The sequence below is a fragment of the Zootoca vivipara genome, chromosome 13 (genome assembly GCF_963506605.1).
Source record: "Zootoca vivipara chromosome 13, rZooViv1.1, whole genome shotgun sequence".
Classification (NCBI taxonomy): domain Eukaryota; kingdom Metazoa; phylum Chordata; class Lepidosauria; order Squamata; family Lacertidae; genus Zootoca; species Zootoca vivipara.
Window position 1 is genome coordinate 1614216 of NC_083288.1, and position 144179 is coordinate 1758394.

Genomic DNA, 144179 nt, shown 5'->3' on the forward strand with positions numbered 1-144179 from the left:
CGTTCTATGGGTTTATTTCGCTTAGTTGCTTACTCTTGAGTAGAAATGCATATGCACTCCAGAAATAAGCACCTTTGTAAAATGAGCCAAATTGAAGCAGAACAAATTGTTGGAGTGTCAGAATGCATATATAGAAAGCATAAAAGCGTTCTATGGCTTTATTTCGCTTAGTTGCTTACTCTTGAGTAGAACTGCATGGTCACTCCAGAAATAAGCATCTTCGTAAAATGAGCCAAATTGAAGCAAAACAAATTGTTGGAGTTTCAGAATGCATAGACAGAAGGCAAAAAAAGCGTTCTATAGGTTTATTTCGCTTAGTTGCTTACTCTTGAGTAGAACTGCATGTTCACTCCAGAAATGAGCGCCTTTGTAAAATGAGCCAAATTGAAGCAGAACAAATTGTTGGAGTGTCAGAATGCATAGATAGAAAGCAAAAAAGCGTTCTATAGGTTTATTTCGCTTAGTTGCTTACTCTTGAGTAGAACTGCATGGTCACTCCAGAAATAAGCATCTTTGTAATATGAGCCAAATTGAAGCAGAACACATTGTTGGAGTGTCAGAATGCATAGACAGAAGGCAAAAAAGCGTTCTATAGGTTTATTTCGCTTAGTTGCTTACTCTTGAGTAGAACAGCATGTTCACTCCAGGAATAAGCACCTTTGTAAAATGAGCCAAATTGAAGCAGAACACATTTTTGGAGTGTCAGAATGCATAGATAGAAAGCAAAACAGCGTTCTATGGCTTTATTTCGCTCAGTTGCTTACTCTTGAGTAGAACTGTATGTTCACTCCTGGAATAAGCACCTTTGTAAAATGAGCCAAATTGAAGCAGAACACATTGTTGGAGTGTCAGAATGCATAGACAGAAGGCAAGTAAGCGTTCTATGGGTTTATTTCGCTTAGTTGCTTACTCTTGAGTAGAAATGCATATGAGATCCAGAAATAAGCACCTTTGTAAAATGAGCCAAATTGAAGCAAAACACATGGTTGGAGTGTCAGAATGCATAGATAGAAGACACATAAGCGTTCTATGGGTTTATTTCACTTAGTTGCTTGCTCTTGAGTAGAAATGCATATGCACTCCAGAAATAAGCACCTTTGTAAAATGAGCCAAATTGAAGCAGAACAAATTGTTGGAGTGTCAGAATGCATATATAGAACGCATAAAAGCGTTCTATGGCTTTATTTCGCTTAGTTGCTTACTCTTGAGTAGAACTGCATGGTCACTCCAGAAATAAGCATCTTCGTAAAATGAACCAAATTGAAGCAGAACAAATTGTTGGAGTTTCAGAATGCATAGACAGAAGGCAAAAAAAGCGTTTTATAGGTTTATTTCGCTTAGTTGCTTACTCTTGAGTAGAACTGCATGTTCACTCCAGAAATGAGCGCCTTTGTAAAATGAGCCAAATTGAAGCAGAACAAATTGTTGGAGTGTCAGAATGCATAGATAGAAAGCAAAAAAGCGTTCTATAGGTTTATTTCGCTTAATTGCTTACTCTTGAGTAGAACTGCATGTTCAGTCCAGAAATAAGCATCTTTGTAAAATGAGCCAAATTGAAGCAGAACACATTGTAGGAGTGTCAGAATGCATAGACAGAAGGCAAAAAAGCGTTCTATAGGTTTATTTCGCTTAGTTGCTTACTCTTGAGTAGAACTGCATGTTCACTCCAGGAATAAGCACCTTTGTAAAATGAGCCAAATTGAAGCAGAACACATTGTTGGAGTGTCAGAATGCATAGATAGAAAGCAAAACAGCGTTCTATGGCTTTATTTCGCTCACTTGCTTACTCTTGAGTAGAACTGCATGTTCACTCCTGGAATAAGCACCTTTGTAAAATGAGCCAAATTGAAGCAGAACACATTGTTGGAGTGTAAGAATGCCTAGACAGAAGGCAAATAAGCGTTCTATGGGTTTATTTCGCTTAGTTGCTTACTCTTGAGTAGAAATGCATATGAGATCCAGAAATAAGCACCTTTGTAAAATGAGCCAAATTGAAGCAAAACACATTGTTGGAGTGTCAGAATGCATAGATAAAAGACAAATAAGCGTTCTTAAGCGTTCTATGGGTTTATTTCGCTTAGTTGCTTACTCTTGAGTAGAAATGCATATGAGATCCAGAAATACGCACCTTTGTAAAATGAGCCAAATTGAAGCAGAACACATTGTTGGAGTGTCAGAATGCATAGATAGAAGACAAATAAGCGTTCTATGGCTTTATTTCGCTTAGTTGCTTACTCTTTAGTAGAAATGCATATGCACTCCAGAAATAAGCACCTTTGTAAAATGAGCCAAATTGAAGCAGAACACATTGTTGGAGTGTCAGAATGCATAGATAGAAGGCAAATATGCGTTCTATGGCTTTATTTCGCTTAGTTGCTTACTCTTGAGCAGAAATGCATCTGCACTCCAGAAATAAGGACCTTTGTAAAAAAAAAGCCAAATTGAAGCAGAACACATTGTTGGAGTGTCAGAATGCATAGATAGAAGACAAATAAGCGTTCTATGGGTTTATTTCGCTGATTTGCTTACTCTTGAGTAGAAATGCATATGAGATCCAGAAATAAGCACCTTTGTAAAATGAGCCAAATTGAAGCAGAACAAATTGTTGGAGTGTCAGAATGCATAGATAGAAAGCAAAAAAGCGTTCTATAGGTTTATTTCGCTTAGTTGCTTACTCTTGAGTAGAACTGCATGTTCACTCCAGAAATGAGTGCCTTTGTAAAATGAGCCAAATTGAAGCAGAACAAATTGTTGGAGTGTCAGAATGCATAGACAGAAGGCAAAAAAGCGTTCTATAGGTTTATTTCGCTTAGTTGCTTACTCTTGAGTAGAACTGCATGTTCACTCCAGAAATAAGCATCTTTGTAAAATGAGCCAAATTGAAGCAGAACACATTGTTGGAGTGTCAGAATGCATAGATAGAAAGCAAAAAAGCGTTCTATGGCTTTATTTCACTTAGTTGTTACTCTTGAGTAGAACTGCATGTTCACTCCAGAAATAAGCATCTTTGTAAAATGAGCCAAATTGAAGCAGAACAAATTGTTGGAGTGTCAGAATGCATATATAGAAAGCATAAAAGCGTTCTATGGCTTTATTTCGCTTAGTTGCTTACTCTTGAGTAGAACTGCATGTTCACTCCAGAAATATGCATCTTTGTAAAATGAGCCAAATTGAAGCAGAACAAGTTGTTGGAGTGTCAGAACGCATAGATAGAAGTCAAATAAGCGTTCTTTGGCTTTATTTTGCTCAGTTGCTTACTCTTGAGTAGAACTGCATGTTCACTCCAGAAATAAGCATCTTTGTAAGATGAGCCAAATTGAAGCAGAACAAGTTGTTGGAGTGTCAGAATGCATAGATAGAAGTCATATAAGCGTTCTATGGCTTTATTTCGCTTAGTTGCTTACTCTTGAGTAGAACTGCATGTTCACTCCCGAAATAAGCATCTTTGTAAAATGAGCCGAATTGAAGCAGAACAAGTTGTTGGAGTGTCAGAATGCATAGATAGAAGTCAAATAAGCGTTCTATGGCTTTATTTCGCTTAGTTGCTTACTCTTGAGTAGAACTGCACGTTCACTCCAGAAATATGCATCTTTGTAAAATGAGCCAAATTGAAGCAGAACAAGTTGTTGGAGTGTCAGAATGCATAGATAGAAGTCAAATAAGCGTTCTACGGCTTTATTTCGCTTAGTTGCTTACTCTTGAGTAGAACTGCATGTTCACTCCAGAAATAAGCATCTTTGTAAGATGAGCCAAATTGAAGCAGAACAAATTGTTGGAGTGTCAGAACGCATAGATAGAAGTCAAATAAGCGTTCTATGGCTTTATTTCGCTTAGTTGCTTACTCTTGAGTAGAACTGCATCTTCACTCCAGAAATAAGCATCTTTGTAAAATGAGCCAAATTGAAGCAGAACAAGTTGTTGGAGTGTCAGAATGCATAGATAGAAGTCAAATAAGCGTTCTATGGCTTTATTTCGCTTAGTTGCTTACTCTTGAGTAGAACTGCATGTTCACTCCCGAAATAAGCATCTTTGTAAAATGAGCCAAACTGAAGCAGAACAAGTTGTTGGAGTGTCAGAATGCATAGATAGAAGTCAAATAAGCGTTCTATGGCTTTATTTCGCTTAGTTGCTTACTCTTGAGTAGAACTGCATGTTCACTCCCGAAATATGCATCTTTGTAAAATGAGCCAAATTGAAGCAGAACAAGTTGTTGGAGTGTCAGAATGCATAGGTAGAAGTCAAATAAGCGTTCTATGGCTTTATTTCGCTTAGTTGCTTACTCTTGAGTAGAACTGCATGTTCACTCCAGAAATAAGCATCTTTGTAAGATGAGCCAAATTGAAGCAGAACAAGTTGTTGGAGTGTCAGAATGCATAGACAGAAGTCAAATAAGCGTTCTATGGCTTTATTTCGCTTAGTTGCTTACTCTTGAGTAGAACTGCATGTTCACTCCCGAAATAAGCATCTTTGTAAAATGAGCCGAATTGAAGCAGAACAAGTTGTTGGAGTGTCAGAATGCATAGATAGAAGTCAAATAAGCGTTCTATGGCTTTGTTTCGCTTAGTTGCTTACTCTTGAGTAGAACTGCACGTTCACTCCAGAAATATGCATCTTTGTAAAATGAGCCAAATTGAAGCAGAACAAGTTGTTGGAGTGTCAGAATGCCTAGGTAGAAGTCAAATAAGCGTTCTATGGCTTTATTTCGCTTAGTTGCTTACTCTTGAGTAGAACTGCATGTTCACTCCAGAAATAAGCATCTTTGTAAGATGAGCCAAATTGAAGCAGAACAAGTTGTTGGAGTGTCAGAATGCATAGATAGAAGTCATATAAGCGTTCTATGGCTTTATTTCGCTTAGTTGCTTACTCTTGAGTAGAACTGCATGTTCACTCCCGAAATAAGCATCTTTGTAAAATGAGCCGAATTGAAGCAGAACAAGTTGTTGGAGTGTCAGAATGCATAGATAGAAGTCAAATAAGCGTTCTATGGCTTTATTTCGCTTAGTTGTTTACTCTTGAGTAGAACTGCACGTTCACTCCAGAAATATGCATCTTTGTAAAATGAGCCAAATTGAAGCAGAACAAGTTGTTGGAGTGTCAGAATGCATAGATAGAAGTCAAATAAGCGTTCTACGGCTTTATTTCGCTTAGTTGCTTACTCTTGAGTAGAACTGCATGTTCACTCCAGAAATAAGCATCTTTGTAAGATGAGCCAAATTGAAGCAGAACAAATTGTTGGAGTGTCAGAACGCATAGATAGAAGTCAAATAAGCGTTCTATGGCTTTATTTTGCTCAGTTGCTTACTCTTGAGTAGAACTGCACGTTCACTCCAGAAATATGCATCTTTGTAAAATGAGCCAAATTGTAGCAGAACAAGTTGTTGGAGTGTCAGAACGCATAGATAGAAGTCAAATAAGCGTTCTATGGCTTTATTTCGCTTAGTTGCTTACTCTTGAGTAGAACTGCATGTTCACTCCAGAAATATGCATCTTTGTAAAATGAGCCAAATTGAAGCAGAACAAGTTGTTGGAGTGTCAGAACGCATAGATAGGAGTCAAATAAGCGTTCTTTGGCTTTATTTTGCTCAGTTGCTTACTCTTGAGTAGAACTGCATGTTCACTCCAGAAACAAGCATCTTTGTAAGATGAGCCAAATTGAAGCAGAACAAGTTGTTGGAGTGTCAGAATGCATAGATAGAAGTCATATAAGCGTTCTATGGCTTTATTTCGCTTAGTTGCTTACTCTTGAGTAGAACTGCATGTTCACTCCCGAAATAAGCATCTTTGTAAAATGAGCCGAATTGAAGCAGAACAAGTTGTTGGAGTGTCAGAATGCATAGATAGAAGTCAAATAAGCGTTCTATGGCTTTATTTCGCTTAGTTGCTTACTCTTGAGTAGAACTGCACGTTCACTCCAGAAATATGCATCTTTGTAAAATGAGCCAAATTGAAGCAGAACAAGTTGTTGGAGTGTCAGAATGCATAGATAGAAGTCAAATAAGCGTTCTACGGCTTTATTTCGCTTAGTTGCTTACTCTTGAGTAGAACTGCATGTTCACTCCAGAAATAAGCATCTTTGTAAGATGAGCCAAATTGAAGCAGAACAAATTGTTGGAGTGTCAGAACGCATAGATAGAAGTCAAATAAGCGTTCTATGGCTTTATTTCGCTTAGTTGCTTACTCTTGAGTAGAACTGCATCTTCACTCCAGAAATAAGCATCTTTGTAAAATGAGCCAAATTGAAGCAGAACAAGTTGTTGGAGTGTCAGAATGCATAGATAGAAGTCAAATAAGCGTTCTATGGCTTTATTTCGCTTAGTTGCTTACTCTTGAGTAGAACTGCATGTTCACTCCCGAAATAAGCATCTTTGTAAAATGAGCCAAATTGAAGCAGAACAAGTTGTTGGAGTGTCAGAATGCATAGATAGAAGTCAAATAAGCGTTCTATGGCTTTATTTCGCTTAGTTGCTTACTCTTGAGTAGAACTGCATGTTCACTCCCGAAATATGCATCTTTGTAAAATGAGCCAAATTGAAGCAGAACAAGTTGTTGGAGTGTCAGAATGCATAGGTAGAAGTCAAATAAGCGTTCTATGGCTTTATTTCGCTTAGTTGCTTACTCTTGAGTAGACCTGCATGTTCACTCCAGAAATAAGCATCTTTGTAAGATGAGCCAAATTGAAGCAGAACAAGTTGTTGGAGTGTCAGAATGCATAGAAAGAAGTCAAATAAGCGTTCTATGGCTTTATTTCGCTTAGTTGCTTACTCTTGAGTAGAACTGCATGTTCACTCCCGAAATAAGCATCTTTGTAAAATGAGCCGAATTGAAGCAGAACAAGTTGTTGGAGTGTCAGAATGCATAGATAGAAGTCAAATAAGCGTTCTATGGCTTTATTTCGCTTAGTTGTTTACTCTTGAGTAGAACTGCACGTTCACTCCAGAAATATGCATCTTTGTAAAATGAGCCAAATTGAAGCAGAACAAGTTGTTGGAGTGTCAGAATGCATAGATAGAAGTCAAATAAGCGTTCTACGGCTTTATTTCGCTTAGTTGCTTACTCTTGAGTAGAACTGCATGTTCACTCCAGAAATAAGCATCTTTGTAAGATGAGCCAAATTGAAGCAGAACAAATTGTTGGAGTGTCAGAACGCATAGATAGAAGTCAAATAAGCGTTCTATGGCTTTATTTTGCTCAGTTGCTTACTCTTGAGTAGAACTGCACGTTCACTCCAGAAATATGCATCTTTGTAAAATGAGCCAAATTGTAGCAGAACAAGTTGTTGGAGTGTCAGAACGCATAGATAGAAGTCAAATAAGCGTTCTATGGCTTTATTTCGCTTAGTTGCTTACTCTTGAGTAGAACTGCATGTTCACTCCAGAAATATGCATCTTTGTAAAATGAGCCAAATTGAAGCAGAACAAGTTGTTGGAGTGTCAGAACGCATAGATAGAAGTCAAATAAGCGTTCTTTGGCTTTATTTTGCTCAGTTGCTTACTCTTGAGTAGAACTGCATGTTCACTCCAGAAATAAGCATCTTTGTAAGATGAGCCAAATTGAAGCAGAACAAGTTGTTGGAGTGTCAGAATGCATAGATAGAAGTCATATAAGCGTTCTATGGCTTTATTTCGCTTAGTTGCTTACTCTTGAGTAGAACTGCATGTTCACTCCCGAAATAAGCATCTTTGTAAAATGAGCCGAATTGAAGCAGAACAAGTTGTTGGAGTGTCAGAATGCATAGATAGAAGTCAAATAAGCGTTCTATGGCTTTATTTCGCTTAGTTGCTTACTCTTGAGTAGAACTGCACGTTCACTCCAGAAATATGCATCTTTGTAAAATGAGCCAAATTGAAGCAGAACAAGTTGTTGGAGTGTCAGAATGCATAGATAGAAGTCAAATAAGCGTTCTACGGCTTTATTTCGCTTAGTTGCTTACTCTTGAGTAGAACTGCATGTTCACTCCAGAAATAAGCATCTTTGTAAGATGAGCCAAATTGAAGCAGAACAAATTGTTGGAGTGTCAGAACGCATAGATAGAAGTCAAATAAGCGTTCTATGGCTTTATTTCGCTTAGTTGCTTACTCTTGAGTAGAACTGCATCTTCACTCCAGAAATAAGCATCTTTGTAAAATGAGCCAAATTGAAGCAGAACAAGTTGTTGGAGTGTCAGAATGCATAGATAGAAGTCAAATAAGCGTTCTATGGCTTTATTTCGCTTAGTTGCTTACTCTTGAGTAGAACTGCATGTTCACTCCCGAAATAAGCATCTTTGTAAAATGAGCCAAATTGAAGCAGAACAAGTTGTTGGAGTGTCAGAATGCATAGATAGAAGTCAAATAAGCGTTCTATGGCTTTATTTCGCTTAGTTGCTTACTCTTGAGTAGAACTGCATGTTCACTCCCGAAATATGCATCTTTGTAAAATGAGCCAAATTGAAGCAGAACAAGTTGTTGGAGTGTCAGAATGCATAGGTAGAAGTCAAATAAGCGTTCTATGGCTTTATTTCGCTTAGTTGCTTACTCTTGAGTAGACCTGCATGTTCACTCCAGAAATAAGCATCTTTGTAAGATGAGCCAAATTGAAGCAGAACAAGTTGTTGGAGTGTCAGAATGCATAGAAAGAAGTCAAATAAGCGTTCTATGGCTTTATTTCGCTTAGTTGCTTACTCTTGAGTAGAACTGCATGTTCACTCCCGAAATAAGCATCTTTGTAAAATGAGCCGAATTGAAGCAGAACAAGTTGTTGGAGTGTCAGAATGCATAGATAGAAGTCAAATAAGCGTTCTATGGCTTTGTTTCGCTTAGTTGCTTACTCTTGAGTAGAACTGCACGTTCACTCCAGAAATATGCATCTTTGTAAAATGAGCCAAATTGAAGCAGAACAAGTTGTTGGAGTGTCAGAATGCATAGATAGAAGTCAAATAAGCGTTCTATGGCTTTATTTCGCTTAGTTGCTTACTCTTGAGTAGAACTGCATGTTCACTCCCGAAATAAGCATCTTTGTAAAATGAGCCGAATTGAAGCAGAACAAGTTGTTGGAGTGTCAGAATGCATAGATAGAAGTCAAATAAGCGTTCTATGGCTTTGTTTCGCTTAGTTGCTTACTCTTGAGTAGAACTGCACGTTCACTCCAGAAATAAGCATCTTTGTAAAATGAGCCAAATTGAAGCAGAACAAGTTGTTGGAGTGTCAGAATGCATAGATAGAAGGCAAATAAGCGTTCTATGGCTTTCTTTCGCTTAGTTGCTTACACTTGAGTAGAACTGCATGTTCACTCCAGAAATGAGTTCCTTTTAAAATGAGCCAAATTGAAGCAGAACAAATTGTTGGAGTGTCAGAATGCATAGGTCGAAGTCAAATAAGCGTTCTATGGCTTTATTTCGCTTAGTCGCTTACTCTTGAGTAGAACTGCATGTTCACTCCAGAAATAAGCATCTTTGTAAAATGAGCCAAATTGAAGCAGGCCAAATTGTTGGAGTGACAGAATGCATATATAGAAAGCATAAAAGCGTTCTATGGCTTTATTTCGCTTAGTTGCTTACTCTTGAGTAGAACTGCATGGTCACTCCAGAAATAAGCATCTTTGTAAAATGAGCCAAATTGACGCAGAACAAATTGTTGGAGTGTCAGAATGCATAGACAGAAGGCAAAAAAGCGTTCTATAGGTTTATTTCGCTTAGTTGCTTACTCTTGAGTAGAACTGCATGTTCACTCCAGAAATGAGCGCCTTTGTAAAATGAGCCAAATTGAAGCAGAACACATTGTTGGAGTGTCAGAATGCATAGATAGAAGGCAAATATGCGTTCTATGGCTTTATTTCGCATGCTTGCTTACTCTTCAGTAGAAATGCATCTGCACTCGAGAAATAAGCACATTAGTAAAATGAGCCAAATTGAAGCAGAACACATTGTTGGAGTGTCAGAATGCATAGATAGAAGGCAAATAAGCGTTCTATGGCTTTATTTCGCTTAGTTGCTTACTCTTGAGTAGAAATTCATCTGCAGTCCAGAAATAAGCAGCTTTGTAAAATGAGCCAAATTGAAGCAGAACACATTGTTGGAGTGTCAGAATGCATAGATAGAAAGCAAATAAGCGTTCTATGGGTTTATTTCACTTAGTTGCTTACTCTTGAGTAGAAATGCATATGCACTCCAGAAATAAGCACCTTTGTAAAAAAAAGCCAAATTGAAGCAAAACACATTGTTGGAGTGTCAGAATGCATAGATAAAAGACAAATAAGCGTTCTATGGGTTTATTTCGCTGATTTGCTTACTCTTGAGTAGAAATGCATATGAGATCCAGAAATAAGCACTTTTGTAAAATGAGGTAAAAATTGAAGCAAAACACATTGTTGGAGTGTCAGAATGCACAGATAGAAGACAAATAAGCGTTCTATGGGTTTATTTCGCTTAGTTGCTTACTCTTGAGTAGAACTGCACGTTCACTCCAGAAATATGCACCTTTGTAAAATGAGCCAAATTGAAGCAGAACACATTGTTGGAGTGTCAGAATGCATAGATAGAAAGCAAAACAGCGTTCTATGGCTTTATTTCGCTCAGTTGCTTACTCTTGAGTAGAACTGCATGTTCACTCCTGGAATAAGCACCTTTGTAAAATGAGCCAAATTGAAGCAGAACACATTGTTGGAGTGTCAGAATGCATAGATAGAAGACAAATAAGCGTTCTATGGGTTTATTTCGCTTAGTTGCTTACTCTTGAGTAGAAATGCATATGCACTCCAGAAATAAGCACCTTTGTAAAATGAGCCAAATTGAAGCAGAACAAATTGTTGGAGTGTCAGAATGCATATATAGAAAGCATAAAAGCGTTCTATGGCTTTATTTCGCTTAGTTGCTTACTCTTGAGTAGAACTGCATGGTCACTCCAGAAATAAGCATCTTCGTAAAATGAGCCAAATTGAAGCAAAACAAATTGTTGGAGTTTCAGAATGCATAGACAGAAGGCAAAAAAAGCGTTCTATAGGTTTATTTCGCTTAGTTGCTTACTCTTGAGTAGAACTGCATGTTCACTCCAGGAATAAGCACCTTTGTAAAATGAGCCAAATTGAAGCAGAACACATTTTTGGAGTGTCAGAATGCATAGATAGAAAGCAAAACAGCGTTCTATGGCTTTATTTCGCTCAGTTGCTTACTCTTGAGTAGAACTGTATGTTCACTCCTGGAATAAGCACCTTTGTAAAATGAGCCAAATTGAAGCAGAACACATTGTTGGAGTGTCAGAATGCATAGATAGAAGGCAAATATGCGTTCTATGGCTTTATTTCGCATGCTTGCTTACTCTTCAGTAGAAATGCATCTGCACTCGAGAAATAAGCACATTAGTAAAATGAGCCAAATTGAAGCAGAACACATTGTTGGAGTGTCAGAATGCATAGATAGAAGGCAAATAAGCGTTCTATGGCTTTATTTCGCTTAGTTGCTTACTCTTGAGTAGAAATTCATCTGCAGTCCAGAAATAAGCAGCTTTGTAAAATGAGCCAAATTGAAGCAGAACACATTGTTGGAGTGTCAGAATGCATAGATAGAAAGCAAATAAGCGTTCTATGGGTTTATTTCACTTAGTTGCTTACTCTTGAGTAGAAATGCATATGCACTCCAGAAATAAGCACCTTTGTAAAAAAAAGCCAAATTGAAGCAAAACACATTGTTGGAGTGTCAGAATGCATAGATAAAAGACAAATAAGCGTTCTATGGGTTTATTTCGCTGATTTGCTTACTCTTGAGTAGAAATGCATATGAGATCCAGAAATAAGCACTTTTGTAAAATGAGGTAAAAATTGAAGCAAAACACATTGTTGGAGTGTCAGAATGCACAGATAGAAGACAAATAAGCGTTCTATGGGTTTATTTCGCTTAGTTGCTTACTCTTGAGTAGAACTGCACGTTCACTCCAGAAATATGCACCTTTGTAAAATGAGCCAAATTGAAGCAGAACACATTGTTGGAGTGTCAGAATGCATAGATAGAAAGCCAAACAGCGTTCTATGGCTTTATTTCGCTCAGTTGCTTACTCTTGAGTAGAACTGCATGTTCACTCCTGGAATAAGCACCTTTGTAAAATGAGCCAAATTGAAGCAGAACACATTGTTGGAGTGTCAGAATGCATAGATAGAAGACAAATAAGCGTTCTATGGGTTTATTTCGCTTAGTTGCTTACTCTTGAGTAGAAATGCATATGCACTCCAGAAATAAGCACCTTTGTAAAATGAGCCAAATTGAAGCAGAACAAATTGTTGGAGTGTCAGAATGCATATATAGAAAGCATAAAAGCGTTCTATGGCTTTATTTCGCTTAGTTGCTTACTCTTGAGTAGTACTGCATGGTCACTCCAGAAATAAGCATCTTCGTAAAATGAGCCAAATTGAAGCAAAACAAATTGTTGGAGTTTCAGAATGCATAGACAGAAGGCAAAAAAAGCGTTCTATAGGTTTATTTCGCTTAGTTGCTTACTCTTGAGTAGAACTGCATGTTCACTCCAGGAATAAGCACCTTTGTAAAATGAGCCAAATTGAAGCAGAACACATTTTTGGAGTGTCAGAATGCATAGATAGAAAGCAAAACAGCGTTCTATGGCTTTATTTCGCTCAGTTGCTTACTCTTGAGTAGAACTGTATGTTCACTCCTGGAATAAGCACCTTTGTAAAATGAGCCAAATTGAAGCAGAACACATTGTTGGAGTGTCAGAATGCATAGACAGAAGGCAAGTAAGCGTTCTATGGGTTTATTTCGCTTAGTTGCTTACTCTTGAGTAGAAATGCATATGAGATCCAGAAATAAGCACCTTTGTAAAATGAGCCAAATTGAAGCAAAACACATGGTTGGAGTGTCAGAATGCATAGATAGAAGACACATAAGCGTTCTATGGGTTTATTTCACTTAGTTGCTTGCTCTTGAGTAGAAATGCATATGCACTCCAGAAATAAGCACCTTTGTAAAATGAGCCAAATTGAAGCAGAACAAATTGTTGGAGTGTCAGAATGCATATATAGAACGCATAAAAGCGTTCTATGGCTTTATTTCGCTTAGTTGCTTACTCTTGAGTAGAACTGCATGGTCACTCCAGAAATAAGCATCTTCGTAAAATGAACCAAATTGAAGCAGAACAAATTGTTGGAGTTTCAGAATGCATAGACAGAAGGCAAAAAAAGCGTTTTATAGGTTTATTTCGCTTAGTTGCTTACTCTTGAGTAGAACTGCATGTTCACTCCAGAAATGAGCGCCTTTGTAAAATGAGCCAAATTGAAGCAGAACAAATTGTTGGAGTGTCAGAATGCATAGATAGAAAGCAAAAAAGCGTTCTATAGGTTTATTTCGCTTAATTGCTTACTCTTGAGTAGAACTGCATGTTCAGTCCAGAAATAAGCATCTTTGTAAAATGAGCCAAATTGAAGCAGAACACATTGTAGGAGTGTCAGAATGCATAGACAGAAGGCAAAAAAGCGTTCTATAGGTTTATTTCGCTTAGTTGCTTACTCTTGAGTAGAACTGCATGTTCACTCCAGGAATAAGCACCTTTGTAAAATGAGGACTCTGAACTGTGCAGAGTTCTTTTAAAAATGTTTTAAATTCTCCTTTTATCATTTTAAACACATTATGTTGGGGGGTTGGTTATTTACTTGGGTCTGGGAATTTTTTAAATTTTGTTATTTCTGTGATTTTTGTTTCTTGGTTAGTATTGTCTTATTGTGTTTTTTGTGTGGTGGGTGCTGCCCAGGACTCTCTCCTGCTGTGAGTGCCCACAGGCCCTGTCCCTGCCTCCTTCCACCTGGTCTAGGGCGGGGCCTGGAGGGCCTCATAAGGACTGCCGCCGCTGCTCTGCTGCTGGTGCTGCCCAGGGGAACTTAAAACAGCACAGAGTTCTTTTTAAAATGCTTTTTAAAGAATTTTTATGTTTTTATTTTCTTGGGATGGTAGGTGGGAGGGTATTTTCTTTGGGGTGGTAGGTGGGAGGGATTTTTAGTTGGGTGTGGGAATATGTTAAATATTGGTGTATTGTAATTTTTATTGTTTTTGGTTTTATTGTTTTATTGTGTTTTTTGTGTTTTTCTTTTGTTCCGTTCTTGCTGTTTTTTACAGAGGTTTTATTTTGTTTTTAAGGGGAGGGGTCAGGGCTGCCCGGGAGGGGGTCCCAGCAAGCAAAATGGCTGGGGCAGATTCCACAGGGGGGGATGCACTGGGACAACCGATCTCAGTGGTCACGGGTAGGAGGAGGAGTTACGCTAAGACCAGACCATGTCATTACCGAGGAGGCAGACTTAGTCGTTGTCTGAAGACTATCACTGCCTCCGGGTCTGGTCTTGACCGGACGGATATTGGAATCAGCAAGGGATACCCACATGACCTGAAGGTGCTGCTGTGCAATGCCAGGTCGATGATGAATAAGACCACTGCCATTCACGACCTGATTGTGGATGGAGGATTTGACCTGGCATGTGTGACAGAGACCTGGTTGGATGAAGCCGATGGGCCCATTCTTGGCGCTGCTTGTCCAACAGGTTTCTCTTATGCACAGCAACCCAGGCCATCTGGGCGGGGAGGGGGGGTTGCAGTGATTTTTAGGAAGTCATTAGTTTGCACCAGGCGTCCTATTGGTAAGATGGAGTTTTCTGAGTGCATGTTCTGGAAGTTGGGCAATAGGGGCAGTACAGGATTCCTTTTGGTGTACCGACCTCCCCGCTGCACCAAGGATTCCCTGCCCGAGCTGCTTCAGGTCGTGTCGGATGTGCTCCTGGAGACACCTAGCTTGGTTGTCTTAGGGGATTTTAACATCCATGCCGACACGACCTTACAAGGAGCTGCTCGGGACTTCGTGGAAAGCATGGCCACCATGGGGCTGTCCCTGAATAAGTCTGGCCCAACTCATAGCCGTGGACATGCCTTGGACTTGGTGTTTACCTCTATGGATGTTGGTGATCTGACATTAAGTAAAAGTGAAACAAAAGAAGTGCCATGGTCAGATCACTTTCTGGTGCAACTGGACTTCTCCGCAACCCTTCCCCTCTGCAGGGAGGTGGGACCAATTCGGATGGTCCGCCCCCGCTACTTAATGGATCCAATTGGCTTCCAGAGAGTGGTAGGGGATGCTTTATCCCATGTCGATGGCCTTTCAGCTGATTCCCTGGTGGCCCGCTGGAATGCGGAGTTAACCAGCGCTATTGACTGTCTGGCTCCGAAGCGCCCTCTCAGATTGCATGGAGCCCGGACAGCCCCGTGGTTTTCCCCGGCGCTGAGGGTGATGAAACAGTCATTGAGACGGCTAGAGCGCCGGTGGCGGAAAACTCATTTTGAATCAGACCGGACACGGGCTAGAGCTCAACTTCGAGCCTACCAAGTGGCAATGGCGACGGCGAAGAGGACCTTCTTCACCGTCTCCATCGCATCTGCAGAAAACAGCAGCAGGAGACTCTTCCAGGTGGTTCGCAATTTAGCGGAACCACCTGCTCCATCCGGGCCCAGTATGGGCCACATGATCTCCTGCAATGATTTTGCAAAGTTTTTTGCAGATAAAGTCGCTCAGATTCGGGAAGAGGTAGACTCCACCGTGGGAGCAGGGCCGGGGCGGGGGAGTGCTAGAGTCCTGTCTAGTCAAGCTTTGTGGGATCAATTTCAATCTGTTACCTCCGAGGATGTGGACAGGCTGCTTGGACGAGTGAAACCAACCACCTGTCTCCTTGATCCTTGCCCATCCTGGCTTATAAAAGCTAGCCGGGAAGGGCTGGGCGATGGGCTTCGCGGGTTGGTAAATGCTTCTCTCCATGAGGGAGCCTTCCCAGACCCGCTGAAAGAGGCGGTTATTAAACCGCTTCTTAAAAAACCATCTTTAGATCCGGCCAATATGGCCAACTATCGCCCAGTCTCAAATCTTCCATTCTTGGGCAAGGTGATTGAGCGAGTGGTTGCTGAACAACTCCAGGCACGCCTGGAAGAAGCGGACCATTTGGATCCCTTCCAGTCAGGATTCAGGCCTCATCATGGGACTGAAACTGCCTTGGTCGCACTGGTCGATGATCTCCGGCGGGCTAGGGACAAAGGTAAGAGCTGTTTCCTTGTTCTGCTGGATCTCTCAGCGGCTTTTGACACCATCGACCATAACATCCTTCTGGACCGTCTAGAGGGCTTGGGAGCTGGGGGCACTGTTATGCAGTGGTTCCGCTCCTTCCTCCTGGGCCGTGTTCAGAAAGTGGTGGTGGGGGATGAGTGTTCAGACCCCTGGGCTCTCACTTGTGGGGTGCCTCAGGGTTCTGTCCTCTCCCCCATGCTTTTTAACATCTATATGCAGCCGCTGGGAGAGATCATCAGGGGGTTTGGGCTGGGTGTCCATCAGTATGCTGATGATACCCAGCTCTACCTCTCTTTTAAATCAGAACCAGTGAAGGCGGTGAAGGTCCTGTGTGAGTGCTTGGAGGCGGTTGGAGGATGGATGGCGGCTAACAGATTGAGATTGAACCCTGACAAGACAGAAGTATTGTTTGTGGGGGACAGGAGGCGGGCGGGTGTGGAGGACTCCCTGGTCCTGAATGGGGTAACTGTGCCCCTGAAAGACCAGGTGCGCAGCCTGGGAGTCATTTTAGACTCACAGCTGTCCATGGAGGCACAGGTCAACTCTGTGTCCAAGGCAGCTGTTTATCAGCTCCACCTGGTACGCAGGCTGAGTCCCTACCTGCCCACTGACTGTCTCTCCAGAGTGGTGCATGCTCTAGTTATCTCCCGCTTGGACTACTGCAATGCGCTCTACGTGGGGCTACCTTTGAAGGTGACCCGGAAACTACAACTAATCCAGAATGCGGCAGCTAGACTGGTGACTGGGAGCGGCCGCCGAGACCACATAACACCGGTCCTGAAAGACCTACATTGGCTCCCAGTACGTTTCCGAGCACAATTCAAAGTGTTGGTGTTGACCTTTAAAGCCCTAAACGGCCTCGGTCCGGTATACCTGAAGGAGCGTCTCCACCCCCATCGTTCTGCCCGGACACTGAGGTCCAGCTCCGAGGGCCTTCTGGCGGTTCCCTCACTACGAGAAGCCAAGTTACAGGGAACCAGGCAGAGGGCCTTTTCGGTAGTGGCTCCCACCCTGTGGAATGCCCTCCCACTAGAGGTCAAAGAGAACAACAATTACCAGACCTTTAGAAGGCATCTCAAGGCAGCCCTGTTTAGGGAAGCTTTTAATGTTTGATGGATCTCTGTATTTTAATGTTTGATGGATTTCTGTATTTTAGAATTTCTGTTTTGTTGGAAGCCGCCCAGAGTGGCTGGGGGAACCCGGCCAGATGGGCGGGGTATAAATAATAAATTATTATTATTATTATTATTAGCCAAATTGAAGCAGAACACATTGTTGGAGTGTCAGAATGCATATATAGAAAGCAAAACAGCGTTCTATGGCTTTATTTCGCTCACTTGCTTACTCTTGAGTAGAACTGCATGTTCACTCCTGGAATAAGCACCTTTGTAAAATGAGCCAAATTGATGCAGAACACATTGTTGGAGTGTAAGAATGCCTAGACAGAAGGCAAATAAGCGTTCTATGGGTTTATTTCGCTTAGTTGCTTACTCTTGAGTAGAAATGCATATGAGATCCAGAAATAAGCACCTTTGTAAAATGAGCCAAATTGAAGCAAAACACATTGTTGGAGTGTCAGAATGCATAGATAAAAGACAAATAAGCGTTCTTAAGCGTTCTATGGGTTTATTTCGCTTAGTTGCTTACTCTTGAGTAGAAATGCATATGAGATCCAGAAATACGCACCTTTGTAAAATGAGCCAAATTGAAGCAGAACACATTGTTGGAGTGTCAGAATGCATAGATAGAAGACAAATAAGCGTTCTATGGCTTTATTTCGCTTAGTTGCTTACTCTTTAGTAGAAATGCATATGCACTCCAGAAATAAGCACCTTTGTAAAATGAGCCAAATTGAAGCAGAACACATTGTTGGAGTGTCAGAATGCATAGATAGAAAGCAAAAAAGCGTTCTATAGGTTTATTTCGCTTAGTTGCTTACTCTTGAGTAGAACTGCATGTTCACTCCAGAAATGAGTGCCTTTGTAAAATGAGCCAAATTGAAGCAGAACAAATTGTTGGAGTGTCAGAATGCATAGACAGAAGGCAAAAAAGCGTTCTATAGGTTTATTTCGCTTAGTTGCTTACTCTTGAGTAGAACTGCATGTTCACTCCAGAAATAAGCATCTTTGTAAAATGAGCCAAATTGAAGCAGAACACATTGTTGGAGTGTCAGAATGCATAGATAGAAAGCAAAAAAGCGTTCTATGGCTTTATTTCACTTAGTTGTTACTCTTGAGTAGAACTGCAAGTTCACTCCAGAAATAAGCATCTTTGTAAAATGAGCCAAATTGAAGCAGAACAAATTGTTGGAGTGTCAGAATGCATATATAGAAAGCATAAAAGCGTTCTATGGCTTTATTTCGCTTAGTTGCTTACTCTTGAGTAGAACTGCATGGTCACTCCAGAAATAAGCATCTTTGTAAAATGAGCCAAATTGAAGCAGAACACATTGTTGGAGTGTCAGAATGCATAGACAGAAGGCAAAAAAGCGTTCTATAGGTTTATTTCGCTTAGTTGCTTACTCTTGAGTAGAACTGCATGTTCACTCCAGGAATAAGCACCTTTGTAAAATGAGCCAAATTGAAGCAGAACACATTGTTGGAGTGTCAGAATGCATAGACAGAAGGCAAATAAGCGTTCTATGGGTTTATTTCGCTTAGTTGCTTACTCTTGAGTAGAAATGCATATGAGATCCAGAAATAAGCACCTTTGTAAAATGAGCCAAATTGAAGCAAAACACATTGTTGGAGTGTCAGAATGCATAGATAGAAGACAAATAAGCGTTCTATGGGTTTATTTCGCTTAGTTGCTTACTCTTGAGTAGAAATGCATCTGCACGCCAGAAATAAGCGCCTTTATAAAATGAGCAAATTGAAGCAGAACACATTGTTGGAATGTCAGAATGCATAGATAAAAGACAAATAAGCGTTCTATGGGTTTATGTCGCTTAGTTGCTTACTCTTGAGTAGAAATGCATATGCACTCCAGAAATAAGCACCTTTGTAAAATGAGCCAAATTGAAGCAGAACAAATTGTTGGAGTGTCAGAATGCATATATAGAACGCATAAAAGCGTTCTATGGCTTTATTTCGCTTAGTTGCTTACTCTTGAGTAGAACTGCATGGTCACTCCAGAAATAAGCATCTTCGTAAAATGAACCAAATTGAAGCAGAACAAATTGGTGGAGTTTCAGAATGCATAGACAGAAGGCAAAAAAAGCGTTTTATAGGTTTATTTCGCTTAGTTGCTTACTCTTGAGTAGAACTGCATGGTCACTCCAGAAATAAGCATCTTTGTAAAATGAGCCAAATTGAAGCAGAACACATTGTTGGAGTGTCAGAATGCATAGACAGAAGGCAAAAAAGCGTTCTATAGGTTTATTTCGCTTAGTTGCATACTCTTGAGTAGAACTGCATGTTCACTCCAGGAATAAGCACCTTTGTAAAATGAGCCAAATTGAAGCAGAACACATTGTTGGAGTGTCAGAATGCATAGATAGAAAGCAAAACAGCGTTCTATGGCTTTATTTCGCTCACTTGCTTACTCTTGAGTAGAACTGCATGTTCACTCCTGGAATAAGCACCTTTGTAAAATGAGCCAAATTGAAGCAGAACAAATTGTTGGAGTGTCAGAATGCATAGACAGAAGGCAAATAAGCGTTCTATGGGTTTATTTCGCTTAGTTGCTTACTCTTGAGTAGAACTGCATGTTCACTCCTGGAATAAGCACCTTTGTAAAATGCGCCAAATTGAAGCAAAACACATTGTTGGAGTGTCAGAATGCATAGATAAAAGACAAATAAGCGTTCTTAAGCGTTCTATGGGTTTATTTCGCTTAGTTGCTTACTCTTGAGTAGAAATGCATATGAGATCCAGAAATACGCACCTTTGTAAAATGAGCCAAATTGAAGCAGAACACATTGTTGGAGTGTCAGAATGCATAGATAGAAGACAAATAAGCGTTCTATGGCTTTATTTCGCTTAGTTGCTTACTCTTTAGTAGAAATGCATATGCACTCCAGAAATAAGCACCTTTGTAAAATGAGCCAAATTGAAGCAGAACACATTGTTGGAGTGTCAGAATGCATAGATAGAAAGCAAAAAAGCGTTCTATAGGTTTATTTCGCTTAGTTGCTTACTCTTGAGTAGAACTGCATGTTCACTCCAGAAATGAGCGCCTTTGTAAAATGAGCCAAATTGGAGCAGAACAAATTGTTGGAGTGTCAGAATGCATAGATAGAAAGCAAAAAAGCGTTCTATATGTTTAGTTCGCTAGTTGCTTACTCTTGAGTAGAACTGCATGTTCACTCCAGAAATAAGCATCTTTCTAAAATGAGCCAAATTGAAGCAGAACACATTGTTGGAGTGTCAGAATGCATAGATAGAAAGCATAAAAGCGTTCTATGGCTTTATTTCGCTTAATTCCTTACTCTTGAGTAGAACTGCATGGTCACTCCAGAAATAAGCATCTTCGTAAAATGAGCCAAATTGAAGCAGAACAAATTGTTGGAGTATCAGAATGCATAGACAGAAGGCAAAAAAGCGTTCTATAGGTTTATTTCGCTTAGTTGCTTACTCTTGAGTAGAACTGCATGTTCACTCCAGAAATAAGCATCTTTGTAAAATCAGCCAAATTGAAGCAGAACAAATTGTTGGAGTGTCAGAATGCATAGATAGAAAGCAAAAAAGCGTTCTATGGCTTTATTTCGCTTAGTTGCTTATTCTTGAGTAGAACTGCATGGTCACTCCAGAAATAAGCATCTTTGTAAAATGAGCCAAATTGAAGCAGAACACATTGTTGGAGTGTCAGAATGCATAGACAGAAGGCAAAAAAGCGTTCTATAGGTTTATTTCGCTTAGTTGCTTACTCTTGAGTAGAACTGCATGTTCACTCCAGGAATAAGCACCTTTGTAAAATGAGCCAAATTGAAGCAGAACACATTGTTGGAGTGTCAGAATGCATAGACAGAAGGCAAATAAGCGTTCTATGGGTTTATTTCGCTTAGTTGCTTACTCTTGAGTAGAAATGCATATGAGATCCAGAAATAAGCACCTTTGTAAAATGAGCCAAATTGAAGCAAAACACATTGTTGGAGTGTCAGAATGCATAGATAGAAGACAAATAAGCGTTCTATGGGTTTATGTCGCTTAGTTGCTTACTCTTGAGTAGAAAAGCATATGCACTCCAGAAATAAGCACCTTTGTAAAATGAGCAAAATTGAAGCAGAACAAATTGTTGGAGTGTCAGAATGCATATATAGAACGCATAAAAGCGTTTTATGGCTTTATTTCGCTTAGTTGCTTACTCTTGAGTAGAACTGCATGGTCACTCCAGAAATAAGCATCTTCGTAAAATGAACCAAATTGAAGCAGAACAAATTGTTGGAGTTTCAGAATGCATAGACAGAAGGCAAAAAAAGCGTTTTATAGGTTTATTTCGCTTAGTTGCTTACTCTTGAGTAGAACTGCATGGTCACTCCAGAAATAAGCATCTTTGTAAAATGAGCCAAATTGAAGCAGAACACATTGTTGGAGTGTCAGAATGCATAGACAGAAGGCAAAAAAGCGTTCTATAGGTTTATTTCGCTTAGTTGCATACTCTTGAGTAGAACTGCATGTTCACTCCAGGAATAAGCACCTTTGTAAAATGAGCCAAATTGAAGCAGAACACATTGTTGGAGTGTCAGAATGCATAGATAGAAAGCAAAACAGCGTTCTATGGCTTTATTTCGCTCACTTGCTTACTCTTGAGTAGAACTGCATGTTCACTCCTGGAATAAGCACCTTTGTAAAATGAGCCAAATTGAAGCAGAACACATTGTTGGAGTGTCAGAATGCATAGACAGAAGGCAAATAAGCGTTCTATGGGTTTATTTCGCTTAGTTGCTTACTCTTGAGTAGAACTGCATGTTCACTCCTGGAATAAGCACCTTTGTAAAATGCGCCAAATTGAAGCAAAGCACATTGTTGTAGTGTCAGAATGCATAGATAGAAGACAAATAAGCGTTCTATGGCTTTATTTCGCTTAGTTGCTTACTCTTTAGTAGAAATGCATATGCACTCCAGAAATAAGCACCTTTGTAAAATGAGCCAAATTGAAGCAGAACACATTGTTGGAGTGTCAGAATGCATAGATGGAAGGCAAATATGCGTTCTATGGCTTTATTTCGCTTAGTTGCTTACTCTTGAGCAGAAATGCATCTGCACTCCAGAAATAAGGACCTTTGTAAAAAAAAAAGCCAAATTGAAGCAGAACACATTGTTGGAGTGTCAGAATGCATAGATAGAAGACAAATAAGCGTTCTATGGGTTTATTTCGCTGATTTGCTTACTCTTGAGTAGAAATGCATATGAGATCCAGAAATAAGCACCTTTGTAAAATGAGCCAAATTGAAGCAGAACAAATTGTTGGAGTGTCAGAATGCATAGATAGAAAGCAAAAAAGCGTTCTATAGGTTTATTTCGCTTAGTTGCTTACTCTTGTGTAGAACTGCATGTTCACTCCAGAAATGAGTGCCTTTGTAAAATGAGCCAAATTGAAGCAGAACAAATTGTTGGAGTGTCAGAATGCATAGACAGAAGGCAAAAAAGCGTTCTATAGGTTTATTTCGCTTAGTTGCTTACTCTTGAGTAGAACTGCATGTTCACTCCAGAAATAAGCATCTTTGTAAAATGAGCCAAATTGAAGCAGAACACATTGTTGGAGTGTCAGAATGCATAGATAGAAAGCAAAAAAGCGTTCTATGGCTTTATTTCGCTTAGTTGCTTACTCTTGAGTAGAACTGCATGTTCACTCCAGAAATAAGCACCTTTGTAAAATGAGCCAAATTGAAGCAGAACACATTGTTGGAGTGTCAGAATGCATAGATAAAAGGCAAATAAGCGTTCTATGGCTTTATTTCGCATAGTAGCTTACTCTTGAGTAGAACTGCATGTTCACTCCAGAAATAAGCATCTTTGTAAAATGAGTCAAATTGAAGCAGAACAAATTGTTGGAGTGTCAGAATGCAGAATGCATAGATAGAAAGCATAAAAGCGTTCTATGGCTTTATTTCACTTAGTTGTTACTCTTGAGTAGAACTGCATGTTCACTCCAGAAATAAGCATCTTTGTAAAATGAGCCAAATTGAAGCAGAACAAATTGTTGGAGTGTCAGAATGCATATATAGAAAGCATAAAAGCGTTCTATGGCTTTATTTCGCTTAGTGGCTTACTCTTGAGTAGAACTGCACGGTCACTCCAGAAATAAGCATCTTCGTAAAATGAGCCAAATTGAAGCAGAACAAATTGTTGGAGTTTCAGAATGCATAGACAGAAGGCAAAAAAAGCGTTCTATAGGTTTATTTCGCTTAGTTGCTTACTCTTGAGTAGAACTGCATGTTCACTCCAGAAATGAGCGCCTTTGTAAAATGAGCCAAATTGAAGCAGAACAAATTGTTGGAGTGTCAGAATGCATAGATAGAAAGCAAAAAAGCGTTCTATATGTTTATTTCGCTTAGTTGCTTACTCTTGAGTAGAACTGCATGGTCACTCCAGAAATAAGCATCTTTGTAAAATGAGCCAAATTGAAGCAGAACACATTGTTGGAGTGTCAGAATGCATAGACAGAAGGCAAAAAAGCGTTCTATAGGTTTATTTCGCTTAGTTGCTTACTCTTGAGTAGAACGGCATGTTCACTCCAGGAATAAGCACCTTTGTAAAATGAGCCAAATTGAAGCAGAACACATTGTTGGAGTGTCAGAATGCATATATAGAAAGCAAAACAGCGTTCTATGGCTTTATTTCGCTCAGTTGCTTACTCTTGAGTAGAACTGCATGTTCACTCCTGGAATAAGCACCTTCGTAAAATGAGCCAAATTGAAGCAGAACACATTGTTGGAGTGTCAGAATGCATAGACAGAAGGCAAATAAGCGTTCTATGGGTTTATTTCGCTTAGTTGCTTACTCTTGAGTAGAAATGCATATGAGATCCAGAAATAAGCACCTTTGTAAAATGAGCCAAATTGAAGCAAAACACATTGTTGGAGTGTCAGAATGCATAGATAAAAGAGAAATAAGCGTTCTTAAGCGTTCTATGGGTTTATTTCGCTTAGTTGCTTACTCTTGAGTAGAAATGCATATGAGATCCAGAAATACGCACCTTTGTAAAATGAGCCAAATTGAAGCAGAACACATTGTTGGAGTGTCAGAATGCATAGATAGAATACAAATAAGCGTTCTATGGCTTTATTTCGCTTAGTTGCTTACTCTTTAGTAGAAATGCATATGCACTCCAGAAATAAGCACCTTTGTAAAATGAGCCAAATTGAAGCAGAACACATTGTTGGAGTGTCAGAATGCATAGATATAAGGCAAATATGCGTTCTATGGCTTTATTTCGCTTAGTTGCTTACTCTTGAGCAGAAATGCATCTGCACTCCAGAAATAAGGACCTTTGTAAAAAAAAAAGCCAAATTGAAGCAGAACACATTGTTGGAGTGTCAGAATGCATAGAAAGAAGACAAATAAGCATTCTATGGGTTTATTTCGCTGATTTGCTTACTCTTGAGTAGAAATGCATATGAGATCCAGAAATAAGCACCTTTGTAAAATGAGCCAAATTGAAGCAGACCACATTGTTGGAGTGTCAGAATGCATAGACAGAAGGCAAGTAAGCGTTCTATAGGTTTATTTCGCTTAGTTGCTTACTCTTGAGTAGAACTGCATGTTCACTCCAGAAATGAGCGCCTTTGTAAAATGAGCCAAATTGGAGCAGAACAAATTGTTGGAGTGTCAGAATGCATAGATAGAAAGCATAAAAGCGTTCTATGGCTTTATTTTGCTTAATTCCTTACTCTTGAGTAGAACTGCATGGTCACTCCAGAAATAAGCATATTTGTAAAATGAGCCAAATTGAAGCAGAACAAATTGTTGGAGTGTCAGAATGCAAAGACAGAAGGCAAAAAAGCGTTCTATAGGTTTATTTCGCTTAGTTGCTTACTCTTGAGTAGAACTGCATGTTCACTCCAGAAATGAGCTCCTTTTAAAATCAGCCAAATTGAAGCAGAACACATTGTTGGAGTGTCAGAATGCATAGATAAAAGACAAATAAGCGTTCTATGGGTTTATTTCGCTTAGTTGCTTACTCTTGAGTAGAAATGCATATGCACTCCAGAAATAAGCAACTTTGTAAAATGAGCCAAATTGAAGCAAAACACATTGTTGGAGTGTCAGAATGCATAGATAGAAGACAAATAAGCGTTCTATGGGTTTATTTCGCTTAGTTGCTTACTCTTGAGTAGAAATGCATATGAGATCCAGAAATAAGCACCTTTGTAAAATCAGCCAAATTGAAGCAAAACACATTGCTGGAGTGTCAGAATGCATAGATAAAAGACAAATAAGCGCTCCTAAGCGTTCTATGGGTTTATTTCGCTTAGTTGCTTACTCTTGAGTAGAAATGCATATGAGATCCAGAAATACGCACCTTTGTAAAATGCGCCAAATTGAAGCAGAACACATTGTTGGAGTGTCAGAATGCATAGATAGAAGACAAATAAGCGTTCTATGGGTTTATTTCGCTTAGTTGCTCACTCTTTAGTAGAAAAGCATATGCACTCCAGAAATAAGCACCTTTGTAAAATGAGCCAAATTGAAGCAGAACACATTGTTGGAGTGTCAGAATGCATAGATAGAAAGCAAAAAAGCGTTCTATAGGTTTATTTCGCTTAGTTGCTTACTCTTGAGTAGAACTGCATGTTCACTCCAGAAATGAGCGCCTTTGTAAAATGAGCCAAATTGGAGCAGAACAAATTGTTGGAGTGTCAGAATGCATAGATAGAAAGCAAAAAAGCGTTCTATATGTTTAGTTCGCTAGTTGCTTACTCTTGAGTAGAACTGCATGTTCACTCCAGAAATAAGCATCTTTCTAAAATGAGCCAAATTGAAGCAGAACACATTGTTGGAGTGTCAGAATGCATAGATAGAAAGCATAAAAGCGTTCTATGGCTTTATTTCGCTTAATTCCTTACTCTTGAGTAGAACTGCATGGTCACTCCAGAAATAAGCATCTTTGTAAAATGAGCCAAATTGAAGCAGAACAAATTGTTGGAGTATCAGAATGCATAGACAGAAGGCAAAAAAGCGTTCTATAGGTTTATTTCGCTTAGTTGCTTACTCTTGAGTAGAACTGCATGTTCACTCCAGAAATAAGCATCTTTGTAAAATCAGCCAAATTGAAGCAGAACAAATTGTTGGAGTGTCAGAATGCATAGATAGAAAGCAAAAAAGCGTTCTATGGCTTTATTTCACTTAGTTGTTACTCTTGAGTAGAACTGCATGTTCACTCCAGAAATAAGCATCTTTGTAAAATGAGCCAAATTGAAGCAGAACAAATTGTTGGAGTGTCAGAATGCATATATAGAAAGCATAAAAGCGTTCTATGGCTTTATTTCGCTTAGTTGCTTACTCTTGAGTAGAACTGCATGGTCACTCCAGAAATAAGCATCTTTGTAAAATGAGCCAAATTGAAGCAGAACACATTGTTGGAGTGTCAGAATGCATAGACAGAAGGCAAAAAAGCGTTCTATAGGTTTATTTCGCTTAGTTGCTTACTCTTGAGTAGAACTGCATGTTCACTCCAGGAATAAGCACCTTTGTAAAATGAGCCAAATTGAAGCAGAACACATTGTTGGAGTGTCAGAATGCATAGACAGAAGGCAAATAAGCGTTCTATGGGTTTATTTCGCTTAGTTGCTTACTCTTGAGTAGAAATGCATATGAGATCCAGAAATAAGCACCTTTGTAAAATGAGCCAAATTGAAGCAAAACACATTGTTGGAGTGTCAGAATGCATAGATAGAAGACAAATAAGCGTTCTATGGGTTTATGTCGCTTAGTTGCTTACTCTTGAGTAGAAAAGCATATGCACTCCAGAAATAAGCACCTTTGTAAAATGAGCAAAATTGAAGCAGAACAAATTGTTGGAGTGTCAGAATGCATATATAGAACGCATAAAAGCGTTCTATGGCTTTATTTCGCTTAGTTGCTTACTCTTGAGTAGAACTGCATGGTCACTCCAGAAATAAGCATCTTCGTAAAATGAACCAAATTGAAGCAGAACAAATTGTTGGAGTTTCAGAATGCATAGACAGAAGGCAAAAAAAGCGTTTTATAGGTTTATTTCGCTTAGTTGCTTACTCTTGAGTAGAACTGCATGGTCACTCCAGAAATAAGCATCTTTGTAAAATGAGCCAAATTGAAGCAGAACACATTGTTGGAGTGTCAGAATGCATAGACAGAAGGCAAAAAAGCGTTCTATAGGTTTATTTCGCTTAGTTGCATACTCTTGAGTAGAACTGCATGTTCACTCCAGGAATAAGCACCTTTGTAAAATGAGCCAAATTGAAGCAGAACACATTGTTGGAGTGTCAGAATGCATAGATAGAAAGCAAAACAGCGTTCTATGGCTTTATTTCGCTCACTTGCTTACTCTTGAGTAGAACTGCATGTTCACTCCTGGAATAAGCACCTTTGTAAAATGAGCCAAATTGAAGCAGAACACATTGTTGGAGTGTCAGAATGCATAGACAGAAGGCAAATAAGCGTTCTATGGGTTTATTTCGCTTAGTTGCTTACTCTTGAGTAGAACTGCATGTTCACTCCTGGAATAAGCACCTTTGTAAAATGCGCCAAATTGAAGCAAAACACATTGTTGGAGTGTCAGAATGCATAGATAGAAGACAAATAAGCGTTCTATGGCTTTATTTCGCTTAGTTGCTTACTCTTTAGTAGAAATGCATATGCACTCCAGAAATAAGCACCTTTGTAAAATGAGCCAAATTGAAGCAGAACACATTGTTGGAGTGTCAGAATGCATAGATGGAAGGCAAATATGCGTTCTATGGCTTTATTTCGCTTAGTTGCTTACTCTTGAGCAGAAATGCATCTGCACTCCAGAAATAAGGACCTTTGTAAAAAAAAAGCCAAATTGAAGCAGAACACATTGTTGGAGTGTCAGAATGCATAGACAGAAGGCAAAAAAGCGTTCTATAGGTTTATTTCGCTTAGTTCCATACTCTTGAGTAGAACTGCATGTTCACTCCAGGAATAAGCACCTTTGTAAAATGAGCCAAATTGAAGCAGAACACATTGTTGGAGTGTCAGAATGCATAGATAGAAGGCAAATAAGCGTTCTATGGCTTTATTTCGCATAGTTGCTTACTCTTGAGTAGAACTGCATGTTCACTCCAGAAATAAGCATCTTTGTAAAATGAGTCAAATTGAAGCAGAACAAATTGTTGGAGTGTCAGAATGCAGAATGCATAGATAGAAAGCATAAAAGCGTTCTATGGCTTTATTTCACTTAGTTGTTACTCTTGAGTAGAACTGCATGTTCACTCCAGAAATAAGCATCTTTGTAAAATGAGCCAAATTGAAGCAGAACAAATTGTTGGAGTGTCAGAATGCATAGATAGAAAGCAAAAAAGCGTTCTATATGTTTATTTCGCTTAGTTGCTTACTCTTGAGTAGAACTGCATGGTCACTCCAGAAATAAGCATCTTTGTAAAATGAGCCAAATTGAAGCAGAACACATTGTTGGAGTGTCAGAATGCATAGACAGAAGGCAAAAAAGCGTTCTATAGGTTTATTTCGCTTAGTTGCTTACTCTTGAGTAGAACGGCATGTTCACTCCAGGAATAAGCACCTTTGTAAAATGAGCCAAATTGAAGCAGAACACATTGTTGGAGTGTCAGAATGCATAGATAGAAAGCAAAACAGCGTTCTATGGCTTTATTTCGCTCAGTTGCTTACTCTTGAGTAGAACTGCATGTTCACTCCTGGAATAAGCACCTTTGTAAAATGAGCCAAATTGAAGCAGAACACATTGTTGGAGTGTCAGAATGCATAGACAGAAGGCAAATAAGCGTTCTGTGGGTTTATTTCGCTTAGTTGCTTACTCTTGAGTAGAAATGCATATGAGATCCAGAAAAAAGCACCTTTGTAAAATGAGCCAAATTGAAGCAAAACACATTGTTGGAGTGTCAGAATGCATAGATAAAAGACAAATAAGCGTTCTTAAGCGTTCTATGGGTTTATTTCGCTTAGTTGCTTACTCTTGAGTAGAAATGCATATGAGATCCAGAAATACGCACCTTTGTAAAATGAGCCAAATTGAAGCAGAACACATTGTTGGAGTGTCAGAATGCATAGATAGAAGACAAATAAGCGTTCTATGGCTTTATTTCGCTTAGTTGCTTACTCTTTAGTAGAAATGCATATGCACTCCAGAAATAAGCACCTTTGTAAAATGAGCCAAATTGAAGCAGAACACATTGTTGGAGTGTCAGAATGCATAGATATAAGGCAAATATGCGTTCTATGGCTTTATTTCGCTTAGTTGCTTACTCTTGAGCAGAAATGCATCTGCACTCCAGAAATAAGGACCATTGTAAAAAAAAAAAGCCAAATTGAAGCAGAACACATTGTTGGAGTGTCAGAATGCATAGAAAGAAGACAAATAAGCGTTCTATGGGTTTATTTCGCTGATTTGCTTACTCTTGAGTAGAAATGCATATGAGATCCAGAAATAAGCACCTTTGTAAAATGAGCCAAATTGAAGCAGAACACATTGTTGGAGTGTCAGAATGCATAGATAAAAAGCAAAACAGCGTTCTATGGCTTTATTTCGCTCAGTTGCTTACTCTTGAGTAGAACTGCATGTTCACTCCTGGAATAAGCACCTTTGTAAAATGAGCCAAATTGAAGCAGAACACATTGTTGGAGTGTCAGAATGCATAGACAGAAGGCAAAAAAGCGTTCTATAGGTTTATTTCGCTTAGTTGCTTACTCTTGAGTAGAACTGCATGTTCACTCCAGAAATGAGCTCCTTTTAAAATCAGCCAAATTGAAGCAGAACACATTGTTGGAGTGTCAGAATGCATAGATAAAAGACAAATAAGCGTTCTATGGGTTTATTTCGCTTAGTTGCTTACTCTTGAATAGAAATGCATATGCACTCCAGAAATAAGCAACTTTGTAAAATGAGCCAAATTGAAGCAAAACACATTGTTGGAGTGTCAGAATGCATAGATAGAAGACAAATAAGCGTTCTATGGGTTTATTTCGCTTAGTTGCTTACTCTTGAGTAGAAATGCATATGAGATCCAGAAATAAGCACCTTTGTAAAATCAGCCAAATTGAAGCAAAACACATTGCTGGAGTGTCAGAATGCATAGATAAAAGACAAATAAGCGTTCCTAAGCGTTCTATGGGTTTATTTCGCTTAGTTGCTTACTCTTGAGTAGAAATGCATATGAGATCCAGAAATACGCACCTTTGTAAAATGCGCCAAATTGAAGCAGAACACATTGTTGGAGTCTCAGAATGCATAGATAGAAGACAACTAAGCGTTCTATGGGTTTATTTCGCTTAGTTGCTCACGCTTTAGTAGAAAAGCATATGCACTCCAGAAATAAGCACCTTTGTAAAATGAGCCAAATTGAAGCAGAACACATTGTTGGAGTGTCAGAATGCATAGATAGAAAGCAAAAAAGCGTTCTATAGGTTTATTTCGCTTAGTTGCTTACTCTTGAGTAGAACTGCATGTTCACTCCAGAAATGAGCGCCTTTGTAAAATGAGCCAAATTGGAGCAGAACAAATTGTTGGAGTGTCAGAATGCATAGATAGAAAGCAAAAAAGCGTTCTATAGGTTTAGTTCACTAGTTGCGTACTCTTGAGTAGAACTGCATGTTCACTCCAGAAATAAGCATCTTTCTAAAATGAGCCAAATTGAAGCAGAACACATTGTTGGAGTGTCAGAATGCATAGACAGAAGGCAAATAAGCGTTCTATGGGTTTATTTCGCTTAGTTGCTTACTCTTGAGTAGAAATGCATGGTCACTCCAGAAATAAGCATCTTTGTAAAATGAGCCAAATTGAAGCAGAACAAATTGTTGGAGTATCAGAATGCATAGACAGAAGGCAAAAAAGCGTTCTATAGGTTTATTTCGCTTAGTTGCTTACTCTTGAGTAGAACTGCATGTTCACTCCAGAAATAAGCATCTTTGTAAAATGAGCCGAATTGAAGCAGAACAAGTTGTTGGAGTGTCAGAATGCATAGATAGTAGTCAAATAAGCATTCTATGGCTTTATTTCGCTTAGTTGCTTACTCTTGAGTAGAACTGCATCGTCACTCCAGAAATAAGCATCTTTGTAAAATGAGCCAAATTGAAGCAGAATAAGTTGTTGGAGTGTCAGAATGCATAGAAAGAAGTCCAATAAGCGTTCTCTGGCTTTATTTCGCTTAATTCCTTACTCTTGAGTAGAACTGCATGGTCACTCCAGAAATAAGCATCTTTGTAAAATGAGCCAAATTGAAGCAGAACAAATTGTTGGAGTATCAGAATGCATAGACAGAAGGCAAAAAAGCGTTCTATAGGTTTATTTCGCTTAGTTGCTTACTCTTGAGTAGAACTGCATGTTCACTCCAGAAATAAGCATCTTTGTAAAATCAGCCAAATTGAAGCAGAACACATTGATGGAGTGTCTGAATGCATAGATAGGAGGCAAATAAGCGTTCTATGGCTTTATTTCGCTTAGTTGCTTACTCTTGAGTAGAACTGCATGGTCACTCCAGAAATAAGCATCTTTGTAAAATGAGCCAAATTGAAGCAGAACACATTGTTGGAGTGTCAGAATGCATAGACAGAAGGCAAAAAAGCGTTCTATAGGTTTATTTCGCTTAGTTGCTTACTCTTGAGTAGAACTGCATGTTCACTCCAGGAATAAGCACCTTTGTAAAATGAGCCAAATTGAAGCAGAACACATTGTTGGAGTGTCAGAATGCATAGACAGAAGGCAAATAAGCGTTCTATGGGTTTATTTCGCTTAGTTGGTTACTCTTGAGTAGAAATGCATATGAGATCCAGAAATAAGCACCTTTGTAAAATGAGCCAAATTGAAGCAAAACACATTGTTGGAGTGTCAGAATGCATAGACAGAAGACAAATAAGCGTTCTATGGGTTTATGTCGCTTAGTTGCTTACTCTTGAGTAGAAATGCATATGCACTCCAGAAATAAGCACCTTTGTAAAATGAGCAAAATTGAAGCAGAACAAATTGTTGGAGTGTCAGAATGCATATATAGAACGCATAAAAGCGTTCTATGGCTTTATTTCGCTTAGTTGCTTACTCTTGAGTAGAACTGCATGGTCACTCCAGAAATAAGCATCTTCGTAAAATGAACCAAATTGAAGCAGAACAAATTGTTGGAGTTTCAGAATGCATAGACAGAAGGCAAAAAAAGCGTTTTATAGGTTTATTTCGCTTAGTTGCTTACTCTTGAGTAGAACTGCATGGTCACTCCAGAAATAAGCATCTTTGTAAAATGAGCCAAATTGAAGCAGAACACATTGTTGGAGTGTCAGAATGCATAGACAGAAGGCAAAAAAGCGTTCTATAGGTTTATTTCGCTTAGTTGCATACTCTTGAGTAGAACTGCATGTTCACTCCAGGAATAAGCACCTTTGTAAAATGAGCCAAATTGAAGCAGAACACATTGTTGGAGTGTCAGAATGCATAGATAGAAAGCAAAACAGCGTTCTATGGCTTTATTTCGCTCACTTGCTTACTCTTGAGTAGAACTGCATGTTCACTCCTGGAATAAGCACCTTTGTAAAATGAGCCAAATTGAAGCAGAACACATTGTTGGAGTGTCAGAATGCATAGACAGAAGGCAAATAAGCGTTCTATGGGTTTATTTCGCTTAGTTGCTTACTCTTGAGTAGAACTGCATGTTCACTCCTGGAATAAGCACCTTTGTAAAATGCGCCAAATTGAAGCAAAACACATTGTTGGAGTGTCAGAATGCATAGATAGAAGAGAAATAAGCGTTCTATGGCTTTATTTCGCTTAGTTGCTTACTCTTTAGTAGAAATGCATATGCACTCCAGAAATAAGCACCTTTGTAAAATGAGCCAAATTGAAGCAGAACACATTGTTGGAGTGTCAGAATGCATAGATAGAAGGCAAATATGCGTTCTATGGCTTTATTTCGCTTAGTTGCTTACTCTTGAGCAGAAATGCATCTGCACTCCAGAAATAAGGACCTTTGTAAAAAAAAAAACCAAATTGAAGCAGAACACATTGTTGGAGTGTCAGAATGCATAGATAGAAGACAAATAAGCGTTCTATGGGTTTATTTCGCTGATTTGCTTACTCTTGAGTAGAAATGCATATGAGATCCAGAAAAAAGCACCTTTGTAAAATGAGCCAAATTGAAGCAGAACAAATTGTTGGAGTGTCAGAATGCATAGATAGAAAGCAAAAAAGCGTTCTATAGGTTTATTTCGCTTAGTTGCTTACTCTTGAGTAGAACTGCATGTTCACTCCAGAAATAAGCATCTTTGTAAAATGAGCCAAATTGAAGCAGAACACATTGTTGGAGTGTCAGAATGCATAGATAGAAAGCAAAAAAGCGTTCTATGGCTTTATTTCGCTTAGTTGCTTACTCTTGAGTAGAACTGCATGTTCACTCCAGAAATAAGCACCTTTGTAAAATGAGCCAAATTGAAGCAGAACACATTGTTGGAGTGTCAGAATGCATAGATAGAAGGCAAATAAGCGTTCTATGGCTTTATTTCGCATAGTTGCTTACTCTTGAGTAGAACTGCATGTTCACTCCAGAAATAAGCATCTTTGTAAAATGAGTCAAATTGAAGCAGAACAAATTGTTGGAGTGTCAGAATGCAGAATGCATAGATAGAAAGCATAAAAGCGTTCTATGGCTTTATTTCACTTAGTTGTTACTCTTGAGTAGAACTGCATGTTCACTCCAGAAATAAGCATCTTTGTAAAATGAGCCAAATTGAAGCAGAACAAATTGTTGGAGTGTCAGAATGCATATATAGAAAGCATAAAAGCGTTCTATGGCTTTATTTCGCTTAGTTGCTTACTCTTTAGTAGAACTGCACGTTCACTCCAGAAATATGCATCTTTGTAAAATGAGCCAAATTGAAGCAGAACAAGTTGTTGGAGTGTCAGAACGCATAGATAGAAGTCAAATAAGCGTTTTATGGCTTTATTTCGCTTAGTTGCTTACTCTTGAGTAGAACTGCATGTTCACTCCAGAAATATGCATCTTTGTAAAATGAGCCAAATTGAAGCAGAACAAGTTGTTGGAGTGTCAGAACGCATAGATAGAAGTCAAATAAGCGTTCTTTGGCTTTATTTTGCTCAGTTGCTTACTCTTGAGTAGAACTGCATGTTCACTCCAGAAATAAGCATCTTTGTAAGATGAGCCAAATTGAAGCAGAACAAGTTGTTGGAGTGTCAGAATGCATAGGTAGTAGTCAAATAAGCGTTCTATGGCTTTATTTCGCTTAGTTGCTTACTCTTGAGTAGAACTGCACGTTCACTCCAGAAATATGCATCTTTGTAAAATGAGCCAAATTGAAGCAGAACAAGTTGTTGGAGTGTCAGAATGCATAGATAGAAGTCAAATAAGCGTTCTACGGCTTTATTTCGCTTAGTTGCTTACTCTTGAGTAGAACTGCATGTTCACTCCAGAAATAAGCATCTTTGTAAGATGAGCCAAATTGAAGCAGAACAAATTGTTGGAGTGTCAGAACGCATAGATAGAAGTCAAATAAGCGTTCTATGGCTTTATTTTGCTCAGTTGCTTACTCTTGAGTAGAACTGCACGTTCACTCCAGAAATATGCATCTTTGTAAAATGAGCCAAATTGTAGCAGAACAAGTTGTTGGAGTGTCAGAACGCATAGATAGAAGTCAAATAAGCGTTCTATGGCTTTATTTCGCTTAGTTGCTTACTCTTGAGTAGAACTGCATGTTCACTCCAGAAATATGCATCTTTGTAAAATGAGCCAAATTGAAGCAGAACAAGTTGTTGGAGTGTCAGAACGCATAGATAGAAGTCAAATAAGCGTTCTTTGGCTTTATTTTGCTCAGTTGCTTACTCTTGAGTAGAACTGCATGTTCACTCCAGAAATAAGCATCTTTGTAAGATGAGCCAAATTGAAGCAGAACAAGTTGTTGGAGTGTCAGAATGCATAGATAGAAGTCAAATAAGCGTTCTATGGCTTTATTTCGCTTAGTTGCTTTCTCTTGAGTAGAACTGCACGTTCACTCCAGAAATATGCATCTTTGTAAAATGAGCCAAATTGAAGCAGAACAAGTTGTTGGAGTGTCAGAATGCATAGATAGAAGTCAAATAAGCGTTCTACGGCTTTATTTCGCTTAGTTGCTTACTCTTGAGTAGAACTGCATGTTCACTCCAGAAATAAGCATCTTTGTAAGATGAGCCAAATTGAAGCAGAACAAATTGTTGGAGTGTCAGAACGCATAGATAGAAGTCAAATAAGCGTTCTATGGCTTTATTTCGCTTAGTTGCTTACTCTTGAGTAGAACTGCATCTTCACTCCAGAAATAAGCATCTTTGTAAAATGAGCCAAATTGAAGCAGAACAAGTTGTTGGAGTGTCAGAATGCATAGATAGAAGTCAAATAAGCGTTCTATGGCTTTATTTCGCTTAGTTGCTTACTCTTGAGTAGAACTGCATGTTCACTCCCGAAATAAGCATCTTTGTAAAATGAGCCAAATTGAAGCAGAACAAGTTGTTGGAGTGTCAGAATGCATAGATAGAAGTCAAATAAGCGTTCTATGGCTTTATTTCGCTTAGTTGCTTACTCTTGAGTAGAACTGCATGTTCACTCCCGAAATATGCATCTTTGTAAAATGAGCCAAATTGAAGCAGAACAAGTTGTTAGAGTGTCAGAATGCATAGGTAGAAGTCAAATAAGCGTTCTATGGCTTTATTTCGCTTAGTTGCTTACTCTTGAGTAGAACTGCATGTTCACTCCCGAAATAAGCATCTTTGTAAAATGAGCCGAATTGAAGCAGAACAAGTTGTTGGAGTGTCAGAATGCATAGATAGAAGTCAAATAAGCGTTCTATGGCTTTGTTTCGCTTAGTTGCTTACTCTTGAGTAGAACTGCACGTTCACTCCAGAAATATGCATCTTTGTAAAATGAGCCAAATTGAAGCAGAACAAGTTGTTGGAGTGTCAGAACGCATAGATAGAAGTCAAATAAGCGTTTTATGGCTTTATTTCGCTTAGTTGCTTACTCTTGAGTAGAACTGCATGTTCACTCCAGAAATATGCATCTTTGTAAAATGAGCCAAATTGAAGCAGAACAAGTTGTTGGAGTGTCAGAACGCATAGATAGAAGTCAAATAAGCGTTCTTTGGCTTTATTTTGCTCAGTTGCTTACTCTTGAGTAGAACTGCATGTTCACTCCAGAAATAAGCATCTTTGTAAGATGAGCCAAATTGAAGCAGAACAAGTTGTTGGAGTGTCAGAATGCATAGGTAGTAGTCAAATAAGCGTTCTATGGCTTTATTTCGCTTAGTTGCTTACTCTTGAGTAGAACTGCACGTTCACTCCAGAAATATGCATCTTTGTAAAATGAGCCAAATTGAAGCAGAACAAGTTGTTGGAGTGTCAGAATGCATAGATAGAAGTCAAATAAGCGTTCTACGGCTTTATTTCGCTTAGTTGCTTACTCTTGAGTAGAACTGCATGTTCACTCCAGAAATAAGCATCTTTGTAAGATGAGCCAAATTGAAGCAGAACAAATTGTTGGAGTGTCAGAACGCATAGATAGAAGTCAAATAAGCGTTCTATGGCTTTATTTTGCTCAGTTGCTTACTCTTGAGTAGAACTGCACGTTCACTCCAGAAATATGCATCTTTGTAAAATGAGCCAAATTGTAGCAGAACAAGTTGTTGGAGTGTCAGAACGCATAGATAGAAGTCAAATAAGCGTTCTATGGCTTTATTTCGCTTAGTTGCTTACTCTTGAGTAGAACTGCATGTTCACTCCAGAAATATGCATCTTTGTAAAATGAGCCAAATTGAAGCAGAACAAGTTGTTGGAGTGTCAGAACGCATAGATAGAAGTCAAATAAGCGTTCTTTGGCTTTATTTTGCTCAGTTGCTTACTCTTGAGTAGAACTGCATGTTCACTCCAGAAATAAGCATCTTTGTAAGATGAGCCAAATTGAAGCAGAACAAGTTGTTGGAGTGTCAGAATGCATAGATAGAAGTCAAATAAGCGTTCTATGGCTTTATTTCGCTTAGTTGCTTTCTCTTGAGTAGAACTGCACGTTCACTCCAGAAATATGCATCTTTGTAAAATGAGCCAAATTGAAGCAGAACAAGTTGTTGGAGTGTCAGAATGCATAGATAGAAGTCAAATAAGCGTTCTACGGCTTTATTTCGCTTAGTTGCTTACTCTTGAGTAGAACTGCATGTTCACTCCAGAAATAAGCATCTTTGTAAGATGAGCCAAATTGAAGCAGAACAAATTGTTGGAGTGTCAGAACGCATAGATAGAAGTCAAATAAGCGTTCTATGGCTTTATTTCGCTTAGTTGCTTACTCTTGAGTAGAACTGCATCTTCACTCCAGAAATAAGCATCTTTGTAAAATGAGCCAAATTGAAGCAGAACAAGTTGTTGGAGTGTCAGAATGCATAGATAGAAGTCAAATAAGCGTTCTATGGCTTTATTTCGCTTAGTTGCTTACTCTTGAGTAGAACTGCATGTTCACTCCCGAAATAAGCATCTTTGTAAAATGAGCCAAATTGAAGCAGAACAAGTTGTTGGAGTGTCAGAATGCATAGATAGAAGTCAAATAAGCGTTCTATGGCTTTATTTCGCTTAGTTGCTTACTCTTGAGTAGAACTGCATGTTCACTCCCGAAATATGCATCTTTGTAAAATGAGCCAAATTGAAGCAGAACAAGTTGTTAGAGTGTCAGAATGCATAGGTAGAAGTCAAATAAGCGTTCTATGGCTTTATTTCGCTTAGTTGCTTACTCTTGAGTAGAACTGCATGTTCACTCCCGAAATAAGCATCTTTGTAAAATGAGCCGAATTGAAGCAGAACAAGTTGTTGGAGTGTCAGAATGCATAGATAGAAGTCAAATAAGCGTTCTATGGCTTTGTTTCGCTTAGTTGCTTACTCTTGAGTAGAACTGCACGTTCACTCCAGAAATATGCATCTTTGTAAAATGAGCCAAATTGAAGCAGAACAAGTTGTTGGAGTGTCAGAATGCCTAGGTAGAAGTCAAATAAGCGTTCTATGGCTTTATTTCGCTTAGTTGCTTACTCTTGAGTAGAACTGCATGTTCACTCCAGAAATAAGCATCTTTGTAAGATGAGCCAAATTGAAGCAGAACAAGTTGTTGGAGTGTCAGAATGCATAGATAGAAGTCATATAAGCGTTCTATGGCTTTATTTCGCTTAGTTGCTTACTCTTGAGTAGAACTGCATGTTCACTCCCGAAATAAGCATCTTTGTAAAATGAGCCGAATTGAAGCAGAACAAGTTGTTGGAGTGTCAGAATGCATAGATAGAAGTCAAATAAGCGTTCTATGGCTTTATTTCGCTTAGTTGTTTACTCTTGAGTAGAACTGCACGTTCACTCCAGAAATATGCATCTTTGTAAAATGAGCCAAATTGAAGCAGAACAAGTTGTTGGAGTGTCAGAATGCATAGATAGAAGTCAAATAAGCGTTCTACGGCTTTATTTCGCTTAGTTGCTTACTCTTGAGTAGAACTGCATGTTCACTCCAGAAATAAGCATCTTTGTAAGATGAGCCAAATTGAAGCAGAACAAATTGTTGGAGTGTCAGAACGCATAGATAGAAGTCAAATAAGCGTTCTATGGCTTTATTTTGCTCAGTTGCTTACTCTTGAGTAGAACTGCACGTTCACTCCAGAAATATGCATCTTTGTAAAATGAGCCAAATTGTAGCAGAACAAGTTGTTGGAGTGTCAGAACGCATAGATAGAAGTCAAATAAGCGTTCTATGGCTTTATTTCGCTTAGTTGCTTACTCTTGAGTAGAACTGCATGTTCACTCCAGAAATATGCATCTTTGTAAAATGAGCCAAATTGAAGCAGAACAAGTTGTTGGAGTGTCAGAACGCATAGATAGAAGTCAAATAAGCGTTCTTTGGCTTTATTTTGCTCAGTTGCTTACTCTTGAGTAGAACTGCATGTTCACTCCAGAAATAAGCATCTTTGTAAGATGAGCCAAATTGAAGCAGAACAAGTTGTTGGAGTGTCAGAATGCATAGATAGAAGTCATATAAGCGTTCTATGGCTTTATTTCGCTTAGTTGCTTACTCTTGAGTAGAACTGCATGTTCACTCCAGAAATGAGCGCCTTTGTAAAATGAGCCAAATTGAAGCAGAACAAGTTGTTGGAGTGTCAGAATGCATAGATAGAAGTCAAATAAGCGTTCTATGGCTTTATTTCGCTTAGTTGCTTACTCTTGAGTAGAACTGCACGTTCACTCCAGAAATATGCATCTTTGTAAAATGAGCCAAATTGAAGCAGAACAAGTTGTTGGAGTGTCAGAATGCATAGATAGAAGTCAAATAAGCGTTCTACGGCTTTATTTCGCTTAGTTGCTTACTCTTGAGTAGAACTGCATGTTCACTCCAGAAATAAGCATCTTTGTAAGATGAGCCAAATTGAAGCAGAACAAATTGTTGGAGTGTCAGAACGCATAGATAGAAGTCAAATAAGCGTTCTATGGCTTTATTTCGCTTAGTTGCTTACTCTTGAGTAGAACTGCATCTTCACTCCAGAAATAAGCATCTTTGTAAAATGAGCCAAATTGAAGCAGAACAAGTTGTTGGAGTGTCAGAATGCATAGATAGAAGTCAAATAAGCGTTCTATGGCTTTATTTCGCTTAGTTGCTTACTCTTGAGTAGAACTGCATGTTCACTCCCGAAATAAGCATCTTTGTAAAATGAGCCGAATTGAAGCAGAACAAGTTGTTGGAGTGTCAGAATGCATAGATAGAAGTCAAATAAGCGTTCTATGGCTTTGTTTCGCTTAGTTGCTTACTCTTGAGTAGAACTGCACGTTCACTCCAGAAATAAGCATCTTTGTAAAATGAGCCAAATTGAAGCAGAACAAGTTGTTGGAGTGTCAGAATGCATAGGTAGAAGTCAAATAAGCGTTCTATGGCTTTATTTCGCTTAGTTGCTTACTCTTGAGTAGAACTGCATGTTCACTCCCGAAATAAGCATCTTTGTAAAATGAGCCAAATTGAAGCAGAACAAGTTGTTGGAGTGTCAGAATGCATAGATAGAAGTCAAATAAGCGTTCTATGGCTATATTTCGCTTAGTTGCTTACTCTTGAGTAGAACTGCACGTTCACTCCAGAAATATGCATCTTTGTAAAATGAGCCAAATTGAAGCAGAACAAGTTGTTGGAGAGTCAGAATGCCTAGGTAGAAGTCAAATAAGCGTTCTATGGCTTTATTTCGCTTAGTTGCTTACTCTTGAGTAGAACTGCATGTTCACTCCAGAAATAAGCATCTTTGTAAGATGAGCCAAATTGAAGCAGAACAAGTTGTTGGAGTGTCAGAATGCATAGATAGAAGTCATATAAGCGTTCTATGGCTTTATTTCGCTTAGTTGCTTACTCTTGAGTAGAACTGCATGTTCACTCCCGAAATAAGCATCTTTGTAAAATGAGCCGAATTGAAGCAGAACAAGTTGTTGGAGTGTCAGAATGCATAGATAGAAGTCAAATAAGCGTTCTATGGCTTTATTTCGCTTAGTTGCTTACTCTTGACTAGAACTGCACGTTCACTCCAGAAATATGCATCTTTGTAAAATGAGCCAAATTGAAGCAGAACAAGTTGTTGGAGTGTCAGAACGCATAGATAGAAGTCAAATAAGCGTTTTATGGCTTTATTTCGCTTAGTTGCTTACTCTTGAGTAGAACTGCATGTTCACTCCAGAAATATGCATCTTTGTAAAATGAGCCAAATTGAAGCAGAACAAGTTGTTGGAGTGTCAGAACGCATAGATAGAAGTCAAATAAGCGTTCTTTGGCTTTATTTTGCTCAGTTGCTTACTCTTGAGTAGAACTGCATGTTCACTCCAGAAATAAGCATCTTTGTAAGATGAGCCAAATTGAAGCAGAACAAGTTGTTGGAGTGTCAGAATGCATAGGTAGTAGTCAAATAAGCGTTCTATGGCTTTATTTCGCTTAGTTGCTTACTCTTGAGTAGAACTGCACGTTCACTCCAGAAATATGCATCTTTGTAAAATGAGCCAAATTGAAGCAGAACAAGTTGTTGGAGTGTCAGAATGCATAGATAGAAGTCAAATAAGCGTTCTACGGCTTTATTTCGCTTAGTTGCTTACTCTTGAGTAGAACTGCATGTTCACTCCAGAAATAAGCATCTTTGTAAGATGAGCCAAATTGAAGCAGAACAAATTGTTGGAGTGTCAGAACGCATAGATAGAAGTCAAATAAGCGTTCTATGGCTTTATTTCGCTTAGTTGCTTACTCTTGAAATATGCATCTTTGTAAAATGAGCCAAATTGAAGCAGAACAAGTTGTTGGAGTGTCAGAACGCATAGATAGAAGTCAAATAAGCGTTCTTTGGCTTTATTTTGCTCAGTTGCTTACTCTTGAGTAGAACTGCATGTTCACTCCAGAAATAAGCATCTTTGTAAGATGAGCCAAATTGAAGCAGAACAAGTTGTTGGAGTGTCAGAATGCATAGATAGAAGTCATATAAGCGTTCTATGGCTTTATTTTGCTTAGATGCTTACTCTTGAGTAGAACTGCATGTTCACTCCCGAAATAAGCATCTTTGTAAAATGAGCCAAATTGAAGCAGAACAAGTTGTTGGAGTGTCAGAATGCATAGACAGAAGTCAAATAAGCGTTCTATGGCTTTATTTCGCTTAGTTGCTTACTCTTGAGTAGAACTGCATGTTCACTCCCGAAATAAGCATCTTTGTAAAATGAGCCGAATTGAAGCAGAACAAGTTGTTGGAGTGTCAGAATGCATAGATAGAAGTCAAATAAGCGTTCTATGGCTTTGTTTCGCTTAGTTGCTTACTCTTGAGTAGAACTGCACGTTCACTCCAGAAATATGCATCTTTGTAAAATGAGCCAAATTGAAGCAGAACAAGTTGTTGGAGTGTCAGAATGCCGAGGTAGAAGTCAAATAAGCGTTCTATGGCTTTATTTCGCTTAGTTGCTTACTCTTGAGTAGAACTGCATGTTCACTCCAGAAATAAGCATCTTTGTAAGATGAGCCAAATTGAAGCAGAACAAGTTGTTGGAGTGTCAGAATGCATAGATAGAAGTCATATAAGCGTTCTATGGCTTTATTTCGCTTAGTTGCTTACTCTTGAGTAGAACTGCATGTTCACTCCCGAAATAAGCATCTTTGTAAAATGAGCCGAATTGAAGCAGAACAAGTTGTTGGAGTGTCAGAATGCATAGATAGAAGTCAAATAAGCGTTCTATGGCTTTATTTCGCTTAGTTGCTTACTCTTGAGTAGAACTGCACGTTCACTCCAGAAATATGCATCTTTGTAAAATGAGCCAAATTGAAGCAGAACAAGTTGTTGGAGTGTCAGAACGCATAGATAGAAGTCAAATAAGCGTTTTATGGCTTTATTTCGCTTAGTTGCTTACTCTTGAGTAGAACTGCATGTTCACTCCAGAAATATGCATCTTTGTAAAATGAGCCAAATTGAAGCAGAACAAGTTGTTGGAGTGTCAGAACGCATAGATAGAAGTCAAATAAGCGTTCTTTGGCTTTATTTTGCTCAGTTGCTTACTCTTGAGTAGAACTGCATGTTCACTCCAGAAATAAGCATCTTTGTAAGATGAGCCAAATTGAAGCAGAACAAGTTGTTGGAGTGCCAGAATGCATAGGTAGTAGTCAAATAAGCGTTCTATGGCTTTATTTCGCTTAGTTGCTTACTCTTGAGTAGAACTGCACGTTCACTCCAGAAATATGCATCTTTGTAAAATGAGCCAAATTGAAGCAGAACAAGTTGTTGGAGTGTCAGAATGCCTAGGTAGAAGTCAAATAAGCGTTCTATGGCTTTATTTCGCTTAGTTGCTTACTCTTGAGTAGAACTGCATGTTCACTCCAGAAATAAGCATCTTTGTAAGATGAGCCAAATTGAAGCAGAACAAGTTGTTGGAGTGTCAGAATGCATAGATAGAAGTCATATAAGCGTTCTATGGCTTTATTTCGCTTAGTTGCTTACTCTTGAGTAGAACTGCATGTTGACTCCCGAAATAAGCATCTTTGTAAAATGAGCCGAATTGAAGCAGAACAAGTTGTTGGAGTGTCAGAATGCATAGATAGAAGTCAAATAAGCGTTCTATGGCTTTATTTCGCTTAGTTGCTTACTCTTGAGTAGAACTGCACGTTCACTCCAGAAATATGCATCTTTGTAAAATGAGCCAAATTGAAGCAGAACAAGTTGTTGGAGTGTCAGAATGCATAGATAGAAGTCAAATAAGCGTTCTACGGCTTTATTTCGCTTAGTTGCTTACTCTTGAGTAGAACTGCATGTTCACTCCAGAAATAAGCATCTTTGTAAGATGAGCCAAATTGAAGCAGAACAAATTGTTGGAGTGTCAGAACGCATAGATAGAAGTCAAATAAGCGTTCTATGGCTTTATTTTGCTCAGTTGCTTACTCTTGAGTAGAACTGCACGTTCACTCCAGAAATATGCATCTTTGTAAAATGAGCCAAATTGTAGCAGAACAAGTTGTTGGAGTGTCAGAACGCATAGATAGAAGTCAAATAAGCGTTCTATGGCTTTATTTCGCTTAGTTGCTTACTCTTGAGTAGAACTGCATGTTCACTCCAGAAATATGCATCTTTGTAAAATGAGCCAAATTGAAGCAGAACAAGTTGTTGGAGTGTCAGAACGCATAGATAGAAGTCAAATAAGCGTTCTTTGGCTTTATTTTGCTCAGTTGCTTACTCTTGAGTAGAACTGCATGTTCACTCCAGAAATAAGCATCTTTGTAAGATGAGCCAAATTGAAGCAGAACAAGTTGTTGGAGTGTCAGAATGCATAGACAGAAGTCAAATAAGCGTTCTATGGCTTTATTTCGCTTAGTTGCTTACTCTTGAGTAGAACTGCATGTTCACTCCCGAAATAAGCAACTTTGTAAAATGAGCCGAATTGAAGTAGAACAAGTTGTTGGAGTGTCAGAATGCATAGATAGAAGTCAAATAAGCGTTCTATGGCTTTGTTTCGCTTAGTTGCTTACTCTTGAGTAGAACTGCACGTTCACTCCAGAAATAAGCATCTTTGTAAAATGAGCCAAATTGAAGCAGAACAAGTTGTTGGAGTGTCAGAATGCATAGGTAGAAGTCAAATAAGCGTTCTATGGCTTTATTTCGCTTAGTTGCTTACTCTTGAGTAGTACTGCATGTTCACTCCCGAAATAAGCATCTTTGTAAAATGAGCCAAATTGAAGCAGAACAAGTTGTTGGAGTGTCAGAATGCATAGATAGAAGTCAAATAAGCGTTCTATGGCTATATTTCGCTTAGTTGCTTACTCTTGAGTAGAACTGCACGTTCACTCCAGAAATATGCATCTTTGTAAAATGAGCCAAATTGAAGTAGAACAAGTTGTTGGAGAGTCAGAATGCCTAGGTAGAAGTCAAATAAGCGTTCTATGGCTTTATTTCGCTTAGTTGCTTACTCTTGAGTAGAACTGCATGTTCACTCCAGAAATAAGCATCTTTGTAAGATGAGCCAAATTGAAGCAGAACAAGTTGTTGGAGTGTCAGAATGCATAGATAGAAGTCATATAAGCGTTCTATGGCTTTATTTCGCTTAGTTGCTTACTCTTGAGTAGAACTGCATGTTCACTCCCGAAATAAGCATCTTTGTAAAATGAGCCGAATTGAAGCAGAACAAGTTGTTGGAGTGTCAGAATGCATAGATAGAAGTCAAATAAGCGTTCTATGGCTTTATTTCGCTTAGTTGCTTACTCTTGAGTAGAACTGCACGTTCACTCCAGAAATATGCATCTTTGTAAAATGAGCCAAATTGAAGCAGAACAAGTTGTTGGAGTGTCAGAACGCATAGATAGAAGTCAAATAAGCGTTTTATGGCTTTATTTCGCTTAGTTGCTTACTCTTGAGTAGAACTGCATGTTCACTCCAGAAATATGCATCTTTGTAAAATGAGCCAAATTGAAGCAGAACAAGTTGTTGGAGTGTCAGAACGCATAGATAGAAGTCAAATAAGCGTTCTTTGGCTTTATTTTGCTCAGTTGCTTACTCTTGAGTAGAACTGCATGTTCACTCCAGAAATAAGCATCTTTGTAAGATGAGCCAAATTGAAGCAGAACAAGTTGTTGGAGTGTCAGAATGCATAGGTAGTAGTCAAATAAGCGTTCTATGGCTTTATTTCGCTTAGTTGCTTACTCTTGAGTAGAACTGCACGTTCACTCCAGAAATATGCATCTTTGTAAAATGAGCCAAATTGAAGCAGAACAAGTTGTTGGAGTGTCAGAATGCCTAGGTAGAAGTCAAATAAGCGTTCTATGGCTTTATTTCGCTTAGTTGCTTACTCTTGAGTAGAACTGCATGTTCACTCCAGAAATAAGCATCTTTGTAAAATGAGCCAAATTGAAGCAGAACAAGTTGTTGGAGTGTCAGAATGCATAGATAGAAGTCAAATAAGCGTTCTATGGCTTTATTTCGCTTAGTTGCTACTCTTGAGTAGAACTGCATGTTCACTCCCGAAATAAGCATCTTTCTAAAATGAGCCAAATTGAAGCAGAACAAGTTGTTGGAGTGTCAGAATGCATAGATAGAAGTCAAATAAGCGTTCTATGGCTTTATTTCGCTTAGTTGCTTACTCTTGAGTAGAACTGCACGTTCACTCCAGAAATATGCATCTTTGTAAAATGAGCCAAATTGAAGCAGAACAAGTTGTTGGAGTGACAGAATGCATAGGTAGAAGTCAAATAAGCGTTCTATGGCTTTATTTCGCTTAGTTGCTTACTCTTGAGTAGAACTGCAAGTTCACTCCAGAAATAAGCATCTTTGTAAGATGAGCCAAATTGAAGCAGAACAAGTTGTTGGAGTGTCAGAATGCATAGACAGAAGTCAAATAAGCGTTCTATGGCTTTATTTCGCTTAGTTGCTTACTCTTGAGTAGAACTGCATGTTCACTCCCGAAATAAGCATCTTTGTAAAATGAGCCGAATTGAAGCAGAACAAGTTGTTGGAGTGTCAGAATGCATAGATAGAAGTCAAATAAGCGTTCTATGGCTTTGTTTCGCTTAGTTGCTTACTCTTGAGTAGAACTGCACGTTCACTCCAGAAATAAGCATCTTTGTAAAATGAGCCAAATTGAAGCAGAACAAGTTGTTGGAGTGTCAGAATGCATAGGTAGAAGTCAAATAAGCGTTCTATGGCTATATTTCGCTTAGTTGCTTACTCTTGAGTAGAACTGCACGTTCACTCCAGAAATATGCATCTTTGTAAAATGAGCCAAATTGAAGCAGAACAAGTTGTTGGAGAGTCAGAATGCCTAGGTAGAAGTCAAATAAGCGTTCTATGGCTTTATTTCGCTTAGTTGCTTACTCTTGAGTAGAACTGCATGTTCACTCCAGAAATAAGCATCTTTGTAAGATGAGCCAAATTGAAGCAGAACAAGTTGTTGGAGTGTCAGAATGCATAGATAGAAGTCATATAAGCGTTCTATGGCTTTATTTCGCTTAGTTGCTTACTCTTGAGTAGAACTGCATGTTCACTCCCGAAATAAGCATCTTTGTAAAATGAGCCGAATTGAAGCAGAACAAGGCTTGACAGCCATCTGTCAGGAATGCTTTGATGGTGTTTCCTGCTTGGCAGGGGGTTGGACTGGATGGCCCTTGTGGTCTCTTCCAACTCTATGATTCTATGATTCTATGATTCTATGATTCTAAGTTGTTGGAGTGTCAGAATGCATAGATAGAAGTCAAATAAGCGTTCTATGGCTTTATTTCGCTTAGTTGCTTACTCTTGAGTAGAACTGCACGTTCACTCCAGAAATATGCATCTTTGTAAAATGAGCCAAATTGAAGCAGAACAAGTTGTTGGAGTGTCAGAACGCATAGATAGAAGTCAAATAAGCGTTTTATGGCTTTATTTCGCTTAGTTGCTTACTCTTGAGTAGAACTGCATGTTCACTCCAGAAATATGCATCTTTGTAAAATGAGCCAAATTGAAGCAGAACAAGTTGTTGGAGTGTCAGAACGCATAGATAGAAGTCAAATAAGCGTTCTTTGGCTTTATTTTGCTCAGTTGCTTACTCTTGAGTAGAACTGCATGTTCACTCCAGAAATAAGCATCTTTGTAAGATGAGCCAAATTGAAGCAGAACAAGTTGTTGGAGTGTCAGAATGCATAGGTAGTAGTCAAATAAGCGTTCTATGGCTTTATTTCGCTTAGTTGCTTACTCTTGAGTAGAACTGCACGTTCACTCCAGAAATATGCATCTTTGTAAAATGAGCCAAATTGAAGCAGAACAAGTTGTTGGAGTGTCAGAATGCCTAGGTAGAAGTCAAATAAGCGTTCTATGGCTTTATTTCGCTTAGTTGCTTACTCTTGAGTAGAACTGCATGTTCACTCCAGAAATAAGCATCTTTGTAAAATGAGCCAAATTGAAGCAGAACAAGTTGTTGGAGTGTCAGAATGCATAGATAGAAGTCAAATAAGCGTTCTATGGCTTTATTTCGCTTAGTTGCTTACTCTTGAGTAGAACTGCATGTTCACTCCCGAAATAAGCATCTTTGTAAAATGAGCCAAATTGAAGCAGAACAAGTTGTTGGAGTGTCAGAATGCATAGATAGAAGTCAAATAAGCGTTCTATGGCTTTATTTCGCTTAGTTGCTTACTCTTGAGTAGAACTGCACGTTCACTCCAGAAATATGCATCTTTGTAAAATGAGCCAAATTGAAGCAGAACAAGTTGTTGGAGTGTCAGAATGCATAGGTAGAAGTCAAATAAGCGTTCTATGGCTTTATTTCGCTTAGTTGCTTACTCTTGAGTAGAACTGCAAGTTCACTCCAGAAATAAGCATCTTTGTAAGATGAGCCAAATTGAAGCAGAACAAGTTGTTGGAGTGTCAGAATGCATAGACAGAAGTCAAATAAGCGTTCTATGGCTTTATTTCGCTTAGTTGCTTACTCTTGAGTAGAACTGCATGTTCACTCCCGAAATAAGCATCTTTGTAAAATGAGCCGAATTGAAGCAGAACAAGTTGTTGGAGTGTCAGAATGCATAGATAGAAGTCAAATAAGCGTTCTATGGCTTTGTTTCGCTTAGTTGCTTACTCTTGAGTAGAACTGCACGTTCACTCCAGAAATAAGCATCTTTGTAAAATGAGCCAAATTGAAGCAGAACAAGTTGTTGGAGTGTCAGAATGCATAGGTAGAAGTCAAATAAGCGTTCTATGGCTTTATTTCGCTTAGTTGCTTACTCTTGAGTAGAACTGCATGTTCACTCCCGAAATAAGCATCTTTGTAAAATGAGCCAAATTGAAGCAGAACAAGTTGTTGGAGTGTCAGAATGCATAGATAGAAGTCAAATAAGCGTTCTATGGCTTTATTTCGCTTAGTTGCTTACTCTTGAGTAGAACTGCACGTTCACTCCAGAAATATGCATCTTTGTAAAATGAGCCAAATTGAAGCAGAACAAGTTGTTGGAGTGTCAGAATGCCTAGGTAGAAGTCAAATAAGCGTTCTATGGCTTTATTTCGCTTAGTTGCTTACTCTTGAGTAGAACTGCATGTTCACTCCAGAAATAAGCATCTTTGTAAGATGAGCCAAATTGAAGCAGAACAAGTTGTTGGAGTGTCAGAATGCATAGATAGAAGTCATATAAGCGTTCTATGGCTTTATTTCGCTTAGTTGCTTACTCTTGAGTAGAACTGCAAGTTCACTCCAGAAATATGCATCTTTGTAAAATGAGCCAAATTGAAGCAGAACAAGTTGTTGGAGTGTCAGAACGCATAGATAGAAGTCAAATAAGCGTTCTTTGGCTTTATTTTGCTCAGTTGCTTACTCTTGAGTAGAACTGCATGTTCACTCCAGAAATAAGCATCTTTGTAAGATGAGCCAAATTGAAGCAGAACAAGTTGTTGGAGTGTCAGAATGCATAGGTAGTAGTCAAATAAGCGTTCTATGGCTTTATTTCGCTTAGTTGCTTACTCTTGAGTAGAACTGCACGTTCACTCCAGAAATATGCATCTTTGTAAAATGAGCCAAATTGAAGCAGAACAAGTTGTTGGAGTGTCAGAATGCCTAGGTAGAAGTCAAATAAGCGTTCTATGGCTTTATTTCGCTTAGTTGCTTACTCTTGAGTAGAACTGCATGTTCACTCCAGAAATAAGCATCTTTGTAAAATGAGCCAAATTGAAGCAGAACAAGTTGTTGGAGTGTCAGAATGCATAGATAGAAGTCAAATAAGCGTTCTATGGCTTTATTTCGCTTAGTTGCTACTCTTGAGTAGAACTGCATGTTCACTCCCGAAATAAGCATCTTTGTAAAATGAGCCAAATTGAAGCAGAACAAGTTGTTGGAGTGTCAGAATGCATAGATAGAAGTCAAATAAGCGTTCTATGGCTTTATTTCGCTTAGTTGCTTACTCTTGAGTAGAACTGCACGTTCACTCCAGAAATATGCATCTTTGTAAAATGAGCCAAATTGAAGCAGAACAAGTTGTTGGAGTGACAGAATGCATAGGTAGAAGTCAAATAAGCGTTCTATGGCTTTATTTCGCTTAGTTGCTTACTCTTGAGTAGAACTGCAAGTTCACTCCAGAAATAAGCATCTTTGTAAGATGAGCCAAATTGAAGCAGAACAAGTTGTTGGAGTGTCAGAATGCATAGACAGAAGTCAAATAAGCGTTCTATGGCTTTATTTCGCTTAGTTGCTTACTCTTGAGTAGAACTGCATGTTCACTCCCGAAATAAGCATCTTTGTAAAATGAGCCAAATTGAAGCAGAACAAGTTGTTGGAGTGTCAGAATGCATAGATAGAAGTCAAATAAGCGTTCTATGGCTTTGTTTCGCTTAGTTGCTTACTCTTGAGTAGAACTGCATGTTCACTCCAGAAATAAGCATCTTTGTAAGATGAGCCAAATTGAAGCAGAACAAGTTGTTGGAGTGTCAGAATGCATAGGTAGTAGTCAAATAAGCGTTCTATGGCTTTATTTCGCTTAGTTGCTTACTCTTGAGTAGAACTGCACGTTCACTCCAGAAATATGCATCTTTGTAAAATGAGCCAAATTGAAGCAGAACAAGTTGTTGGAGTGTCAGAATGCCTAGGTAGAAGTCAAATAAGCGTTCTATGGCTTTATTTCGCTTAGTTGCTTACTCTTGAGTAGAACTGCATGTTCACTCCAGAAATAAGCATCTTTGTAAAATGAGCCAAATTGAAGCAGAACAAGTTGTTGGAGTGTCAGAATGCATAGATAGAAGTCAAATAAGCGTTCTATGGCTTTATTTCGCTTAGTTGCTTACTCTTGAGTAGAACTGCATGTTCACTCCCGAAATAAGCATCTTTGTAAAATGAGCCAAATTGAAGCAGAACAAGTTGTTGGAGTGTCAGAATGCATAGATAGAAGTCAAATAAGCGTTCTATGGCTTTATTTCGCTTAGTTGCTTACTCTTGAGTAGAACTGCACGTTCACTCCAGAAATATGCATCTTTGTAAAATGAGCCAAATTGAAGCAGAACAAGTTGTTGGAGTGTCAGAATGCATAGGTAGAAGTCAAATAAGCGTTCTATGGCTTTATTTCGCTTAGTTGCTTACTCTTGAGTAGAACTGCAAGTTCACTCCAGAAATAAGCATCTTTGTAAGATGAGCCAAATTGGAGCAGAACAAGTTGTTGGAGTGTCAGAATGCATAGACAGAAGTCAAATAAGCGTTCTATGGCTTTATTTCGCTTAGTTGCTTACTCTTGAGTAGAACTGCATGTTCACTCCCGAAATAAGCATCTTTGTAAAATGAGCCGAATTGAAGCAGAACAAGTTGTTGGAGTGTCAGAATGCATAGATAGAAGTCAAATAAGCGTTCTATGGCTTTGTTTCGCTTAGTTGCTTACTCTTGAGTAGAACTGCACGTTCACTCCAGAAATAAGCATCTTTGTAAAATGAGCCAAATTGAAGCAGAACAAGTTGTTGGAGTGTCAGAATGCATAGGTAGAAGTCAAATAAGCGTTCTATGGCTTTATTTCGCTTAGTTGCTTACTCTTGAGTAGAACTGCACGTTCACTCCCGAAATAAGCATCTTTGTAAAATGAGCCAAATTGAAGCAGAACAAGTTGTTGGAGTGTCAGAATGCATAGATAGAAGTCAAATAAGCGTTCTATGGCTTTATTTCGCTTAGTTGCTTACTCTTGAGTAGAACTGCACGTTCACTCCAGAAATATGCATCTTTGTAAAATGAGCCAAATTGAAGCAGAACAAGTTGTTGGAGTGTCAGAATGCATAGATAGAAGTCATATAAGCGTTCTATGGCTTTATTTCGCTTAGTTGCTTACTCTTGAGTAGAACTGCACGTTCACTCCAGAAATATGCATCTTTGTAAAATGAGCCAAATTGAAGCAGAACAAGTTGTTGGAGTGTCAGAATGCATAGATAGAAGTCATATAAGCGTTCTATGGCTTTATTTCGCTTAGTTGCTTACTCTTGAGTAGAACTGCACGTTCACTCCAGAAATATGCATCTTTGTAAAATGAGCCAAATTGAAGCAGAACAAGTTGTTGGAGTGTCCGAACGCATAGATAGAAGTCAAATAAGCGTTTTATGGCTTTATTTCGCTTAGTTGCTTACTCTTGAGTAGAACTGCATGTTCACTCCAGAAATATGCATCTTTGTAAAATGAGCCAAATTGAAGCAGAACAAGTTGTTGGAGTGTCAGAACGCATAGATAGAAGTCAAATAAGCGTTTTATGGCTTTATTTCGCTTAGTTGCTTACTCTTGAGTAGAACTGCATGTTCACTCCAGAAATAAGCATCTTTGTAAGATGAGCCAAATTGAAGCAGAACAAGTTGTTGGAGTGTCAGAATGCATAGGTAGTAGTCAAATAAGCGTTCTATGGCTTTATTTCGCTTAGTTGCTTACTCTTGAGTAGAACTGCACGTTCACTCCAGAAATATGCATCTTTGTAAAATGAGCCAAATTGAAGCAGAACAAGTTGTTGGAGTGCCAGAATGCCTAGGTAGAAGTCAAATAAGCGTTCTATGGCTTTATTTCGCTTAGTTGCTTACTCTTGAGTAGAACTGCATGTTCACTCCAGAAATAAGCATCTTTGTAAGATGAGCCAAATTGAAGCAGAACAAGTTGTTGGAGTGTCAGAATGCATAGATAGAAGTCAAATAAGCGTTCTATGGCTTTATTTCGCTTAGTTGCTTACTCTTGAGTAGAACTGCACGTTCACTCCAGAAATATGCATCTTTGTAAAATGAGCCAAATTGAAGCAGAACAAGTTGTTGGAGTGTCAGAACGCATAGATAGAAGTCAAATAAGCGTTTTATGGCTTTATTTCGCTTAGTTGCTTACTCTTGAGTAGAACTGCATGTTCACTCCAGAAATATGCATCTTTGTAAAATGAGCCAAATTGAAGCAGAACAAGTTGTTGGAGTGTCAGAACGCATAGATAGAAGTCAAATAAGCGTTCTTTGGCTTTATTTTGCTCAGTTGCTTACTCTTGAGTAGAACTGCATGTTTACTCCAGAAATAAGCATCTTTGTAAGATGAGCCAAATTGAAGCAGAACAAGTTGTTGGAGTGTCAGAATGCATAGATAGAAGTCATATAAGCGTTCTATGGCTTTATTTCGCTTAGTTGCTTACTCTTGAGTAGAACTGCATGTTCACTCCCGAAATAAGCATCTTTGTAAAATGAGCCGAATTGAAGCAGAACAAGTTGTTGGAGTGTCAGAATGCATAGATAGAAGTCAAATAAGCGTTCTGTGGCTTTATTTCGCTTAGTTGCTTACTCTTGAGTAGAACTGCACGTTCACTCCAGAAATATGCATCTTTGTAAAATGAGCCAAATTGAAGCAGAACAAGTTGTTGGAGTGTCAGAATGCATAGATAGAAGTCAAATAAGCGTTCTACGGCTTTATTTCGCTTAGTTGCTTACTCTTGAGTAGAACTGCATCTTCACTCCAGAAATAAGCATCTTTGTAAGATGAGCCAAATTGAAGCAGAACAAATTGTTGGAGTGTCAGAACGCATAGATAGAAGTCAAATAAGCGTTCTATGGCTTTATTTTGCTCAGTTGCTTACTCTTGAGTAGAACTGCACGTTCACTCCAGAAATATGCATCTTTGTAAAATGAGCCAAATTGTAGCAGAACAAGTTGTTGGAGTGTCAGAACGCATAGATAGAAGTCAAATAAGCGTTCTATGGCTTTATTTCGCTTAGTTGCTTACTCTTGAGTAGAACTGCATGTTCACTCCAGAAATATGCATCTTTGTAAAATGAGCCAAATTGAAGCAGAACAAGTTGTTGGAGTGTCAGAACGCATAGATAGAAGTCAAATAAGCGTTCTTTGGCTTTATTTTGCTCAGTTGCTTACTCTTGAGTAGAACTGCATCTTCACTCCCGAAATAAGCATCTTTGTAAAATGAGCCAAATTGAAGCAGAACAAGTTGTTGGAGTGTCAGAATGCATAGATAGAAGTCAAATAAGCGTTCTATGGCTTTATTTCGCTTAGTTGCTTACTCTTGAGTAGAACTGCATCATCACTCCAGAAATATGCATCTTTGTAAGATGAGCCAAATTGAAGCAGAACAAGTTGTTGGAGTGTCAGAATGCATAGGTAGTAGTCAAATAAGCGTTCTATGGCTTTATTTCGCTTAGTTGCTTACTCTTGAGTAGAACTGCATCTTCACTCCCGAAATAAGCATCTTTGTAAAATGAGCCAAATTGAAGCAGAACAAGTTGTTGGAGTGTCAGAATGCATAGATAGAAGTCAAATAAGCGTTCTATGGCTTTATTTCGCTTAGTTGCTTACTCTTGAGTAGAACTGCACGTTCACTCCAGAAATATGCATCTTTGTAAAATGAGCCAAATTGAAGCAGAACAAGTTGTTGGAGTGTCAGAATGCATAGGTAGAAGTGAAATAAGCGTTCTATGGCTTTATTTCGCTTAGTTGCTTACTCTTGAGTAGAAATGCACGTTCACTCCAGAAATAAGCATCTTTGTAAAATGAGCCAAATTGAAGCAGAACAAGTTGTTGGAGTGTCAGAATGCATAGGTAGAAGTCAAATAAGCATTCTATGGCTTTATTTCGCTTAGTTGCTTCCTCTTGAGTAGAACTGCATCTTCACTCCCGAAATAAGCATCTTTGTAAAATGATCCAAATTGAAGCAGAACAAGTTGTTGGAGTGTCAGAATGCATAGATAGAAGTCAAATAAGCGTTCTATGGCTTTATTTCGCTTAGTTGCTTACTCTTGAGTAGAACTGCATCATCACTCCAGAAATATGCATCTTTGTAAGATGAGCCAAATTGAAGCAGAACAAGTTGTTGGAGTGTCAGAATGCATAGGTAGTAGTCAAATAAGCGTTCTATGGCTTTATTTCGCTTAGTTGCTTACTCTTGAGTAGAACTTCATCTTCACTCCCGAAATAAGCATCTTTGTAAAATGAGCCAAATTGAAGCAGAACAAGTTGTTGGAGTGTCAGAATGCATAGATAGAAGTCAAATAAGCGTTCTATGGCTTTATTTCGCTTAGTTGCTTACTCTTGAGTAGAACTGCACGTTCACTCCAGAAATATGCATCTTTGTAAAATGAGCCAAATTGAAGCAGAACAAGTTGTTGGAGTGTCAGAATGCATAGATAGAAGTCAAATAAGCGTTCTTTGGCTTTATTTCGCTTAGTTGCTTACTCTTGAGTAGAACTGCATGTTCACTCCAGAAATAAGCATCTTTGTAAGATGAGCCAAATTGAAGCAGAACAAGTTGTTGGAGTGTCAAAATGCATAGAAGTCAAATAAGCGTTCTATGGCTTTATTTCGCTTAGTTGCTTACTCTTGAGTAGAACTGCATGTTCACTCCAGAAATAAGCATCTTTGTAAGATGAGCCAAATTGAAGCAGAACAAGTTGTTGGAGTGTCAGAATGCATAGATAGAAGTCATATAAGCGTTCTATGGCTTTATTTCGCTTAGTTGCTTACTCTTGAGTAGAACTGCACGTTCACTCCAGAAATAAGCATCTTTGTAAAATGAGCCAAATTGAAGCAGAACAAGTTGTTGGAGTGTCAGAATGCATAGGTAGAAGTCAAATAAGCGTTCTATGGCTTTATTTCGCTTAGTTGCTTACTCTTGAGTAGAACTGCATGTTCACTCCCGAAATAAGCATCTTTGTAAAATGAGCCGAATTGAAGCAGAACAAGTTGTTGGAGTGTCAGAATGCTTAGATAGAAGTCAAATAAGCGTTCTATGGCTTTATTTCGCTTAGTTGCTTACTCTTGAGTAGAACTGCATCATCACTCCAGAAATATGCATCTTTGTAAGATGAGCCAAATTGAAGCAGAACAAGTTGTTGGAGTGTCAGAATGCATAGGTAGTAGTCAAATAAGCGTTCTATGGCTTTATTTCGCTTAGTTGCTTACTCTTGAGTAGAACTGCATCTTCACTCCCGAAATAAGCATCTTTGTAAAATGAGCCAAATTGAAGCAGAACAAGTTGTTGGAGTGTCAGAATGCATACATAGAAGTCAAATAAGCGTTCTATGGCTTTATTTCGCTTAGTTGCTTACTCTTGAGTAGAACTGCACGTTCACTCCAGAAATATGCATCTTTGTAAAATGAGCCAAATTGAAGCAGAACAAGTTGTTGGAGTGTCAGAATGCATAGGTAGAAGTCAAATAAGCGTTCTATGGCTTTATTTCGCTTAGTTGCTTACTCTTGAGTAGAACTGCACGTTCACTCCAGAAATAAGCATCTTTGTAAAATGAGCCAAATTGAAGCAGAACAAGTTGTTGGAGTGTCAGAATGCATAGGTAGAAGTCAAATAAGCGTTCTATGGCTTTATTTCGCTTAGTTGCTTACTCTTGAGTAGAACTGCATCTTCACTCCCCGAAATAAGCATCTTTGTAAAATGAGCCAAATTGAAGCAGAACAAGTTGTTGGAGTGTCAGAATGCATAGATAGAAGTCAAATAAGCGTTCTATGGCTTTATTTCGCTTAGTTGCTTACTCTTGAGTAGAACTGCATCATCACTCCAGAAATATGCATCTTTGTAAGATGAGCCAAATTGAAGCAGAACAAGTTGTTGGAGTGTCAGAATGCATAGGTAGTAGTCAAATAAGCGTTCTATGGCTTTATTTCGCTTAGTTGCTTACTCTTGAGTAGAACTTCATCTTCACTCCCGAAATAAGAATCTTTGTAAAATGAGCCAAATTGAAGCAGAACAAGTTGTTGGAGTGTCAGAATGCATAGATAGAAGTCAAATAAGCGTTCTATGGCTTTATTTCGCTTAGTTGCTTACTCTTGAGTAGAACTGCACGTTCACTCCAGAAATATGCATCTTTGTAAAATGAGCCAAATTGAAGCAGAACAAGTTGTTGGAGTGTCAGAATGCATAGATAGAAGTCAAATAAGCGTTCTTTGGCTTTATTTCGCTTAGTTGCTTACTCTTGAGTAGAACTGCATGTTCACTCCAGAAATAAGCATCTTTGTAAGATGAGCCAAATTGAAGCAGAACAAGTTGTTGGAGTGTCAGAATGCATAGAAGTCAAATAAGCATTCTATGGCTTTATTTCGCTTAGTTGCTTACTCTTGAGTAGAACTGCATGTTCACTCCAGAAATAAGCATCTTTGTAAGATGAGCCAAATTGAAGCAGAACAAGTTGTTGGAGTGTCAGAATGCATAGATAGAAGTCATATAAGCGTTCTATGGCTTTATTTCGCTTAGTTGCTTACTCTTGAGTAGAACTGCATCATCACTCCAGAAATATGCATCTTTGTAAGATGAGCCAAATTGAAGCAGAACAAGTTGTTGGAGTGTCAGAATGCATAGGTAGTAGTCAAATAAGCGTTCTATGGCTTTATTTCGCTTAGTTGCTTACTCTTGAGTAGAACTGCATGTTCACTCCCGAAATAAGCATCTTTGTAAAATGAGCCGAATTGAAGCAGAACAAGTTGTTGTAGTGTCAGAATGCATAGATAGAAGTCATATAAGCGTTCTATGGCTTTATTTCGCTTAGTTGCTTACTCTTGAGTAGAACTGCATGTTCACTCCAGAAATAAGCATCTTTGTAAAATGAGCCGAATTGAAGCAGAACAAGTTGTTGGAGTGTCAGAATGCATAGATAGAAGTCAAATAAGCGTTCTACGGCTTTATTTCGCTTAGTTGCTTACTCTTGAGTAGAACTGCATGTTCACTCCAGAAATAAGCATCTTTGTAAGATGAGCCAAATTGAAGCAGAACAAATTGTTGGAGTGTCAGAACGCATAGATAGAAGTCAAATAAGCGTTCTATGGCTTTATTTTGCTCAGTTGCTTACTCTTGAGTAGAACTGCACGTTCACTCCAGAAATATGCATCTTTGTAAAATGAGCCAAATTGTAGCAGAACAAGTTGTTGGAGTGTCAGAACGCATAGATAGAAGTCAAATAAGCGTTCTATGGCTTTATTTCGCTTAGTTGCTTACTCTTGAGTAGAACTGCATGTTCACTCCAGAAATATGCATCTTTGTAAAATGAGCCAAATTGTAGCAGAACAAGTTGTTGGAGTGTCAGAACGCATAGATAGAAGTCAAATAAGCGTTCTTTGGCTTTATTTCGCTTAGTTGCTTACTCTTGAGTAGAACTGCATGTTCACTCCAGAAATAAGCATCTTTGTAAGATGAGCCAAATTGAAGCAGAACAAGTTGTTGGAGTGTCAGAATGCATAGAAGTCAAATAAGCGTTCTATGGCTTTATTTCGCTTAGTTGCTTACTCTTGAGTAGAACTGCATGTTCACTCCAGAAATAAGCATCTTTGTAAGATGAGCCAAATTGAAGCAGAACAAGTTGTTGGAGTGTCAGAATGCATAGATAGAAGTCATATAAGCGTTCTATGGCTTTATTTCGCTTAGTTGCTTACTCTTGAGTAGAACTGCATCATCACTCCAGAAATATGCATCTTTGTAAGATGAGCCAAATTGAAGCAGAACAAGTTGTTGGAGTGTCAGAATGCATAGGTAGTAGTCAAATAAGCGTTCTATGGCTTTATTTCGCTTAGTTGCTTACTCTTGAGTAGAACTGCATGTTCACTCCCGAAATAAGCATCTTTGTAAAATGAGCCGAATTGAAGCAGAACAAGTTGTTGTAGTGTCAGAATGCATAGATAGAAGTCATATAAGCGTTCTATGGCTTTATTTCGCTTAGTTGCTTACTCTTGAGTAGAACTGCATGTTCACTCCAGAAATAAGCATCTTTGTAAAATGAGCCGAATTGAAGCAGAACAAGTTGTTGGAGTGTCAGAATGCATAGGTCGAAGTCAAATAAGCGTTCTACGGCTTTATTTCGCTTAGTTGCTTACTCTTGAGTAGAACTGCATGTTCACTCCAGAAATAAGCATCTTTGTAAGATGAGCCAAATTGAAGCAGAACAAATTGTTGGAGTGTCAGAACGCATAGATAGAAGTCAAATAAGCGTTCTATGGCTTTATTTTGCTCAGTTGCTTACTCTTGAGTAGAACTGCACGTTCACTCCAGAAATATGCATCTTTGTAAAATGAGCCAAATTGTAGCAGAACAAGTTGTTGGAGTGTCAGAACGCATAGATAGAAGTCAAATAAGCGTTCTATGGCTTTATTTCGCTTAGTTGCTTACTCTTGAGTAGAACTGCATGTTCACTCCAGAAATATGCATCTTTGTAAAATGAGCCAAATTGAAGCAGAACAAGTTCTTGGAGTGTCAGAACGCATAGATAGAAGTCAAATAAGCGTTCTTTGGCTTTATTTTGCTCAGTTGCTTACTCTTGAGTAGAACTGCATCTTCACTCCCGAAATAAGCATCTTTGTAAAATGAGCCAAATTGAAGCAGAACAAGTTGTTGGAGTGTCAGAATGCATAGATAGAAGTCAAATAAGCGTTCTATGGCTTTATTTCGCTTAGTTGCTTACTCTTGAGTAGAACTGCATCATCACTCCAGAAATATGCATCTTTGTAAGATGAGCCAAATTGAAGCAGAACAAGTTGTTGGAGTGTCAGAATGCATAGGTAGTAGTCAAATAAGCGTTCTATGGCTTTATTTCGCTTAGTTGCTTACTCTTGAGTAGAACTGCATCTTCACTCCCGAAATAAGCATCTTTGTAAAATGAGCCAAATTGAAGCAGAACAAGTTGTTGGAGTGTCAGAATGCATAGGTAGAAGTGAAATAAGCGTTCTATGGCTTTATTTCGCTTAGTTGCTTACTCTTGAGTAGAACTGCACGTTCACTCCAGAAATATGCATCTTTGTAAAATGAGCCAAATTGAAGCAGAACAAGTTGTTGGAGTGTCAGAATGCATAGATAGAAGTCAAATAAGCGTTCTTTGGCTTTATTTCGCTTAGTTGCTTACTCTTGAGTAGAACTGCATGTTCACTCCAGAAATAAGCATCTTTGTAAGATGAGCCAAATTGAAGCAGAACAAGTTGTTGGAGTGTCAAAATGCATAGAAGTCAAATAAGCGTTCTATGGCTTTATTTCGCTTAGTTGCTTACTCTTGAGTAGAACTGCATGTTCACTCCAGAAATAAGCATCTTTGTAAGATGAGCCAAATTGAAGCAGAACAAGTTGTTGGAGTGTCAGAATGCATAGATAGAAGTCATATAAGCGTTCTATGGCTTTATTTCGCTTAGTTGCTTACTCTTGAGTAGAACTGCATCATCACTCCAGAAATATGCATCTTTGTAAGATGAGCCAAATTGAAGCAGAACAAGTTGTTGGAGTGTCAGAATGCATAGGTAGTAGTCAAATAAGCGTTCTATGGCTTTATTTCGCTTAGTTGCTTACTCTTGAGTAGAACTGCATCTTCACTCCCGAAATAAGCATCTTTGTAAAATGAGCCAAATTGAAGCAGAACAAGTTGTTGGAGTGTCAGAATGCATAGATAGAAGTCAAATAAGCGTTCTATGGCTTTATTTCGCTTAGTTGCTTACTCTTGAGTAGAACTGCACGTTCACTCCAGAAATATGCATCTTTGTAAAATGAGCCAAATTGAAGCAGAACAAGTTGTTGGAGTGTCAGAATGCATAGGTAGAAGTCAAATAAGCGTTCTATGGCTTTATTTCGCTTAGTTGCTTACTCTTGAGTAGAACTGCACGTTCACTCCAGAAATAAGCATCTTTGTAAAATGAGCCAAATTGAAGCAGAACAAGTTGTTGGAGTGTCAGAATGCATAGGTAGAAGTCAAATAAGCGTTCTATGGCTTTATTTCGCTTAGTTGCTTACTCTTGAGTAGAACTGCATCTTCACTCCCGAAATAAGCATCTTTGTAAAATGAGCCAAATTGAAGCAGAACAAGTTGTTGGAGTGTCAGAATGCATAGATAGAAGTCAAATAAGCGTTCTATGGCTTTATTTCGCTTAGTTGCTTACTCTTGAGTAGAACTGCATCATCACTCCAGAAATATGCATCTTTGTAAGATGAGCCAAATTGAAGCAGAACAAGTTGTTGGAGTGTCAGAATGCATAGGTAGTAGTCAAATAAGCGTTCTATGGCTTTATTTCGCTTAGTTGCTTACTCTTGAGTAGAACTTCATCTTCACTCCCGAAATAAGCATCTTTGTAAAATGAGCCAAATTGAAGCAGAACAAGTTGTTGGAGTGTCAGAATGCATAGATAGAAGTCAAATAAGCGTTCTATGGCTTTATTTCGCTTAGTTGCTTACTCTTGAGTAGAACTGCATCATCACTCCAGAAATATGCATCTTTGTAAGATGAGCCAAATTGAAGCAGAACAAGTTGTTGGAGTGTCAGAATGCATAGGTAGTAGTCAAATAAGCGTTCTATGGCTTTATTTCGCTTAGTTGCTTACTCTTGAGTAGAACTTCATCTTCACTCCCGAAATAAGCATCTTTGTAAAATGAGCCAAATTGAAGCAGAACAAGTTGTTGGAGTGTCAGAATGCATAGATAGAAGTCAAATAAGCGTTCTATGGCTTTATTTCGCTTAGTTGCTTACTCTTGAGTAGAACTGCACGTTCACTCCAGAAATATGCATCTTTGTAAAATGAGCCAAATTGAAGCAGAACAAGTTGTTGGAGTGTCAGAATGCATAGATAGAAGTCAAATAAGCGTTCTTTGGCTTTATTTCGCTTAGTTGCTTACTCTTGAGTAGAACTGCATGTTCACTCCAGAAATAAGCATCTTTGTAAGATGAGCCAAATTGAAGCAGAACAAGTTGTTGGAGTGTCAGAATGCATAGAAGTCAAATAAGCGTTCTATGGCTTTATTTCGCTTAGTTGCTTACTCTTGAGTAGAACTGCATGTTCACTCCAGAAATAAGCATCTTTGTAAGATGAGCCAAATTGAAGCAGAACAAGTTGTTGGAGTGTCAGAATGCATAGATAGAAGTCATATAAGCGTTCTATGGCTTTATTTCGCTTAGTTGCTTACTCTTGAGTAGAACTGCATCATCACTCCAGAAATATGCATCTTTGTAAGATGAGCCAAATTGAAGCAGAACAAGTTGTTGGAGTGTCAGAATGCATAGGTAGTAGTCAAATAAGCGTTCTATGGCTTTATTTCGCTTAGTTGCTTACTCTTGAGTAGAACTGCATGTTCACTCCCGAAATAAGCATCTTTGTAAAATGAGCCGAATTGAAGCAGAACAAGTTGTTGTAGTGTCAGAATGCATAGATAGAAGTCATATAAGCGTTCTATGGCTTTATTTCGCTTAGTTGCTTACTCTTGAGTAGAACTGCATGTTCACTCCAGAAATAAGCATCTTTGTAAAATGAGCCGAATTGAAGCAGAACAAGTTGTTGGAGTGTCAGAATGCATAGATAGAAGTCAAATAAGCGTTCTACGGCTTTATTTCGCTTAGTTGCTTACTCTTGAGTAGAACTGCATGTTCACTCCAGAAATAAGCATCTTTGTAAGATGAGCCAAATTGAAGCAGAACAAATTGTTGGAGTGTCAGAACGCATAGATAGAAGTCAAATAAGCGTTCTATGGCTTTATTTTGCTCAGTTGCTTACTCTTGAGTAGAACTGCACGTTCACTCCAGAAATATGCATCTTTGTAAAATGAGCCAAATTGTAGCAGAACAAGTTGTTGGAGTGTCAGAACGCATAGATAGAAGTCAAATAAGCGTTCTATGGCTTTATTTCGCTTAGTTGCTTACTCTTGAGTAGAACTGCATGTTCACTCCAGAAATATGCATCTTTGTAAAATGAGCCAAATTGTAGCAGAACAAGTTGTTGGAGTGTCAGAACGCATAGATAGAAGTCAAATAAGCGTTCTTTGGCTTTATTTCGCTTAGTTGCTTACTCTTGAGTAGAACTGCATGTTCACTCCAGAAATAAGCATCTTTGTAAGATGAGCCAAATTGAAGCAGAACAAGTTGTTGGAGTGTCAGAATGCATAGAAGTCAAATAAGCGTTCTATGGCTTTATTTCGCTTAGTTGCTTACTCTTGAGTAGAACTGCATGTTCACTCCAGAAATAAGCATCTTTGTAAGATGAGCCAAATTGAAGCAGAACAAGTTGTTGGAGTGTCAGAATGCATAGATAGAAGTCATATAAGCGTTCTATGGCTTTATTTCGCTTAGTTGCTTACTCTTGAGTAGAACTGCATCATCACTCCAGAAATATGCATCTTTGTAAGATGAGCCAAATTGAAGCAGAACAAGTTGTTGGAGTGTCAGAATGCATAGGTAGTAGTCAAATAAGCGTTCTATGGCTTTATTTCGCTTAGTTGCTTACTCTTGAGTAGAACTGCATGTTCACTCCCGAAATAAGCATCTTTGTAAAATGAGCCGAATTGAAGCAGAACAAGTTGTTGTAGTGTCAGAATGCATAGATAGAAGTCATATAAGCGTTCTATGGCTTTATTTCGCTTAGTTGCTTACTCTTGAGTAGAACTGCATGTTCACTCCAGAAATAAGCATCTTTGTAAAATGAGCCGAATTGAAGCAGAACAAGTTGTTGGAGTGTCAGAATGCATAGGTAGAAGTCAAATAAGCGTTCTACGGCTTTATTTCGCTTAGTTGCTTACTCTTGAGTAGAACTGCATGTTCACTCCAGAAATAAGCATCTTTGTAAGATGAGCCAAATTGAAGCAGAACAAATTGTTGGAGTGTCAGAACGCATAGATAGAAGTCAAATAAGCGTTCTATGGCTTTATTTCGCTTAGTTGCTTACTCTTGAGTAGAACTGCATGTTCACTCCAGAAATATGCATCTTTGTAAAATGAGCCAAATTGAAGCAGAACAAGTTGTTGGAGTGTCAGAACGCATAGATAGAAGTCAAATAAGCGTTCTTTGGCTTTATTTTGCTCAGTTGCTTACTCTTGAGTAGAACTGCACGTTCACTCCAGAAATATGCATCTTTGTAAAATGAGCCAAATTGTAGCAGAACAAGTTGTTGGAGTGTCAGAACGCATAGATAGAAGTCAAATAAGCGTTCTATGGCTTTATTTCGCTTAGTTGCTTACTCTTGAGTAGAACTGCATGTTCACTCCAGAAATATGCATCTTTGTAAAATGAGCCAAATTGAAGCAGAACAAGTTGTTGGAGTGTCAGAACGCATAGATAGAAGTCAAATAAGCGTTCTTTGGCTTTATTTTGCTCAGTTGCTTACTCTTGAGTAGAACTGCATCTTCACTCCCGAAATAAGCATCTTTGTAAAATGAGCCAAATTGAAGCAGAACAAGTTGTTGGAGTGTCAGAATGCATAGATAGAAGTCAAATAAGCGTTCTATGGCTTTATTTCGCTTAGTTGCTTACTCTTGAGTAGAACTGCATCATCACTCCAGAAATATGCATCTTTGTAAGATGAGCCAAATTGAAGCAGAACAAGTTGTTGGAGTGTCAGAATGCATAGGTAGTAGTCAAATAAGCGTTCTATGGCTTTATTTCGCTTAGTTGCTTACTCTTGAGTAGAACTGCATCTTCACTCCCGAAATAAGCATCTTTGTAAAATGAGCCAAATTGAAGCAGAACAAGTTGTTGGAGTGTCAGAATGCATAGGTAGAAGTCAAATAAGCGTTCTATGGCTTTATTTCGCTTAGTTGCTTACTCTTGAGTAGAACTGCACGTTCACTCCAGAAATAAGCATCTTTGTAAAATGAGCCAAATTGAAGCAGAACAAGTTGTTGGAGTGTCAGAATGCATAGATAGAAGTCAAATAAGCGTTCTATGGCTTTATTTCGCTTAGTTGCTTACTCTTGAGTAGAACTGCATCATCACTCCAGAAATATGCATCTTTGTAAGATGAGCCAAATTGAAGCAGAACAAGTTGTTGGAGTGTCAGAATGCATAGGTAGTAGTCAAATAAGCGTTCTATGGCTTTATTTCGCTTAGTTGCTTACTCTTGAGTAGAACTTCATCTTCACTCCCGAAATAAGCATCTTTGTAAAATGAGCCAAATTGAAGCAGAACAAGTTGTTGGAGTGTCAGAATGCGTAGATAGAAGTCAAATAAGCGTTCTATGGCTTTATTTCGCTTAGTTGCTTACTCTTGAGTAGAACTGCACGTTCACTCCAGAAATATGCATCTTTGTAAAATGAGCCAAATTGAAGCAGAACAAGTTGTTGGAGTGTCAGAATGCATAGATAGAAGTCAAATAAGCGTTCTTTGGCTTTATTTCGCTTAGTTGCTTACTCTTGAGTAGAACTGCACGTTCACTCCAGAAATAAGCATCTTTGTAAAATGAGCCAAATTGAAGCAGAACAAGTTGTTGGAGTGTCAGAATGCATAGATAGAAGTCAAATAAGCGTTCTATGGCTTTATTTCGCTTAGTTGCTTACTCTTGAGTAGAACTGCATCATCACTCCAGAAATATGCATCTTTGTAAGATGAGCCAAATTGAAGCAGAACAAGTTGTTGGAGTGTCAGAATGCATAGGTAGTAGTCAAATAAGCGTTCTATGGCTTTATTTCGCTTAGTTGCTTACTCTTGAGTAGAACTTCATCTTCACTCCCGAAATAAGCATCTTTGTAAAATGAGCCAAATTGAAGCAGAACAAGTTGTTGGAGTGTCAGAATGCGTAGATAGAAGTCAAATAAGCGTTCTATGGCTTTATTTCGCTTAGTTGCTTACTCTTGAGTAGAACTGCACGTTCACTCCAGAAATATGCATCTTTGTAAAATGAGCCAAATTGAAGCAGAACAAGTTGTTGGAGTGTCAGAATGCATAGATAGAAGTCAAATAAGCGTTCTTTGGCTTTATTTCGCTTAGTTGCTTACTCTTGAGTAGAACTGCATGTTCACTCCAGAAATAAGCATCTTTGTAAGATGAGCCAAATTGAAGCAGAACAAGTTGTTGGAGTGTCAGAATGCATAGAAGTCAAATAAGCGTTCTATGGCTTTATTTCGCTTAGTTGCTTACTCTTGAGTAGAACTGCATGTTCACTCCAGAAATAAGCATCTTTGTAAGATGAGCCAAATTGAAGCAGAACAAGTTGTTGGAGTGTCAGAATGCATAGATAGAAGTCATATAAGCGTTCTATGGCTTTATTTCGCTTAGTTGCTTACTCTTGAGTAGAACTGCATGTTCACTCCCGAAATAAGCATCTTTGTAAAATGAGCCGAATTGAAGCAGAACAAGTTGTTGTAGTGTCAGAATGCATAGATAGAAGTCATATAAGCGTTCTATGGCTTTATTTCGCTTAGTTGCTTACTCTTGAGTAGAACTGCATGTTCACTCCCGAAATAAGCATCTTTGTAAAATGAGCCGAATTGAAGCAGAACAAGTTGTTGGAGTGTCAGAATGCATAGATAGAAGTCAAATAAGCGTTCTATGGCTTTATTTCGCTTAGTTGCTTACTCTTGAGTAGAACTGCATCATCACTCCAGAAATATGCATCTTTGTAAGATGAGCCAAATTGAAGCAGAACAAGTTGTTGGAGTGTCAGAATGCATAGGTAGTAGTCAAATAAGCGTTCTATGGCTTTATTTCGCTTAGTTGCTTACTCTTGAGTAGAACTGCATCTTCACTCCCGAAATAAGCATCTTTGTAAAATGAGCCAAATTGAAGCAGAACAAGTTGTTGGAGTGTCAGAATGCATAGATAGAAGTCAAATAAGCGTTCTATGGCTTTATTTCGCTTAGTTGCTTACTCTTGAGTAGAACTGCACGTTCACTCCAGAAATATGCATCTTTGTAAAATGAGCCAAATTGAAGCAGAACAAGTTGTTGGAGTGTCAGAATGCATAGGGAGAAGTCAAATAAGCGTTCTATGGCTTTATTTCGCTTAGTTGCTTACTCTTGAGTAGAACTGCACGTTCACTCCAGAAATAAGCATCTTTGTAAAATGAGCCAAATTGAAGCAGAACAAGTTGTTGGAGTGTCAGAATGCATAGGTAGAAGTCAAATAAGCGTTCTATGGCTTTATTTCGCTTAGTTGCTTACTCTTTAGTAGAACTGCATCTTCACTCCCGAAATAAGCATCTTTGTAAAATGAGCCAAATTGAAGCAGAACAAGTTGTTGGAGTGTCAGAATGCATAGATAGAAGTCAAATAAGCGTTCTATGGCTTTATTTCGCTTAGTTGCTTACTCTTGAGTAGAACTGCATCATCACTCCAGAAATATGCATCTTTGTAAGATGAGCCAAATTGAAGCAGAACAAGTTGTTGGAGTGTCAGAATGCATAGGTAGTAGTCAAATAAGCGTTCTATGGCTTTATTTCGCTTAGTTGCTTACTCTTGAGTAGAACTTCATCTTCACTCCCGAAATAAGCATCTTTGTAAAATGAGCCAAATTGAAGCAGAACAAGTTGTTGGAGTGTCAGAATGCATAGATAGAAGTCAAATAAGCGTTCTATGGCTTTATTTCGCTTAGTTGCTTACTCTTGAGTAGAACTGCACGTTCACTCCAGAAATATGCATCTTTGTAAGATGAGCCAAATTGAAGCAGAACAAGTTGTTGGAGTGTCAGAATGCATAGAAGTCAAATAAGCGTTCTATGGCTTTATTTCGCTTAGTTGCTTACTCTTGAGTAGAACTGCATGTTCACTCCAGAAATAAGCATCTTTGTAAGATGAGCCAAATTGAAGCAGAACAAGTTGTTGGAGTGTCAGAATGCATAGATAGAAGTCATATAAGCGTTCTATGGCTTTATTTCGCTTAGTTGCTTACTCTTGAGTAGAACTGCATGTTCACTCCCGAAATAAGCATCTTTGTAAAATGAGCCGAATTGAAGCAGAACAAGTTGTTGTAGTGTCAGAATGCATAGATAGAAGTCATATAAGCGTTCTATGGCTTTATTTCGCTTAGTTGCTTACTCTTGAGTAGAACTGCATGTTCACTCCCGAAATAAGCATCTTTGTAAAATGAGCCGAATTGAAGCAGAACAAGTTGTTGGAGTGTCAGAATGCATAGATAGAAGTCAAATAAGCGTTCTATGGCTTTATTTCGCTTAGTTGCTTACTCTTGAGTAGAACTGCATCATCACTCCAGAAATATGCATCTTTGTAAGATGAGCCAAATTGAAGCAGAACAAGTTGTTGGAGTGTCAGAATGCATAGGTAGTAGTCAAATAAGCGTTCTATGGCTTTATTTCGCTTATTTGCTTACTCTTGAGTAGAACTGCATCTTCACTTCCGAAATAAGCATCTTTGTAAAATGAGCCAAATTGAAGCAGAACAAGTTGTTGGAGTGTCAGAATGCATAGATAGAAGTCAAATAAGCGTTCTATGGCTTTATTTCGCTTAGTTGCTTACTCTTGAGTAGAACTGCACGTTCACTCCAGAAATAAGCATCTTTGTAAAATGAGCCAAATTGAAGCAGAACAAGTTGTTGGAGTGTCAGAATGCATAGATAGAAGTCAAATAAGCGTTCTATGGCTTTATTTCGCTTAGTTGCTTACTCTTGAGTAGAACTGCATCATCACTCCAGAAATATGCATCTTTGTAAGATGAGCCAAATTGAAGCAGAACAAGTTGTTGGAGTGTCAGAATGCATAGGTAGTAGTCAAATAAGCGTTCTATGGCTTTATTTCGCTTAGTTGCTTACTCTTGAGTAGAACTTCATCTTCACTCCCGAAATAAGCATCTTTGTAAAATGAGCCAAATTGAAGCAGAACAAGTTGTTGGAGTGTCAGAATGCATAGATAGAAGTCAAATAAGCGTTCTATGGCTTTATTTCGCTTAGTTGCTTACTCTTGAGTAGAACTGCACGTTCACTCCAGAAATATGCATCTTTGTAAAATGAGCCAAATTGAAGCAGAACAAGTTGTTGGAGTGTCAGAATGCATAGATAGAAGTCAAATAAGCGTTCTTTGGCTTTATTTCGCTTAGTTGCTTACTCTTGAGTAGAACTGCATGTTCACTCCAGAAATAAGCATCTTTGTAAGATGAGCCAAATTGAAGCAGAACAAGTTGTTGGAGTGTCAGAATGCATAGAAGTCAAATAAGCGTTCTATGGCTTTATTTCGCTTAGTTGCTTACTCTTGAGTAGAACTGCATGTTCACTCCAGAAATAAGCATCTTTGTAAGATGAGCCAAATTGAAGCAGAACAAGTTGTTGGAGTGTCAGAATGCATAGATAGAAGTCATATAAGCGTTCTATGGCTTTATTTCGCTTAGTTGCTTACTCTTGAGTAGAACTGCATGTTCACTCCCGAAATAAGCATCTTTGTAAAATGAGCCGAATTGAAGCAGAACAAGTTGTTGTAGTGTCAGAATGCATAGATAGAAGTCATATAAGCGTTCTATGGCTTTATTTCGCTTAGTTGCTTACTCTTGAGTAGAACTGCATGTTCACTCCCGAAATAAGCATCTTTGTAAAATGAGCCGAATTGAAGCAGAACAATTTGTTGGAGTGTCAGAATGCATAGATAGAAGTCAAATAAGCGTTCTATGGCTTTATTTCGCTTAGTTGCTTACTCTTGAGTAGAACTGCATCATCACTCCAGAAATATGCATCTTTGTAAGATGAGCCAAATTGAAGCAGAACAAGTTGTTGGAGTGTCAGAATGCATAGGTAGTAGTCAAATAAGCGTTCTATGGCTTTATTTCGCTTAGTTGCTTACTCTTGAGTAGAACTGCATCTTCACTCCCGAAATAAGCATCTTTGTAAAATGAGCCAAATTGAAGCAGAACAAGTTGTTGGAGTGTCAGAATGCATAGATAGAAGTCAAATAAGCGTTCTATGGCTTTATTTCGCTTAGTTGCTTACTCTTGAGTAGAACTGCACGTTCACTCCAGAAATAAGCATCTTTGTAAAATGAGCCAAATTGAAGCAGAACAAGTTGTTGGAGTGTCAGAATGCATAGATAGAAGTCAAATAAGCGTTCTATGGCTTTATTTCGCTTAGTTGCTTACTCTTGAGTAGAACTGCATCATCACTCCAGAAATATGCATCTTTGTAAGATGAGCCAAATTGAAGCAGAACAAGTTGTTGGAGTGTCAGAATGCATAGGTAGTAGTCAAATAAGCGTTCTATGGCTTTATTTCGCTTAGTTGCTTACTCTTGAGTAGAACTGCACGTTCACTCCAGAAATAAGCATCTTTGTAAAATGAGCCAAATTGAAGCAGAACAAGTTGTTGGAGTGTCAGAATGCATAGATAGAAGTCAAATAAGCGTTCTATGGCTTTATTTCGCTTAGTTGCTTACTCTTGAGTAGAACTGCATCATCACTCCAGAAATATGCATCTTTGTAAGATGAGCCAAATTGAAGCAGAACAAGTTGTTGGAGTGTCAGAATGCATAGGTAGTAGTCAAATAAGCGTTCTATGGCTTTATTTCGCTTAGTTGCTTACTCTTGAGTAGAACTTCATCTTCACTCCCGAAATAAGCATCTTTGTAAAATGAGCCAAATTGAAGCAGAACAAGTTGTTGGAGTGTCAGAATGCATAGATAGAAGTCAAATAAGCGTTCTATGGCTTTATTTCGCTTAGTTGCTTACTCTTGAGTAGAACTGCACGTTCACTCCAGAAATATGCATCTTTGTAAAATGAGCCAAATTGAAGCAGAACAAGTTGTTGGAGTGTCAGAATGCATAGATAGAAGTCAAATAAGCGTTCTTTGGCTTTATTTCGCTTAGTTGCTTACTCTTGAGTAGAACTGCATGTTCACTCCAGAAATAAGCATCTTTGTAAGATGAGCCAAATTGAAGCAGAACAAGTTGTTGGAGTGTAAGAATGCATAGAAGTCAAATAAGCGTTCTATGGCTTTATTTCGCTTAGTTGCTTACTCTTGAGTAGAACTGCATGTTCACTCCAGAAATAAGCATCTTTGTAAGATGAGCCAAATTGAAGCAGAACAAGTTGTTGGAGTGTCAGAATGCATAGATAGAAGTCAAATAAGCGTTCTATGGCTTTATTTCGCTTAGTTGCTTACTCTTGAGTAGAACTGCATCATCACTCCAGAAATATGCATCTTTGTAAGATGAGCCAAATTGAAGCAGAACAAGTTGTTGGAGTGTCAGAATGCATAGGTAGTAGTCAAATAAGCGTTCTATGGCTTTATTTCGCTTAGTTGCTTACTCTTGAGTAGAACTTCATCTTCACTCCCGAAATAAGCATCTTTGTAAAATGAGCCAAATTGAAGCAGAACAAGTTGTTGGAGTGTCAGAATGCATAGATAGAAGTCAAATAAGCGTTCTATGGCTTTATTTCGCTTAGTTGCTTACTCTTGAGTAGAACTGCACGTTCACTCCAGAAATATGCATCTTTGTAAAATGAGCCAAATTGAAGCAGAACAAGTTGTTGGAGTGTCAGAATGCATAGATAGAAGTCAAATAAGCGTTCTTTGGCTTTATTTCGCTTAGTTGCTTACTCTTGAGTAGAACTGCATGTTCACTCCAGAAATAAGCATCTTTGTAAGATGAGCCAAATTGAAGCAGAACAAGTTGTTGGAGTGTCAGAATGCATAGAAGTCAAATAAGCGTTCTATGGCTTTATTTCGCTTAGTTGCTTACTCTTGAGTAGAACTGCATGTTCACTCCAGAAATAAGCATCTTTGTAAGATGAGCCAAATTGAAGCAGAACAAGTTGTTGGAGTGTCAGAATGCATAGATAGAAGTCATATAAGCGTTCTATGGCTTTATTTCGCTTAGTTGCTTACTCTTGAGTAGAACTGCATGTTCACTCCCGAAATAAGCATCTTTGTAAAATGAGCCGAATTGAAGCAGAACAAGTTGTTGTAGTGTCAGAATGCATAGATAGAAGTCATATAAGCGTTCTATGGCTTTATTTCGCTTAGTTGCTTACTCTTGAGTAGAACTGCATGTTCACTCCCGAAATAAGCATCTTTGTAAAATGAGCCGAATTGAAGCAGAACAATTTGTTGGAGTGTCAGAATGCATAGATAGAAGTCAAATAAGCGTTCTATGGCTTTATTTCGCTTAGTTGCTTACTCTTGAGTAGAACTGCATCATCACTCCAGAAATATGCATCTTTGTAAGATGAGCCAAATTGAAGCAGAACAAGTTGTTGGAGTGTCAGAATGCATAGGTAGTAGTCAAATAAGCGTTCTATGGCTTTATTTCGCTTAGTTGCTTACTCTTGAGTAGAACTGCATCTTCACTCCCGAAATAAGCATCTTTGTAAAATGAGCCAAATTGAAGCAGAACAAGTTGTTGGAGTGTCAGAATGCATAGATAGAAGTCAAATAAGCGTTCTATGGCTTTATTTCGCTTAGTTGCTTACTCTTGAGTAGAACTGCACGTTCACTCCAGAAATAAGCATCTTTGTAAAATGAGCCAAATTGAAGCAGAACAAGTTGTTGGAGTGTCAGAATGCATAGATAGAAGTCAAATAAGCGTTCTATGGCTTTATTTCGCTTAGTTGCTTACTCTTGAGTAGAACTGCATCATCACTCCAGAAATATGCATCTTTGTAAGATGAGCCAAATTGAAGCAGAACAAGTTGTTGGAGTGTCAGAATGCATAGGTAGTAGTCAAATAAGCGTTCTATGGCTTTATTTCGCTTAGTTGCTTACTCTTGAGTAGAACTGCACGTTCACTCCAGAAATAAGCATCTTTGTAAAATGAGCCAAATTGAAGCAGAACAAGTTGTTGGAGTGTCAGAATGCATAGATAGAAGTCAAATAAGCGTTCTATGGCTTTATTTCGCTTAGTTGCTTACTCTTGAGTAGAACTGCATCATCACTCCAGAAATATGCATCTTTGTAAGATGAGCCAAATTGAAGCAGAACAAGTTGTTGGAGTGTCAGAATGCATAGGTAGTAGTCAAATAAGCGTTCTATGGCTTTATTTCGCTTAGTTGCTTACTCTTGAGTAGAACTTCATCTTCACTCCCGAAATAAGCATCTTTGTAAAATGAGCCAAATTGAAGCAGAACAAGTTGTTGGAGTGTCAGAATGCATAGATAGAAGTCAAATAAGCGTTCTATGGCTTTATTTCGCTTAGTTGCTTACTCTTGAGTAGAACTGCACGTTCACTCCAGAAATATGCATCTTTGTAAAATGAGCCAAATTGAAGCAGAACAAGTTGTTGGAGTGTCAGAATGCATAGATAGAAGTCAAATAAGCGTTCTTTGGCTTTATTTCGCTTAGTTGCTTACTCTTGAGTAGAACTGCATGTTCACTCCAGAAATAAGCATCTTTGTAAGATGAGCCAAATTGAAGCAGAACAAGTTGTTGGAGTGTAAGAATGCATAGAAGTCAAATAAGCGTTCTATGGCTTTATTTCGCTTAGTTGCTTACTCTTGAGTAGAACTGCATGTTCACTCCAGAAATAAGCATCTTTGTAAGATGAGCCAAATTGAAGCAGAACAAGTTGTTGGAGTGTCAGAATGCATAGATAGAAGTCATATAAGCGTTCTATGGCTTTATTTCGCTTAGTTGCTTACTCTTGAGTAGAACTGCATGTTCACTCCCGAAATAAGCATCTTTGTAAAATCAGCCGAATTGAAGCAGAACAAGTTGTTGTAGTGTCAGAATGCATAGATAGAAGTCATATAAGCGTTCTATGGCTTTATTTCGCTTAGTTGCTTACTCTTGAGTAGAACTGCATGTTCACTCCCGAAATAAGCATCTTTGTAAAATGAGCCGAATTGAAGCAGAACAAGTTGTTGGAGTGTCAGAATGCATAGATAGAAGTCAAATAAGCGTTCTATGGCTTTATTTCGCTTAGTTGCTTACTCTTGAGTAGAACTGCATCATCACTCCAGAAATATGCATCTTTGTAAGATGAGCCAAATTGAAGCAGAACAAGTTGTTGGAGTGTCAGAATGCATAGGTAGTAGTCAAATAAGCGTTCTATGGCTTTATTTCGCTTAGTTGCTTACTCTTGAGTAGAACTGCATCTTCACTCCCGAAATAAGCATCTTTGTAAAATGAGCCAAATTGAAGCAGAACAAGTTGTTGGAGTGTCAGAATGCATAGATTGAAGTCAAATAAGCGTTCTATGGCTTTATTTCGCTTAGTTGCTTACTCTTGAGTAGAACTTCACGTTCACTCCAGAAATATGCATCTTTGTAAAATGAGCCAAATTGAAGCAGAACAAGTTGTTGGAGTGTCAGAATGCATAGGTAGAAGTCAAATAAGCGTTCTATGGCTTTATTTCGCTTAGTTGCTTACTCTTGAGTAGAACTGCATCTTCACTCCCGAAATAAGCATCTTTGTAAAATGAGCCAAATTGAAGCAGAACAAGTTGTTGGAGTGTCAGAATGCATAGATAGAAGTCAAATAAGCGTTCTATGGCTTTATTTCGCTTAGTTGCTTACTCTTGAGTAGAACTGCATCATCACTCCAGAAATATGCATCTTTGTAAGATGAGCCAAATTGAAGCAGAACAAGTTGTTGGAGTGTCAGAATGCATAGGTAGTAGTCAAATAAGCGTTCTATGGCTTTATTTCGCTTAGTTGCTTACTCTTGAGTAGAACTGCATCTTCACTCCCGAAATAAGCATCTTTGTAAAATGAGCCAAATTGAAGCAGAACAAGTTGTTGGAGTGTCAGAATGCATAGATAGAAGTCAAATAAGCGTTCTATGGCTTTATTTCGCTTAGTTGCTTACTCTTGAGTAGAACTGCACGTTCACTCCAGAAATATGCATCTTTGTAAAATCAGCCAAATTGAAGCAGAACAAGTTGTTGGAGTGTCAGAATGCATAGATAGAAGTCAAATAAGCGTTCTTTGGCTTTATTTCGCTTAGTTGCTTACTCTTGAGTAGAACTGCATGTTCACTCCAGAAATAAGCATCTTTGTAAGATGAGCCAAATTGAAGCAGAACAAGTTGTTGGAGTGTCAGAATGCATAGAAGTCAAATAAGCGTTCTATGGCTTTATTTCGCTTAGTTGCTTACTCTTGAGTAGAACTGCATGTTCACTCCAGAAATAAGCATCTTTGTAAGATCAGCCAAATTGAAGCAGAACAAGTTGTTGGAGTGTCAGAATGCATAGATAGAAGTCATATAAGCGTTCTATGGCTTTATTTCGCTTAGTTGCTTACTCTTGAGTAGAACTGCATGTTCACTCCCGAAATAAGCATCTTTGTAAAATGAGCCGAATTGAAGCAGAACAAGTTGTTGTAGTGTCAGAATGCATAGATAGAAGTCATATAAGCGTTCTATGGCTTTATTTCGCTTAGTTGCTTACTCTTGAGTAGAACTGCATGTTCACTCCCGAAATAAGCATCTTTGTAAAATGAGCCGAATTGAAGCAGAACAAGTTGTTGGAGTGTCAGAATGCATAGATAGAAGTCAAATAAGCGTTCAATGGCTTTATTTCGCTTAGTTGCTTACTCTTGAGTAGAACTGCATGTTCACTCCCGAAATAAGCATCTTTGTAAAATGAGCCAAATTGAAGCAGAACAAGTTGTTGGAGTGTCAGAATGCATAGATAGAAGTCAAATAAGCGTTCTATGGCTTTATTTCGCTTAGTTGCTTACTCTTGAGTAGAACTGCATCATCACTCCAGAAATATGCATCTTTGTAAGATGAGCCAAATTGAAGCAGAACAAGTTGTTGGAGTGTCAGAATGCATAGGTAGTAGTCAAATAAGCGTTCTATGGCTTTATTTCGCTTAGTTGCTTACTCTTGAGTAGAACTGCATGTTCACTCCCGAAATAAGCATCTTTGTAAAATGAGCCAAATTGAAGCAGAACAAGTTGTTGTAGTGTCAGAATGCATAGATAGAAATCATATAAGCGTTCTATGGCTTTATTTCGCTTAGTTGCTTACTCTTGAGTAGAACTGCATGTTCACTCCCGAAATAAGCATCTTTGTAAAATGAGCCGAATTGAAAAAGAACAAGTTGTTGGAGTGTCAGAATGCATAGATAGAAGTCAAATAAGCGTTCTATGGCTTTATTTCGCTTAGTTGCTTACTCTTGAGTAGAACTGCATCATCACTCCAGAAATATGCATCTTTGTAAGATGAGCCAAATTGAAGCAGAACAAGTTGTTGGAGTGTCAGAATGCATAGATAGAAGTCAAATAAGCGTTCTACGGCTTTATTTCGCTTAGTTGCTTACTCTTGAGTAGAACTGCATGTTCACTCCAGAAATAAGCATCTTTGTAAGATGAGCCAAATTGAAGCAGAACAAATTGTTGGAGTGTCAGAACGCATAGATAGAAGTCAAATAAGCGTTCTATGGCTTTATTTTGCTCAGTTGCTTACTCTTGAGTAGAACTGCACGTTCACTCCAGAAATATGCATCTTTGTAAAATGAGCCAAATTGTAGCAGAACAAGTTGTTGGAGTGTCAGAACGCATAGATAGAAGTCAAATAAGCGTTCTATGGCTTTATTTCGCTTAGTTGCTTACTCTTGAGTAGAACTGCATGTTCACTCCAGAAATATGCATCTTTGTAAAATGAGCCAAATTGAAGCAGAACAAGTTGTTGGAGTGTCAGAACGCATAGATAGAAGTCAAATAAGCGTTCTTTGGCTTTATTTTGCTCAGTTGCTTACTCTTGAGTAGAACTGCATCTTCACTCCCGAAATAAGCATCTTTGTAAAATGAGCCAAATTGAAGCAGAACAAGTTGTTGGAGTGTCAGAATGCATAGATAGAAGTCAAATAAGCGTTCTATGGCTTTATTTCGCTTAGTTGCTTACTCTTGAGTAGAACTGCATCATCACTCCAGAAATATGCATCTTTGTAAGATGAGCCAAATTGAAGCAGAACAAGTTGTTGGAGTGTCAGAATGCATAGGTAGTAGTCAAATAAGCGTTCTATGGCTTTATTTCGCTTAGTTGCTTACTCTTGAGTAGAACTGCATCTTCACTCCCGAAATAAGCATCTTTGTAAAATGAGCCAAATTGAAGCAGAACAAGTTGTTGGAGTGTCAGAATGCATAGATAGAAGTCAAATAAGCGTTCTATGGCTTTATTTCGCTTAGTTGCTTACTCTTGAGTAGAACTGCACGTTCACTCCAGAAATATGCATCTTTGTAAAATGAGCCAAATTGAAGCAGAACAAGTTGTTGGAGTGTCAGAATGCATAGGTAGTAGTCAAATAAGCGTTCTATGGCTTTATTTCGCTTAGTTGCTTACTCTTGAGTAGAACTGCATCTTCACTCCCGAAATAAGCATCTTTGTAAAATGAGCCAAATTGAAGCAGAACAAGTTGTTGGAGTGTCAGAATGCATAGATAGAAGTCAAATAAGCGTTCTATGGCTTTATTTCGCTTAGTTGCTTACTCTTGAGTAGAACTGCACGTTCACTCCAGAAATATGCATCTTTGTAAAATCAGCCAAATTGAAGCAGAACAAGTTGTTGGAGTGTCAGAATGCATAGATAGAAGTCAAATAAGCGTTCTTTGGCTTTATTTCGCTTAGTTGCTTACTCTTGAGTAGAACTGCATGTTCACTCCAGAAATAAGCATCTTTGTAAGATGAGCCAAATTGAAGCAGAACAAGTTGTTGGAGTGTCAGAATGCATAGAAGTCAAATAAGCGTTCTATGGCTTTATTTCGCTTAGTTGCTTACTCTTGAGTAGAACTGCATGTTCACTCCAGAAATAAGCATCTTTGTAAGATGAGCCAAATTGAAGCAGAACAAGTTGTTGGAGTGTCAGAATGCATAGATAGAAGTCATATAAGCGTTCTATGGCTTTATTTCGCTTAGTAGCTTACTCTTGAGTAGAACTGCATGTTCACTCCCGAAATAAGCATCTTTGTAAAATGAGCCGAATTGAAGCAGAACAAGTTGTTGTAGTGTCAGAATGCATAGATAGAAGTCATATAAGCGTTCTATGGCTTTATTTCGCTTAGTTGCTTACTCTTGAGTAGAACTGCATGTTCACTCCCGAAATAAGCATCTTTGTAAAATGAGCCAAATTGAAGCAGAACAAGTTGTTGGAGTGTCAGAATGCATAGATAGAAGTCAAATAAGCGTTCTATGGCTTTATTTCGCTTAGTTGCTTACTCTTGAGTAGAACTGCATCATCACTCCAGAAATATGCATCTTTGTAAGATGAGCCAAATTGAAGCAGAACAAGTTGTTGGAGTGTCAGAATGCATAGGTAGTAGTCAAATAAGCGTTCTATGGCTTTATTTCGCTTAGTTGCTTACTCTTGAGTAGAACTGCATGTTCACTCCCGAAATAAGCATCTTTGTAAAATGAGCCGAATTGAAGCAGAACAAGTTGTTGTAGTGTCAGAATGCATAGATATAAGCGTTCTATGGTTTTATTTCGCTTAGTTGCTTACTCTTGAGTAGAACTGCATCTTCACTCCCGAAATAAGCATCTTTGTAAAATGAGCCAAATTGAAGCAGAACAAGTTGTTGGAGTGTCAGAATGCATAGATAGAAGTCAAATAAGCGTTCTATGGCTTTATTTCGCTTAGTTGCTTACTCTTGAGTAGAACTGCACGTTCACTCCAGAAATATGCATCTTTGTAAAATGAGCCAAATTGAAGCAGAACAAGTTGTTGGAGTGTCAGAATGCATAGATAGAAGTCAAATAAGCGTTCTATGGCTTTATTTCGCTTAGTTGCTTACTCTTGAGTAGAACTGCATCATCACTCCAGAAATATGCATCTTTGTAAAATGAGCCAAATTGAAGCAGAACAAGTTGTTGGAGTGTCAGAATGCATAGGTAGTAGTCAAATAAGCGTTCTATGGCTTTATTTCGCTTAGTTGCTTACTCTTGAGTAGAACTGCATCTTCACTCCCGAAATAAGCATCTTTGTAAAATGAGCCAAATTGAAGCAGAACAAGTTGTTGGAGTGTCAGAATGCATAGATAGAAGTCAAATAAGCGTTCTATGGCTTTATTTCGCTTAGTTGCTTACTCTTGAGTAGAACTGCACGTTCACTCCAGAAATATGCATCTTTGTAAAATCAGCCAAATTGAAGCAGAACAAGTTGTTGGAGTGTCAGAATGCATAGATAGAAGTCAAATAAGCGTTCTTTGGCTTTATTTCGCTTAGTTGCTTACTCTTGAGTAGAACTGCATGTTCACTCCAGAAATAAGCATCTTTGTAAGATGAGCCAAATTGAAGCAGAACAAGTTGTTGGAGTGTCAGAATGCATAGAAGTCAAATAAGCGTTCTATGGCTTTATTTCGCTTAGTTGCTTACTCTTGAGTAGAACTGCATGTTCACTCCAGAAATAAGCATCTTTGTAAGATGAGCCAAATTGAAGCAGAACAAGTTGTTGGAGTGTCAGAATGCATAGATAGAAGTCATAAAGCGTTCTATGGCTTTATTTCGCTTAGTTGCTTACTCTTGAGTAGAACTGCATGTTCACTCCCGAAATAAGCATCTTTGTAAAATGAGCCGAATTGAAGCAGAACAAGTTGTTGTAGTGTCAGAATGCATAGATAGAAGTCATATAAGCGTTCTATGGCTTTATTTCGCTTAGTTGCTTACTCTTGAGTAGAACTGCATGTTCACTCCCGAAATAAGCATCTTTGTAAAATGAGCCGAATTGAAGCAGAACAAGTTGTTGGAGTGTCAGAATGCATAGATAGAAGTCAAATAAGCGTTCAATGGCTTTATTTCGCTTAGTTGCTTACTCTTGAGTAGAACTGCATGTTCACTCCCGAAATAAGCATCTTTGTAAAATGAGCCAAATTGAAGCAGAACAAGTTGTTGGAGTGTCAGAATGCATAGATAGAAGTCAAATAAGCGTTCTATGGCTTTATTTCGCTTAGTTGCTTACTCTTGAGTAGAACTGCATCATCACTCCAGAAATATGCATCTTTGTAAGATGAGCCAAATTGAAGCAGAACAAGTTGTTGGAGTGTCAGAATGCATAGATAGAAGTCAAATAAGCGTTCTATGGCTTTATTTCGCTTAGTTGCTTACTCTTGAGTAGAACTGCACGTTCACTCCAGAAATATGCATCTTTGTAAAATCAGCCAAATTGAAGCAGAACAAGTTGTTGGAGTGTCAGAATGCATAGATAGAAGTCAAATAAGCGTTCTTTGGCTTTATTTCGCTTAGTTGCTTACTCTTGAGTAGAACTGCATGTTCACTCCAGAAATAAGCATCTTTGTAAGATGAGCCAAATTGAAGCAGAACAAGTTGTTGGAGTGTCAGAATGCATAGAAGTCAAATAAGCGTTCTATGGCTTTATTTCGCTTAGTTGCTTACTCTTGAGTAGAACTGCATGTTCACTCCAGAAATAAGCATCTTTGTAAGATGAGCCAAATTGAAGCAGAACAAGTTGTTGGAGTGTCAGAATGCATAGATAGAAGTCATATAAGCGTTCTATGGCTTTATTTCGCTTAGTTGCTTACTCTTGAGTAGAACTGCATGTTCACTCCCGAAATAAGCATCTTTGTAAAATGAGCCGAATTGAAGCAGAACAAGTTGTTGTAGTGTCAGAATGCATAGATAGAAGTCATATAAGCGTTCTATGGCTTTATTTCGCTTAGTTGCTTACTCTTGAGTAGAACTGCATGTTCACTCCCGAAATAAGCATCTTTGTAAAATGAGCCGAATTGAAGCAGAACAAGTTGTTGGAGTGTCAGAATGCATAGATAGAAGTCAAATAAGCGTTCAATGGCTTTATTTCGCTTAGTTGCTTACTCTTGAGTAGAACTGCATGTTCACTCCCGAAATAAGCATCTTTGTAAAATGAGCCAAATTGAAGCAGAACAAGTTGTTGGAGTGTCAGAATGCATAGATAGAAGTCAAATAAGCGTTCTATGGCTTTATTTCGCTTAGTTGCTTACTCTTGAGTAGAACTGCATCATCACTCCAGAAATATGCATCTTTGTAAGATGAGCCAAATTGAAGCAGAACAAGTTGTTGGAGTGTCAGAATGCATAGGTAGTAGTCAAATAAGCGTTCTATGGCTTTATTTCGCTTAGTTGCTTACTCTTGAGTAGAACTGCATGTTCACTCCCGAAATAAGCATCTTTGTAAAATGAGCCGAATTGAAGCAGAACAAGTTGTTGTAGTGTCAGAATGCATAGATATAAGCGTTCTATGGCTTTATTTCGCTTAGTTGCTTACTCTTGAGTAGAACTGCATGTTCACTCCCGAAATAAGCATCTTTGTAAAATGAGCCGAATTGAAGCAGAACAAGTTGTTGGAGTGTCAGAATGCATAGATAGAAGTCAAATAAGCGTTCTATGGCTTTATTTCGCTTAGTTGCTTACTCTTGAGTAGAACTGCATCATCACTCCAGAAATATGCATCTTTGTAAGATGAGCCAAATTGAAGCAGAACAAGTTGTTGGAGTGTCAGAATGCATAGATAGAAGTCAAATAAGCGTTCTACGGCTTTATTTCGCTTAGTTGCTTACTCTTGAGTAGAACTGCATGTTCACTCCAGAAATAAGCATCTTTGTAAGATGAGCCAAATTGAAGCAGAACAAATTGTTGGAGTGTCAGAATGCATAGATAGAAGTCAAATAAGCGTTCTATGGCTTTATTTTGCTCAGTTGCTTACTCTTGAGTAGAACTGCACGTTCACTCCAGAAATATGCATCTTTGTAAAATGAGCCAAATTGTAGCAGAACAAGTTGTTGGAGTGTCAGAACGCATAGATAGAAGTCAAATAAGCGTTCTATGGCTTTATTTCGCTTAGTTGCTTACTCTTGAGTAGAACTGCATGTTCACTCCAGAAATATGCATCTTTGTAAAATGAGCCAAATTGAAGCAGAACAAGTTGTTGGAGTGTCAGAACGCATAGATAGAAGTCAAATAAGCGTTCTTTGGCTTTATTTTGCTCAGTTGCTTACTCTTGAGTAGAACTGCATCTTCACTCCCGAAATAAGCATCTTTGTAAAATGAGCCAAATTGAAGCAGAACAAGTTGTTGGAGTGTCAGAATGCATAGATAGAAGTCAAATAAGCGTTCTATGGCTTTATTTCGCTTAGTTGCTTACTCTTGAGTAGAACTGCATCATCACTCCAGAAATATGCATCTTTGTAAGATGAGCCAAATTGAAGCAGAACAAGTTGTTGGAGTGTCAGAATGCATAGGTAGTAGTCAAATAAGCGTTCTATGGCTTTATTTCGCTTAGTTGCTTACTCTTGAGTAGAACTGCATCTTCACTCCCGAAATAAGCATCTTTGTAAAATGAGCCAAATTGAAGCAGAACAAGTTGTTGGAGTGTCAGAATGCATAGATAGAAGTCAAATAAGCGTTCTATGGCTTTATTTCGCTTAGTTGCTTACTCTTGAGTAGAACTGCACGTTCACTCCAGAAATATGCATCTTTGTAAAATGAGCCAAATTGAAGCAGAACAAGTTGTTGGAGTGTCAGAATGCATAGGTAGAAGTGAAATAAGCGTTCTATGGCTTTATTTCGCTTAGTTGCTTACTCTTGAGTAGAACTGCACGTTCACTCCAGAAATAAGCATCTTTGTAAAATGAGCCAAATTGAAGCAGAACAAGTTGTTGGAGTGTCAGAATGCATAGGTAGAAGTCAAATAAGCGTTCTATGGCTTTATTTCGCTTAGTTGCTTACTCTTGAGTAGAACTGCATCTTCACTCCCGAAATAAGCATCTTTGTAAAATGAGCCAAATTGAAGCAGAACAAGTTGTTGGAGTGTCAGAATGCATAGATAGAAGTCAAATAAGCGTTCTATGGCTTTATTTCGCTTAGTTGCTTACTCTTGAGTAGAACTGCATCATCACTCCAGAAATATGCATCTTTGTAAGATGAGCCAAATTGAAGCAGAACAAGTTGTTGGAGTGTCAGAATGCATAGGTAGTAGTCAAATAAGCGTTCTATGGCTTTATTTCGCTTAGTTGCTTACTCTTGAGTAGAACTTCATCTTCACTCCCGAAATAAGCATCTTTGTAAAATGAGCCAAATTGAAGCAGAACAAGTTGTTGGAGTGTCAGAATGCGTAGATAGAAGTCAAATAAGCGTTCTATGGCTTTATTTCGCTTAGTTGCTTACTCTTGAGTAGAACTGCACGTTCACTCCAGAAATATGCATCTTTGTAAAATGAGCCAAATTGAAGCAGAACAAGTTGTTGGAGTGTCAGAATGCATAGATAGAAGTCAAATAAGCGTTCTTTGGCTTTATTTCGCTTAGTTGCTTACTCTTGAGTAGAACTGCATGTTCACTCCAGAAATAAGCATCTTTGTAAGATGAGCCAAATTGAAGCAGAACAAGTTGTTGGAGTGTCAGAATGCATAGATAGAAGTCAAATAAGCGTTCTATGGCTTTATTTCGCTTAGTTGCTTACTCTTGAGTAGAACTGCACGTTCACTCCAGAAATATGCATCTTTGTAAAATGAGCCAAATTGAAGCAGAACAAGTTGTTGGAGTGTCAGAATGCATAGGTAGAAGTCAAATAAGCGTTCTATGGCTTTATTTCGCTTAGTTGCTTACTCTTGAGTAGAACTGCACGTTCACTCCAGAAATAAGCATCTTTGTAAAATGAGCCAAATTGAAGCAGAACAAGTTGTTGGAGTGTCAGAATGCATAGGTAGAAGTCAAATAAGCGTTCTATGGCTTTATTTCGCTTAGTTGCTTACTCTTGAGTAGAACTGCATCTTCACTCCCGAAATAAGCATCTTTGTAAAATGAGCCAAATTGAAGCAGAACAAGTTGTTGGAGTGTCAGAATGCATAGATAGAAGTCAAATAAGCGTTCTATGGCTTTATTTCGCTTAGTTGCTTACTCTTGAGTAGAACTGCATCATCACTCCAGAAATATGCATCTTTGTAAGATGAGCCAAATTGAAGCAGAACAAGTTGTTGGAGTGTCAGAATGCATAGGTAGTAGTCAAATAAGCGTTCTATGGCTTTATTTCGCTTAGTTGCTTACTCTTGAGTAGAACTTCATCTTCACTCCCGAAATAAGCATCTTTGTAAAATGAGCCAAATTGAAGCAGAACAAGTTGTTGTCGTGTCAGAATGCATAGATAGAAGTCAAATAAGCGTTCTATGGCTTTATTTCGCTTAGTTGCTTACTCTTGAGTAGAACTGCACGTTCACTCCAGAAATATGCATCTTTGTAAAAATGAGCCAAATTGAAGCAGAACAAGTTGTTGGAGTGTCAGAATGCATAGATAGAAGTCAAATAAGCGTTCTTTGGCTTTATTTCGCTTAGTTGCTTACTCTTGAGTAGAACTGCATGTTCACTCCAGAAATAAGCATCTTTGTAAGATGAGCCAAATTGAAGCAGAACAAGTTGTTGGAGTGTCAGAATGCATAGAAGTCAAATAAGCGTTCTATGGCTTTATTTCGCTTAGTTGCTTACTCTTGAGTAGAACTGCATGTTCACTCCAGAAATAAGCATCTTTGTAAGATGAGCCAAATTGAAGCAGAACAAGTTGTTGGAGTGTCAGAATGCATAGATAGAAGTCATATAAGCGTTCTATGGCTTTATTTCGCTTAGTTGCTTACTCTTGAGTAGAACTGCATGTTCACTCCCGAAATAAGCATCTTTGTAAAATGAGCCGAATTGAAGCAGAACAAGTTGTTGGAGTGTCAGAATGCATAGATAGAAGTCAAATAAGCGTTCTATGGCTTTATTTCGCTTAGTTGCTTACTCTTGAGTAGAACTGCATCTTCACTCCCGAAATAAGCATCTTTGTAAAATGAGCCAAATTGAAGCAGAACAAGTTGTTGGAGTGTCAGAATGCATAGGTAGAAGTCAAATAAACGTTCTATGGCTTTATTTCGCTTAGTTGCTTACTCTTGAGTAGAACTGCACGTTCACTCCAGAAATAAGCATCTTTGTAAAATGAGCCAAATTGAAGCAGAACAAGTTGTTGGAGTGTCAGAATGCATAGGTAGAAGTCAAATAAGCGTTCTATGGCTTTATTTCGCTTAGTTGCTTACTCTTGAGTAGAACTGCATGTTCACTCCCGAAATAAGCATCTTTGTAAAATGAGCCGAATTGAAGCAGAACAAGTTGTTGGAGTGTCAGAATGCATAGATAGAAGTCAAATAAGCGTTCTATGGCTTTATTTCACTTAGTTGCTTACTCTTGAGTAGAACTGCATCATCACTCCAGAAATATGCATCTTTGTAAGATGAGCCAAATTGAAGCAGAACAAGTTGTTGGAGTGTCAGAATGCATAGGTAGTAGTCAAATAAGCGTTCTATGGCTTTATTTCGCTTAGTTGCTTACTCTTGAGTAGAACTGCATCTTCACTCCCGAAATAAGCATCTTTGTAAAATGAGCCAAATTGAAGCAGAACAAGTTGTTGGAGTGTCAGAATGCATAGATAGAAGTCAAATAAGCGTTCTATGGCTTTATTTCGCTTAGTTGCTTACTCTTGAGTAGAACTGCACGTTCACTCCAGAAATAAGCATCTTTGTAAAATGAGCCAAATTGAAGCAGAACAAGTTGTTGGAGTGTCAGAATGCATAGGTAGAAGTCAAATAAGCGTTCTATGGCTTTATTTCGCTTAGTTGCTTACTCTTGAGTAGAACTGCATCTTCACTCCCGAAATAAGCATCTTTGTAAAATGAGCCGAATTGAAGCAGAACAAGTTGTTGGAGTGTCAGAATGCATAGATAGAAGTCAAATAAGCGTTCAATGGCTTTATTTCGCTTAGTTGCTTACTCTTGAGTAGAACTGCATGTTCACTCCCGAAATAAGCATCTTTGTAAAATGAGCCAAATTGAAGCAGAACAAGTTGTTGGAGTGTCAGAATGCATAGATAGAAGTCAAATAAGCGTTCTATGGCTTTATTTCGCTTAGTTGCTTACTCTTGAGTAGAACTGCATCATCACTCCAGAAATATGCATCTTTGTAAGATGAGCCAAATTGAAGCAGAACAAGTTGTTGGAGTGTCAGAATGCATAGATAGAAGTCAAATAAGCGTTCTATGGCTTTATTTCGCTTAGTTGCTTACTCTTGAGTAGAACTGCACGTTCACTCCAGAAATATGCATCTTTGTAAAATCAGCCAAATTGAAGCAGAACAAGTTGTTGGAGTGTCAGAATGCATAGATAGAAGTCAAATAAGCGTTCTTTGGCTTTATTTCGCTTAGTTGCTTACTCTTGAGTAGAACTGCATGTTCACTCCAGAAATAAGCATCTTTGTAAGATGAGCCAAATTGAAGCAGAACAAGTTGTTGGAGTGTCAGAATGCATAGAAGTCAAATAAGCGTTCTATGGCTTTATTTCGCTTAGTTGCTTACTCTTGAGTAGAACTGCATGTTCACTCCAGAAATAAGCATCTTTGTAAGATGAGCCAAATTGAAGCAGAACAAGTTGTTGGAGTGTCAGAATGCATAGATAGAAGTCATATAAGCGTTCTATGGCTTTATTTCGCTTAGTTGCTTACTCTTGAGTAGAACTGCATGTTCACTCCCGAAATAAGCATCTTTGTAAAATGAGCCGAATTGAAGCAGAACAAGTTGTTGTAGTGTCAGAATGCATAGATAGAAGTCATATAAGCGTTCTATGGCTTTATTTCGCTTAGTTGCTTACTCTTGAGTAGAACTGCATGTTCACTCCCGAAATAAGCATCTTTGTAAAATGAGCCGAATTGAAGCAGAACAAGTTGTTGGAGTGTCAGAATGCATAGATAGAAGTCAAATAAGCGTTCAATGGCTTTATTTCGCTTAGTTGCTTACTCTTGAGTAGAACTGCATGTTCACTCCCGAAATAAGCATCTTTGTAAAATGAGCCAAATTGAAGCAGAACAAGTTGTTGGAGTGTCAGAATGCATAGATAGAAGTCAAATAAGCGTTCTATGGCTTTATTTCGCTTAGTTGCTTACTCTTGAGTAGAACTGCATCATCACTCCAGAAATATGCATCTTTGTAAGATGAGCCAAATTGAAGCAGAACAAGTTGTTGGAGTGTCAGAATGCATAGGTAGTAGTCAAATAAGCGTTCTATGGCTTTATTTCGCTTAGTTGCTTACTCTTGAGTAGAACTGCATGTTCACTCCCGAAATAAGCATCTTTGTAAAATGAGCCGAATTGAAGCAGAACAAGTTGTTGTAGTGTCAGAATGCATAGATATAAGCGTTCTATGGCTTTATTTCGCTTAGTTGCTTACTCTTGAGTAGAACTGCATGTTCACTCCCGAAATAAGCATCTTTGTAAAATGAGCCGAATTGAAGCAGAACAAGTTGTTGGAGTGTCAGAATGCATAGATAGAAGTCAAATAAGCGTTCTATGGCTTTATTTCGCTTAGTTGCTTACTCTTGAGTAGAACTGCATCATCACTCCAGAAATATGCATCTTTGTAAGATGAGCCAAATTGAAGCAGAACAAGTTGTTGGAGTGTCAGAATGCATAGATAGAAGTCAAATAAGCGTTCTACGGCTTTATTTCGCTTAGTTGCTTACTCTTGAGTAGAACTGCATGTTCACTCCAGAAATAAGCATCTTTGTAAGATGAGCCAAATTGAAGCAGAACAAATTGTTGGAGTGTCAGAATGCATAGATAGAAGTCAAATAAGCGTTCTATGGCTTTATTTTGCTCAGTTGCTTACTCTTGAGTAGAACTGCACGTTCACTCCAGAAATATGCATCTTTGTAAAATGAGCCAAATTGTAGCAGAACAAGTTGTTGGAGTGTCAGAACGCATAGATAGAAGTCAAATAAGCGTTCTATGGCTTTATTTCGCTTAGTTGCTTACTCTTGAGTAGAACTGCATGTTCACTCCAGAAATATGCATCTTTGTAAAATGAGCCAAATTGAAGCAGAACAAGTTGTTGGAGTGTCAGAACGCATAGATAGAAGTCAAATAAGCGTTCTTTGGCTTTATTTTGCTCAGTTGCTTACTCTTGAGTAGAACTGCATCTTCACTCCCGAAATAAGCATCTTTGTAAAATGAGCCAAATTGAAGCAGAACAAGTTGTTGGAGTGTCAGAATGCATAGATAGAAGTCAAATAAGCGTTCTATGGCTTTATTTCGCTTAGTTGCTTACTCTTGAGTAGAACTGCATCATCACTCCAGAAATATGCATCTTTGTAAGATGAGCCAAATTGAAGCAGAACAAGTTGTTGGAGTGTCAGAATGCATAGGTAGTAGTCAAATAAGCGTTCTATGGCTTTATTTCGCTTAGTTGCTTACTCTTGAGTAGAACTGCATCTTCACTCCCGAAATAAGCATCTTTGTAAAATGAGCCAAATTGAAGCAGAACAAGTTGTTGGAGTGTCAGAATGCATAGATAGAAGTCAAATAAGCGTTCTATGGCTTTATTTCGCTTAGTTGCTTACTCTTGAGTAGAACTGCACGTTCACTCCAGAAATATGCATCTTTGTAAAATGAGCCAAATTGAAGCAGAACAAGTTGTTGGAGTGTCAGAATGCATAGGTAGAAGTGAAATAAGCGTTCTATGGCTTTATTTCGCTTAGTTGCTTACTCTTGAGTAGAACTGCACGTTCACTCCAGAAATAAGCATCTTTGTAAAATGAGCCAAATTGAAGCAGAACAAGTTGTTGGAGTGTCAGAATGCATAGGTAGAAGTCAAATAAGCGTTCTATGGCTTTATTTCGCTTAGTTGCTTACTCTTGAGTAGAACTGCATCTTCACTCCCGAAATAAGCATCTTTGTAAAATGAGCCAAATTGAAGCAGAACAAGTTGTTGGAGTGTCAGAATGCATAGATAGAAGTCAAATAAGCGTTCTATGGCTTTATTTCGCTTAGTTGCTTACTCTTGAGTAGAACTGCATCATCACTCCAGAAATATGCATCTTTGTAAGATGAGCCAAATTGAAGCAGAACAAGTTGTTGGAGTGTCAGAATGCATAGGTAGTAGTCAAATAAGCGTTCTATGGCTTTATTTCGCTTAGTTGCTTACTCTTGAGTAGAACTTCATCTTCACTCCCGAAATAAGCATCTTTGTAAAATGAGCCAAATTGAAGCAGAACAAGTTGTTGGAGTGTCAGAATGCGTAGATAGAAGTCAAATAAGCGTTCTATGGCTTTATTTCGCTTAGTTGCTTACTCTTGAGTAGAACTGCACGTTCACTCCAGAAATATGCATCTTTGTAAAATGAGCCAAATTGAAGCAGAACAAGTTGTTGGAGTGTCAGAATGCATAGATAGAAGTCAAATTAGCGTTCTTTGGCTTTATTTCGCTTAGTTGCTTACTCTTGAGTAGAACTGCATGTTCACTCCAGAAATAAGCATCTTTGTAAGATGAGCCAAATTGAAGCAGAACAAGTTGTTGGAGTGTCAGAATGCATAGATAGAAGTCAAATAAGCGTTCTATGGCTTTATTTCGCTTAGTTGCTTACTCTTGAGTAGAACTGCACGTTCACTCCAGAAATATGCATCTTTGTAAAATGAGCCAAATTGAAGCAGAACAAGTTGTTGGAGTGTCAGAATGCATAGGTAGAAGTCAAATAAGCGTTCTATGGCTTTATTTCGCTTAGTTGCTTACTCTTGAGTAGAACTGCACGTTCACTCCAGAAATAAGCATCTTTGTAAAATGAGCCAAATTGAAGCAGAACAAGTTGTTGGAGTGTCAGAATGCATAGGTAGAAGTCAAATAAGCGTTCTATGGCTTTATTTCGCTTAGTTGCTTACTCTTGAGTAGAACTGCATCTTCACTCCCGAAATAAGCATCTTTGTAAAATGAGCCAAATTGAAGCAGAACAAGTTGTTGGAGTGTCAGAATGCATAGATAGAAGTCAAATAAGCGTTCTATGGCTTTATTTCGCTTAGTTGCTTACTCTTGAGTAGAACTGCATCATCACTCCAGAAATATGCATCTTTGTAAGATGAGCCAAATTGAAGCAGAACAAGTTGTTGGAGTGTCAGAATGCATAGGTAGTAGTCAAATAAGCGTTCTATGGCTTTATTTCGCTTAGTTGCTTACTCTTGAGTAGAACTTCATCTTCACTCCCGAAATAAGCATCTTTGTAAAATGAGCCAAATTGAAGCAGAACAAGTTGTTGTCGTGTCAGAATGCATAGATAGAAGTCAAATAAGCGTTCTATGGCTTTATTTCGCTTAGTTGCTTACTCTTGAGTAGAACTGCATCATCACTCCAGAAATATGCATCTTTGTAAGATGAGCCAAATTGAAGCAGAACAAGTTGTTGGAGTGTCAGAATGCATAGATAGAAGTCAAATAAGCGTTCTACGGCTTTATTTCGCTTAGTTGCTTACTCTTGAGTAGAACTGCATGTTCACTCCAGAAATAAGCATCTTTGTAAGATGAGCCAAATTGAAGCAGAACAAATTGTTGGAGTGTCAGAATGCATAGATAGAAGTCAAATAAGCGTTCTACGGCTTTATTTCGCTTAGTTGCTTACTCTTGAGTAGAACTGCATGTTCACTCCAGAAATATGCATCTTTGTAAAATGAGCCAAATTGAAGCAGAACAAGTTGTTGGAGTGTCAGAATGCATAGATAGAAGTCAAATAAGCGTTCTTTGGCTTTATTTCGCTTAGTTGCTTACTCTTGAGTAGAACTGCATGTTCACTCCAGAAATAAGCATCTTAGTAAGATGAGCCAAATTGAAGCAGAACAAGTTGTTGGAGTGTCAGAATGCATAGAAGTCAAATAAGCGTTCTATGGCTTTATTTCGCTTAGTTGCTTACTCTTGAGTAGAACTGCATGTTCACTCCAGAAATAAGCATCTTTGTAAGATGAGCCAAATTGAAGCAGAACAAGTTGTTGGAGTGTCAGAATGCATAGATAGAAGTCATATAAGCGTTCTATGGCTTTATTTCGCTTAGTTGCTTACTCTTGAGTAGAACTGCATGTTCACTCCCGAAATAAGCATCTTTGTAAAATGAGCCGAATTGAAGCAGAACAAGTTGTTGGAGTGTCAGAATGCATAGATAGAAGTCAAATAAGCGTTCTATGGCTTTATTTCGCTTAGTTGCTTACTCTTGAGTAGAACTGCATCTTCACTCCCGAAATAAGCATCTTTGTAAAATGAGCCAAATTGAAGCAGAACAAGTTGTTGGAGTGTCAGAATGCATAGGTAGAAGTCAAATAAACGTTCTATGGCTTTATTTCGCTTAGTTGCTTACTCTTGAGTAGAACTGCACGTTCACTCCAGAAATAAGCATCTTTGTAAAATGAGCCAAATTGAAGCAGAACAAGTTGTTGGAGTGTCAGAATGCATAGGTAGAAGTCAAATAAGCGTTCTATGGCTTTATTTCGCTTAGTTGCTTACTCTTGAGTAGAACTGCATGTTCACTCCCGAAATAAGCATCTTTGTAAAATGAGCCGAATTGAAGCAGAACAAGTTGTTGGAGTGTCAGAATGCATAGATAGAAGTCAAATAAGCGTTCTATGGCTTTATTTCACTTAGTTGCTTACTCTTGAGTAGAACTGCATCATCACTCCAGAAATATGCATCTTTGTAAGATGAGCCAAATTGAAGCAGAACAAGTTGTTGGAGTGTCAGAATGCATAGGTAGTAGTCAAATAAGCGTTCTATGGCTTTATTTCGCTTAGTTGCTTACTCTTGAGTAGAACTGCATCTTCACTCCCGAAATAAGCATCTTTGTAAAATGAGCCAAATTGAAGCAGAACAAGTTGTTGGAGTGTCAGAATGCATAGATAGAAGTCAAATAAGCGTTCTATGGCTTTATTTCGCTTAGTTGCTTACTCTTGAGTAGAACTGCACGTTCACTCCAGAAATAAGCATCTTTGTAAAATGAGCCAAATTGAAGCAGAACAAGTTGTTGGAGTGTCAGAATGCATAGGTAGAAGTCAAATAAGCGTTCTATGGCTTTATTTCGCTTAGTTGCTTACTCTTGAGTAGAACTGCATCTTCACTCCCGAAATAAGCATCTTTGTAAAATGAGCCAAATTGAAGCAGAACAAGTTGTTGGAGTGTCAGAATGCATAGATAGAAGTCAAATAAGCGTTCTATGGCTTTATTTCGCTTAGTTGCTTACTCTTGAGTAGAACTGCATCATCACTCCAGAAATATGCATCTTTGTAAGATGAGCCAAATTGAAGCAGAACAAGTTGTTGGAGTGTCAGAATGCATAGGTAGTAGTCAAATAAGCGTTCTATGGCTTTATTTCGCTTAGTTGCTTACTCTTGAGTAGAACTTCATCTTCACTCCCGAAATAAGCATCTTTGTAAAATGAGCCAAATTGAAGCAGAACAAGTTGTTGGAGTGTCAGAATGCATAGATAGAAATCAAATAAGCGTTCTATGGCTTTATTTCGCTTAGTTGCTTACTCTTGAGTAGAACTGCACGTTCACTCCAGAAATATGCATCTTTGTAAAATGAGCCAAATTGAAGCAGAACAAGTTGTTGGAGTGTCAGAATGCATAGATAGAAGTCAAATAAGCGTTCTTTGGCTTTATTTCGCTTAGTTGCTTACTCTTGAGTAGAACTGCATGTTCACTCCAGAAATAAGCATCTTTGTAAGATGAGCCAAATTGAAGCAGAACAAGTTGTTGGAGTGTCAGAATGCATAGAAGTCAAATAAGCGTTCTATGGCTTTATTTCGCTTAGTTGCTTACTCTTGAGTAGAACTGCATGTTCACTCCAGAAATAAGCATCTTTGTAAGATGAGCCAAATTGAAGCAGAACAAGTTGTTGGAGTGTCAGAATGCATAGATAGAAGTCAAATAAGCGTTCTATGGCTTTATTTCGCTTAGTTGCTTACTCTTGAGTAGAACTGCATCATCACTCCAGAAATATGCATCTTTGTAAGATGAGCCAAATTGAAGCAGAACAAGTTGTTGGAGTGTCAGAATGCATAGGTAGTAGTCAAATAAGCGTTCTATGGCTTTATTTCGCTTAGTTGCTTACTCTTGAGTAGAACTGCATCTTCACTCCCGAAATAAGCATCTTTGTAAAATGAGCCAAATTGAAGCAGAACAAGTTGTTGGAGTGTCAGAATGCATAGATAGAAGTCAAATAAGCGTTCTATGGCTTTATTTCGCTTAGTTGCTTACTCTTGAGTAGAACTGCACGTTCACTCCAGAAATATGCATCTTTGTAAAATGAGCCAAATTGAAGCAGAACAAGTTGTTGGAGTGTCAGAATGCATAGGTAGAAGTCAAATAAGCGTTCTATGGCTTTATTTCGCTTAGTTGCTTACTCTTGAGTAGAACTGCACGTTCACTCCAGAAATAAGCATCTTTGTAAAATGAGCCAAATTGAAGCAGAACAAGTTGTTGGAGTGTCAGAATGCATAGGTAGAAGTCAAATAAGCGTTCTATGGCTTTATTTCGCTTAGTTGCTTACTCTTGAGTAGAACTGCATCTTCACTCCAGAAATAAGCATCTTTGTAAAATGAGCCAAATTGAAGCAGAACAAGTTGTTGGAGTGTCAGAATGCATAGATAGAAGTCAAATAAGCGTTCTATGGCTTTATTTCGCTTAGTTGCTTACTCTTGAGTAGAACTGCATCATCACTCCAGAAATATGCATCTTTGTAAGATGAGCCAAATTGAAGCAGAACAAGTTGTTGGAGTGTCAGAATGCATAGGTAGTAGTCAAATAAGCGTTCTATGGCTTTATTTCGCTTAGTTGCTTACTCTTGAGTAGAACTGCATCTTCACTCCAGAAATAAGCATCTTTGTAAGATGAGCCAAATTGAAGCAGAACAAGTTGTTGGAGTGTCAGAATGCATAGATAGAAGTCATATAAGCGTTCTATGGCTTTATTTCGCTTAGTTGCTTACTCTTGAGTAGAACTGCATGTTCACTCCCGAAATAAGCATCTTTGTAAAATGAGCCGAATTGAAGCAGAACAAGTTGTTGTAGTGTCAGAATGCATAGATAGAAGTCATATAAGCGTTCTATGGCTTTATTTCGCTTAGTTGCTTACTGTTGAGTAGAACTGCATGTTCACTCCCGAAATAAGCATCTTTGTAAAATGAGCCGAATTGAAGCAGAACAAGTTGTTGGAGTGTCAGAATGAATAGATAGAAGTCAAATAAGCGTTCAATGGCTTTATTTCGCTTAGTTGCTTACTCTTGAGTAGAACTGCATGTTCACTCCCGAAATAAGCATCTTTGTAAAATGAGCCAAATTGAAGCAGAACAAGTTGTTGGAGTGTCAGAATGCATAGATAGAAGTCAAATAAGCGTTCTATGGCTTTATTTCGCTTAGTTGCTTACTCTTGAGTAGAACTGCATGTTCACTCCCGAAATAAGCATCTTTGTAAAATGAGCCGAATTGAAGCAGAACAAGTTGTTGGAGTGTCAGAATGCATAGGTAGAAGTCAAATAAGCGTTCTATGGCTTTATTTCGCTTAGTTGCTTACTCTTGAGTAGAACTGCATGTTCACTCCAGAAATAAGCATCTTTGTAAGATGAGCCAAATTGAAGCAGAACAAGTTGTTGGAGTGTCAAAATGCATAGGTAGAAGTCAAATAAGCGTTCTATGGCTTTATTTCGCTTAGTTGCTTACTCTTGAGTAGAACTGCATGTTCACTCCCGAAATAAGCATCTTTGTAAAATGAGCCGAATTGAAGCAGAACAAGTTGTTGGAGTGTCAGAATGCATAGATAGAAGTCATATAAGCGTTCTATGGCTTTATTTCGCTTAGTTGCTTACTCTTGAGTAGAACTGCATGTTCACTCCTGAAATAAGCATCTTTGTAAAATTAGCCGAATTGAAGCAGAACAAGTTGTTGGAGTGTCAGAATGCATAGATAGAAGTCAAATAAGCGTTCTACGGCTTTATTTCGCTTATTTGCTTACTCTTGAGTAGAACTGCATGTTCACTCCAGGAATAAGCATCTTTGTAAGATGAGCCAAATTGAAGCAGAACAAATTGTTGGAGTGTCAGAACGCATAGATAGAAGTCAAATAAGCGTTCTATGGCTTTATTTTGCTCAGTTGCTTACTCTTGAGTAGAACTGCACGTTCACTCCAGAAATATGCATCTTTGTAAAATGAGCCAAATTGTAGCAGAACAAGTTGTTGGAGTGTCAGAACGCATAGATAGAAGTCAAATAAGCGTTCTATGGCTTTATTTCGCTTAGTTGCTTACTCTTGAGTAGAACTGCACGTTCACTCCAGAAATATGCATCTTTGTAAAATGAGCCAAATTGAAGCAGAACAAGTTGTTGGAGTGTCAGAACGCATAGATAGAAGTCAAATAAGTGTTCTTTGGCTTTATTTTGCTCAGTTGCTTACTCTTGAGTAGAACTGCATCTTCACTCCCGAAATAAGCATCTTTGTAAAATGAGCCAAATTGAAGCAGAACAAGTTGTTGGAGTGTCAGAATGCATAGATAGAAGTCAAATAAGCGTTCTATGGCTTTATTTCGCTTAGTTGCTTACTCTTGAGTAGAACTGCATGTTCACTCCCGAAATAAGCATCTTTGTAAAATGAGCCAAATTGAAGCAGAACAAGTTGTTGGAGTGTCAGAATGCATAGATAGAAGTCAAATAAGCGTTCTATGGCTTTATTTCGCTTAGTTGCTTACTCTTGAGTAGAACTGCATGTTCACTCCCGAAATAAGCATCTTTGTAAAATGAGCCGAATTGAAGCAGAACAAGTTGTTGGAGTGTCAGAATGCATAGGTAGAAGTCAAATAAGCGTTCTATGGCTTTATTTCGCTTAGTTGCTTACTCTTGAGTAGAACTGCATGTTCACTCCCGAAATAAGCATCTTTGTAAAATTAGCCGAATTGAAGCAGAACAAGTGGTTGGAGTGTCAGAATGCATAGGTAGAAGTCAAATAAGCGTTCTATGGCTTTATTTCGCTTAGTTGCTTACTCTTGAGTAGAACTGCATGTTCACTCCCGAAATAAGCATCTTTGTAAAATGAGCCGAATTGAAGCAGAACAAGTTGTTGGAGTGTCAGAATGCATAGATAGAAGTCATATAAGCGTTCTATGGCTTTATTTCGCTTAGTTGCTTACTCTTGAGTAGAACTGCATGTTCACTCCAGGAATAAGCATCTTTGTAAGATGAGCCAAATTGAAGCAGAACAAATTGTTGGAGTGTCAGAACGCATAGATAGAAGTCAAATAAGCGTTCTATGGCTTTATTTTGCTCAGTTGCTTACTCTTGAGTAGAACTGCACGTTCACTCCAGAAATATGCATCTTTGTAAAATGAGCCAAATTGTAGCAGAACAAGTTGTTGGAGTGTCAGAACGCATAGATAGAAGTCAAATAAGCGTTCTATGGCTTTATTTCGCTTAGTTGCTTACTCTTGAGTAGAACTGCATGTTCACTCCAGAAATATGCATCTTTGTAAAATGAGCCAAATTGAAGCAGAACAAGTTGTTGGAGTGTCAGAACGCATAGATAGAAGTCAAATAAGCGTTCTTTGGCTTTATTTCGCTTAGTTGCTTACTCTTGAGTAGAACTGCACGTTCACTCCAGAAATATGCATCTTTGTAAAATGAGCCAAATTGAAGCAGAACAAGTTGTTGGAGTGTCAGAATGCATAGGTAGAAGTCAAATAAGCGTTCTATGGCTTTATTTCGCTTAGTTGCTTACTCTTGAGTAGAACTGCACGTTCACTCCAGAAATAAGCATCTTTGTAAAATGAGCCAAATTGAAGCAGAACAAGTTGTTGGAGTGTCAGAATGCATAGGTAGAAGTCAAATAAGCGTTCTATGGCTTTATTTCGCTTAGTTGCTTACTCTTGAGTAGAACTGCATCTTCACTCCCGAAATAAGCATCTTTGTAAAATGAGCCAAATTGAAGCAGAACAAGTTGTTGGAGTGTCAGAATGCATAGATAGAAGTCAAATAAGCGTTCTATGGCTTTATTTCGCTTAGTTGCTTACTCTTGAGTAGAACTGCATCATCACTCCAGAAATATGCATCTTTGTAAGATGAGCCAAATTGAAGCAGAACAAGTTGTTGGAGTGTCAGAATGCATAGGTAGTAGTCAAATAAGCGTTCTATGGCTTTATTTCGCTTAGTTGCTTACTCTTGAGTAGAACTGCATCTTCACTCCCGAAATAAGCATCTTTGTAAAATGAGCCAAATTGAAGCAGAACAAGTTGTTGGAGTGTCAGAATGCATAGATAGAAGTCAAATAAGCGTTCTATGGCTTTATTTCGCTTAGTTGCTTACTCTTGAGTAGAACTGCACGTTCACTCCAGAAATATGCATCTTTGTAAAATGAGCCAAATTGAAGCAGAACAAGTTGTTGGAGTGTCAGAATGCATAGGTAGAAGTCAAATAAGCGTTCTATGGCTTTATTTCGCTTAGTTGCTTACTCTTGAGTAGAACTGCACGTTCACTCCAGAAATAAGCATCTTTGTAAAATGAGCCAAATTGAAGCAGAACAAGTTGTTGGAGTGTCAGAATGCATAGGTAGAAGTCAAATAAGCGTTCTATGGCTTTATTTCGCTTAGTTGCTTACTCTTGAGTAGAACTGCACGTTCACTCCAGAAATATGCATCTTTGTAAAATGAGCCGAATTGAAGCAGAACAAGTTGTTGGAGTGTCAGAATGCATAGATAGAAGTCAAATAAGCGTTCTTTGGCTTTATTTCGCTTAGTTGCTTACTCTTGAGTAGAACTGCATGTTCACTCCCGAAATAAGCATCTTTGTAAAATGAGCCGAATTGAAGCAGAACAAGTTGTTGTAGTGTCAGAATGCATAGATAGAAGTCATATAAGCGTTCTATGGCTTTATTTCGCTTAGTTGCTTACTCTTGAGTAGAACTGCATGTTCACTCCCGAAATAAGCATCTTTGTAAAATGAGCCGAATTGAAGCAGAACAAGTTGTTGGAGTGTCAGAATGCATAGATAGAAGTCAAATAAGCGTTCTATGGCTTTATTTTGCTTAGTTGCTTACTCTTGAGTAGAACTGCATGTTCACTCCCGAAATAAGCATCTTTGTAAAATGAGCCAAATTGAAGCAGAACAAGTTGTTGGAGTGTCAGAATGCATAGATAGAAGTCAAATGAGCGTTCTATGGCTTTATTTCGCTTAGTTGCTTACTCTTGAGTAGAACTGCATGTTCACTCCAGAAATAAGCATCTTTGTAAAATGAGCCGAATTGAAGCAGAACAAGTTGTTGGAGTGTCAGAATGCATAGGTAGAAGTCAAATAAGCGTTCTATGGCTTTATTTCGCTTAGTTGCTTACTCTTGAGTAGAACTGCATGTTCACTCCAGAAATAAGCATCTTTGTAAAATGAGCCAAATTGAAGCAGAACAAGTTGTTGGAGTGTCAGAATGCATAGATAGAAGTCATATAAGCGTTCTATGGCTTTATTTCGCTTAGTTGCTTACTCTTGAGTAGAACTGCATGTTCACTCCCGAAATAAGCATCTTTGTAAAATTAGCCGAATTGAAGCAGAACAAGTTGTTGGAGTGTCAGAATGCATAGATAGAAGTCAAATAAGCGTTCTACGGCTTTATTTCACTTAGTTGCTTACTCTTGAGTAGAACTGCATGTTCACTCCAGGAATAAGCATATTTGTAAGATGAGCCAAATTGAAGCAGAACAAATTGTTGGAGTGTCAGAACGCATAGATAGAAGTCAAATAAGCGTTCTATGGCTTTATTTTGCTCAGTTGCTTACTCTTGAGTAGAACTGCACGTTCACTCCAGAAATATGCATCTTTGTAAAATGAGCCAAATTGTAGCAGAACAAGTTGTTGGAGTGTCAGAACGCATAGATAGAAGTCAAATAAGCGTTCTATGGCTTTATTTTGCTCAGTTGCTTACTCTTGAGTAGAACTGCATCTTCACTCCCGAAATAAGCATCTTTGTAAAATGAGCCAAATTGAAGCAGAACAAGTTGTTGGAGTGTCAGAATGCATAGATAGAAGTCAAATAAGCGTTCTATGGCTTTATTTCGCTTAGTTGCTTACTCTTGAGTAGAACTGCATGTTCACTCCCGAAATAAGCATCTTTGTAAAATGAGCCAAATTGAAGCAGAACAAGTTGTTGGAGTGTCAGAATGCATAGATAGAAGTCAAATAAGCGTTCTATGGCTTTATTTCGCTTAGTTGCTTACTCTTGAGTAGAACTGCATGTTCACTCCCGAAATAAGCATCTTTGTAAAATGAGCCGAATTGAAGCAGAACAAGTTGTTGGAGTGTCAGAATGCATAGGTAGAAGTCAAATAAGCGTTCTATGGCTTTATTTCGCTTAGTTGCTTACTCTTGAGTAGAACTGCATGTTCACTCCCGAAATAAGCATCTTTGTAAAATGAGCCAAATTGAAGCAGAACAAGTTGTTGGAGTGTCAGAATGCATAGGTAGAAGTCAAATAAGCGTTCTATGGCTTTATTTCGCTTAGTTGCTTACTCTTGAGTAGAACTGCATGTTCACTCCCGAAATAAGCATCTTTGTAAAATGAGCCGAATTGAAGCAGAACAAGTTGTTGGAGTGTCAGAATGCATAGATAGAAGTCATATAAGCGTTCTATGGCTTTATTTCGCTTAGTTGCTTACTCTTGAGTAGAACTGCATGTTCACTCCCGAAATAAGCATCTTTGTAAAATTAGCCGAATTGAAGCAGAACAAGTTGTTGGAGTGTCAGAATGCATAGATAGAAGTCAAATAAGCGTTCTACGGCTTTATTTCGCTTAGTTGCTTACTCTTGAGTAGAACTGCATGTTCACTCCAGGAATAAGCATCTTTTTAAGATGAGCCAAATTGAAGCAGAACAAATTGTTGGAGTGTCAGAACGCATAGATAGAAGTCAAATAAGCGTTCTATGGCTTTATTTTGCTCAGTTGCTTACTCTTGAGTAGAACTGCACGTTCACTCCAGAAATATGCATCTTTGTAAAATGAGCCAAATTGTAGCAGAACAAGTTGTTGGAGTGTCAGAACGCATAGATAGAAGTCAAATAAGCGTTCTATGGCTTTATTTCGCTTAGTTGCTTACTCTTGAGTAGTACTGCATGTTCACTCCAGAAATATGCATCTTTGTAAAATGAGCCAAATTGAAGCAGAACAAGTTGTTGGAGTGTCAGAACGCATAGATAGAAGTCAAATAAGCGTTCTTTGGCTTTATTTCGCTTAGTTGCTTACTCTTGAGTAGAACTGTACGTTCACTCCAGAAATATGCATCTTTGTAAAATGAGCCAAATTGAAGCAGAACAAGTTGTTGGAGTGTCAGAATGCATAGGTATCAGTCAAATAAGCGTTCTATGGCTTTATTTCGCTTAGTTGCTTACTCTTGAGTAGAACTGCACGTTCACTCCAGAAATAAGCATCTTTGTAAAATGAGCCAAATTGAAGCAGAACAAGTTGTTGGAGTGTCAGAATGCATAGGTAGAAGTCAAATAAGCGTTCTATGGCTTTATTTCGCTTAGTTGCTTACTCTTGAGTAGAACTGCATCTTCACTCCCGAAATAAGCATCTTTGTAAAATGAGCCAAATTGAAGCAGAACAAGTTGTTGGAGTGTCAGAATGCATAGATAGAAGTCAAATAAGCGTTCTATGGCTTTATTTCGCTTAGTTGCTTACTCTTGAGTAGAACTGCATCATCACTCCAGAAATATGCATCTTTGTAAGATGAGCCAAATTGAAGCAGAACAAGTTGTTGGAGTGTCAGAATGCATAGGTAGTAGTCAAATAAGCGTTCTATGGCTTTATTTCGCTTAGTTGCTTACTCTTGAGTAGAACTGCATCTTCACTCCCGAAATAAGCATCTTTGTAAAATGAGCCAAATTGAAGCAGAACAAGTTGTTGGAGTGTCAGAATGCATAGATAGAAGTCAAATAAGCGTTCTATGGCTTTATTTCGCTTAGTTGCTTACTCTTGAGTAGAACTGCACGTTCACTCCAGAAATATGCATCTTTGTAAAATGAGCCAAATTGAAGCAGAACAAGTTGTTGGAGTGTCAGAATGCATAGGTAGAAGTCAAATAAGCGTTCTATGGCTTTATTTCGCTTAGTTGCTTACTCTTGAGTAGAACTGCACGTTCACTCCAGAAATAAGCATCTTTGTAAAATGAGCCAAATTGAAGCAGAACAAGTTGTTGGAGTGTCAGAATGCATAGGTAGAAGTCAAATAAGCGTTCTATGGCTTTATTTCGCTTAGTTGCTTACTCTTGAGTAGAACTGCACGTTCACTCCAGAAATATGCATCTTTGTAAAATGAGCCAAATTGAAGCAGAACAAGTTGTTGGAGTGTCAGAATGCATAGATAGAAGTCAAATAAGCGTTCTTTGGCTTTATTTCGCTTCGTTGCTTACTCTTGAGTAGAACTGCATGTTCACTCCAGAAATAAGCATCTTTGTAAGATGAGCCTAATTGAAGCAGAACAAGTTGTTGGAGTGTCAGAATGCATAGAAGTCAAATAAGCGTTCTATGGCTTTATTTCGCTTAGTTGCTTACTCTTGAGTAGAACTGCATGTTCACTCCAGAAATAAGCATCTTTGTAAGATGAGCCAAATTGAAGCAGAACAAGTTGTTGGAGTGTCAGAATGCATAGATAGAAGTCATATAAGCGTTCTATGGCTTTATTTCGCTTAGTTGCTTACTCTTGAGTAGAACTGCATGTTCACTCCCGAAATAAGCATCTTTGTAAAATGAGCCGAATTGAAGCAGAACAAGTTGTTGGAGTGTCAGAATGCATAGATAGAAGTCATATAAGCGTTCTATGGCTTTATTTTGCTTAGTTGCTTACTCTTGAGTAGAACTGCATGTTCACTCCCGAAATAAGCATCTTTGTAAAATGAGCCGAATTGAAGCAGAACAAGTTGTTGGAGTGTCAGAATGCATAGATAGAAGTCATATAAGCGTTCTATGGCTTTATTTCGCTTAGTTGCTTACTCTTGAGTAGAACTGCATGTTCACTCCCGAAATAAGCATCTTTGTAAAATGAGCCGAATTGAAGCAGAACAAGTTGTTGTAGTGTCAGAATGCATAGATAGAAGTCAAATAAGCGTTCTATGGCTTTATTTTGCTTAGTTGCTTACTCTTCAGTAGAACTGCATGTTCACTCCCGAAATAAGCATCTTTGTAAAATGAGCCAAATTGAAGCAGAACAAGTTGTTGGAGTGTCAGAATGCATAGATAGAAGTCAAATGAGCGTTCTATGGCTTTATTTCGCTTAGTTGCTTACTCTTGAGTAGAACTGCATGTTCACTCCAGAAATAAGCATCTTTGTAAAATGAGCCGAATTGAAGCAGAACAAGTTGTTGGAGTGTCAGAATGCATAGGTAGAAGTCAAATAAGCGTTCTATGGCTTTATTTCGCTTAGTTGCTTACTCTTGAGTAGAACTGCATGTTCACTCCAGAAATAAGCATCTTTGTAAAATGAGCCAAATTGAAGCAGAACAAGTTGTTGGAGTGTCAGAATGTATAGATAGAAGTCATATAAGCGTTCTATGGCTTTATTTCGCTTAGTTGCTTACTCTTGAGTAGAACTGCATGTTCACTCCCGAAATAAGCATCTTTGTAAAATTAGCCGAATTGAAGCAGAACAAGTTGTTGGAGTGTCAGAATGCATAGATAGAAGTCAAATAAGCGTTCTACGGCTTTATTTCACTTAGTTGCTTACTCTTGAGTAGAACTGCATGTTCACTCCAGGAATAAGCATATTTGTAAGATGAGCCAAATTGAAGCAGAACAAATTGTTGGAGTGTCAGAACGCATAGATAGAAGTCAAATAAGCGTTCTATGGCTTTATTTTGCTCAGTTGCTTACTCTTGAGTAGAACTGCACGTTCACTCCAGAAATATGCATCTTTGTAAAATGAGCCAAATTGTAGCAGAACAAGTTGTTGGAGTGTCAGAACGCATAGATAGAAGTCAAATAAGCGTTCTATGGCTTTATTTTGCTCAGTTGCTTACTCTTGAGTAGAACTGCATCTTCACTCCCGAAATAAGCATCTTTGTAAAATGAGCCAAATTGAAGCAGAACAAGTTGTTGGAGTGTCAGAATGCATAGATAGAAGTCAAATAAGCGTTCTATGGCTTTATTTCGCTTAGTTGCTTACTCTTGAGTAGAACTGCATGTTCACTCCCGAAATAAGCATCTTTGTAAAATGAGCCAAATTGAAGCAGAACAAGTTGTTGGAGTGTCAGAATGCATAGATAGAAGTCAAATAAGCGTTCTATGGCTTTATTTCGCTTAGTTGCTTACTCTTGAGTAGAACTGCATGTTCACTCCCGAAATAAGCATCTTTGTAAAATGAGCCGAATTGAAGCAGAACAAGTTGTTGGAGTGTCAGAATGCATAGGTAGAAGTCAAATAAGCGTTCTATGGCTTTATTTCGCTTAGTTGCTTACTCTTGAGTAGAACTGCATGTTCACTCCCGAAATAAGCATCTTTGTAAAATGAGCCAAATTGAAGCAGAACAAGTTGTTGGAGTGTCAGAATGCATAGGTAGAAGTCAAATAAGCGTTCTATGGCTTTATTTCGCTTAGTTGCTTACTCTTGAGTAGAACTGCATGTTCACTCCCGAAATAAGCATCTTTGTAAAATGAGCCGAATTGAAGCAGAACAAGTTGTTGGAGTGTCAGAATGCATAGATAGAAGTCATATAAGCGTTCTATGGCTTTATTTCGCTTAGTTGCTTACTCTTGAGTAGAACTGCATGTTCACTCCCGAAATAAGCATCTTTGTAAAATTAGCCGAATTGAAGCAGAACAAGTTGTTGGAGTGTCAGAATGCATAGATAGAAGTCAAATAAGCGTTCTACGGCTTTATTTCGCTTAGTTGCTTACTCTTGAGTAGAACTGCATGTTCACTCCAGGAATAAGCATCTTTTTAAGATGAGCCAAATTGAAGCAGAACAAATTGTTGGAGTGTCAGAACGCATAGATAGAAGTCAAATAAGCGTTCTATGGCTTTATTTTGCTCAGTTGCTTACTCTTGAGTAGAACTGCACGTTCACTCCAGAAATATGCATCTTTGTAAAATGAGCCAAATTGTAGCAGAACAAGTTGTTGGAGTGTCAGAACGCATAGATAGAAGTCAAATAAGCGTTCTATGGCTTTATTTCGCTTAGTTGCTTACTCTTGAGTAGTACTGCATGTTCACTCCAGAAATATGCATCTTTGTAAAATGAGCCAAATTGAAGCAGAACAAGTTGTTGGAGTGTCAGAACGCATAGATAGAAGTCAAATAAGCGTTCTTTGGCTTTATTTCGCTTAGTTGCTTACTCTTGAGTAGAACTGTACGTTCACTCCAGAAATATGCATCTTTGTAAAATGAGCCAAATTGAAGCAGAACAAGTTGTTGGAGTGTCAGAATGCATAGGTATCAGTCAAATAAGCGTTCTATGGCTTTATTTCGCTTAGTTGCTTACTCTTGAGTAGAACTGCACGTTCACTCCAGAAATAAGCATCTTTGTAAAATGAGCCAAATTGAAGCAGAACAAGTTGTTGGAGTGTCAGAATGCATAGGTAGAAGTCAAATAAGCGTTCTATGGCTTTATTTCGCTTAGTTGCTTACTCTTGAGTAGAACTGCATCTTCACTCCCGAAATAAGCATCTTTGTAAAATGAGCCAAATTGAAGCAGAACAAGTTGTTGGAGTGTCAGAATGCATAGATAGAAGTCAAATAAGCGTTCTATGGCTTTATTTCGCTTAGTTGCTTACTCTTGAGTAGAACTGCATCATCACTCCAGAAATATGCATCTTTGTAAGATGAGCCAAATTGAAGCAGAACAAGTTGTTGGAGTGTCAGAATGCATAGGTAGTAGTCAAATAAGCGTTCTATGGCTTTATTTCGCTTAGTTGCTTACTCTTGAGTAGAACTGCATCTTCACTCCCGAAATAAGCATCTTTGTAAAATGAGCCAAATTGAAGCAGAACAAGTTGTTGGAGTGTCAGAATGCATAGATAGAAGTCAAATAAGCGTTCTATGGCTTTATTTCGCTTAGTTGCTTACTCTTGAGTAGAACTGCACGTTCACTCCAGAAATATGCATCTTTGTAAAATGAGCCAAATTGAAGCAGAACAAGTTGTTGGAGTGTCAGAATGCATAGGTAGAAGTCAAATAAGCGTTCTATGGCTTTATTTCGCTTAGTTGCTTACTCTTGAGTAGAACTGCACGTTCACTCCAGAAATAAGCATCTTTGTAAAATGAGCCAAATTGAAGCAGAACAAGTTGTTGGAGTGTCAGAATGCATAGGTAGAAGTCAAATAAGCGTTCTATGGCTTTATTTCGCTTAGTTGCTTACTCTTGAGTAGAACTGCACGTTCACTCCAGAAATATGCATCTTTGTAAAATGAGCCAAATTGAAGCAGAACAAGTTGTTGGAGTGTCAGAATGCATAGATAGAAGTCAAATAAGCGTTCTTTGGCTTTATTTCGCTTCGTTGCTTACTCTTGAGTAGAACTGCATGTTCACTCCAGAAATAAGCATCTTTGTAAGATGAGCCTAATTGAAGCAGAACAAGTTGTTGGAGTGTCAGAATGCATAGAAGTCAAATAAGCGTTCTATGGCTTTATTTCGCTTAGTTGCTTACTCTTGAGTAGAACTGCATGTTCACTCCAGAAATAAGCATCTTTGTAAGATGAGCCAAATTGAAGCAGAACAAGTTGTTGGAGTGTCAGAATGCATAGATAGAAGTCATATAAGCGTTCTATGGCTTTATTTCGCTTAGTTGCTTACTCTTGAGTAGAACTGCATGTTCACTCCCGAAATAAGCATCTTTGTAAAATGAGCCGAATTGAAGCAGAACAAGTTGTTGGAGTGTCAGAATGCATAGATAGAAGTCATATAAGCGTTCTATGGCTTTATTTTGCTTAGTTGCTTACTCTTGAGTAGAACTGCATGTTCACTCCCGAAATAAGCATCTTTGTAAAATGAGCCGAATTGAAGCAGAACAAGTTGTTGGAGTGTCAGAATGCATAGATAGAAGTCATATAAGCGTTCTATGGCTTTATTTCGCTTAGTTGCTTACTCTTGAGTAGAACTGCATGTTCACTCCCGAAATAAGCATCTTTGTAAAATGAGCCGAATTGAAGCAGAACAAGTTGTTGTAGTGTCAGAATGCATAGATAGAAGTCATATAAGCGTTCTATGGCTTTATTTCGCTTAGTTGCTTACTCTTCAGTAGAACTGCATGTTCACTCCCGAAATAAGCATCTTTGTAAAATGAGCCGAATTGAAGCAGAACAAGTTGTTGGAGTGTCAGAATGCATAGATAGAAGTCAAATAAGCGTTCTATGGCTTTATTTTGCTTAGTTGCTTACTCTTGAGTAGAACTGCATGTTCACTCCCGAAATAAGCATCTTTGTAAAATGAGCCAAATTGAAGCAGAACAAGTTGTTGGAGTGTCAGAATGCATAGATAGAAGTCAAATAAGCGTTCTATGGCTTTATTTCGCTTAGTTGCTTACTCTTGAGTAGAACTGCATGTTCACTCCCGAAATAAGCATCTTTGTAAAATGAGCCGAATTGAAGCAGAACAAGTTGTTGGAGTGTCAGAATGCATAGGTAGAAGTCAAATAAGCGTTCTATGGCTTTATTTCGCTTAGTTGCTTACTCTTGAGTAGAACTGCATGTTCACTCCAGAAATAAGCATCTTTGTAAGATGAGCCAAATTGAAGCAGAACAAGTTGTTGGAGTGTCAGAATGCATAGATAGAAGTCATATAAGCGTTCTATGGCTTTATTTCGCTTAGTTGCTTACTCTTGAGTAGAACTGCATGTTTACTCCCGAAATAAGCATCTTTGTAAAATGAGCCGAATTGAAGCAGAACAAGTTGTTGGAGTGTCAGAATGCATAGATAGAAGTCATATAAGCGTTCTATGGCTTTATTTCGCTTAGTTGCTTACTCTTGAGTAGAACTGCATGTTCACTCCCGAAATAAGCATCTTTGTAAAATGAGCCGAATTGAAGCAGAACAAGTTGTTGGAGTGTCAGAATGCATAGATAGAAGTCAAATAAGCGTTCTATGGCTTTATTTCACTTAGTTGCTTACTCTTGAGTAGAACTGCATCATCACTCCAGAAATATGCATCTTTGTAAGATGAGCCAAATTGAAGCAGAACAAGTTGTTGGAGTGTCAGAATGCATAGGTAGTAGTCAAATAAGCGTTCTATGGCTTTATTTCGCTTAGTTGCTTACTCTTGAGTAGAACTGCATCTTCACTCCCGAAATAAGCATCTTTGTAAAATGAGCCAAATTGAAGCAGAACAAGTTGTTGGAGTGTCAGAATGCATAGATAGAAGTCAAATAAGCGTTCTATGGCTTTATTTCGCTTAGTTGCTTACTCTTGAGTAGAACTGCACGTTCACTCCAGAAATAAGCATCTTTGTAAAATGAGCCAAATTGAAGCAGAACAAGTTGTTGGAGTGTCAGAATGCATAGGTAGAAGTCAAATAAGCGTTCTATGGCTTTATTTCGCTTAGTTGCTTACTCTTGAGTAGAACTGCATCTTCACTCCCGAAATAAGCATCTTTGTAAAATGAGCCAAATTGAAGCAGAACAAGTTGTTGGAGTGTCAGAATGCATAGATAGAAGTCAAATAAGCGTTCTATGGCTTTATTTCGCTTAGTTGCTTACTCTTGAGTAGAACTGCATCATCACTCCAGAAATATGCATCTTTGTAAGATGAGCCAAATTGAAGCAGAACAAGTTGTTGGAGTGTCAGAATGCATAGGTAGTAGTCAAATAAGCGTTCTATGGCTTTATTTCGCTTAGTTGCTTACTCTTGAGTAGAACTTCATCTTCACTCCCGAAATAAGCATCTTTGTAAAATGAGCCAAATTGAAGCAGAACAAGTTGTTGGAGTGTCAGAATGCATAGATAGAAATCAAATAAGCGTTCTATGGCTTTATTTCGCTTAGTTGCTTACTCTTGAGTAGAACTGCACGTTCACTCCAGAAATATGCATCTTTGTAAAATGAGCCAAATTGAAGCAGAACAAGTTGTTGGAGTGTCAGAATGCATAGATAGAAGTCAAATAAGCGTTCTTTGGCTTTATTTCGCTTAGTTGCTTACTCTTGAGTAGAACTGCATGTTCACTCCAGAAATAAGCATCTTTGTAAGATGAGCCAAATTGAAGCAGAACAAGTTGTTGGAGTGTCAGAATGCATAGAAGTCAAATAAGCGTTCTATGGCTTTATTTCGCTTAGTTGCTTACTCTTGAGTAGAACTGCATGTTCACTCCAGAAATAAGCATCTTTGTAAGATGAGCCAAATTGAAGCAGAACAAGTTGTTGGAGTGTCAGAATGCATAGATAGAAGTCAAATAAGCGTTCTATGGCTTTATTTCGCTTAGTTGCTTACTCTTGAGTAGAACTGCATCATCACTCCAGAAATATGCATCTTTGTAAGATGAGCCAAATTGAAGCAGAACAAGTTGTTGGAGTGTCAGAATGCATAGGTAGTAGTCAAATAAGCGTTCTATGGCTTTATTTCGCTTAGTTGCTTACTCTTGAGTAGAACTGCATCTTCACTCCCGAAATAAGCATCTTTGTAAAATGAGCCAAATTGAAGCAGAACAAGTTGTTGGAGTGTCAGAATGCATAGATAGAAGTCAAATAAGCGTTCTATGGCTTTATTTCGCTTAGTTGCTTACTCTTGAGTAGAACTGCACGTTCACTCCAGAAATATGCATCTTTGTAAAATGAGCCAAATTGAAGCAGAACAAGTTGTTGGAGTGTCAGAATGCATAGGTAGAAGTCAAATAAGCGTTCTATGGCTTTATTTCGCTTAGTTGCTTACTCTTGAGTAGAACTGCACGTTCACTCCAGAAATAAGCATCTTTGTAAAATGAGCCAAATTGAAGCAGAACAAGTTGTTGGAGTGTCAGAATGCATAGGTAGAAGTCAAATAAGCGTTCTATGGCTTTATTTCGCTTAGTTGCTTACTCTTGAGTAGAACTGCATCTTCACTCCAGAAATAAGCATCTTTGTAAAATGAGCCAAATTGAAGCAGAACAAGTTGTTGGAGTGTCAGAATGCATAGATAGAAGTCAAATAAGCGTTCTATGGCTTTATTTCGCTTAGTTGCTTACTCTTGAGTAGAACTGCATCATCACTCCAGAAATATGCATCTTTGTAAGATGAGCCAAATTGAAGCAGAACAAGTTGTTGGAGTGTCAGAATGCATAGGTAGTAGTCAAATAAGCGTTCTATGGCTTTATTTCGCTTAGTTGCTTACTCTTGAGTAGAACTGCATCTTCACTCCAGAAATAAGCATCTTTGTAAGATGAGCCAAATTGAAGCAGAACAAGTTGTTGGAGTGTCAGAATGCATAGATAGAAGTCATATAAGCGTTCTATGGCTTTATTTCGCTTAGTTGCTTACTCTTGAGTAGAACTGCATGTTCACTCCCGAAATAAGCATCTTTGTAAAATGAGCCGAATTGAAGCAGAACAAGTTGTTGTAGTGTCAGAATGCATAGATAGAAGTCATATAAGCGTTCTATGGCTTTATTTCGCTTAGTTGCTTACTCTTGAGTAGAACTGCATGTTCACTCCCGAAATAAGCATCTTTGTAAAATGAGCCGAATTGAAGCAGAACAAGTTGTTGGAGTGTCAGAATGCATAGATAGAAGTCAAATAAGCGTTCAATGGCTTTATTTCGCTTAGTTGCTTACTCTTGAGTAGAACTGCATGTTCACTCCCGAAATAAGCATCTTTGTAAAATGAGCCAAATTGAAGCAGAACAAGTTGTTGGAGTGTCAGAATGCATAGATAGAAGTCAAATAAGCGTTCTATGGCTTTATTTCGCTTAGTTGCTTACTCTTGAGTAGAACTGCATGTTCACTCCCGAAATAAGCATCTTTGTAAAATGAGCCGAATTGAAGCAGAACAAGTTGTTGGAGTGTCAGAATGCATAGGTAGAAGTCAAATAAGCGTTCTATGGCTTTATTTCGCTTAGTTGCTTACTCTTGAGTAGAACTGCATGTTCACTCCAGAAATAAGCATCTTTGTAAGATGAGCCAAATTGAAGCAGAACAAGTTGTTGGAGTGTCAAAATGCATAGGTAGAAGTCAAATAAGCGTTCTATGGCTTTATTTCGCTTAGTTGCTTACTCTTGAGTAGAACTGCATGTTCACTCCCGAAATAAGCATCTTTGTAAAATGAGCCGAATTGAAGCAGAACAAGTTGTTGGAGTGTCAGAATGCATAGATAGAAGTCATATAAGCGTTCTATGGCTTTATTTCGCTTAGTTGCTTACTCTTGAGTAGAACTGCATGTTCACTCCTGAAATAAGCATCTTTGTAAAATTAGCCGAATTGAAGCAGAACAAGTTGTTGGAGTGTCAGAATGCATAGATAGAAGTCAAATAAGCGTTCTACGGCTTTATTTCGCTTATTTGCTTACTCTTGAGTAGAACTGCATGTTCACTCCAGGAATAAGCATCTTTGTAAGATGAGCCAAATTGAAGCAGAACAAATTGTTGGAGTGTCAGAACGCATAGATAGAAGTCAAATAAGCGTTCTATGGCTTTATTTTGCTCAGTTGCTTACTCTTGAGTAGAACTGCACGTTCACTCCAGAAATATGCATCTTTGTAAAATGAGCCAAATTGTAGCAGAACAAGTTGTTGGAGTGTCAGAACGCATAGATAGAAGTCAAATAAGCGTTCTATGGCTTTATTTCGCTTAGTTGCTTACTCTTGAGTAGAACTGCATGTTCACTCCAGAAATATGCATCTTTGTAAAATGAGCCAAATTGAAGCAGAACAAGTTGTTGGAGTGTCAGAACGCATAGATAGAAGTCAAATAAGTGTTCTTTGGCTTTATTTTGCTCAGTTGCTTACTCTTGAGTAGAACTGCATCTTCACTCCCGAAATAAGCATCTTTGTAAAATGAGCCAAATTGAAGCAGAACAAGTTGTTGGAGTGTCAGAATGCATAGATAGAAGTCAAATAAGCGTTCTATGGCTTTATTTCGCTTAGTTGCTTACTCTTGAGTAGAACTGCATGTTCACTCCCGAAATAAGCATCTTTGTAAAATGAGCCAAATTGAAGCAGAACAAGTTGTTGGAGTGTCAGAATGCATAGATAGAAGTCAAATAAGCGTTCTATGGCTTTATTTCGCTTAGTTGCTTACTCTTGAGTAGAACTGCATGTTCACTCCCGAAATAAGCATCTTTGTAAAATGAGCCGAATTGAAGCAGAACAAGTTGTTGGAGTGTCAGAATGCATAGGTAGAAGTCAAATAAGCGTTCTATGGCTTTATTTCGCTTAGTTGCTTACTCTTGAGTAGAACTGCATGTTCACTCCCGAAATAAGCATCTTTGTAAAATTAGCCGAATTGAAGCAGAACAAGTGGTTGGAGTGTCAGAATGCATAGGTAGAAGTCAAATAAGCGTTCTATGGCTTTATTTCGCTTAGTTGCTTACTCTTGAGTAGAACTGCATGTTCACTCCCGAAATAAGCATCTTTGTAAAATGAGCCGAATTGAAGCAGAACAAGTTGTTGGAGTGTCAGAATGCATAGATAGAAGTCATATAAGCGTTCTATGGCTTTATTTCGCTTAGTTGCTTACTCTTGAGTAGAACTGCATGTTCACTCCCGAAATAAGCATCTTTGTAAAATTAGCCGAATTGAAGCAGAACAAGTTGTTGGAGTGTCAGAATGCATAGATAGAAGTCAAATAAGCGTTCTACGGCTTTATTTCGCTTAGTTGCTTACTCTTGAGTAGAACTGCATGTTCACTCCAGGAATAAGCATCTTTGTAAGATGAGCCAAATTGAAGCAGAACAAATTGTTGGAGTGTCAGAACGCATAGATAGAAGTCAAATAAGCGTTCTATGGCTTTATTTTGCTCAGTTGCTTACTCTTGAGTAGAACTGCACGTTCACTCCAGAAATATGCATCTTTGTAAAATGAGCCAAATTGTAGCAGAACAAGTTGTTGGAGTGTCAGAACGCATAGATAGAAGTCAAATAAGCGTTCTATGGCTTTATTTCGCTTAGTTGCTTACTCTTGAGTAGAACTGCATGTTCACTCCAGAAATATGCATCTTTGTAAAATGAGCCAAATTGAAGCAGAACAAGTTGTTGGAGTGTCAGAACGCATAGATAGAAGTCAAATAAGCGTTCTTTGGCTTTATTTCGCTTAGTTGCTTACTCTTGAGTAGAACTGCACGTTCACTCCAGAAATATGCATCTTTGTAAAATGAGCCAAATTGAAGCAGAACAAGTTGTTGGAGTGTCAGAATGCATAGGTAGAAGTCAAATAAGCGTTCTATGGCTTTATTTCGCTTAGTTGCTTACTCTTGAGTAGAACTGCACGTTCACTCCAGAAATAAGCATCTTTGTAAAATGAGCCAAATTGAAGCAGAACAAGTTGTTGGAGTGTCAGAATGCATAGGTAGAAGTCAAATAAGCGTTCTATGGCTTTATTTCGCTTAGTTGCTTACTCTTGAGTAGAACTGCATCTTCACTCCCGAAATAAGCATCTTTGTAAAATGAGCCAAATTGAAGCAGAACAAGTTGTTGGAGTGTCAGAATGCATAGATAGAAGTCAAATAAGCGTTCTATGGCTTTATTTCGCTTAGTTGCTTACTCTTGAGTAGAACTGCATCATCACTCCAGAAATATGCATCTTTGTAAGATGAGCCAAATTGAAGCAGAACAAGTTGTTGGAGTGTCAGAATGCATAGGTAGTAGTCAAATAAGCGTTCTATGGCTTTATTTCGCTTAGTTGCTTACTCTTGAGTAGAACTGCATCTTCACTCCCGAAATAAGCATCTTTGTAAAATGAGCCAAATTGAAGCAGAACAAGTTGTTGGAGTGTCAGAATGCATAGATAGAAGTCAAATAAGCGTTCTATGGCTTTATTTCGCTTAGTTGCTTACTCTTGAGTAGAACTGCACGTTCACTCCAGAAATATGCATCTTTGTAAAATGAGCCAAATTGAAGCAGAACAAGTTGTTGGAGTGTCAGAATGCATAGGTAGAAGTCAAATAAGCGTTCTATGGCTTTATTTCGCTTAGTTGCTTACTCTTGAGTAGAACTGCACGTTCACTCCAGAAATAAGCATCTTTGTAAAATGAGCCAAATTGAAGCAGAACAAGTTGTTGGAGTGTCAGAATGCATAGGTAGAAGTCAAATAAGCGTTCTATGGCTTTATTTCGCTTAGTTGCTTACTCTTGAGTAGAACTGCACGTTCACTCCAGAAATATGCATCTTTGTAAAATGAGCCGAATTGAAGCAGAACAAGTTGTTGGAGTGTCAGAATGCATAGATAGAAGTCAAATAAGCGTTCTTTGGCTTTATTTCGCTTAGTTGCTTACTCTTGAGTAGAACTGCATGTTCACTCCCGAAATAAGCATCTTTGTAAAATGAGCCGAATTGAAGCAGAACAAGTTGTTGTAGTGTCAGAATGCATAGATAGAAGTCATATAAGCGTTCTATGGCTTTATTTCGCTTAGTTGCTTACTCTTGAGTAGAACTGCATGTTCACTCCCGAAATAAGCATCTTTGTAAAATGAGCCGAATTGAAGCAGAACAAGTTGTTGGAGTGTCAGAATGCATAGATAGAAGTCAAATAAGCGTTCTATGGCTTTATTTTGCTTAGTTGCTTACTCTTGAGTAGAACTGCATGTTCACTCCCGAAATAAGCATCTTTGTAAAATGAGCCAAATTGAAGCAGAACAAGTTGTTGGAGTGTCAGAATGCATAGATAGAAGTCAAATGAGCGTTCTATGGCTTTATTTCGCTTAGTTGCTTACTCTTGAGTAGAACTGCATGTTCACTCCAGAAATAAGCATCTTTGTAAAATGAGCCGAATTGAAGCAGAACAAGTTGTTGGAGTGTCAGAATGCATAGGTAGAAGTCAAATAAGCGTTCTATGGCTTTATTTCGCTTAGTTGCTTACTCTTGAGTAGAACTGCATGTTCACTCCAGAAATAAGCATCTTTGTAAAATGAGCCAAATTGAAGCAGAACAAGTTGTTGGAGTGTCAGAATGCATAGATAGAAGTCATATAAGCGTTCTATGGCTTTATTTCGCTTAGTTGCTTACTCTTGAGTAGAACTGCATGTTCACTCCCGAAATAAGCATCTTTGTAAAATTAGCCGAATTGAAGCAGAACAAGTTGTTGGAGTGTCAGAATGCATAGATAGAAGTCAAATAAGCGTTCTACGGCTTTATTTCACTTAGTTGCTTACTCTTGAGTAGAACTGCATGTTCACTCCAGGAATAAGCATATTTGTAAGATGAGCCAAATTGAAGCAGAACAAATTGTTGGAGTGTCAGAACGCATAGATAGAAGTCAAATAAGCGTTCTATGGCTTTATTTTGCTCAGTTGCTTACTCTTGAGTAGAACTGCACGTTCACTCCAGAAATATGCATCTTTGTAAAATGAGCCAAATTGTAGCAGAACAAGTTGTTGGAGTGTCAGAACGCATAGATAGAAGTCAAATAAGCGTTCTATGGCTTTATTTTGCTCAGTTGCTTACTCTTGAGTAGAACTGCATCTTCACTCCCGAAATAAGCATCTTTGTAAAATGAGCCAAATTGAAGCAGAACAAGTTGTTGGAGTGTCAGAACGCATAGATAGAAGTCAAATAAGCGTTCTTTGGCTTTATTTCGCTTAGTTGCTTACTCTTGAGTAGAACTGCACGTTCACTCCAGAAATATGCATCTTTGTAAAATGAGCCAAATTGAAGCAGAACAAGTTGTTGGAGTGTCAGAATGCATAGGTAGAAGTCAAATAAGCGTTCTATGGCTTTATTTCGCTTAGTTGCTTACTCTTGAGTAGAACTGCACGTTCACTCCAGAAATAAGCATCTTTGTAAAATGAGCCAAATTGAAGCAGAACAAGTTGTTGGAGTGTCAGAATGCATAGGTAGAAGTCAAATAAGCGTTCTATGGCTTTATTTCGCTTAGTTGCTTACTCTTGAGTAGAACTGCATCTTCACTCCCGAAATAAGCATCTTTGTAAAATGAGCCAAATTGAAGCAGAACAAGTTGTTGGAGTGTCAGAATGCATAGATAGAAGTCAAATAAGCGTTCTATGGCTTTATTTCGCTTAGTTGCTTACTCTTGAGTAGAACTGCATCATCACTCCAGAAATATGCATCTTTGTAAGATGAGCCAAATTGAAGCAGAACAAGTTGTTGGAGTGTCAGAATGCATAGGTAGTAGTCAAATAAGCGTTCTATGGCTTTATTTCGCTTAGTTGCTTACTCTTGAGTAGAACTGCATCTTCACTCCCGAAATAAGCATCTTTGTAAAATGAGCCAAATTGAAGCAGAACAAGTTGTTGGAGTGTCAGAATGCATAGATAGAAGTCAAATAAGCGTTCTATGGCTTTATTTCGCTTAGTTGCTTACTCTTGAGTAGAACTGCACGTTCACTCCAGAAATATGCATCTTTGTAAAATGAGCCAAATTGAAGCAGAACAAGTTGTTGGAGTGTCAGAATGCATAGGTAGAAGTCAAATAAGCGTTCTATGGCTTTATTTCGCTTAGTTGCTTACTCTTGAGTAGAACTGCACGTTCACTCCAGAAATAAGCATCTTTGTAAAATGAGCCAAATTGAAGCAGAACAAGTTGTTGGAGTGTCAGAATGCATAGGTAGAAGTCAAATAAGCGTTCTATGGCTTTATTTCGCTTAGTTGCTTACTCTTGAGTAGAACTGCACGTTCACTCCAGAAATATGCATCTTTGTAAAATGAGCCGAATTGAAGCAGAACAAGTTGTTGGAGTGTCAGAATGCATAGATAGAAGTCAAATAAGCGTTCTTTGGCTTTATTTCGCTTAGTTGCTTACTCTTGAGTAGAACTGCATGTTCACTCCCGAAATAAGCATCTTTGTAAAATGAGCCGAATTGAAGCAGAACAAGTTGTTGTAGTGTCAGAATGCATAGATAGAAGTCATATAAGCGTTCTATGGCTTTATTTCGCTTAGTTGCTTACTCTTGAGTAGAACTGCATGTTCACTCCCGAAATAAGCATCTTTGTAAAATGAGCCGAATTGAAGCAGAACAAGTTGTTGGAGTGTCAGAATGCATAGATAGAAGTCAAATAAGCGTTCTATGGCTTTATTTTGCTTAGTTGCTTACTCTTGAGTAGAACTGCATGTTCACTCCCGAAATAAGCATCTTTGTAAAATGAGCCAAATTGAAGCAGAACAAGTTGTTGGAGTGTCAGAATGCATAGATAGAAGTCAAATGAGCGTTCTATGGCTTTATTTCGCTTAGTTGCTTACTCTTGAGTAGAACTGCATGTTCACTCCAGAAATAAGCATCTTTGTAAAATGAGCCGAATTGAAGCAGAACAAGTTGTTGGAGTGTCAGAATGCATAGGTAGAAGTCAAATAAGCGTTCTATGGCTTTATTTCGCTTAGTTGCTTACTCTTGAGTAGAACTGCATGTTCACTCCAGAAATAAGCATCTTTGTAAAATGAGCCAAATTGAAGCAGAACAAGTTGTTGGAGTGTCAGAATGCATAGATAGAAGTCATATAAGCGTTCTATGGCTTTATTTCGCTTAGTTGCTTACTCTTGAGTAGAACTGCATGTTCACTCCCGAAATAAGCATCTTTGTAAAATTAGCCGAATTGAAGCAGAACAAGTTGTTGGAGTGTCAGAATGCATAGATAGAAGTCAAATAAGCGTTCTACGGCTTTATTTCACTTAGTTGCTTACTCTTGAGTAGAACTGCATGTTCACTCCAGGAATAAGCATATTTGTAAGATGAGCCAAATTGAAGCAGAACAAATTGTTGGAGTGTCAGAACGCATAGATAGAAGTCAAATAAGCGTTCTATGGCTTTATTTTGCTCAGTTGCTTACTCTTGAGTAGAACTGCACGTTCACTCCAGAAATATGCATCTTTGTAAAATGAGCCAAATTGTAGCAGAACAAGTTGTTGGAGTGTCAGAACGCATAGATAGAAGTCAAATAAGCGTTCTATGGCTTTATTTTGCTCAGTTGCTTACTCTTGAGTAGAACTGCATCTTCACTCCCGAAATAAGCATCTTTGTAAAATGAGCCAAATTGAAGCAGAACAAGTTGTTGGAGTGTCAGAATGCATAGATAGAAGTCAAATAAGCGTTCTATGGCTTTATTTCGCTTAGTTGCTTACTCTTGAGTAGAACTGCATGTTCACTCCCGAAATAAGCATCTTTGTAAAATGAGCCAAATTGAAGCAGAACAAGTTGTTGGAGTGTCAGAATGCATAGATAGAAGTCAAATAAGCGTTCTATGGCTTTATTTCGCTTAGTTGCTTACTCTTGAGTAGAACTGCATGTTCACTCCCGAAATAAGCATCTTTGTAAAATGAGCCGAATTGAAGCAGAACAAGTTGTTGGAGTGTCAGAATGCATAGGTAGAAGTCAAATAAGCGTTCTATGGCTTTATTTCGCTTAGTTGCTTACTCTTGAGTAGAACTGCATGTTCACTCCCGAAATAAGCATCTTTGTAAAATGAGCCAAATTGAAGCAGAACAAGTTGTTGGAGTGTCAGAATGCATAGGTAGAAGTCAAATAAGCGTTCTATGGCTTTATTTCGCTTAGTTGCTTACTCTTGAGTAGAACTGCATGTTCACTCCCGAAATAAGCATCTTTGTAAAATGAGCCGAATTGAAGCAGAACAAGTTGTTGGAGTGTCAGAATGCATAGATAGAAGTCATATAAGCGTTCTATGGCTTTATTTCGCTTAGTTGCTTACTCTTGAGTAGAACTGCATGTTCACTCCCGAAATAAGCATCTTTGTAAAATTAGCCGAATTGAAGCAGAACAAGTTGTTGGAGTGTCAGAATGCATAGATAGAAGTCAAATAAGCGTTCTACGGCTTTATTTCGCTTAGTTGCTTACTCTTGAGTAGAACTGCATGTTCACTCCAGGAATAAGCATCTTTTTAAGATGAGCCAAATTGAAGCAGAACAAATTGTTGGAGTGTCAGAACGCATAGATAGAAGTCAAATAAGCGTTCTATGGCTTTATTTTGCTCAGTTGCTTACTCTTGAGTAGAACTGCACGTTCACTCCAGAAATATGCATCTTTGTAAAATGAGCCAAATTGTAGCAGAACAAGTTGTTGGAGTGTCAGAACGCATAGATAGAAGTCAAATAAGCGTTCTATGGCTTTATTTCGCTTAGTTGCTTACTCTTGAGTAGTACTGCATGTTCACTCCAGAAATATGCATCTTTGTAAAATGAGCCAAATTGAAGCAGAACAAGTTGTTGGAGTGTCAGAACGCATAGATAGAAGTCAAATAAGCGTTCTTTGGCTTTATTTCGCTTAGTTGCTTACTCTTGAGTAGAACTGTACGTTCACTCCAGAAATATGCATCTTTGTAAAATGAGCCAAATTGAAGCAGAACAAGTTGTTGGAGTGTCAGAATGCATAGGTAGAAGTCAAATAAGCGTTCTATGGCTTTATTTCGCTTAGTTGCTTACTCTTGAGTAGAACTGCACGTTCACTCCAGAAATAAGCATCTTTGTAAAATGAGCCAAATTGAAGCAGAACAAGTTGTTGGAGTGTCAGAATGCATAGGTAGAAGTCAAATAAGCGTTCTATGGCTTTATTTCGCTTAGTTGCTTACTCTTGAGTAGAACTGCATCTTCACTCCCGAAATAAGCATCTTTGTAAAATGAGCCAAATTGAAGCAGAACAAGTTGTTGGAGTGTCAGAATGCATAGATAGAAGTCAAATAAGCGTTCTATGGCTTTATTTCGCTTAGTTGCTTACTCTTGAGTAGAACTGCATCATCACTCCAGAAATATGCATCTTTGTAAGATGAGCCAAATTGAAGCAGAACAAGTTGTTGGAGTGTCAGAATGCATAGGTAGTAGTCAAATAAGCGTTCTATGGCTTTATTTCGCTTAGTTGCTTACTCTTGAGTAGAACTGCATCTTCACTCCCGAAATAAGCATCTTTGTAAAATGAGCCAAATTGAAGCAGAACAAGTTGTTGGAGTGTCAGAATGCATAGATAGAAGTCAAATAAGCGTTCTATGGCTTTATTTCGCTTAGTTGCTTACTCTTGAGTAGAACTGCACGTTCACTCCAGAAATATGCATCTTTGTAAAATGAGCCAAATTGAAGCAGAACAAGTTGTTGGAGTGTCAGAATGCATAGGTAGAAGTCAAATAAGCGTTCTATGGCTTTATTTCGCTTAGTTGCTTACTCTTGAGTAGAACTGCACGTTCACTCCAGAAATAAGCATCTTTGTAAAATGAGCCAAATTGAAGCAGAACAAGTTGTTGGAGTGTCAGAATGCATAGGTAGAAGTCAAATAAGCGTTCTATGGCTTTATTTCGCTTAGTTGCTTACTCTTGAGTAGAACTGCACGTTCACTCCAGAAATATGCATCTTTGTAAAATGAGCCAAATTGAAGCAGAACAAGTTGTTGGAGTGTCAGAATGCATAGATAGAAGTCAAATAAGCGTTCTTTGGCTTTATTTCGCTTCGTTGCTTACTCTTGAGTAGAACTGCATGTTCACTCCAGAAATAAGCATCTTTGTAAGATGAGCCTAATTGAAGCAGAACAAGTTGTTGGAGTGTCAGAATGCATAGAAGTCAAATAAGCGTTCTATGGCTTTATTTCGCTTAGTTGCTTACTCTTGAGTAGAACTGCATGTTCACTCCAGAAATAAGCATCTTTGTAAGATGAGCCAAATTGAAGCAGAACAAGTTGTTGGAGTGTCAGAATGCATAGATAGAAGTCATATAAGCGTTCTATGGCTTTATTTCGCTTAGTTGCTTACTCTTGAGTAGAACTGCATGTTCACTCCCGAAATAAGCATCTTTGTAAAATGAGCCGAATTGAAGCAGAACAAGTTGTTGGAGTGTCAGAATGCATAGATAGAAGTCATATAAGCGTTCTATGGCTTTATTTCGCTTAGTTGCTTACTCTTGAGTAGAACTGCATGTTCACTCCCGAAATAAGCATCTTTGTAAAATGAGCCGAATTGAAGCAGAACAAGTTGTTGTAGTGTCAGAATGCATAGATAGAAGTCATATAAGCGTTCTATGGCTTTATTTCGCTTAGTTGCTTACTCTTCAGTAGAACTGCATGTTCACTCCCGAAATAAGCATCTTTGTAAAATGAGCCGAATTGAAGCAGAACAAGTTGTTGGAGTGTCAGAATGCATAGATAGAAGTCAAATAAGCGTTCTATGGCTTTATTTTGCTTAGTTGCTTACTCTTGAGTAGAACTGCATGTTCACTCCCGAAATAAGCATCTTTGTAAAATGAGCCAAATTGAAGCAGAACAAGTTGTTGGAGTGTCAGAATGCATAGATAGAAGTCAAATAAGCGTTCTATGGCTTTATTTCGCTTAGTTGCTTACTCTTGAGTAGAACTGCATGTTCACTCCCGAAATAAGCATCTTTGTAAAATGAGCCGAATTGAAGCAGAACAAGTTGTTGGAGTGTCAGAATGCATAGGTAGAAGTCAAATAAGCGTTCTATGGCTTTATTTCGCTTAGTTGCTTACTCTTGAGTAGAACTGCATGTTCACTCCAGAAATAAGCATCTTTGTAAGATGAGCCAAATTGAAGCAGAACAAGTTGTTGGAGTGTCAGAATGCATAGATAGAAGTCATATAAGCGTTCTATGGCTTTATTTCGCTTAGTTGCTTACTCTTGAGTAGAACTGCATGTTTACTCCCGAAATAAGCATCTTTGTAAAATGAGCCGAATTGAAGCAGAACAAGTTGTTGGAGTGTCAGAATGCATAGATAGAAGTCATATAAGCGTTCTATGGCTTTATTTCGCTTAGTTGCTTACTCTTGAGTAGAACTGCATGTTCACTCCCGAAATAAGCATCTTTGTAAAATGAGCCGAATTGAAGCAGAACAAGTTGTTGGAGTGTCAGAATGCATAGATAGAAGTCAAATAAGCGTTCTATGGCTTTATTTCGCTTAGTTGCTTACTCTTGAGTAGAACTGCATGTTCACTCCCGAAATAAGCATCTTTGTAAAATGAGCCAAATTGAAGCAGAACAAGTTGTTGGAGTGTCAGAATGCATAGATAGAAGTCAAATAAGCGTTCTATGGCTTTATTTCGCTTAGTTGCTTACTCTTGAGTAGAACTGCATGTTCACTCCCGAAATAAGCATCTTTGTAAAATGAGCCGAATTGAAGCAGAACAAGTTGTTGGAGTGTCAGAATGCATAGGTAGAAGTCAAATAAGCGTTCTATGGCTTTATTTCGCTTAGTTGCTTACTCTTGAGTAGAACTGCATGTTCACTCCCGAAATAAGCATCTTTGTAAAATGAGCCGAATTGAAGCAGAACAAGTTGTTGGAGTGTCAGAATGCATAGATAGAAGTCAAATAAGCGTTCTATGGCTTTATTTCGCTTAGTTGCTTACTCTTGAGTAGAACTGCATGTTCACTCCCGAAGTAAGCATCTTTGTAAAATGAGCCAAATTGAAGCAGAACAAGTTGTTGGAGTGTCAGAATGCATAGATAGAAGTCAAATAAGCGTTCTATGGCTTTATTTCGCTTAGTTGCTTACTCTTGAGTAGAACTGCATGTTCACTCCCGAAATAAGCATCTTTGTAAAATGAGCCGAATTGAAGCAGAACAAGTTGTTGGAGTGTCAGAATGCATAGGTAGAAGTCAAATAAGCGTTCTATGGCTTTATTTCGCTTAGTTGCTTACTCTTGAGTAGAACTGCATGTTCACTCCAGAAATAAGCATCTTTGTAAGATGAGCCAAATTGAAGCAGAACAAGTTGTTGGAGTGTCAGAATGCATAGGTAGAAGTCAAGTAAGCGTTCTATGGCTTTATTTCGCTTAGTTGCTTACTCTTGGGTAGAACTGCATGTTCACTCCCGAAATAAGCATCTTTGTAAAATGAGCCGAATTGAAGCAGAACAAGTTGTTGGAGTGTCAGAATGCATAGATAGAAGTCATGTAAGCGTTCTATGGCTTTATTTCGCTTAGTTGCTTACTCTTGAGTAGAACTGCATGTTCACTCCCGAAATAAGCATCTTTGTAAAATGAGCCGAATTGAAGCAGAACAAGTTGTTGGAGTGTCAGAATGCATAGATAGAAGTCAAATAAGCGTTCTTTGGCTTTATTTCGCTTAGTTGCTTACTCTTGAGTAGAACTGCATGTTCACTCCAGAAATAAGCATCTTTGTAAGATGAGCCAAATTGAAGCAGAACAAGTTGTTGGAGTGTCAGAATGCATAGAAGTCAAATAAGCGTTCTATGGCTTTATTTCGCTTAGTTGCTTACTCTTGAGTAGAACTGCATGTTCACTCCCGAAATAAGCATCTTTGTAAAATGAGCCAAATTGAAGCAGAACAAGTTGTTGGAGTGTCAGAACGCATAGATAGAAGTCAAATAAGCGTTCTTTGGCTTTATTTTGCTCAGTTGCTTACTCTTGAGTAGAACTGCATGTTCACTCCAGAAATAAGCATCTTTGTAAGATGAGCCAAATTGAAGCAGAACAAGTTGTTGGAGTGTCAGAATGCATAGGTAGTAGTCAAATAAGCGTTCTATGGCTTTATTTCGCTTAGTTGCTTACTCTTGAGTAGAACTGCATCTTCACTCCCGAAATAAGCATCTTTGTAAAATGAGCCGAATTGAAGCAGAACAAGTTGTTGGAGTGTCAGAATGCATAGATAGAAGTCAAATAAGCGTTCTATGGCTTTATTTCGCTTAGTTGCTTACTCTTGAGTAGAACTGCACGTTCACTCCAGAAATATGCATCTTTGTAAAATGAGCCAAATTGAAGCAGAACAAGTTGTTGGAGTGTCAGAATGCATAGGTAGAAGTCAAATAAGCGTTCTATGGCTTTATTTCGCTTAGTTGCTTACTCTTGAGTAGAACTGCACGTTCACTCCAGAAATAAGCATCTTTGTAAAATGAGCCAAATTGAAGCAGAACAAGTTGTTGGAGTGTCAGAATGCATAGGTAGAAGTCAAATAAGCGTTCTATGGCTTTATTTCGCTTAGTTGCTTACTCTTGAGTAGAACTGCATCTTCACTCCCGAAATAAGCATCTTTGTAAAATGAGCCAAATTGAAGCAGAACAAGTTGTTGGAGTGTCAGAATGCATAAATAGAAGTCAAATAAGCGTTCTATGGCTTTATTTCGCTTAGTTGCTTACTCTTGAGTAGAACTGCATCATCACTCCAGAAATATGCATCTTTGTAAGATGAGCCAAATTGAAGCAGAACAAGTTGTTGGAGTGTCAGAATGCATAGGTAGTAGTCAAATAAGCGTTCTATGGCTTTATTTCGCTTAGTTGCTTACTCTTGAGTAGAACTGCATGTTCACTCCCGAAATAAGCATCTTTGTAAAATGAGCCGAATTGAAGCAGAACAAGTTGTTGGAGTGTCAGAATGCATAGATAGAAGTCAAATAAGCGTTCTATGGCTTTATTTCGCTTAGTTGCTTACTCTTGAGTAGAACTGCATGTTCACTCCCGAAATAAGCATCTTTGTAAAATGAGCCAAATTGAAGCAGAACAAGTTGTTGGAGTGTCAGAATGCATAGATAGAAGTCAAATAAGCGTTCTATGGCTTTATTTCGCTTAGTTGCTTACTCTTGAGTAGAACTGCATGTTCACTCCCGAAATAAGCATCTTTGTAAAATGAGCCGAATTGAAGCAGAACAAGTTGTTGGAGTGTCAGAATGCATAGGTAGAAGTCAAATAAGCGTTCTATGGCTTTATTTCGCTTAGTTGCTTACTCTTGAGTAGAACTGCATGTTCACTCCAGAAATAAGCATCTTTGTAAGATGAGCCAAATTGAAGCAGAACAAGTTGTTGGAGTGTCAGAATGCATAGGTAGAAGTCAAATAAGCGTTCTATGGCTTTATTTCGCTTAGTTGCTTACTCTTGGGTAGAACTGCATGTTCACTCCCGAAATAAGCATCTTTGTAAAATGAGCCGAATTGAAGCAGAACAAGTTGTTGGAGTGTCAGAATGCATAGATAGAAGTCATATAAGCGTTCTATGGCTTTATTTCGCTTAGTTGCTTACTCTTGAGTAGAACTGCATGTTCACTCCCGAAATAAGCATCTTTGTAAAATGAGCCGAATTGAAGCAGAACAAGTTGTTGGAGTGTCAGAATGCATAGATAGAAGTCAAATAAGCGTTCTACGGCTTTATTTCGCTTAGTTGCTTACTCTTGAGTAGAACTGCATGTTCACTCCCGAAATAAGCATCTTTGTAAAATGAGCCGAATTGAAGCAGAACAAGTTGTTGGAGTGTCAGAATGCATAGGTAGAAGTCAAATAAGCGTTCTATGGCTTTATTTCGCTTAGTTGCTTACTCTTGAGTAGAACTGCATGTTCACTCCAGAAATAAGCATCTTTGTAAGATGAGCCAAATTGAAGCAGAACAAGTTGTTGGAGTGTCAGAATGCATAGGTAGAAGTCAAATAAGCGTTCTATGGCTTTATTTCGCTTAGTTGCTTACTCTTGGGTAGAACTGCATGTTCACTCCCGAAATAAGCATCTTTGTAAAATGAGCCGAATTGAAGCAGAACAAGTTGTTGGAGTGTCAGAATGCATAGATAGAAGTCATATAAGCGTTCTATGGCTTTATTTCGCTTAGTTGCTTACTCTTGAGTAGAACTGCATGTTCACTCCCGAAATAAGCATCTTTGTAAAATGAGCCGAATTGAAGCAGAACAAGTTGTTGGAGTGTCAGAATGCATAGATAGAAGTCAAATAAGCGTTCTACGGCTTTATTTCGCTTAGTTACTTACTCTTGAGTAGAACTGCATGTTCACTCCAGAAATAAGCATCTTTGTAAGATGAGCCAAATTGAAGCAGAACAAATTGTTGGAGTGTCAGAACGCATAGATAGAAGTCAAATAAGCGTTCTATGGCTTTATTTTGCTCAGTTGCTTACTCTTGAGTAGAACTGCACGTTCACTCCAGAAATAAGCATCTTTGTAAAATGAGCCAAATTGTAGCAGAACAAGTTGTTGGAGTGTCAGAACGCATAGATAGAAGTCAAATAAGCGTTCTATGGCTTTATTTCGCTTAGTTGCTTACTCTTGAGTAGAACTGCATGTTCACTCCAGAAATATGCATCTTTGTAAAATGAGCCAAATTGAAGCAGAACAAGTTGTTGGAGTGTCAGAACGCATAGATAGAAGTCAAGTAAGCGTTCTTTGGCTTTATTTTGCTCAGTTGCTTACTCTTGAGTAGAACTGCATGTTCACTCCAGAAATAAGCATCTTTGTAAGATGAGCCAAATTGAAGCAGAACAAGTTGTTGGAGTGTCAGAATGCATAGGTAGTAGTCAAATAAGCGTTCTATGGCTTTATTTCGCTTAGTTGCTTACTCTTGAGTAGAACTGCAAGTTCACTCCAGAAATATGCATCTTTGTAAAATGAGCCAAATTGAAGCAGAACAAGTTGTTGGAGTGTCAGAATGCCTAGGTAGAAGTCAAATAAGCGTTCTATGGCTTTATTTCGCTTAGTTGCTTACTCTTGAGTAGAACTGCATGTTCACTCCGGAAATAAGCATCTTTGTAAAATGAGCCAAATTGAAGCAGAACAAGTTGTTGGAGTGTCAGAATGCATAGGTAGAAGTCAAGTAAGCGTTCTATGGCTTTATTTCGCTTAGTTGCTTACTCTTGGGTAGAACTGCATGTTCACTCCCGAAATAAGCATCTTTGTAAAATGAGCCGAATTGAAGCAGAACAAGTTGTTGGAGTGTCAGAATGCATAGATAGAAGTCATATAAGCGTTCTATGGCTTTATTTCGCTTAGTTGCTTACTCTTGAGTAGAACTGCATGTTCACTCCCGAAATAAGCATCTTTGTAAAATGAGCCGAATTGAAGCAGAACAAGTTGTTGGAGTGTCAGAATGCATAGATAGAAGTCAAATAAGCGTTCTTTGGCTTTATTTCGCTTAGTTGCTTACTCTTGAGTAGAACTGCATGTTCACTCCAGAAATAAGCATCTTAGTAAGATGGGCCAAATTGAAGCAGAACAAGTTGTTGGAGTGTCAGAATGCATAGAAGTCAAATAAGCGTTCTATGGCTTTATTTCGCTTAGTTGCTTACTCTTGAGTAGAACTGCATGTTCACTCCAGAAATAAGCATCTTTGTAAGATGAGCCAAATTGAAGCAGAACAAGTTGTTGGAGTGTCAGAATGCATAGGTAGTAGTCAAATAAGCGTTCTATGGCTTTATTTTGCTCAGTTGCTTACTCTTGAGTAGAACTGCATCTTCACTCCCGAAATAAGCATCTTTGTAAAATGAGCCAAATTGAAGCAGAACAAGTTGTTGGAGTGTCAGAATGCATAAATAGAAGTCAAATAAGCGTTCTATGGCTTTATTTCGCTTAGTTGCTTACTCTTGAGTAGAACTGCATCATCACTCCAGAAATATGCATCTTTGTAAGATGAGCCAAATTGAAGCAGAACAAGTTGTTGGAGTGTCAGAATGCATAGGTAGTAGTCAAATAAGCGTTCTATGGCTTTATTTCGCTTAGTTGCTTACTCTTGCGTAGAACTGCATGTTCACTCCAGAAATAAGCATCTTTGTAAGATGAGCCAAATTGAAGCAGAACAAATTGTTGGAGTGTCAGAACGCATAGATAGAAGTCAAATAAGCGTTCTATGGCTTTATTTTGCTCAGTTGCTTACTCTTGAGTAGAACTGCACGTTCACTCTAGAAATATGCATCTTTGTAAAATGAGCCAAATTGAAGCAGAACAAGTTGTTGGAGTGTCAGAATGCATAGGTAGAAGTCAAATAAGCGTTCTATGGCTTTATTTCGCTTAGTTGCTTACTCTTGAGTAGAACTGCATCTTCACTCCCGAAATAAGCATCTTTGTAAAATGAGCCGAATTGAAGCAGAACAAGTTGTTGGAGTGTCAGAATGCATAGATAGAAGTCAAATAAGCGTTCTATGGCTTTATTTCGCTTAGTTGCTTACTCTTGAGTAGAACTGCACGTTCACTCCAGAAATATGCATCTTTGTAAAATGAGCCAAATTGAAGCAGAACAAGTTGTTGGAGTGTCGGAATGCATAGATAGAAGTCAAATAAGCGTTCTATGGCTTTATTTCGCTTAGTTGCTTACTCTTGAGTAGAACTGCACGTTCACTCCAGAAATAAGCATCTTTGTAAAATGACCCAAATTGAAGCAGAACAAGTTGTTGGAGTGTCAGAATGCATAGGTAGAAGTCAAATAAGCGTTCTATGGCTTTATTTCGCTTAGTTGCTTACTCTTGAGTAGAACTGCATCATCACTCCAGAAATATGCATCTTTGTAAGATGAGCCAAATTGAAGCAGAACAAGTTGTTGGAGTGTCAGAATGCATAAATAGAAGTCAAATAAGCGTTCTATGGCTTTATTTCGCTTAGTTGCTTACTCTTGAGTAGAACTGCATCATCACTCCAGAAATATGCATCTTTGTAAGATGAGCCAAATTGAAGCAGAACAAGTTGTTGGAGTGTCAGAATGCATAGGTAGTAGTCAAATAAGCGTTCTATGGCTTTATTTCGCTTAGTTGCTTACTCTTGAGTAGAACTGCATGTTCACTCCCGAAATAAGCATCTTTGTAAAATGAGCCGAATTGAAGCAGAACAAGTTGTTGGAGTGTCAGAATGCATAGATAGAAGTCAAATAAGCGTTCTATGGCTTTATTTCGCTTAGTTGCTTACTCTTGAGTAGAACTGCATGTTCACTCCCGAAATAAGCATCTTTGTAAAATGAGCCAAATTGAAGCAGAACAAGTTGTTGGAGTGTCAGAATGCATAGATAGAAGTCAAATAAGCGTTCTATGGCTTTATTTCGCTTAGTTGCTTACTCTTGAGTAGAACTGCATGTTCACTCCCGAAATAAGCATCTTTGTAAAATGAGCCAAATTGAAGCAGAACAAGTTGTTGGAGTGTCAGAATGCATAGGTAGAAGTCAAATAAGCGTTCTATGGCTTTATTTCGCTTAGTTGCTTACTCTTGAGTAGAACTGCATGTTCACTCCAGAAATAAGCATCTTTGTAAGATGAGCCAAATTGAAGCAGAACAAGTTGTTGGAGTGTCAGAATGCATAGGTAGAAGTCAAATAAGCGTTCTATGGCTTTATTTCGCTTAGTTGCTTACTCTTGGGTAGAACTGCATGTTCACTCCCGAAATAAGCATCTTTGTAAAATGAGCCGAATTGAAGCAGAACAAGTTGTTGGAGTGTCAGAATGCATAGATAGAAGTCATATAAGCGTTCTATGGCTTTATTTCGCTTAGTTGCTTACTCTTGAGTAGAACTGCATGTTCACTCCCGAAATAAGCATCTTTGTAAAATGAGCCGAATTGAAGCAGAACAAGTTGTTGGAGTGTCAGAATGCATAGATAGAAGTCAAATAAGCTTTCTACGGCTTTATTTCGCTTAGTTGCTTACTCTTGAGTAGAACTGCATGTTCACTCCAGAAATAAGCATCTTTGTAAGATGAGCCAAATTGAAGCAGAACAAATTGTTGGAGTGTCAGAACGCATAGATAGAAGTCAAATAAGCGTTCTATGGCTTTATTTTGCTCAGTTGCTTACTCTTGAGTAGAACTGCACGTTCACTCCAGAAATAAGCATCTTTGTAAAATGAGCCAAATTGAAGCAGAACAAGTTGTTGGAGTGTCAGAACGCATAGATAGAAGTCAAATAAGCGTTCTATGGCTTTATTTCGCTTAGTTGCTTACTCTTGAGTAGAACTGCATGTTCACTCCAGAAATATGCATCTTTGTAAAATGAGCCAAATTGAAGCAGAACAAGTTGTTGGAGTGTCAGAACGCATAGATAGAAGTCAAGTAAGCGTTCTTTGGCTTTATTTTGCTCAGTTGCTTACTCTTGAGTAGAACTGCATGTTCACTCCAGAAATAAGCATCTTTGTAAGATGAGCCAAATTGAAGCAGAACAAGTTGTTGGAGTGTCAGAATGCATAGGTAGTAGTCAAATAAGCGTTCTATGGCTTTATTTCGCTTAGTTGCTTACTCTTGAGTAGAACTGCACGTTCACTCCAGAAATATGCATCTTTGTAAAATGAGCCAAATTGAAGCAGAACAAGTTGTTGGAGTGTCAGCATGCATAGGTAGAAGTCAAATAAGCGTTCTATGGGTTTATTTCGCTTAGTTGCTTACTCTTGAGTAGAACTGCATGTTCACTCCAGAAATATGCATCTTTGTAAAATGAGCCAAATTGAAGCAGAACAAGTTGTTGGAGTGTCAGAACGCATAGATAGAAGTCAAATAAGCGTTCTTTGGCTTTATTTTGCTCAGTTGCTTACTCTTGAGTAGAACTGCATGCTCACTCCAGAAATAAGCATCTTTGTAAGATGAGCCAAATTGAAGCAGAACAAGTTGTTGGAGTGTCAGAATGCATAGGTAGAAGTCAAATAAGCGTTCTATGGCTTTATTTCGCTTAGTTGCTTACTCTTGGGTAGAACTGCATGTTCACTCCCGAAATAAGCATCTTTGTAAAATGAGCCGAATTGAAGCAGAACAAGTTGTTGGAGTGTCAGAATGCATAGATAGAAGTCATATAAGCGTTCTATGGCTTTATTTCGCTTAGTTGCTTACTCTTGAGTAGAACTGCATGTTCACTCCCGAAATAAGCATCTTTGTAAAATGAGCCGAATTGAAGCAGAACAAGTTGTTGGAGTGTCAGAATGCATAGATAGAAGTCAAATAAGCTTTCTACGGCTTTATTTCGCTTAGTTGCTTACTCTTGAGTAGAACTGCATGTTCACTCCAGAAATAAGCATCTTTGTAAGATGAGCCAAATTGAAGCAGAACAAATTGTTGGAGTGTCAGAACGCATAGATAGAAGTCAAATAAGCGTTCTATGGCTTTATTTTGCTCAGTTGCTTACTCTTGAGTAGAACTGCACGTTCACTCCAGAAATAAGCATCTTTGTAAAATGAGCCAAATTGAAGCAGAACAAGTTGTTGGAGTGTCAGAACGCATAGATAGAAGTCAAATAAGCGTTCTATGGCTTTATTTCGCTTAGTTGCTTACTCTTGAGTAGAACTGCATGTTCACTCCAGAAATATGCATCTTTGTAAAATGAGCCAAATTGAAGCAGAACAAGTTGTTGGAGTGTCAGAACGCATAGATAGAAGTCAAGTAAGCGTTCTTTGGCTTTATTTTGCTCAGTTGCTTACTCTTGAGTAGAACTGCATGTTCACTCCAGAAATAAGCATCTTTGTAAGATGAGCCAAATTGAAGCAGAACAAGTTGTTGGAGTGTCAGAATGCATAGGTAGTAGTCAAATAAGCGTTCTATGGCTTTATTTCGCTTAGTTGCTTACTCTTGAGTAGAACTGCACGTTCACTCCAGAAATATGCATCTTTGTAAAATGAGCCAAATTGAAGCAGAACAAGTTGTTGGAGTGTCAGCATGCATAGGTAGAAGTCAAATAAGCGTTCTATGGGTTTATTTCGCTTAGTTGCTTACTCTTGAGTAGAACTGCATGTTCACTCCAGAAATATGCATCTTTGTAAAATGAGCCAAATTGAAGCAGAACAAGTTGTTGGAGTGTCAGAACGCATAGATAGAAGTCAAATAAGCGTTCTTTGGCTTTATTTTGCTCAGTTGCTTACTCTTGAGTAGAACTGCATGCTCACTCCAGAAATAAGCATCTTTGTAAGATGAGCCAAATTGAAGCAGAACAAGTTGTTGGAGTGTCAGAATGCATAGGTAGTAGTCAAATAAGCGTTCTATGGCTTTATTTCGCTTAGTTGCTTACTCTTGAGTAGAACTGCATCTTCACTCCCGAAATAAGCATCATTGTAAAATGAGCCGAATTGAAGCAGAACAAGTTGTTGGAGTGTCAGAATGCATAGATAGAAGTCAAATAAGCGTTCTATGGCTTTATTTCGCTTAGTTGCTTACTCTTGAGTAGAACTGCATGTTCACTCCAGAAATAAGCATCTTTGTAAGATGAGCCAAATTGAAGCAGAACAAGTTGTTGGAGTGTCAGAATGCATAGATAGAAGTCATATAAGCGTTCTATGGCTTTATTTCGCTTAGTTGCTTACTCTTGAGTAGAACTGCATGTTCACTCCCGAAATAAGCATCTTTGTAAAATGAGCCGAATTGAAGCAGAACAAGTTGTTGGAGTGTCAGAATGCATAGATAGAAGTCAAATAAGCGTTCTACGGCTTTATTTCGCTTAGTTGCTTACTCTTGAGTAGAACTGCACGTTCACTCCAGAAATATGCATCTTTGTAAAATGAGCCAAATTGAAGCAGAACAAGTTGTTGGAGTGTCAGAATGCCTAGGTAGAAGTCAAATAAGCGTTCTATGGCTTTATTTCGCTTAGTTGCTTACTCTTGAGTAGAACTGCATGTTCAATCCAGAAATAAGCATCTTTGTAAGATGAGCCAAATTGAAGCAGAACAAGTTGTTGGAGTGTCAGAATGCATAGATAGAAGTCATATAAGCGTTCTATGGCTTTATTTCGCTTAGTTGCTTACTCTTGAGTAGAACTGCATGTTCACTCCCGAAATAAGCATCTTTGTAAAATGAGCCGAATTGAAGCAGAACAAGTTGTTGGAGTGTCAGAATGCATAGATAGAAGTCAAATAAGCGTTCTATGGCTTTATTTCGCTTAGTTGCTTACTCTTGAGTAGAACTGCACGTTCACTCCAGAAATATGCATCTTTGTAAAATGAGCCAAATTGAAGCAGAACAAGTTGTTGGAGTGTCAGAATGCATAGATAGAAGTCAAATAAGCGTTCTACGGCTTTATTTCGCTTAGTTGCTTACTCTTGAGTAGAACTGCATGTTCACTCCAGAAATATGCATCTTTGTAAAATGAGCCAAATTGAAGCAGAACAAGTTGTTGGAGTGTCAGAATGCCTAGGTAGAAGTCAAATAAGCGTTCTATGGCTTTATTTCGCTTAGTTGCTTACTCTTGAGTAGAACTGCATGTTCAATCCAGAAATAAGCATCTTTGTAAGATGAGCCAAATTGAAGCAGAACAAGTTGTTGGAGTGTCAGAACGCATAGATAGAAGTCAAATAAGCGTTCTTTGGCTTTATTTTGCTCAGTTGCTTACTCTTGAGTAGAACTGCATCTTCACTCCCGAAATAAGCATCTTTGTAAAATGAGCCAAATTGAAGCAGAACAAGTTGTTGGAGTGTCAGAATGCATAGATAGAAGTCAAATAAGCGTTCTATGGCTTTATTTCGCTTAGTTGCTTACTCTTGAGTAGAACTGCACGTTCACTCCAGAAATATGCATCTTTGTAAAATGAGCCGAATTGAAGCAGAACAAGTGGTTGGAGTGTCAGAATGCATAGGTAGAAGTCAAAAAAGCGTTCTATGGCTTTATTTCGCTTAGTTGCTTACTCTTGAGTAGAACTGCATGTTCACTCCAGAAATAAGCATCTTTGTAAGATGAGCCAAATTGAAGCAGAACAAGTTGTTGGAGTGTCAGAATGCATAGATAGAAGTCAAATAAGCGTTCTATGGCTTTATTTCGCTTAGTTGCTTACTCTTGAGTAGAACTGCATGTTCACTCCCGAAATAAGCATCTTTGTAAAATGAGCCGAATTGAAGCAGAACAAGTTGTTGGAGTGTCAGAATGCATAGATAGAAGTCAAATAAGCGTTCTATGGCTTTATTTCGCTTAGTTGCTTACTCTTGAGTAGAACTGCACGTTCACTCCAGAAATAAGCATCTTTGTAAAATGAGCCAAATTGAAGCAGAACAAGTTGTTGGAGTGTCAGAATGCATAGGTAGAAGTCAAATAAGCGTTCTATGGCTTTATTTCGCTTAGTTGCTTACTCTTGAGTAGAACTGCATGTTCACTCCCGAAATAAGCATCTTTGTAAAATGAGCCAAATTGAAGCAGAACAAGTTGTTGGAGTGTCCGAATGCATAGATAGAAGTCAAATAAGCGTTCTATGGCTTTATTTCGCTTAGTTGCTTACTCTTGAGTAGAACTGCACGTTCACTCCAGAAATATGCATCTTTGTAAAATGAGCCAAATTGAAGCAGAACAAGTTGTTGGAGTGTCAGAACGCATAGATAGAAGTCAAATAAGCGTTCTATGGCTTTATTTCGCTTAGTTGCTTACTCTTGAGTAGAACTGCATGTTCACTCCAGAAATATGCATCTTTGTAAAATGAGCCAAATTGAAGCAGAACAAGTTGTTGGAGTGTCAGAACGCATAGATAGAAGTCAAATAAGCGTTCTCTGGCTTTATTTTGCTCAGTTGCTTACTCTTGAGTAGAACTGCACGTTCACTCCAGAAATATGCATCTTTGTAAAATGAGCCAAATTGAAGCAGAACAAGTTGTTGGATTCAGAATGCCTAGGTAGAAGTCAAATAAGCGTTCTATGGCTTTATTTCGCTTAGTTGCTTACTCTTGAGTAGAACTGCATGTTCACTCCAGAAATAAGCATCTTTGTAAGATGAGCCAAATTGAAGCAGAACAAGTTGTTGGAGTGTCAGAATGCATAGATAGAAGTCATATAAGCATTCTATGGCTTTATTTCGCTTAGTTGCTTACTCTTGAGTAGAACTGCATGTTCACTCCCGAAATAAGCATCTTTGTAAAATGAGCCGAATTGAAGCAGAACAAGTTGTTGGAGTGTCCGAATGCACAGATAGAAGTCAAATAAGCGTTCTATGGCTTTATTTCGCTTAGTTGCTTACTCTTGAGTAGAACTGCACGTTCACTCCAGAAATATGCATCTTTGTAAAATGAGCCAAATTGAAGCAGAACAAGTTGTTGGAGTGTCAGAACGCATAGATAGAAGTCAAATAAGCGTTCTATGGCTTTATTTCGCTTAGTTGCTTACTCTTGAGTAGAACTGCATGTTCACTCCAGAAATATGCATCTTTGTAAAATGAGCCAAATTGAAGCAGAACAAGTTGTTGGAGTGTCAGAACGCATAGATAGAAGTCAAATAAGCGTTCTCTGGCTTTATTTTGCTCAGTTGCTTACTCTTGAGTAGAACTGCACGTTCACTCCAGAAATATGCATCTTTGTAAAATGAGCCAAATTGAAGCAGAACAAGTTGTTGGAGTGTCAGAATGCATAGGTAGAAGTCAAATAAGCGTTCTATGGCTTTATTTCGCTTAGTTGCTTACTCTTGAGTAGAACTGCACGTTCACTCCAGAAATAAGCATCTTTGTAAAATGAGCCAAATTGAAGCAGAACAAGTTGTTGGAGTGTCAGAATGCATAGGTAGAAGTCAAATAAGCGTTCTATGGCTTTATTTCGCTTAGTTGCTTACTCTTGAGTAGAACTGCATGTTCACTCCCGAAATAAGCATCCTTGTAAGATGAGCCAAATTGCAGCAGAACAAGTTGTTGGAGTGTCAGAATGCATAGGTAGAAGTCAAATAAGCGTTCTATGGCTTTATTTCGCTTAGTTGCTTACTCTTGAGTAGAACTGCACGTTCACTCCAGAAATATGCATCTTTGTAAAATGAGCCAAATTGAAGCAGAACAAGTTGTTGGAGTGTCAGAATGCATAGATAGAAGTCAAATAAGCGTTCTATGGCTTTATTTCGCTTAGTTGCTTACTCTTGAGTAGAACTGCATGTTCACTCCAGAAATAAGCATCTTTGTAAGATGAGCCAAATTGAAGCAGAACAAGTTGTTGGAGTGTCAGAATGCATAGATAGAAGTCATTTAAGCGTTCTATGGCTTTATTTCGCTTAGTTGCTTACTCTTGAGTAGAACTGCATGTTCACTCCCGAAATAAGCATCTTTGTAAAATGAGCCGAATTGAAGCAGAACAAGTTGTTGGAGTGTCAGAATGCATAGATAGAAGTCAAATAAGCGTTCTATGGCTTTATTTCGCTTAGTTGCTTACTCTTGAGTAGAACTGCATGTTCACTCCCGAAATAAGCATCTTTGTAAAATGAGCCAAATTGAAGCAGAACAAGTTGTTGGAGTGTCGGAACGCATAGATAGAAGTCAAGTAAGCGTTCTATGGCTTTATTTCGCTTAGTTGCTTACTCTTGAGTAGAACTGCATGTTCACTCCAGAAATATGCATCTTTGTAAAATGAGCCAAATTGAAGCAGAACAAGTTGTTGGAGTGTCAGAACGCATAGATAGAAGTCAAATAAGCGTTCTTTGGCTTTATTTTGCTCAGTTGCTTACTCTTGAGTAGAACTGCACGTTCACTCCAGAAATAAGCATCTTTGTAAAATGAGCCAAATTGAAGCAGAACAAGTTGTTGGAGTGTCAGAATGCATAGGTAGTAGTCAAATAAGCGTTCTATGGCTTTATTTCGCTTAGTTGCTTACTCTTGAGTAGAACTGCATCTTCACTCCCGAAATATGCATCTTTGTAAAATGAGCCAAATTGAAGCAGAACAAGTTGTTGGAGTGTCAGAATGCATAGGTAGAAGTCAAATAAGCGTTCTATGGCTTTATTTCGCTTAGTTGCTTACTCTTGAGTAGAACTGCACGTTCACTCCAGAAATAAGCATCTTTGTAAAATGAGCCAAATTGAAGCAGAACAAGTTGTTGGAGTGTCAGAATGCATAGGTAGAAGTCAAATAAGCGTTCTATGGCTTTATTTCGCTTAGTTGCTTACTCTTGAGTAGAACTGCATGTTCACTCCCGAAATAAGCATCCTTGTAAGATGAGCCAAATTGAAGCAGAACAAGTTGTTGGAGTGTCAGAATGCATAGGTAGAAGTCAAATAAGCGTTTTATGGCTTTATTTCGCTTAGTTGCTTACTCTTGAGTAGAACTGCATGTTCACTCCAGAAATAAGCATCTTTGTAAAATGAGCCGAATTGAAGCAGAACAAGTTGTTGGAGTGTCAGAATGCATAGATAGAAGTCATATCAGCGTTCTATGGCTTTATTTCGCTTAGTTGCTTACTCTTGAGTAGAACTGCATGTTCACTCCCGAAATAAGCATCTTTGTAAAATGAGCCGAATTGAAGCAGAAGAAGTTGTTGGAGTGTCAGAATGCATAGATAGAAGTCAAATAAGCGTTCTATGGCTTTATTTCGCTTAGTTGCTTACTCTTGAGTAGAACTGCATGTTCACTCCAGAAATAAGCATCTTTGTAAGATGAGCCAAATTGAAGCAGAACAAGTTGTTGGAGTGTCAGAACGCATAGATAGAAGTCAAATAAGCGTTCTTTGGCTTTATTTTGCTCAGTTGCTTACTCTTGAGTAGAACTGCATCCTCACTCCCGAAATAAGCATCTTTGTAAAATGAGCCAAATTGAAGCAGAACAAGTTGTTGGAGTGTCAGAATGCATAGATAGAAGTCAAATAAGCGTTCTATGGCTTTATTTCGCTTAGTTGCTTACTCTTGAGTAGAACTGCACGTTCACTCCAGAAATATGCATCTTTGTAAAATGAGCCGAATTGAAGCAGAACAAGTTGTTGGAGTGTCAGAATGCATAGGTAGAAGTCAAAAAAGCGTTCTATGGCTTTATTTCGCTTAGTTGCTTACTCTTGAGTAGAACTGCATGTTCACTCCAGAAATAAGCATCTTTGTAAGATGAGCCAAATTGAAGCAGAACAAGTTGTTGGAGTGTCAGAATGCATAGATAGAAGTCAAATAAGCGTTCTATGGCTTTATTTCGCTTAGTTGCTTACTCTTGAGTAGAACTGCATGTTCACTCCCGAAATAAGCATCTTTGTAAAATGAGCCGAATTGAAGCAGAACAAGTTGTTGGAGTGTCAGAATGCATAGATAGAAGTCAAATAAGCGTTCTATGGCTTTATTTCGCTTAGTTGCTTACTCTTGAGTAGAACTGCACGTTCACTCCAGAAATAAGCATCTTTGTAAAATGAGCCAAATTGAAGCAGAACAAGTTGTTGGAGTGTCAGAATGCATAGGTAGAAGTCAAATAAGCGTTCTATGTCTTTATTTCGCTTAGTTGCTTACTCTTGAGTAGAACTGCATGTTCACTCCCGAAATAAGCATCTTTGTAAAATGAGCCAAATTGAAGCAGAACAAGTTGTTGGAGTGTCAGAATGCATAGATAGAAGTCAAATAAGCGTTCTATGGCTTTATTTCGCTTAGTTGCTTACTCTTGAGTAGAACTGCAAGTTCACTCCAGAAATATGCATCTTTGTAAAATGAGCCAAATTGAAGCAGAACAAGTTGTTGGATTCAGAATGCCTAGGTAGAAGTCAAATAAGCGTTCTATGGCTTTATTTCGCTTAGTTGCTTACTCTTGAGTAGAACTGCATGTTCACTCCAGAAATAAGCATCTTTGTAAGATGAGCCAAATTGAAGCAGAACAAGTTGTTGGAGTGTCAGAATGCATAGATAGAAGTCATATAAGCGTTCTATGGCTTTATTTCGCTTAGTTGCTTACTCTTGAGTAGAACTGCATGTTCACTCCCGAAATAAGCATCTTTGTAAAATGAGCCGAATTGAAGCAGAACAAGTTGTTGGAGTGTCCGAATGCATAGATAGAAGTCAAATAAGCGTTCTATGGCTTTATTTCGCTTAGTTGCTTACTCTTGAGTAGAACTGCACGTTCACTCCAGAAATATGCATCTTTGTAAAATGAGCCAAATTGAAGCAGAACAAGTTGTTGGAGTGTCAGAACGCATAGATAGAAGTCAAATAAGCGTTCTATGGCTTTATTTCGCTTAGTTGCTTACTCTTGAGTAGAACTGCATGTTCACTCCAGAAATATGCATCTTTGTAAAATGAGCCAAATTGAAGCAGAACAAGTTGTTGGAGTGTCAGAACGCATAGATAGAAGTCAAATAAGCGTTCTCTGGCTTTATTTTGCTCAGTTGCTTACTCTTGAGTAGAACTGCACGTTCACTCCAGAAATATGCATCTTTGTAAAATGAGCCAAATTGAAGCAGAACAAGTTGTTGGAGTGTCAGAATGCATAGGTAGAAGTCAAATAAGCGTTCTATGGCTTTATTTCGCTTAGTTGCTTACTCTTGAGTAGAACTGCATGTTCACTCCCGAAATAAGCATCTTTGTAAAATGAGCCGAATTGAAGCAGAACAAGTTGTTGGAGTGTCAGAATGCATAGATAGAAGTCAAATAAGCGTTCTACGGCTTTATTTCGCTTAGTTGCTTACTCTTGAGTAGAACTGCATGTTCACTCCCGAAATAAGCATCTTTGTAAAATGAGCCGAATTGAAGCAGAACAAGTTGTTGGAGTGTCAGAATGCATAGGTAGAAGTCAAATAAGCGTTCTATGGCTTTATTTCGCTTAGTTGCTTACTCTTGAGTAGAACTGCATGTTCACTCCAGAAATAAGCATCTTTGTAAGATGAGCCAAATTGAAGCAGAACAAGTTGTTGGAGTGTCAGAATGCATAGGTAGAAGTCAAATAAGCGTTCTATGGCTTTATTTCGCTTAGTTGCTTACTCTTGGGTAGAACTGCATGTTCACTCCCGAAATAAGCATCTTTGTAAAATGAGCCGAATTGAAGCAGAACAAGTTGTTGGAGTGTCAGAATGCATAGATAGAAGTCATATAAGCGTTCTATGGCTTTATTTCGCTTAGTTGCTTACTCTTGAGTAGAACTGCATGTTCACTCCCGAAATAAGCATCTTTGTAAAATGAGCCGAATTGAAGCAGAACAAGTTGTTGGAGTGTCAGAATGCATAGATAGAAGTCAAATAAGCGTTCTACGGCTTTATTTCGCTTAGTTGCTTACTCTTGAGTAGAACTGCATGTTCACTCCAGAAATAAGCATCTTTGTAAGATGAGCCAAATTGAAGCAGAACAAATTGTTGGAGTGTCAGAACGCATAGATAGAAGTCAAATAAGCGTTCTATGGCTTTATTTTGCTCAGTTGCTTACTCTTGAGTAGAACTGCACGTTCACTCCAGAAATAAGCATCTTTGTAAAATGAGCCAAATTGTAGCAGAACAAGTTGTTGGAGTGTCAGAACGCATAGATAGAAGTCAAATAAGCGTTCTATGGCTTTATTTCGCTTAGTTGCTTACTCTTGAGTAGAACTGCATGTTCACTCCAGAAATATGCATCTTTGTAAAATGAGCCAAATTGAAGCAGAACAAGTTGTTGGAGTGTCAGAACGCATAGATAGAAGTCAAGTAAGCGTTCTTTGGCTTTATTTTGCTCAGTTGCTTACTCTTGAGTAGAACTGCATGTTCACTCCAGAAATAAGCATCTTTGTAAGATGAGCCAAATTGAAGCAGAACAAGTTGTTGGAGTGTCAGAATGCATAGGTAGTAGTCAAATAAGCGTTCTATGGCTTTATTTCGCTTAGTTGCTTACTCTTGAGTAGAACTGCACGTTCACTCCAGAAATATGCATCTTTGTAAAATGAGCCAAATTGAAGCAGAACAAGTTGTTGGAGTGCCTAGGTAGAAGTCAAATAAGCGTTCTATGGCTTTATTTCGCTTAGTTGCTTACTCTTGAGTAGAACTGCATGTTCACTCCAGAAATATGCATCTTTGTAAAATGAGCCAAATTGAAGCAGAACAAGTTGTTGGAGTGTCAGAACGCATAGATAGAAGTCAAATAAGCGTTCTTTGGCTTTATTTTGCTCAGTTGCTTACTCTTGAGTAGAACTGCATGCTCACTCCAGAAATAAGCATCTTTGTAAGATGAGCCAAATTGAAGCAGAACAAGTTGTTGGAGTGTCAGAATGCATAGGTAGTAGTCAAATAAGCGTTCTATGGCTTTATTTCGCTTAGTTGCTTACTCTTGAGTAGAACTGCATCTTCACTCCCGAAATAAGCATCATTGTAAAATGAGCCGAATTGAAGCAGAACAAGTTGTTGGAGTGTCAGAATGCATAGATAGAAGTCATATAAGCGTTCTATGGCTTTATTTCGCTTAGTTGCTTACTCTTGAGTGGAACTGCATGTTCACTCCCGAAATAAGCATCTTTGTAAAATGAGCCGAATTGAAGCAGAACAAGTTGTTGGAGTGTCAGAATGCATAGATAGAAGTCAAATAAGCGTTCTATGGCTTTATTTCGCTTAGTTGCTTACTCTTGAGTAGAACTGCACGTTCACTCCAGAAATATGCATCTTTGTAAAATGAGCCAAATTGAAGCAGAACAAGTTGTTGGAGTGTCAGAATGCATAGATAGAAGTCAAATAAGCGTTCTACGGCTTTATTTCGCTTAGTTGCTTACTCTTGAGTAGAACTGCATGTTCACTCCAGAAATAAGCATCTTTGTAAGATGAGCCAAATTGAAGCAGAACAAGTTGTTGGAGTGTCAGAACGCATAGATAGAAGTCAAATAAGCGTTCTATGGCTTTATTTCGCTTAGTTGCTTACTCTTGAGTAGAACTGCACGTTCACTCCAGAAATATGCATCTTTGTAAAATGAGCCGAATTGAAGCAGAACAAGTTGTTGGAGTGTCAGAATGCATAGGTAGAAGTCAAAAAAGCGTTCTATGGCTTTATTTCGCTTAGTTGCTTACTCTTGAGTAGAACTGCATGTTCACTCCAGAAATAAGCATCTTTGTAAGATGAGCCAAATTGAAGCAGAACAAGTTGTTGGAGTGTCAGAATGCATAGATAGAAGTCAAATAAGCGTTCTATGGCTTTATTTCGCTTAGTTGCTTACTCTTGAGTAGAACTGCATGTTCACTCCCGAAATAAGCATCTTTGTAAAATGAGCCGAATTGAAGCAGAACAAGTTGTTGGAGTGTCAGAATGCATAGATAGAAGTCAAATAAGCGTTCTATGGCTTTATTTCGCTTAGTTGCTTACTCTTGAGTAGAACTGCACGTTCACTCCAGAAATAAGCATCTTTGTAAAATGAGCCAAATTGAAGCAGAACAAGTTGTTGGAGTGTCAGAATGCATAGGTAGAAGTCAAATAAGCGTTCTATGGCTTTATTTCGCTTAGTTGCTTACTCTTGAGTAGAACTGCATGTTCACTCCCGAAATAAGCATCTTTGTAAAATGAGCCAAATTGAAGCAGAACAAGTTGTTGGAGTGTCCGAATGCATAGATAGAAGTCAAATAAGCGTTCTATGGCTTTATTTCGCTTAGTTGCTTACTCTTGAGTAGAACTGCACGTTCACTCCAGAAATATGCATCTTTGTAAAATGAGCCAAATTGAAGCAGAACAAGTTGTTGGAGTGTCAGAACGCATAGATAGAAGTCAAATAAGCGTTCTATGGCTTTATTTCGCTTAGTTGCTTACTCTTGAGTAGAACTGCATGTTCACTCCAGAAATATGCATCTTTGTAAAATGAGCCAAATTGAAGCAGAACAAGTTGTTGGAGTGTCAGAACGCATAGATAGAAGTCAAATAAGCGTTCTCTGGCTTTATTTTGCTCAGTTGCTTACTCTTGAGTAGAACTGCACGTTCACTCCAGAAATATGCATCTTTGTAAAATGAGCCAAATTGAAGCAGAACAAGTTGTTGGATTCAGAATGCCTAGGTAGAAGTCAAATAAGCGTTCTATGGCTTTATTTCGCTTAGTTGCTTACTCTTGAGTAGAACTGCATGTTCACTCCAGAAATAAGCATCTTTGTAAGATGAGCCAAATTGAAGCAGAACAAGTTGTTGGAGTGTCAGAATGCATAGATAGAAGTCATATAAGCATTCTATGGCTTTATTTCGCTTAGTTGCTTACTCTTGAGTAGAACTGCATGTTCACTCCCGAAATAAGCATCTTTGTAAAATGAGCCGAATTGAAGCAGAACAAGTTGTTGGAGTGTCCGAATGCATAGATAGAAGTCAAATAAGCGTTCTATGGCTTTATTTCGCTTAGTTGCTTACTCTTGAGTAGAACTGCACGTTCACTCCAGAAATATGCATCTTTGTAAAATGAGCCAAATTGAAGCAGAACAAGTTGTTGGAGTGTCAGAACGCATAGATAGAAGTCAAATAAGCGTTCTATGGCTTTATTTCGCTTAGTTGCTTACTCTTGAGTAGAACTGCATGTTCACTCCAGAAATATGCATCTTTGTAAAATGAGCCAAATTGAAGCAGAACAAGTTGTTGGAGTGTCAGAACGCATAGATAGAAGTCAAATAAGCGTTCTCTGGCTTTATTTTGCTCAGTTGCTTACTCTTGAGTAGAACTGCACGTTCACTCCAGAAATATGCATCTTTGTAAAATGAGCCAAATTGAAGCAGAACAAGTTGTTGGAGTGTCAGAATGCATAGGTAGAAGTCAAATAAGCGTTCTATGGCTTTATTTCGCTTAGTTGCTTACTCTTGAGTAGAACTGCACGTTCACTCCAGAAATAAGCATCTTTGTAAAATGAGCCAAATTGAAGCAGAACAAGTTGTTGGAGTGTCAGAATGCATAGGTAGAAGTCAAATAAGCGTTCTATGGCTTTATTTCGCTTAGTTGCTTACTCTTGAGTAGAACTGCATGTTCACTCCCGAAATAAGCATCCTTGTAAGATGAGCCAAATTGCAGCAGAACAAGTTGTTGGAGTGTCAGAATGCATAGGTAGAAGTCAAATAAGCGTTCTATGGCTTTATTTCGCTTAGTTGCTTACTCTTGAGTAGAACTGCACGTTCACTCCAGAAATATGCATCTTTGTAAAATGAGCCAAATTGAAGCAGAACAAGTTGTTGGAGTGTCAGAATGCATAGATAGAAGTCAAATAAGCGTTCTATGGCTTTATTTCGCTTAGTTGCTTACTCTTGAGTAGAACTGCATGTTCACTCCAGAAATAAGCATCTTTGTAAGATGAGCCAAATTGAAGCAGAACAAGTTGTTGGAGTGTCAGAATGCATAGATAGAAGTCATTTAAGCGTTCTATGGCTTTATTTCGCTTAGTTGCTTACTCTTGAGTAGAACTGCATGTTCACTCCCGAAATAAGCATCTTTGTAAAATGAGCCGAATTGAAGCAGAACAAGTTGTTGGAGTGTCAGAATGCATAGATAGAAGTCAAATAAGCGTTCTATGGCTTTATTTCGCTTAGTTGCTTACTCTTGAGTAGAACTGCATGTTCACTCCCGAAATAAGCATCTTTGTAAAATGAGCCAAATTGAAGCAGAACAAGTTGTTGGAGTGTCGGAACGCATAGATAGAAGTCAAATAAGCGTTCTATGGCTTTATTTCGCTTAGTTGCTTACTCTTGAGTAGAACTGCATGTTCACTCCAGAAATATGCATCTTTGTAAAATGAGCCAAATTGAAGCAGAACAAGTTGTTGGAGTGTCAGAACGCATAGATAGAAGTCAAATAAGCGTTCTTTGGCTTTATTTTGCTCAGTTGCTTACTCTTGAGTAGAACTGCACGTTCACTCCAGAAATAAGCATCTTTGTAAAATGAGCCAAATTGAAGCAGAACAAGTTGTTGGAGTGTCAGAATGCATAGGTAGTAGTCAAATAAGCGTTCTATGGCTTTATTTCGCTTAGTTGCTTACTCTTGAGTAGAACTGCATCTTCACTCCCGAAATATGCATCTTTGTAAAATGAGCCAAATTGAAGCAGAACAAGTTGTTGGAGTGTCAGAATGCATAGGTAGAAGTCAAATAAGCGTTCTATGGCTTTATTTCGCTTAGTTGCTTACTCTTGAGTAGAACTGCACGTTCACTCCAGAAATAAGCATCTTTGTAAAATGAGCCAAATTGAAGCAGAACAAGTTGTTGGAGTGTCAGAATGCATAGGTAGAAGTCAAATAAGCGTTCTATGGCTTTATTTCGCTTAGTTGCTTACTCTTGAGTAGAACTGCATGTTCACTCCCGAAATAAGCATCCTTGTAAGATGAGCCAAATTGAAGCAGAACAAGTTGTTGGAGTGTCAGAATGCATAGGTAGAAGTCAAATAAGCGTTTTATGGCTTTATTTCGCTTAGTTGCTTACTCTTGAGTAGAACTGCATGTTCACTCCAGAAATAAGCATCTTTGTAAAATGAGCCGAATTGAAGCAGAACAAGTTGTTGGAGTGTCAGAATGCATAGATAGAAGTCATATCAGCGTTCTATGGCTTTATTTCGCTTAGTTGCTTACTCTTGAGTAGAACTGCATGTTCACTCCCGAAATAAGCATCTTTGTAAAATGAGCCGAATTGAAGCAGAAGAAGTTGTTGGAGTGTCAGAATGCATAGATAGAAGTCAAATAAGCGTTCTATGGCTTTATTTCGCTTAGTTGCTTACTCTTGAGTAGAACTGCATGTTCACTCCAGAAATAAGCATCTTTGTAAGATGAGCCAAATTGAAGCAGAACAAGTTGTTGGAGTGTCAGAACGCATAGATAGAAGTCAAATAAGCGTTCTTTGGCTTTATTTTGCTCAGTTGCTTACTCTTGAGTAGAACTGCATCCTCACTCCCGAAATAAGCATCTTTGTAAAATGAGCCAAATTGAAGCAGAACAAGTTGTTGGAGTGTCAGAATGCATAGATAGAAGTCAAATAAGCGTTCTATGGCTTTATTTCGCTTAGTTGCTTACTCTTGAGTAGAACTGCACGTTCACTCCAGAAATATGCATCTTTGTAAAATGAGCCGAATTGAAGCAGAACAAGTTGTTGGAGTGTCAGAATGCATAGGTAGAAGTCAAAAAAGCGTTCTATGGCTTTATTTCGCTTAGTTGCTTACTCTTGAGTAGAACTGCATGTTCACTCCAGAAATAAGCATCTTTGTAAGATGAGCCAAATTGAAGCAGAACAAGTTGTTGGAGTGTCAGAATGCATAGATAGAAGTCAAATAAGCGTTCTATGGCTTTATTTCGCTTAGTTGCTTACTCTTGAGTAGAACTGCATGTTCACTCCCGAAATAAGCATCTTTGTAAAATGAGCCGAATTGAAGCAGAACAAGTTGTTGGAGTGTCAGAATGCATAGATAGAAGTCAAATAAGCGTTCTATGGCTTTATTTCGCTTAGTTGCTTACTCTTGAGTAGAACTGCACGTTCACTCCAGAAATAAGCATCTTTGTAAAATGAGCCAAATTGAAGCAGAACAAGTTGTTGGAGTGTCAGAATGCATAGGTAGAAGTCAAATAAGCGTTCTATGGCTTTATTTCGCTTAGTTGCTTACTCTTGAGTAGAACTGCATGTTCACTCCCGAAATAAGCATCTTTGTAAAATGAGCCAAATTGAAGCAGAACAAGTTGTTGGAGTGTCAGAATGCATAGATAGAAGTCAAATAAGCGTTCTATGGCTTTATTTCGCTTAGTTGCTTACTCTTGAGTAGAACTGCAAGTTCACTCCAGAAATATGCATCTTTGTAAAATGAGCCAAATTGAAGCAGAACAAGTTGTTGGATTCAGAATGCCTAGGTAGAAGTCAAATAAGCGTTCTATGGCTTTATTTCGCT